The sequence below is a fragment of the Neopsephotus bourkii genome, unplaced genomic scaffold (assembly GCF_033783945.1).
Source record: "Neopsephotus bourkii isolate Nb327-2 ecotype Australia unplaced genomic scaffold, CSIRO-AGI_Nbou_v1 NB_1638, whole genome shotgun sequence".
NCBI lineage: Eukaryota > Metazoa > Chordata > Aves > Psittaciformes > Psittacidae > Neopsephotus > Neopsephotus bourkii.
Window position 1 is genome coordinate 6,364,268 of NW_026902113.1, and position 121,808 is coordinate 6,486,075.

Below are 121,808 nucleotides of genomic sequence, written 5' to 3' on the forward strand. Positions count from 1 at the left end.
CCTGCCCCTCTGCTCTCGTGAGACCTCACTTGGAGTATTGTGTACAGTTCTGGTGTCCTCAACATAAAAAGGATATGGAACTGTTGGAACAAGTCCAGAGAAGGGCCACGAGGATGATCAGGGGACTGGAGCACCTACTGTATGAAGACAGGCTGAGAAAGTTGGGGCTGTTCAGCCTGGAAAAGAGAAGGCTGCATGGAGACCTCATAGCAGCCTTCCAGTATCTGAAGGGGGCCTATAGGGATGCTGGGGAGGGACTATTTATTAGGGACTGTAGTGATAGGACAAGGGGTAACGGATCAAAACTTAAACAGGGGAAGTTTAGATTGGATATAAGGAAGAAATTCTTTACTGTGAGGGTGGTGAGGCACTGGAATGGGTTGCCCAGGGAAGTTGTGAATGCTCCATCCCTGGTGGTGTTCAAGGCCACGCTGGACAGAGCCTTGGGTGACATGGTTTAGTGTGAGGTGTCCCTGCCCATGGGGGTTGGAACTAGATGATCTTAAGGTCCTTTCCAACCCTAACTATTCTACGATTCTATGATTTTAGGCACAGTGATAAAAGCAAGGTGTTAACTGAAGATGAGTAAACAGTAACTTTTACTTGAATGGCTGTTGCCAGATACTACAGTTGTAAACATTAACTATTCCTAATGATAAACTTCACTGAAGAAAATAGCAACTGCAATGTTAAAGCATAAATTATGCACACTGGGTAACTAACATGTTACCCAATCAGTAACATGTATATCCTAATAAAAAACCTGACAACCTTGAAAAGTTGAATCCCTTTCATAGTGTAAGTAATCTAAACCTGGAATACTTCAGAAAGATGATTCTAATTATTATTAGCCAAAATCTATCAGTGAGGAACTGCAATGAAGTATATTTCCCTCACGTATGAATGTCTCAGACCACCACCACATTCTGAAATTACCTTTCTAACATGTAAACTTTAAAAACCAGATAATTCCATTTGTAACGCTATGTAATTAGTGTTTCATTCATTGATTCATACATCCAATATCCTTCATCTACATCCAATATCCTTCATCTACAAACTTTTCTGAATAATTGTATTTTGTTCTGTCTGCATCAGTGTGCCTCCAAACACACGTGCAGCTCCTCACATCTATTTTTCTACTTACCATGTAATCACATAGCCATAATAGAGAAAAAAAACCAATAGCAATTACATACCAAATAACCAAGATACACATTTGCAGAATCTAGCACCTAAATGAAAACAAGCAGACAAACAAACAAACAAATACTGGCCATTTTTATTGCATTTAGTCATTACATTTTGAAAGCAGAAATTCATGCTAAGAAATGGGAAGATACAGATGAAGTAAAAAAGGATGCATTTGAAGAAGTAACAACTTGCTGGAAAGATGACCAAAACAATATATATGTTTTCAAGCTGCATATGTTTACGATTTTTAAATCCATCTACACTGTTCACACCAAAGAAAACCGTCTGTTCATTATCATCTTTCTAATACGGCGACTTTCCACCACAGACAATACTAGCGCGCTGCTGAGATCCCGCCTAGGTAAGGAGAAGACGAGGAGTGAGCGCACCCAGGGTTAACCCACGCTGCCATCTTGTGGCTACCCGCACTAGAAACACTGACTTTCACATCGCCTGCATTTTAAATACTACAGTAATGCCCTCTGAATGGCTAAAGGTACAGACTTTCCGGAATTACTGTTAACTTTTCAGAAGTAATAAACCAAGTTGCCAGTTTTATCTTCAGATTTTTGGAGTGGTATGAGCGCAAAAATGAAGGGGTGCATATAAGTTCATTGGTTTATGTATAAGCTGACAGAGCTATAAACAAATTGCAGGATATGATGCATAATTATGTATGTTTCTCTTTTATAATTCTTTCAAAAGGCAGAGAGAACAGAATGTGCAGCTATTTTTATCAATTTTTGACAAATTCAGAAGCAGAAAATTATAACACTTGTAAATTGTTCACTTATTAAATGGAACTGAAGTTGCAATATAATCAAGGATAAGCTGTCTTAAAACAAAAAAAAAAAGCTAATCAGGCCTAATTAGGCTTCTCATCAAAGAGCTAGTTAGGCTACTTTTTAGACAATCCTGCACATTGCTGGTTTAAAATTGCATTCAGACTTCTAATAAAGGCAGTCATTCCTATCATTTCCCTTTCTCTGCTACATCTACAAAAACTCTGCCATCACCCACTCTACATATGACCCCTCAGCTGTTATCCACTATGCTCTTAAGTAATATCCATGAGTTAATTTTTAAGTGGGAATTAACACAGTGCCCTGGGTTCAGCAGTAGCAGTCATTTTTCTCCTCCTTAGTAGCTGGTGCAGTGCTGTGGTTTTGACTTTTGGCCTAGGAACAGCACTGATAACACCAATGTTTTTAGTTGTTGCTAAGTCGTTTACCCTGACTACAGACTTTGAGCCTCATGCCCTGCCAGGGAGGAGGGGAAGCTGGGAGGAAGCAGAGACAGGACACCTGACCCAAACTAGCCAAAGAGGTATTCCACATCACAGCATGTCATTCCCAGGATGCAGAACTGGGGGCAGTTACCCGAAAGGGCTAGATCACTGCCGGTGTCGGGCTGGGTATCAGTTGGTGGGTGGTGAGCCGTTGTATTCTCTTCCCTTGTTACTTCCCTTATCATTTTTATTATTGGTGGCAGCAGTAGTGATTTGTGTTATACCTTAGTTACTGGACTGTTCTTATCTCAACCCGTGGGAGTTCCATTCTTTTGATTCTCCTCCCCATCCCTCCAGGAGCTGGGGGTGGGGCGGGGAAGTGGGGTGGAGTGAGACAGAGACTGTGTGGTTCTGATTTATGGCTGGGCTTAAACCACAACAGTTTTTTTGGGTGCCCAACGTGGGGCTCTAAGGGTTGAGATGACGAGAGATCTGACTGGAGTGTGTCTAATCGTATCTGTGATAAGCATTCATTGTTTCAGATTAACGGTCACTCATCACAATGCTCATTTATTGGCTCGCAAAGTTGTTGCTCTTGGTCTCACAGTTTCAGCATGTCATACCTTACTTACAGCTAGTATTTGCTGTTTTAGTGTTTATCAGCTGGGAGCCTTGGGCTAAAGTTCTTATTTCACTGTGCTTTATGGTCATGATTTGTAATACAATAGAATCATTGATCATGAAACTGATCTGGCTTGCATTCCCAGTGTGGTCACCACCTCTATACTTTGGGAGGTATATAATAGAAGTGTATAGCAATTACACATTTTTTTCCCCTCCTTGGGTGGTCAGCCTATGAAGGAGACATTCCCACATGCCCTAGTGACAAGTACAGCAGCTACTCAAACTCTGACTACTACAGATAACGCAGCTACTCCAGCTCCAAGCACAGCAGCTACACCAGCCCCAGTGACAAGTACAGCAGCATCGTTTGAGCGTTCTGAAGGTTCTGAATGGCCTTTGGGTACCCTTGAGACCTGACGGCTGATTGTGACGGGGATCAGCATGTTGGCACACATATAGAGCTTGTTTTACTCATGACCATTTTGTCTGACCTTGAAAGTTAAGCGGAGTCGTGTCTGGGTCTTGTCTAGGGTTAGATGATGATATAGAAAGACCAAGAGATTTTCCCCAAGGCTGGATAGTCATGAGTGGCAGGGTGTGGGGGTCAGTTGGGCAAATATCTAGTCCACTAGGCCCCTCCAGTGCTTTGGAAGCATCACAGATGGAAGGCAGCTGTATGGAGTCCCCGACAATAAGTAGCAGAAACTGTTGAAGGGGAAGGTGAATTATTTTGAGCCTAGTGGGCCCCTGACACTTCACGCCATCAGGGCAGAGATGAAACATACAGATGCACTCGTGATCGAGGGGTGGACTTAGCAATGGACACTATTGCCCAGGTTACACACAAGAGTGAAACATGCTGCAATTAAGTAAGCCAAGCAATATGGGGAGGCCTGGCAGACTGACTACATCACACTCTCCTGCTCTGAAAGACTGTTAACAAGAGATGGAGCCCGACATCATGGACTGGGTGGACTCAGCAGCTTTACAGGGACTGGTCCATGCACTAATGATATCTCTCTGCGGATGTATATATATGTATATATATAAGAGTGATGGCATACTGAAAATGCGGGATCTAAGCATAATGTGAATGGTATGGAATAAGGGGTGGATACTGTCCTGGGTTCAGCAGTAGCAGTCATTTTTCTCCTTCTTAGTAGCCGGCGCAGTGCTGTGGTTTTGACTTTCGCACTAGGAACAGCGCTGATTAACACCAACATTTTTAGTTGTTGCTCAGTAATGTTTACACTGACCACGGACTTTGCGAGTCTCTTGCTCTGCCAGGGAAGGGAAGCCGGGAGGAAGCAGAGACAGGACACCTGACCCAAACTAGCCAAAGAGGTATTCCACATCACAGCATGTCATTCCCAGGATGCAGAACTGGGGGCAGATACCCCAGAGGGCTAGATCACTGCCAGGGTCAGGCTGGGTATCAGTCGGCAGGTGGTGAGCAGTTGTATTCTCTTCCCTTGTTATTTCCCTTATCATTATTATTATTGGTGGCAGCAGTAGTGATTTGTGTTATACCTTAGCTACTGGACTGTTCTTATCTCAACCTGTGAGAGTTACGTTCTTTCGATTCTCCTTCCCATCCCCCTGGGGGGGGCGTATGGGGGGAGTGAGACAGACTGCATGGTTCTGATTTACGCCTGGGCTTAAATATAGAATACAGAAGATAAAGACAAAATTCTAGGTATATAAGCCTTTCCTTACCTTTGAAATAGAGCAAGCAATTTTAAAAGGTAAATACAAGTTGAGAAAACTGAGATTTTAACTTCATTGCAAAAACTGGAGAATCTGAGAGAAAAAACAACTGATATTTACAGAAGAGGGTTTAGCTCTTACGGGACAGAGAGACAGATGGCTACTTTTTGCCTGTGAACCATGGGCTAGCTGAAGTTGGGGCCATAATATAACCACGTGCCATAGAACCAGTATCTAACTTGAGTATAAATTTTCATGTCAAGAAGTAAGAATTTCAGGCCCCCACCCTCTCTTATGATAGTATGTTGCAGAACTTAATTGTAGTTTATTCCTCAAAAACACACTACTGGTAACAGGAAGTTATACTGTATATATTTCCTGCAAACTTTCTATAGGCAAACCATGCCAAAGAGAACCAGACTGGGTCCAAACCACAGCTGTAAAACTTGACAACTCATCTCCGCAAGACTTTATACAAAGTATAGTCTTATCAGGTCCTGGTTAATAGTGAGGGCTTCTGAGGGAAAGTATTTACAAGGCATTTGAGGATATCTTCTGGGAAGTTCTGCCCTTCACAAACAAATCATTCTCATTCAAGCGCAGATAAAAGAAAACCAATGCAAGCTTGCCTGATTTGGGTGCTTTACCAAAAAGTGAGCGACCCAGCTCCACAGAATTAGATGATTTTTGAGTTCTACTGCTCCTTTCTTTCACACTTTCTTCCTCATTACTCCTGAAATCCTTCTTCTGCCCTTTCAGCAGACAGGACTGTAGTCTTCTTCTCTGGCACTTTTCTCAACAGTTACTGCTTTTCCTGGTCACACCCCTGACATACTCCCTACCATTAAGAAAAACTGGATTAGTTTGTGTGACCTTTTGTTATAAAAATTCCGTCTTGGCCATGATCTGATTTAATTAATTTTTTGTTACAATTGATTAATATTGAGAGGCAATAAGCAAGCAGCGCTGGGTGCAACGGGGAGTCTCCGCTCCACCCAAGACGCACACCAAGATTTCTGGGGTACAGTCTCTTACACTCCTCAATCTTGGGTTTCAACCAATCCTGTTGTCTCCTTCACCCAAATATCGACATGGTTCCTTTTCATTGTTCTCCTGTTGCTGGGGTCTTATCTTTGGGTGAAGAAACTTCTTTAAAAGTTACATTAACGGAGGATGTCTGTCACAAGATTAACCACCATCTTAGCCCACTAAATTCCATTTCTTATATAGTAACATACTCAATACACAAGTTTTACCTCATCCTGTAACAGGATGTATCTCTTGATTACCTAACCCCCTTAAGGCATTCAAGCAGTTAAACAAAGTACCCCTGTAATTAGCAAAGCCTTTGAGACTTTCAAGTAGTTAAACAAAGTACCCCTTAAAGTAACAAAGCGCTTGATTAGGAAGGATTATTCCTTTGTTTCTTCTTCTTTTTCATCATTGTATTGACAGGAACATCTTTCATAATCTGATCATTCTTATACGTTCTACACGATACGATTCCACCCAAAGTACAATGATGACAAGGACTCCTAAGTTGCTGACACGAATCATTCCAATCTCTGTCTTGTTACCCAAGTCAAAACCCCAGCCTCACACTTACTTAGTATATGTAAAATGAAATATGAAGGATGGAACCCAATTTTACTGGGTGAACAGTGCAAAAATATGAACCACCTAGGTTTTGTTAGCAAAACTGCCTCTTGGAAAGTTTGCCTAGTTCATGATTTGTCAAGTGTCTGTAAATTGCAGGGGAAAGCCAGTGTACATTTAATTTTAAAACATAACTGTATTTTACTAGAGGAGATTTAAGCAAATCTGGGACACATCGTGCTGTATTTACGACGGCCAAAGCAAAAGTGGTAAAACACTGCAGAACACCTCTTGTTCTAAACGTAATGAGAGTGCACATAGACTAGAAGTAACCCCAGAGCATGGACTTAATTGCTTTTAGGCCAGGAAACCCCCGATCTCCGAAGACGGGGCCCTGGCCGCGCGGCAGAATGGCGCGAGCGGAGGAGCCCGGGCACCTCCCCACCAACCTCCGCAGCCCCTCCACGAGTCAAAACGGCAAAATGGAGAACGCGCGAGCGCCACAGCACCCACCAACCTCCCTCTCCCGCCTCGCTGTGATTGGCTGCTATGAGGAAGCAGGCTGGGTGAGGCGCTCGGTGATTGGTGGGTGGGGTGGCTATTTTGGCGCCCTGAGGGCTCTTAGACGCTCGTGGTTGGGGAGCTGCGCCTTGTTCTGCCCGCTGAGGGGAGGTGCTTTGCTTCCCCGCCGGTCCCGGTGTGTCTCCGGTGTGGCCTGGGCAGCCGCCATTTCGTGGCACTTACACTGGCAGCGCTGCACCGGGCGCTGGGTGGGAGGAAAAAGCAGTTCTCCTGCCGACCAATTAAAGGAAGAACTCACCGTAGAGCAGGTTGTTAGGAAAGGAGGGGGGTCAGTGTACACGGTGGATCACAAACAGGGTGCAAGCCTGCTGTTTTGAGATACTGTAGAAATAAATAATCATGCTGAGATACGATCAGGAAGGAGGCCTGAGGACCAGTAGTGTTGTCTCCTCCTGTGTAGGGGTGGAGTAGTGAAGCAGCTGGATAGTGCAGAACAGGCCAGTGTTGTGTTGCATTAGATCGGATTTCCATGGAAAAAAACACCTTTATGTGTTTTACTTTGTCTTTTTCATTTGAGTGTTATCTGTAGTGTTGGTTCAGGTGTTGAAATCTGTATGTCTTAGAATATTTGTCACTTTTTTAAAGCCAGCTACCACTGTGAGTAGAAGAATTCTTGATGGCTGATGGTAATGAAGAATTTCCTAGAAGAAAAATGAAAGGTGTAAGGTATGTGAAGATGGGATTACTGTAGTGTCTTTAATATTTTGAAGTTCTGATAGTGTAATTACCAGGAAATACTATTGAAGAAATGTAGAAAATACTATTTGTGTTCTGCAGTAATGCAATTTTTTTTTATTTTTTCTTAATGTGTGGGTGTGAAATGTAATTTGTGGAAAATTCTAGCACTTGGAGTAGGTTCAGAGAAAAGCCATTTTAAGTGCATCTTTCAAATAATGGTGTTATTAGGCTACCACTATAGCATACTGATCTGTATGTCTAGAAATAAATCACCGTTGATTTACTCAATATACTTTTAATTAACTGTAGAATGAATGTCATTAAGACTGACTGTTAAACAGTTTATTAATGCTGGCTGTAGTTACCTTAAATGGTGCATGTCTAAAAGCTCTAGTACCACCTTCATGGATGATGAATTCTGCATCATAGGAGAAAAATTACTTTTCCAGTTAAGAGGATAACACTTTTTTTATATGCATTTAACTGACTGCACCTTCTTCATAAAGTCACTTGGAAAAAAGTAGGCAGCTGTCGTTCTAAGAGTTGGAAGTCAGAATTCCTGTTCAGTTGATATCCCTAATGATCCTAAACCTTTACTTCCATTTCTGAAGGCAACGTCTTAAGATACTAGAAGAGGATTTAATAGAACCAAACTGGAAAAACAGGGCTTTCTGTCATATGTCAAAAGCTATGAATGTGAAAGGTAAAGCTTTTGGATCTTACTTCCAACAACTTTGTGGTATGCAGTGTTAACTATTAATTTATATTTTATATGCTTTTTTAAGACAACCGATGCACTGCCAGATTTGATTAATGCATTGTTTATTTACTGCATTTCCAGCACTTAGGAAGAGCAATCGATACCTTTTTCTTTTGTTGTTACTGACAAAGCTACTGAAAAGTTTGGTTTAAAAAGAAGCCTCATTTTTCTGGAATTTTCTGCTTGAGTAGTTTTTTTCTGAAAGTTGCAAAATCCTGGGCAGTACATAAAACTTACGGATGCTTTACAAAAACACTTTTTTTTCCTCTACTATAGATACTGATTTTGAATGTGTGTTTTGAGTTTTTGCATTCCCTTTCATGCATTTATCATGTCCTGAATGTAGAAACAATGTAATATAGGTAATAATGCAGATAATACAGTAAATATTAAATGCAAGTAAGTTTTGGGGTTGTTTTTTGTTTGGGGGTGGTGTTGGTTTTTTTGTAATTCTAAGATAACTACCAGATCTCTTTATCTGGAATTACATTTCTAGCTTTAAAATTCTGTCATTACAAAAGTTGATGTACAAATTCCTGTTGACTTGATGGATACTCTCTAGAAGACTACTCTGGTTGTCCTTCCTGTTTGTCTTACTGATTAAGATGCCTTGCAGTTAACAACATTGATAGTCAAAGTGTTTCCTATGCTTGTTTTTACAGCCTTGCATGATTATGTGAAGGATGAAGACTCCATTTTTTTTGGTCTCTCTTCTGCAGAAGTAAGTTGATTTAAAGCTTTCTGTTTGGTAGTCACTGTAGTAGTCTGAAATAGTGATGTTACAGGAGCTTTTACATTTTTATTGAAAGTGATTAAAGCAAGATTAGGTCCCATGTGAGTTAAGAGCCTGCACTCCATAACCACCTGCTCCCCAGCAAGTCTTTGTTAGCACTAGTTGTTACGCAGTGTGGCTATGTAGAGCCCATCTGATGCCTGAGGTATGGTTTTAGGAAGGTTTATTTTTATAGTCCTCATTAATGCCTCACGTTGCCAGTTCCATTCCACCCTCTTGTTTGCACAAAATGTGGAAGAAAGTAACTGGCACATACGCAAGTTAAAGAAAACAAAATACTCTGTCAGCTCCTGAATAAAAGGACTTAAAAGATTTAAATAGAAAACAACAAAACAAAAACAAAAAAAGCTAGCTTCACTTTGCACAATATTCTGTAACTTACGAATGTATTTCGGAAAGGAAATCAGCATTCCTTTTACTAGAAATACTTTCCATTTACCACAAAGGTACACTGTTTTCTACAGAACTTCAGCATGGGAGCTGTTTTTTAAACCTCTTCTTGCTCAGTTCCACAGTACATACTTTGAAGCTTAATCTCACTGAAATGGGGTGGGGGGAGAGGTGAAAACAGGTTTATAGAATTATTTTTTTATTTTTGTTGATATTGTTAACTTGGACTTGGATTTAACCCTGCATTTGAACTTGTTTTACTCTTTTCCTCTGAATTTAGAACAAAAGTGATTTTAAACTTGGGCTGCACACTGGCAACTCACAAAGGCTAGCAAGGTAAACCTTTTTTTAACTCGGATGTGGTTTGTGTATTTAGATGCCACAATGGGGGAAGACTTGACCAAGCAAGCATTTCCAGCTGGTTTTCTTGCTCTGATTTCTTTTTAATAATACATTCTTTAAACTTCTTTAATGTCTCCTCAGTATGGATGTCTGGTACTGTGGGAACAGCTTGCTTGACTCTTGTGCAAATAACATTCATTGAAAGGCAGCAAGAAGCAGATTGGTTTGGCTTGAAAATGTTTGGAACTGTAAGTTTTAAGCACTGTAGTAACTTCCTGATGAAGGTTCAGAGGGAGAACTACTGAAATGCCAGACTGCGCCAGGAAGGACTGTTACCATTGAAGCACCTCCTTCCCTCCACCCCCCTGCTGCTTCCATAGCACCTTCTGCTTAGATAACCAGTTCACAGCTATAAAGATTAGATGCTAGCAATGTTCTGTGTATTATCATAATCTTAAGCTACAGTCACTTGCTTATTTATGTAGCCTGTGTGAACCTGAAGTCTTAAAGCGGTTGTCTTTCTCTCCACTGCCGTAGCTGTGGTGATTTATGTTGACACAAATGAGAATAGGCCCAGATAATTCTCAGATACGTTACATGAGGGAGATAGAGGAAATTTGTCTTCTGGGATTGGTGCATGTAATGTGCATCACAAACCTTGTCCAGAATGAAATGGAAACTCCAGTATCTGAAGAGGGCCTATAGAACCATAGAATAGTTAGGGTTGGAAAGGACCTTAAGGTCACCTAGTTCTACCCCCCCCCCCCCCATGGGCAGGGACACCTCACAGTAAACCATGTCACCCAGGGCTCTGTCCAGCCTGGCCTTGAACGCTGTCAGGGATGGAGCATTCACAGCTTCCCTGAGCAACACATTCCAGTGCCTCACCACCCTTACAGTAAAGAATGTCTTCCTTATATCCAATCTAAACTTCCCCTGTTTAAGTTTTAACCCATTACGCCTTGTATTATCACTACAGTTCCTAACAAAGAGTCCCTCCCCAGCATCCTTGTAGGGGGCCTGGAATGGGCTTTCCAAGGAAGTTGTGAATGCTCCATCCCTAATGGTGTTCATGGCCAGGTTGGACAGAGCCTTGGGTGGCATGGTTTAGTGTGAGGTGTCCTTGCCTATAGCAGGGGGTTTGGAACTAGATGATCTTAAGGTCCCTTCCAACCCTAACTATTCTATGATTTCATATATGGCTGTTAGGCTCTGCAGTAGTGTTCTCCAAGTCCTCTCAGAGTCCATTAGAAATAGCAAACCAAGCACAGGAAGAGCACCATGGTGCTTCTTCCATGTTATAAGGCTGGTTTACACAGGCTTTTTAAAGTGAAAGTTTTGATGCATGTTCACATCCATGCGTAATTTGCCAGAGTGGGTGTGGATGGCCATACAGCAGCATTTAAGAGACTTTGGTTATCAGTTGGTGTCTTTAGTGTAATTTACCATGTAGTCTAAGCATTTTAACAGCATATATATAAAATATATATTTATAATTAATATATAATTACAATTTTATATATATAATTATATATATATATATAAAAATATTGGGGCAACAAATGAAAAGTTAATCCTGGAACGTTAATAGTCACACATCTTATTCTCACTAAAGATAAAATGATGACCACCTAGCTAAGGTTTTGGTCAGCCTTGCTAAAATTGTTAAATGAAAAATGTTCCTAAATACAAATTTTAGGATGATGCTGGTAGAAAGGAAACTTCTTGAAAATGAGGTATTATCTCGCAGTATGTCATAGCGTGAATTTCTACTGTTTCAGGAATAGGCATATGTATGTATTTAATGACAGATTTTGAAATACTCAAGTTGTCTAAAGCATATGTGGGAAGATTGATATTTAGCTAAAATATGTAGATTTTTCCTTGAATTTTTTTTTTTGCAGGCACTTGAGTCACAGTATGGTCACAACACATCCAGTTTCTTCAAATGGTGGGCTGAGGAATAAACCAGCTGTAACTCCATCAGCAGACATGGTGTGTTAATGTGAAATTTCCTTATATTCTCACTTGTTATTTTTGTATATACATAGTTAACAATGCACTTTCAAAAACGAAAGCTTGCATCCTTAATAGCTAGGCACTATCATTCTCATATTCTCATAGAATTGATGTGCACCTATAGTGTGAAGTAACTTGGCAAAGTGAGTGCAGGTTACACCCAACCAGATCATAGCTGACAAGGGCTAGTATATTCAGCTGACTGTGCAACTTTGTGTTTTGAATTTTTCTTAAAAAATACCAGAAGCTTTGTAATATTTGGGTTTAGGGTTTTTTTATTTCTTTTGAATTTGAGGTGGCTGCAAGGCTCATGCAACACATTCTTAAAGTCATTCAGGGCAGCAGGGTTGTTGGACAAATGGATCTCTCTTGAAACATTCTATTAAAGTTTCTAACTTGATCTTTCTGAATGGGGTTTGTGCAAGGTTTAGGCCAGATGAATTAGTGTTGTGGTTATTTCAAAATTCCAGAACAAACTGAAGTGAATATATCCTATGCTAGTCCTGTTTGCTTCTATGGACATTGTGCTGCACAGTTACCTTGACAGAATTGTAGCTTTGCGGCTGTCTTGTCTTGGCTCCTTAAGTAATTTTACTGTAGTGCCCGTCAGAGTTTGAAAGTGGTTTTCTTAACATTTTTTTGAAAAGTCTATTTGAAATAAAGCTCTATCATGTTACCTTAAATTCAATATATTACTATTGACAGAGTATTAAAGGAAATATCATGAGGTTATCTTTGGAGCATCTTAAGTCTGAGGTTGTAAGTAGTATTTTGATGCTAGTCACCTCTTTTGACAAAATACTTTTTTTTTCTGAGAAAGTTATTGAGAATGATCTCATGTGAAAATCCACATTTATTGAGATCCTAGTCTAGCTGCTACTTGCTGTTTGGTTGGTTAGTTGGTTGTGGTGGGGTTTTTTCCCCCAAACTCCTTGGGGAGTGGTTGATGATTACTAGATCTTTGGCAATATTATTTCTTACATTACTGAGTATATCCATGGCTTTCAAGTTTTAGAATTATTTTTATTTCTGCATCATGGATCATAATGGGAACCACAGAGAGGGAGCAGTGTAACTCCATAATGTGTTTACCTGTTAGGTCTCCTTGCATCTGCTCAAAATAGAGTGGGAATAGTTGTCACAGGGAAGGTTCCTAATATGGTTAACATCCAAATTGGTGCAGGAAGAGAGTTTTCTTCCTCTTCTAGGAAGGAGACATAATTGGTCTGATACATGCAGATGCATTAATGGGAAAGCTGTTCTAACGATGGAAGTGATACGATATCTTTACTAAACTCCATAATGATGTATGTGACTAACAGGGCTCTCTCAAACTGTGGGCAGCACATCCTTTCACTTATACCAGTATCTGGTCAGATGCAGAACTGTTTCAGGTTTTTTAACTCTAAGCCTGGATTTCTCCCTAGTGTTGTGTTTGTTCTCTTTAACACTAGTGAGGAGCCCTTTACAAATTAGAGATGTTTGTATTTTAGTTACCTTGCCTTTTGGCAAGGTGATCTGGTTGCCTGATAGTGACAGACTTACACAGCACCATCCCTGACTCTTTGGTGCCTTCCCAGCTCATGATACCATTTTGCTTTTAGCAAAATAACCAGCACTGTTTAACACTAGCTTTAGTAGTGCCAGTGACAAAATACATTTCTGTATGTGCATTTGCTTTTGTGCCAATTCATGTGTAAGTATTTTATTGTCTTTTCTCACATCAGCGTAACACTGGGAGTTTATTATGTTTGGGTTTTTGTTGTTTTTCCCCAAATGATATTCCTGAATATTTTTTTTTCTAAGCTGCAGTTTTCCCGTTCTTGAATCTTGCATGTTTTCTTTGTTCTCTTTTAGTAACTTTATTTTGCTTTCCTTCATGTACTATCTTTTCCTTCCTTCATGTACTAGCTGGGTTTTTTTTGTGTATGCAGGTGTGCAAATAAATTGCATGTATTTAACAAACAAAAATTTAGAACCTTGTTTCAGAAATACTACAATGTAATGTGTTCAGTGTAATTCAGGTGAGCTCAGTATTTTCAACCTGTTTGTGGATATAGAGCTGCTCAGAGCCTTACAGAGATAATCAAGCACATCAAATGCCTCTTCGTCAAAATAGCGAGTGTGTCTAGCCCATCTCTAGCCCGTGTCTTCTAGTCATACAGGCAACTTCATATTCATTGGCAAATCTTTCCCCAGGACAGCAAAATTACGGAAGATATTGATGAAGCTTTGGGCATTGCTATTTGTAATCTCCACCACTTACATGATGCAAATGAGGTGGGTGAAATAAATTATTAATTATTAAATTATGTCCTTGACTGACGCTTTTTGTTGTGAGTAGTCATGCATTAATACACTATTTAAACATGCTTTTACTGCATTCATTTGGCATCTCTTCTGTCCTTCAACTGTTTGTGCTATTTCTGTGAATATACAGCTTTAAACTCCAGGCTGTAGTAGTCTGTAAAAGAAGTACATGAGCCTCTCCATAATTTAAAGTCAATAGGTTATTCCATGTATTTAGCAGAATCATATATATGTTGGTCATTAAGTACTAAGCTCTTGTTTCATTGAGTCAGGGTTAAATTCAGCACTAATTTTTGCTGTAGCAGCTGCGCTAACTTTTTAGTTTTCTCGTGCCTCTTCCTGGAGTTAAAGTGGAAAAGAAATTATATGGACCACAGAAGTAATAATGCTGACAGACACAGTATGCAAAATGTGTAAATCAAGTAATGTATTTTTATGCACAGTATAAAATACAGGAAGAATCCTAAAGTGCTGGATGATGCTGTTGAAAGTTTTTACTCAGTAACCTATAATACACCAATGACAATTATTTTATTTAAACTTAGCTCTTATTGAATGCACTGTGGAAAAGCTTGCAGTTCTGTCTTTGCCCTTTCTTTATGAGTATTCTAAGATACCGAGACACAGAAGTGTTTAATGATCCAAAAGCTTAAAGCAAATTCAGCCTAGTAAGTGTGGCATGACACGTATTTAAAGCCTGTGCTCCATTCCCTTTTTTGTTTTCTTGCAGTGGCCAGTCTGCCAGTAAAAGTTACGTTGAATACCTAATTCATACACTAACAGCATCTCATAAAAACCTACCACTTTGGCAGCTCTAATAAAATAACTCATGCATGCATGCAGCTGGGGTTTTCCAACAGCTTTTCAGCAAAGAGAATTGCCAAAGCAGTTCTGCATTACTGAGATTTTTTTTTTCCACAGTCTCTTCATTAAATGTAACTATAGTAACAAAACTGATGCTTACCAGGGGAAAAAACTTACTTTTATGCACACAATAAGTTTTAAAAACCCGGTAGAACTCTTAGCGTGCTGTGTATGGTTCTGCATTAGAATGTCAGGTAGTGAAAGTGAGGCAGAGGGTTCAAGATCTGTAGTTGTCTCATAGCTCTAAGGACTTTAGTTGACATGAGGCTCCAGACTGTGCAAACAGATGAGGAAAGCGATTAATGAGCTGTAACTGGTTTAAGTGACACTCCTAAGTGTCTTATGTGGTTTGGTGTCACTCTTTTCTGCTGAGAGTATTGATCACTTACTCTTTATTGTTTCTATTCTGAATTAAAAAAAAAAAAATAAATGCATGTTTATTCAATACTGAACAAAACAGATGCTGAAATATTTGGAACTGAAAGTGAAGCAGGATGGAGACAAAGTTGCAGAAACAGCAGATAGAAAATTTGATGAACTTGCTGCTTCTCTGCTCTCAAGGTAGTGTAGTAATCTGGTTTGTAGAATGGAGTGGTCAGTTACTTTTATCAAGAAGTTGTTTCTAGTTCAGATAAAAGAATTCTAAATAAAATTGTGTTCCTCGTAGGGGTATGTCATAACACCTGTCTAATTTTTGCGCAGTATTTTTGCCCTTCCATAATGGAATCTCAGAGCTGGTTTGCATGGCTAGAAAAAAAACTAGCTTATGCAGCCTCTGCTCTTTAAAAAACAAAAATAACTTTGTCTTGAGGATGTTGGTTTTCCAAAATGGCTCAGTTTTGGGCAGTTCTGCTCTGGTGGGGGATCAGCAAGAATAACTTCTTTTTAATTTTTTTTTTTAATTTCAGCAAATTTTGAAGCTGATAGAAGCCTAGTGACCCTTCATTTCTTCATTCCAAAAATGAAGATTTAAGGTGTCAAAGCTTATGATTACAGAAAAGTCTTTTGAGAGTTGGGTTTGGAATCTTAATAAGCTGAACTGTAAAAGCCAGCTGTTTTCAATTGGGTGTGTATGAAAGTATCAGGAGGCTTGGATAGAAGAGTGCTTAAATGTTGAATAAAACCAGAAACGTTTCTCCAGTTGGCTTTTCACTGTGAATTCTTAACTTCTGTGGCTCCTCTGAATATCAGATTTTCCATACTTTCCACGGTTTGAGAAAAATTGTATTTCTGTGCGAGATGTATCCACTTTGTATTGTGGTATAACTGGCAGTTGTGTGTTCAGGTGAAGTTTGTACAGCTGAGGGCGTATTAAATTCTGAAAAATCATGTTTTTAATACAGGAAAAAGAAATTATGTGCAGAATTAGTGAAGAGTGTCAACAACTACAGTGCTGGTATTGCAAAAGCTAAGGAAGTCATTGAAGAGAAGAAAAAGTGCTTGATTGGTGTTGTTAGGATTGCAAAGGAGTTGAAAGTTACACCTTCTGCAAGAGCCTATTGTGATCTTGCTCAGGTAGTTACATTCTTGCACTGAGAAAAAATATAATGAATATATTCAAGTTTGGATTGAACCGTTCTGTGATGTGTCTTACAACTTCGCTGACTTCAGTACTGTAGCAGTAGTATGTTTTTACCCCACCTCTACACACACACAGACACACACACACACTTTATGCTTAGTCTTAGTCACAAATCAGGGTCTGGTAACTGATGGGAAACAAAAGATATGGTCCCTGCCTTGAAGAGTTTGCTGTCTGAAAAGGCAAATGGAGTGGGAGGACAGGAAAACTGTGGCACAATACTGATCAGTGAAAGGGCACTTTTCTCATCCCTTTAGGAGTCTTTCGAGCCTTTCCTGTTCCAGGGCTCTCCAGCCTTCTCGCTGAACTACTCCAGAATTAATAGCCACACTCTCTTGATCGTCTTGATCCCAGGCCTTCTGTTCTTCACCCCCATAATACCTGCTGCCCATAGAAACCCACACTACCTCGTGTGCTGTATCAGACCAAAGATCTATCCTGTGAAGTCTCTTGTCTCTGATGAGAAAGGAAAAGGTGCTTAGAGGAAGAAGTGTTCAGTGAGTACAGGAAGCTGAAGGTTAAGGATTTTATAATTGTTAGGATATATCAGGTTTGTTACACTAAATAAACATTGCTTCATTCTATATAAGCTTGTGCAACACTTCCTTGAATGTCTTGCTAATGCTTGTGGTAATGTGCCTGTGTGTGTACATGTTTGCATTACATGTATGCAGTGGCAATGAGTTGCACATTTTAATATTTAAAATGAGGTGTATATGAATTAGCTTCATTATTTTTCTAAACTTGGTACCAGTTATTTCATTTGCAGCCTTTGTAGTTTTTGTGTTGGGAAAGATAATGAGAAACTGGTCTCACAATTTTTTGAAGCAGTATGATTTTTAGGCTGTTCTGTTTCCTGCATCTGGTCGTCACATTGCATATGAAGAAACATAGTGTTTCTCATCTGATGCAGAAAAGAAGTTTAATCCCTCCTTTTTTCTGCCATTTTTCCTCTGTCTTGCCCAGTTTGACTTTCGGGAGCTGGCACCCGCCACTGTCGTCTTCCTTAAGAGGACACCACTGCCTTCTTACTTAAAATCACCTTCTTAGCAGCTTTTCATACAAAAGGAAAATCTGACTTCTACTTACATGCTAACATTACAAAATTGCTAGCCATTAGGTCTTAGCAATGTAAGAAGACATAATTGAGACCTGGCTACTGGCTGTTAATGAGGAAACTCTTGGGTTTTTTTCTGTAAAATTAAAGATGTTATATTCTGGCTTTGTTATGTTGTTGATAATAGATGCCTGTATAATGTGCTTTTTATATAATAGAAGCTAAGACTGTACTTCTTAATTTCAGGTTATTTATAATTTAAAGCTGCCAGTTGAGGATGAGCTCTCAATAGTGAATAGGTTGAAGGAAAAATTATCTCCAAGGTAAATAACTGGAATAGGAGGTAAACTGGGAGGTAAATGGATGTACTGGATATCTCAGTTACAGAAACTGTTAGTGTAACAGTTAAGCTGCAGAAATCAAGCTGCTTCACTTACCTTTTATTGAAAAACTGCTAGTTCAGATGAACATATACTCATCACTAACAATATGGAGTAGCCCTCATCTGAGGCACTGGGGAAAAAGCACATGTAGTTTTCTCCTATGTAAACCTATATATGCATTTATAAAATTCTTAACGTATTTCTGCCACTTTTAAGCTTGCATGCCTTTCCCTTATAAGCAGAAATAAATTGGGGTAATAATGGCTTGATTTTTTTTTTTTTAATCTATTTCTCACCTTCAGAAAAAAACTTAAATGCTTCTTTTGGGACTACTTATGCTTCTGTTTTCACAAATTGCTTGTTATAACTGGACAGCAAAGCTGAGAATTTGATACTTAAAGTTCTGATAGCCTAAAAAGTCTGTTAGCTTCAAACAATACATTCATCAATGAAATAGCTGTTTATTAGCATAACAGTAAGTGGAACAATAGCATACATTTTGGACTTCAGTTAACTGTTTGTTGAGCTTAACTGAGTGTAGGTGTGAAAACTTGGTAAGTGAATGTTGGAGTACTCTGCATTTGAGCGAGAGAAAGCAAAAGGCAAGAGTGTTATAAATATGAATGTGAAGATAAATGAGCAACTAAATCTGTTGTTAATAGGAGAGAAAAAATGAAAATGGGGTAATTTATCTGTTATTTTACCTCTCCATTAATAGTGTGCTGAAAAATACCATACATCAAAAACTGTCAAGAGTGATTTAGGTATTCATTTCATCTTCTGTAATGTTTTTCTTTCGAGATTCTTCCTGAACACTGATAAGATTACATTTTTGTTACAAAATTTGGGCAGGATTGAATGGGGAACAGCAGGGCAGTAAGTATGTTTTTAATAATATATATACAGTAATTTTTCTGTTCTTGTGATGGTTAAATATGTATTGGAGACTAAAAAAAAATATCTGTATATGCTTATGGGTTTCTAAGAATGTAATGAAACAAGGCAAAACTTCAGTTGCTTTTCTCAGCATTCCACTTAACTCAGTGTTTCAGTTCTGACGAGTTTTACTTGTGTTTCACCCAATCACATTTCACTGTATCAGTTACCAAAATCTTGTTACATTGTATGCTTTTCAGCTTTGGCTGCAGTTAGGGTTGGAAAGGACCTTAAGATCATCAAGTTCCAACCCCCCTGCCATGGGCAGGGACACCTCACTAAACCATATCACCCAAGGCCTTGTCCAACCTGGCCTTGAACACTGCCAGGGATGGAGCATTCACAATCTCCCTGGGCAACCTATTCCAGTGCCTCACCACCCTCACAGGACAGAATTGTTTAGTTTGGAAAAGACCCTTAAGATTGTTGAGTCTGACCATAAACATAACACTGCCAAGTCCACCACTAAACCGTGTCCCTGAGTACTGTCTGCATGTTCATACTACATGTATTAGAGATGTTTATCATTTCAGCATATGAAAATTATTTCATGTCAGTGTAAATAGCTCTCTAAAACAAAATACTGAGATTTACAGTCTTTCCTCTTTGGAGTTTAAATACTGATTTTGTGAAATGCCAAAAAAAATTACTTAAGCTGTTGTTTAAAAATTACATTTATGAGTCCCTTTATTTTTTCCTGGAGTCTTTAAACTAAAGAAACTAGAACTTGAGAAACTAGAATGGAGTTGCAGTTAGGGCTGTTGTAGTTAGCACGGGTTATGTTAAAAAAGGCTTATTTGCATACTGTAATATTTGAAAGTCCTGTAGATCACAGTGAAGAGTAGCTGTACAAAAGCACCTAACATCCCTTTTGGTGTTAATGTGAACTGCCTGTCACATTAACATTTCTTGCAAATAGTTTGTATTTGTGGCTGTGTTCTCTGATCATTTAAGCAGGTGTATTGAGCTGTGGACAAGAATGTGTCATTTCTGTGCCAGTCCTTAGGTTTCAGAATCATATTATTTGTTTTGTTGTCTTGGTATTCAAATATTTAACACAGTTTATTTCAGCTAGCACTTATGAGGTGTTTTCTTAACATAGTGATGTGTTCTCAATAAAACTTCAGCTTTGACTTACATGCTTTTTAGTAAACAAAGTAGATTTTACTAATTTGTCTCCAAATAAATGTTTTCCCAAAACCAGTGAAGATAATGGACAACACACTCATATCCTTGATGACAAAGAAGAAATACAAGACTGTGATAGTCAGTCCTCTGTACAGAATATTTTTCCAGCATGTAATAGAAAAAGTAAAATAAAGGCTCTTGCAAATAAGCTCTGTGTTCACAAAGAAGTGGGAAATACTCAAGTAGAAGAAACACGTCCTATGATACGTGAGCAGAATATTCCTGTTCTACCCAAGACTCCATCCAGCCCTGATGTCATAATAGAAGAAATATTTGAAGATGACCTGGAAAGTAAGTTTTTAATACTGGATGCGTTCAATGTTCCATTCTTGAGCCTGATGTTATTTATGTGGTTTATATGATGTTGTGTGTTTGTAGTTATACTTGGCTTGTATGAATTCTTTAATGGTGCCTGTGTTTCACTTTATCGTCCTTTGACTTAGCCGAATTTCTTTTTTTCCTCTTTCAGCTTAGCTTAGTGAAAACTCTCTCACAAGTTTGCTCAAAGAGGGGTCATAAATTCCTGTGTTTGCCTGGATGATTCTCTTTGACTCTTAATTACTACAGTCCATCTCAGAGTTTCTGACATTGGCTGGAGAATTCTCTTCTGGCAGTTCTTTGGCTTCCTAAATCTTCTCCCAGGGTGGTGTTCTAATTGAACTGTCAGTAACTTAGCTTCTTCAGTTTGTCAGATACTACATGGACTGTATGAGTAAGAATGTAGCTAACAGTTCTAGGAAGTGATTCTTCTCTCTATTAGGCTGTTGGGAGTAGTGGATTACTGTGTACTTAATGTGGAGTACTGTGCCCAGTTTTGGACCCTGCAGTACTGAAAATCACTGTTATATTGGAGCGAGTCTAGCAGAGCCCACTAAGCTGATGCCCAGGAGGTGCTCAGGAATAGGGCTAAAGGCATTAGGAACAAATTGGAATATGGAAATGCCAATGAGATAATGGCATGGGGAGGAATAGATATGTCTCACAGTATAATTAAGATGCTTAACTTAAGAGCATTCTGCATTCACAACATACCTAGAAAATGTGTATCATTAGTAATGCTTGAGGAGAACGAGAGAGAGGGTAGGGGTGGTGAGAGTAATTGTGGTAACATACAGCTGTGATCAGAGTGAAGTAAATTTCAGAGCCTGGGCACAACTGTCTAAACCAGTTTATTTCAGAATCCCAGTGGGCTTCACAAACCTCTTACTGGAACAAAATCCTTCAGACTGCAGTATTGTATGAGTTTTGCACGTCTTGAATCTAAAACTTTTAATGGTGGTTCTGTAATTTGGGAATTAGCATGCAGGCTGGCCACTGCACACAGTCACTGTGTGTGTAATCTCTTCAGTCACATCAGATGGGAGAAATTTTGCTGTTCGAGTATCTTTACAATAGATGCAATGTCTCTTTACTGTATTTGCTGCATTACTACCTATGTATAAGTGCATTGTGCCTTTCTTCTAAAATAATAAACAGCATTTCCCACAGAATGTCATGCTGATGAACAGAGGAAGAAACTCTTTGAGAAAGAAATGCCTTTTCAACACAAAGCTGGTTAGTGGCTTTCCTGTCTGGTAAATGGTTTAGTTTAATGGGGACCCATCATCTAAGTAGTGAGAGCAAATACTGGAATTTGTTGAAGAGTTGGGGACATGCATTAGCATTCTAGTTGAGATCAAGAATGTGCTAGGAAGCAGATCTGACCATCCCTAGTTAGCCTGTATTTGCTCTCATGTAAGAGCAGAGTTTGAGTACATGATTCCATTACAGTTAAAACTAGTCTGGGAGGTGCTTGCAGTACAGATGTTATTCTTGGCACAAGCAGTTTTCTTCTGCAAAAGGACTCCCTGATCTGCTTTCCTTGTGATGTAAAGACAATACTATCTGATGGTTTACTATGAAACCACTTAGTTGGAAGATGCAGTACAGGAAGTACCAAGCAACTCGGCACTCGCAGTGCTTCTCAGTACCTGGCAGATATTTGACATAATGATAGCAGTGCCAGCTGTGAACAGTGGGACCCATTTCTTAGGTTAGTAGTTCATATACTGAATTTTGAACTGTTGTCTTGTTCTCCATCCGTGTTTGGTTTTCTGAATTATGAGTGAACCAGAGAAACTGAGGAAATAAGTTACTTCATTCAAAAATTCTGCAGGCACAGTTCATGTGGTGCTCCGAGCTTTGCTGATTGTTGAGTGTAAATAGTAATGAAAGTGGAAGAATAGAGGTTGCAGTATTGGGGAAGAAGAAACTGACCTAAGAAGTTGACATAGAAGAACAGCTGGGAAAAGATGTGCCGTAATCTAGGACATGAAATACTTGTAGTGAAGAAAAAAAGATAAAAGAAACTGCTTTTTATTATTATTTGTTGGTTGGGTTTTTTTTTTAACCTCAGGGTCATGTAAATATGCTTTTCCTGTGACAGTTTCTGATCCGATAACATGAGAATTCACTGGCTTCTCTTAGTGGGACTTGCTTGACAGTGTTAGGGAAGTTGAGCAGTTTAAGTCCATAACAGATTCTTCAGAAATAAGGTATTAGCTGAGAAATTCTCCCAGTGCCCGTACTGAAGTTAAATATGGTATGTGCTCACCCTGTATTAGATATCAAGAAACTTAACATGGAGAAACACCTCACAGCTGTCACAGTTCTGTGATAAGGTTGAGCTTTACAAGACATTTAAATTAGACTATTTCTCATGTATTTTAAGAGACTAAATGATCACAGAGTTACTTGATTGGTTTTATCAGTAATATACTAAAATACATGCTGTATGCAATATTGGATTTTTTTTTATTATGGGAAGCATAATTTGAAGTTTGATTTAATGAGTTTTTCATTCTGTCCTGGTAGTAGGGCTAGTTATCAGACATAATAAATATTTGATAAAATTTTCAAATCCTTTTCAGGCAGCTGTGGTTTGTTGGGGTATTTTTTTGTTTGTTTGCATTTAGTTTAAGGTACATGCTCAAACAGCTTAAAAGCTTTCAGTGATCCAGAACTTGCCTAGTTTCTGACGCTTTTTTTGGCTGGAGGTATCAGCCTCTGCTTTAGCTAGTGAAATGCCTGTCAGTACATGCTTTTCTGGGTCTACTTATGGTAGCTGAGTCATCACATCATTGGAGATGGTGACCAGGAGTGATACAGAAGAGTTAGCGTACTTGTAGGTGAAAGCTTTCAAGTCATTCAGACATTTTACTGAGATACCATATTTTCCACTGGAAATGCTGAAGAGTAATCTTACATCTGTTCTGGACACTGCATTTCCTGAACTTCCAAGCACAGCCGTGTGTACATGGTCAGAATGTTTCAGATGCCAGGTACTTTGTACCATCTTCTGCCCAAATTAGCTGTAGCTCAAGAGATGGGCACAGAGATGGCTAGCTCTAGAATGCTGCAGATCTGTCTGATGTGTCTTGATCAGTCATGAAGATGGCATTGGATCTAGATGATGCTATTCGCTCTTTGCAGGAGGTTTTGTGATATAGAATACTCATGTAGGAATTGAGTTGCTGGGCTTCTAAAACCATCTGACCTATTCAGCAGCTTGGGTGAGTAGAATGAGAAACCTGTATTTTAGATCCAAAATTAAGGGAGGTACCTGCAGGACAAAGGATTTGGATGCTTAGTAAGAAGTACTGAGTTTTTTATACAGGGTTGTCTCTTGTCTAGCCTTAGGTGTTCATGAGTTACACTGAATACAAAAGTGCCTGGCATACTTCTTCTTAAACATAAGTGTCTTAATCTCTCTAATTTGCTTTGTAGAAGCTTCTTATTTCTCTGTTGAATAGAGGGAATGTGAACTCTGAATTTCCTACTTAAATTCAGGCTACCACTTTGCAAGCAGTGGTAGCCTGCTTTCAGTGTTATTTTTATGCAGTGTAGCATAAGGGAGGTAGTTTAAAAACGCAGATTTAGCCAGAAAACAAGCATGTGATCTAGTTTGAAACTTGTGTGAGCAAACTTGTCAGATTTAAGAGATATTTGAGCTAATATTATCATGATTAATGCAACATAAACCTAATCTCATGTCTAATAATATCTGTTGGAATCACTTGGAGTGTTCAATTATTTGTTTTCTGCCTTACTCAGGTTTGACAGAACTAGTGTTCGTAACCCATGTTATAAATCCATGCCACTTCTATGTTCAGAGATACTCACAGAAGAGAGAAGCAGGGGTTTTGGGGAAGAAATTGAGAAACTACTGTGATAAGAGTTCATCTCTCTTGCCTTCAGATGTTTTGGAGCTAGGTAAAGTACCAATTTCTAAAGGGCTACATTAGAATTGTAAAATGGTTTGGATTGGAAGGGTTCCTAAACATTATCTAGTTCAAATCCCCTTGTCATGGGGGGATTCTTTCCTTACATCAGTAAATCAGCTTCCTCTCATGCAAGCAACATTCCCTTGAAGTTTGCTAACTGGATAGATAGAAAAAGTTCTCAAAGTAAAAATCAGAGACAGCAATATATTGCTAAATCATTAAAATTCTCTTCTAGCCCACATGTTGACTGTTACTTCTGGAAGGTGCTTAGAAACCTGATAGGAAGTATGTGATAGCTCTGAACTTCAGTGGGTTTTCACCATTACTAAGAGGTACACAAAGCTTCCCAGAAATTACTTCTTAATAAAAGGCAAACACCTCCTAGCTTTACAGATATTGTGTAAATGAATGTGGGGAGAAAACTTATGGTGGCTGTCAAGTTAATGTTTCTAACGTGTTTTGTGTGTTTGTTTTAGCAGTAGCCCATTTACTCCATCTGTGGAAGACGGGCAACAATAGAACATTATGCACAACTGTGATTACAGTTCCAGTATGACATCTTCAAATACTGAATTTTTTTTTGCTTCTGTATAGGTGCTAGAGCTTTTATTAAGAGTAAGGAAACTGGAATGTGGTGCCGTGGAACCATCACTGATTTAATTCCCCTAAAAAGTGAAAATGAGAAGGAGCCTTGTGGTCCAATAAGATGCAAAGTTTGTGATATTGCACTGCTAGAAGTATTCCTGCTTGATTTTGGGAGCTCTATAGTTCTGATTTTCTCAGGGTATGTTTACAGAGAAGGTTTCTTGTTTGCAGTTGTTGTCCTTGACTGATGTTAATCAGGAGAATCATTACTAAGAAGTCCTCAGTCAGCCTCACACAAGTAGATAATCAGATACCCAGATGACACTTAACATTTTGTGCATATATATTTCCCACAGGAATGTGGCAACATGTGTAAGTACACAACTGTACAAGCCTTCACATGTTAAAATATTTAACTTAGACTTGCATTGAAAAAGAGAACCAGAGTCTTCAATGTTAAAAAAAACAAAGGCATTTTGTTGAGACTCTAATTTTGTTTCAGTGACATGACATCATGCCAGTTACTGGAATAATGACCTCTGTTTTAAGTCTAGGGTTTGTTTTGGTGTGGGTTTTGGTGTTGGGCTTTGGTTTTTGCTTTTTTGGGTTGTTGGGTTTCTTTTACTTTAAAGCTAAGCACTGCTTCTACTCCCTTTGACAATAGGTATGTCCCTGCTGAAAGGCCTGAACCTGCTACTCTCCAAATTATTGAAACAGATGACATTAGTTTGTTTATAAGAAAGCCTGATGAGAATATTGAGGCAGAACTTGCAGCTGTTCCTCCATTAGCAGTACAGTGTTCATTGAAGGATGTTGTTCCCAAAAATGCAGTAAGTAAAAGGTGTTTGTACTATTTCAGAATATTTTTTTCCTTCTCCTGAGATTTATACTGAAGAACTCACATCCATAATGTACATAGATCTTGTTCCAGTATAAACAGAAGGAAATTCAAGAGTACAGGGTATATTTTATTTAAAAGAAGTTAAATAATCTCTTGTAAAAAAAGATGGGTTGCGTACTTTCATAGGAAAGGAAATGAGCTTATAGCAGTCTGTCTTTAAAAGCCTTTGGGTTTGCAAATGTATCAGGCTTAAATCTCATTGCTCTTACTCTAGGCATGTTCTCTTGTCAAATTTTAAAACAAATGAAAGAAGTGGTATTTCATGGCTGTCTGATAACTTTATGTAAGTAGTAACTTTTAAAAACCATCCAAACTGAAGAAATGGCTTCAGATTTTTTAAGGGGATCTTTTCAGGGATTGTCCTTTGTAACTTCTTTTTTTTGCCACTATTGAAAAGTTACTTGTTTTGTTTCAGTATAGCAACAAATAAAGTACTGTCAGCCTTTATTCACTTAGAAAAGTGACATATTTTGCAGCATTATTTTCTTCAGTATTGGGTCTCTTAGCCACATTCACATGGGAATTAATTATGTCCAAAGCAGCTGTGCATTCCTGACTGTGTAACTGCTGGTTGGTTTTGTGGCTTTTCTATACCAGCCTGATGTTGTCTGAAATAGCTTTAAATAGGAAGGATCAGAAACAATTTTTACAGGTGTAGGTAAAAATCCTTCCTTCTATGTGCTGTTACACGTAAAAAGCACAGATTTGCAGTATCAAGTGAGAAGTGCATTAACTTGATCCAAAAGAAATAAATTCAGACAGGCTTTCTCAAGGTAGATTAAATGTCAAGGAGGATATTGTGGAGAGGAGGAATGTGTTAATTGACCGAACTATGTTATACATTTGTAGAAAGACACAAAAAGATAACAATAGATTTTGAAACAAATTGGGAGAGCAGAAGTGTGACATTAAACAGCCTATGACAATTCTGTTTTATCTGTCAGAACAATCAGAGGGGATGAAATTTTGAAACTTTAAAAGAAATGTGGTGAAAACTGCACCCTTTTGATTTGACTCAGTTCTGTACAGATAAAAAACCTTACAAATCCATTATGCAAGAATAGTGTTTAGTGTTGTCCGGGCTATGGACTAGACAGTCTTAACTGTGTTCAGTATTTCATCTGCTCACATGTCTGTGGTCTCTTTCTTGTGTATTTTTATTTTTATTTCTCTTTGTAATTTTTTTCTTTTAACATTCTCTGATATCTTCAGTCACCTTTTATTTTTTCCTAACACAGAGTGAAGGCTGGGGAGAGGAAGCAAACAAAACATTTTTAGGAATGGTAAATAAGAAAACAGCTTTAATGACCATATTTAGAGAAGAGGATGGTGTTCTCATTGTGGATTTGAAAAAGCCTCCATTTAATAACATATGCAGTAACATGCCATTGTCTCTCAAGGATGCATTAGTTTTTTTAGATTTGGCAAGGTATGTGTTTTTTAGTTTATACTTTTATGCCATAAACTATAACAGCATATTACTTGTGAAATTTACCAGGCAAGATGGTTTTTATGTCTGATACATTAATGTATTAATCTTCAGCAATACTTGTTGATTTCCTTTTTTCACCTGCACTAGTAAGCGCTGTGGTATAATCTTGTGCACTAGTCAGGGTTTTATTTAGATAATAAACCCTATTTTAGAAAATGATAACATTTAAATTTATGCACAAGGTTGAATAACGGGGGGTAAAAGGAAAAGCCCTTATTGTCTACCATGGACATAAAAACATGTATCAGCCTTGTATATATTTAATTTGGATGGATGGCAGTGACAGATTAGTCACCACATCAGAACCGGCCATGTCATGTGATGCATGGAGCACAACAAATAGAATAGGAGGAATAGCATAGGGCGTAAGGACAGAGGAGAGCTGCTTTGAAAAGGATGGTGGAAGAGGCAGGAGGTGGAGAACATCATGAGTGTTTTGGTGTTTGTGTACAAAGGTACAGCATGCAAATCTGTAGGAAATTGTTTTGCTGCAAACAAAGAAAGGTTTTACTTTATATTTGAGGATAACTAGGTATGGTGGTGAAAACAGTGAGATGATTTTTTTACTGCATCTGTATTCCTCAGGTAATTGCTTTTTCTCATGAGTGAGGTAAAGGAAATCTAAAAAAAGTGTTTTGCTAGTGGATTCTAGTATTTTACTTAACAGCATTCTTCTAAGTTTGGTGTGAGGGAAGAAGCATTACAAAGAATTGGCTGCACCAGCTGTGAGAAGGAAAGTTGAAGCTATTCATACAAACATGAATCAAGCTATTTTTATAAGACCATTTTGTGGGGGGGATGTTATGGGAAACTTGACATTTGAATGTGAAAAGGTTCCTTCTTGGCTAATTTTGACATGTATTCAGAATTTAATTTTTTTTAACCTTAGGTATAGATCTCAGCTTCCCAATCAGTTAGAAAATAATGCCATCTTGAGGTACAGGCCACCAGAGCTTCCACAAGAAAGCGAAGGCGTCTGTGTCATAGTTTGTCACATTAATAGTCCCAGTGATTTCTATCTGCAGTTGGTAAGTTTAGAAACAGGGTCTATTTAAATAAAATTCTGGCCGAATATTTTAATGCTGAGTTACTTGTATCCCACATTAAATAAGCAACAATTTCCATTAACTTCTGTCACTTGTTACTAGTTTTTGGATTTGTAGAATTAATAGATCCGATTAATTCCTACAGTCATAATTAATCTTAAATTATTTGCATGAATTCTTAAAATTCCAGGAAGTTAACATTTGTCTCACATTACACAGTTAATTAATTTCTCTATGGGTATGTAGTGTTCTACTGTTCATGTTCACAGTGGTGATTGAATAGGGCAATATTCAATGTTTCTTAGGCTTTCTAATTTATATATTCATAACCACTGTTTAATCTGGGGGAAAGACTAGAAAGTACACTACTAGAAAAAGTGTCCCCTAAAAGACCAGATACCCTTAAGCAAAAAAAAAACCCAAACAACATCTGGTGTCTGTGTATGTTTTGTTTTTCTTATTTTAGAGAGAGAGTCCAGACTTTTTAGCCCTTTCAAAGAAAATTCAGGAGGTATATAAATGTGACTATGGGAAAAACATGCAAATTGTCCACCCAGTTGAAGGACAAGCCTGTGTTGCAAAACAGGAAGATGGGAATTGGTACAGAGCACAGATTATTGGTGAAGTACTGATTCTTTTATTCTAATGCTAGGTGGCAAAATCAAATGTGGTACTAGATCAGAGTCACACACTGGATATGAATAGTGGCAAACAGCTGTTGTTTTTACTAGGCATTCATAGACTACCAGGTAAATGCATAAAGCCAGTAGTAGTAATTCATGTTATATTCTTTTATTATTAATGCAGTGGTTTATACATATTTTTTTTCAAATGAGAAGCAATATACTTAATTTTCTATGTATTATTGAAATTCTTTATATAATAATGTTTCATCCAATTTGAAGTGTAGTTTTATTATAGTCAACCTCTGTTGTAGCTAATGCAGGTTAATAATTCTCCATAGTAATTTCGAACAGGAGGGGGAATGTACCTGTGCTGACCTCTCTGTTGCCTGCATGGGCAGTGTAGCATGCCTATATCCTTCCATGTCTACTTGGCCTGTGTTTAGTGTGCCAGTGTCTTATACAGTCATTAGAAGGGGGTGTCAAAGTGCCAGCTGTTATTTCAGGAACCCAAAAGAGCTGGCTCTTAAAGGATATAGTTTTTGAATTGGGTTATAGAACATCTGAAAATGTGATATTTTAGGATTGTATGGTGTAAATGTGGATTTTTGCTCTGAAATTCTGGTGCTTTAATCTGCATCAGGTACTCCATTTTTTGGTTTAGTAACTTGGGTTGTTTTCCTTGAAGGGCTGCCAAGTCATCAAGAAGTTACGGTGAAGTATGTTGACTACGGCAATGTTGCTAACTTAACTCGTAAAGACATACGTAGAGTAAAAAAGGAGTTTCTGAGCTTTCCAGAAAAGGTAAATTAGTGCTTGCACAGATTAAATACTTGGAATTAATAGAATCTCAATGCATGAAAGGGGAAGGAGAGGATTGTTAACATTCTGAAGTAAATAAAAGGTTAAGCAAGTCCCTTTTCATATGGGTTTATGATGTGACTGATCTAACATGGTTTGGGTGCACATTATGTAATTCAGTTTTAAATGAAATCTAATGTTAGCTTGTGGTGGGGAGGTATATATATACATTGTGTGTGCTTAATTCAGATACCTTCTTTTACTCCAAAAGCCAAAGTAATTTTTACATTCTTTCAAATAGTAATCTAATGATGGTCTTAAAAAAAAAAAAAAAAGGAAAAACAAGCAGAAAATGTTCTTGTTTGGTTTATGGCACTTACAGCTTGGTGTTTTCCTAACTTTAGGTATGGTAGGAGTTTTCCTCTTTTGACAAGGAGAAAAATAAATCAGTTGGGAAGGCAGTTGCAAAGTATTCTGTCAAACAAAAAAAAGCACTTTAGTAGGAAGCAGTTCTTTTTCTTCAGCTGTTTATTTGTTGGTTCTGGTTACCAATCATAATTATACTAAACTTTGAAGCTTCCTATGTTTTATAGAGGGTATTTAACCAGTTGTAGGCAACAGACATAGTGATGGTTGTATCTAAAGTGGCTAGTATCTACTGAAAATAGGATTCAGTTGTTTATATTTTGAGTAATAACTGGAGAAAGTTTCAGCCAAAATAACTGAGCTCTTTTTGACAGCAGGGAAGAGGGAACATTCTGAAAATGGCAAAATGTTCTTCTTTTTGCAGTCTTAATGCTTCAGATCAGAGCAGCTAATGGATTGAATAAGGGTGTTGGGATTTTTGCCGTGTTAATCCTGTTATTCCAAATGATTGCTTGTTATTAACCAAATATAAGTCCTCAGAAAATTCTGCTAAGAGTTTGTCAGCTTTTGAGCGCATGCTACTAGGTCTCTTCACTTTGAATTTAAAGGAGAAGGGACTAAAGAGCTTTGCCTTAAATCTAAGTTGTTTGTTTAGAAGGCTTGAATTAGGCAGTTACAAGAGAAGTTGGACTTTCTTCAGCACATTAACACAGTTTGCAGGCATTTTAATGGACTTTGAAGGTGCAGAAATCTTGGCCAAGCCTGGCATAAGCAATGCTTAATGTAGTGTTGTTTTTGTCATTCACAGCTCTTCCTTTTAATGGTTATTTAACCTGTCAGTCTTTATTTTCGTATCTGACTGCCTGTGACCTAAGAATAACTGCACAAAACATTCATATTTCTATTGTCTTTATTTTCTCCTTTTTTTCCCCTCATCTGTTACTCTCCTTCAGCACAATAAACAAGAAGGAAGAAACAATGACATTCACAGTTAATTTAAAATAAAGTCATAGTGTAGCTAGCATAGTTATCAATAAAAATGCTAAACAAAAATTCTAATCAAAGTACTTCATCTTGTCTGGCTTCCTTTGTGTCTCTTTTGCTTTTTTATGTCTCCTAATTAACACCTCTCAAAAATCTGGCAGGAATTTTCTGATAACACGAACTATGGTGTCTCTGTGTTTAGTGGTTCAGACTTCTACAATGGTTTAATGCTGTTGATATTAGATGCTCCAGTCAAGATTATTGCATCATAACCAAAGCAGGATGAAGGCTTTCTTTATCACTCTCTGTAGTAATTTGTGCTGATCTCTGCACCAATTCTACACCTAACCATAAAGGGAGGCAAGGAGAAGTAAGGCCTTTCTATTTCAGCAAGAATGCATCTGAATTTGAGGTTCATGCTCAGGTGATTGGGGTTGTCATCTAAAAGTGAGCATTGGTAATGTAGAATCGTGTCACGCTGTTGTCTTGTCCTGCATGAGTGCAAAGCAAAGGTTGTGATTTGCCTGTAGTGAGATGGTCTTGATAAGTGATAGTAGATATGTAATTTGAGTTATTCTGTAGGCAATCAGATGCAGGCTGGCTTACATTGAGCCTTATAAAGGGGCAAATGAGTGGAGCAGAGAAGCCAAGGAAAGATTTGAAGAAGTGATTGAAGATAAACTTACAGTGTGTTCAGTTGTTGGTAAGTTATCAAGTGTGTATTAATTTATTATTAAAATGGCTCAAATGTAGAAACATGGACTTTTAAATAGTATTCACTTGTAAGTATGAACATAAGCATTTCAACAGGTAGCCTGGAGTGAAAATATCTTAAGCATGAACTAATTGGAAGAGGCATAACAGATAAAACTGACAAAAGCTCTGTTTATGTCATCCCTTACAGTCCACACCAGCATTAAGTGATAAAAGTATCTTGTTTATCAAGATGGGCTTGTTTCCAAAAGCACTAGCTATCCTTGACTCTTCTTAAATATTGGTAGCTGGGAGTGTGATCACTGCTGCTCTAAAACATGGCGAGGGAGGGATTTCAGATGACACAGACATGCCTTAGGATTTTTCTCAATACAAAACCATTTATTGTTAATATGCGGCTAGATATTTTTCAGTGCCTTTGGGATGGTGGTTTGGAAGCCGTATTATTGGTGTACTTTAAATTAATCTTACAGATACAGGGCAAGCTAAGCCAGTATATATTGTTGATGCTCAGAAACAATTCTTTTATAAATCAAATGTAATCTTAAAAATTTTGTATTTTAGTACTGTTTGCCGTGCTTTCAAAACCGTAGTCTTTTTATTGTCATTGATCAGCACTAATTATATTATTCATTCACAGAAATTTTAGATAACATCTTATCTGTTGAACTTTTTTACTCTGCTGTTCATGGAAGAAGATTTAGTATTAACTGCCAGCTAGTTAAAGAAGACCTAGCATCCAACGTACCTGGGTAAATACAGTGTGCATGACTGAAAATATTTTGAAATACTGAATTTGTGTAACAAAATTACTCGCTTTAGTATGTCACCCCAGTGGCTGGAATTTAGCACATACATTACAAATCACATTCATCAACTGACATATGTTACAGAGCATAACTTTGCAGTTTGGCATAGTTGAATTCTCAAGCTAAATCTTGCCAAACATAATCTATTGTAATTGACTAAAAAACTGGAGATTAAATGTTTGAATTATATTTGCTGTGTACTTAAGTGCTAGGTCTTCCTGAACTGCTTATCATTAAGGTTCCTATTCCCTTGTAGTAAAACAAGAAATAGCACTTTTGTGTGTTTAACTTGCACCTGAGGTAAGTCATCTCTTTGGAAGGTCTGCTACTAGAAAACAGATATTCTCTATAACCAGCTATGACAGCAACAGACAGAATTGTTGGGAAGCCTGCTTGGGGGAGATGAGACCGATAAGCAAATAGCATTGCTGCATTTAATTTGTTGGCTTTTTAAAAAGATAACTCATGGGTTGTATTCAGGAAAATCAGTAATTTTTCTTTCATTCATTATTTTTGAATACTAAGCAAAATTAAAAAATTGTTAAATAGAAATGGTTTATTCCAGAAGGGAATCCCTGAATTTGCTTTTTTCAGGGGGAGGCAAATAAGTGCATTTTCATTTCTTAGCCAGAAATACTACTAAATCCTAGTAACAGTTTTCTTTTACTGGTTTTAATTTTAACTAAGATTTTTGTAAAGTTAAGCAGCTTTATTTAAACTGAAATGCTAAATTGTTTTGTTACTGTCACTAGGGTATTTTGTTGTGTTGCAACTATACTTAGATGTCTGCTTGTGGTCTTCAAACAAGTGCAAACTTAAGTAACAAAAGAAACTAGTACAAGACAATAAAAGCAGGAGGGCACAATGCTCCATTGAAGCTGACTTGCTGACAAGCAGATGTCAGTAACCTTGCTCTTGCATTGGCATAGGAAATAGTCCATACAGAATTCCAGGAAGAAACCTTGGAGTCTGAAGTTCATTCTAAATTAATTAGTTTTTTCTGATGTATCTGCAATGGTAATGCTATACTGGACTTACTAGAGGGGTGTGGTAGTAAGACATGTAATGTGTTTCACTTGGAAGAGCTCTTTCTGGCTGATCACCTCTGTCCTTTTCATAGTTCAGACTAGTTGTTGGCGAGGTACGTGCTTTGACAAACTATGGTGTTCATTTCTTTCCTGGTTCTACAAGTTAGCTGTTTTAACCAGCATTTCCCAAATACCTGCGTCAGGAAGGTTCACATAAATAATTTTGTAGCAGTATGTAGTGGATGATTCAATACTTCCTCACTGTGGAATTTTCTCTTTGGCAGAGTTGTTTGTTTCCTTCATGAAAGGAAAAGACAAGATCTCCGAAAACTGGGAAGAGTTTCTTCCAGAGGCCCAGAAATGGCCTGCAGTTAAACTGAGGCTTGCTGTTTCCTTTAGTTGTTGATTTTTACAAGAAACCACTTCTGCATAAACAGGTGCTTTTGCAAGCTGCAGTCTCTTGCATCTCTAGTTGTCATAATTCACAGAGACTTGTACTAAGCTGGGCTGTGGCACAAAATATGTACCAGCCAGCTCTTGATTGCTGCTGGGATTTATTCTGTCCAGTTCACACAATTTAACACGTTTTCGTCAAGATAATACCACAACTATGCTGTATTCAGTACTCCACTTAGCTATTAGACCAGTTGCATTGCATTTATTTTCTCAGGGAATGCTAGAGAGGTTAATCATAAAATCATAAAATGGTTTGGGTTGGAAAGGACCTTAAGATCATCTAGTTCCTACCTCCTATGGGCAGGGACACCTTCTGGTAGACCAGGTAGTTCAAGGCTCTCTCCAGCCTGGCCTTGGAAACACTTCAGAGTTGGAGCATTTGCAAATGTTCCAGTTGCTCACCACCCTCACAGTAAAGAACTTCTTCCTTATATCTAACCTGAACTTCTCCTGTTAAGTTTAAACCCATTACCCCGTGTCCTATCACTGCAGTCCTAATGAAGAGTCTCTCCCCAGCATCCCTATAGGTCTCCCCTTCAGGTACTGGAAGGCTGCTATGAGGTCTCCCCGCAGCCTTGCCTTCTCCAGGCTGAACAGCACCAACTTTCTTAGCCTGTCTTCATATGGGAAGTGCCCCTGATCATCCTTGTGGCCCTCCTCTGGACTTGTTCCAACAGTTCCGTTTCACTAAAGTTAATATCCTTTATTTCTGAAAGGAATATTTACACATCACAGAAGTTGAATGTTGCAGCTTTTACTCAGAGGCAAAACTGCTTTCCAGAAGCATTATATTAGTAATTATTTTAATCCAGGCACAAATGTTAATGTTCAGCAGCCCATATGTGTCAGGCTTGCTTTTCTGCTGACAGGCCATATTGCATAGTGCTTTCATCTGATAGTAGAATCCGTACGGATACCTTCTGAAGAATAAAAATGTTACTACCATGAATGTTTAAGAAATAGCATTTAGAACTGATTTTGTCTTTTGCTGGGGGGAGGGGGTCTGCTTTTTTGAGTTACTCTTCATTCAGCCCTCTTAATGTTGAATGATTCCTGTCATGTTGAAGTGGGATTATTGAGCTCTTTTTTCACTTTAAAATGTGTTTAAACTTTCCATTCTTAAGTATTTTATGTTTTTTACAGGCATGTTGAAAGTACTGCTGTAGGGCCTAATAAAATATGGAATGTTCCTATAGAAGAAATTCCTAAAACCTTAGAAGCTTTAAATCCTATAGACATGGAATCCGTGGATGAAGCAAATCTCAGATTACTTTGTAATAAACAGCTACAAGTGAGAATTAGTCATGTTGTGTCTCCTAGTAAAATTTTTGTACAATGGCTGTCATCACAACGTATCCTGAAAAGGTACTAAAATTCAAAGAACTTTTCTCAAGGCATTTGAATTATAAACTGGTGAAGTATATCTAGAACAAACTCTGATTAGGGTTGCATTTGGTACTGGGTACTCTTAAATGCTGTTGACTCTATATGGGTTCACTGAGTAAAGTATAGGAACAAAAGACAAATGGGCACTATGTTGTGGTTTATTAACTATTTGTGATTTCAAATTAAGTACATTATCTGACTCCTATTTCAAATCAGCTTAAATGTAGTAAGTATTGGGGTCTGATAAATGTAGCACTATCCAAAATAATTAAGTCTCCCTGCTTTCTTTTCTCCTCCCCATTCCTTCATTAGAAATCTTGTTAAATAATACTGGTATCCTAAGTCATAGAATTCCAGTCAAGTATTTCTTTCTACAAAATTCTGATACGCTGCTAGAAAAGTTTGAAGGCAATTTCTAGACATAGTGTATCAGCCTTCCTTTGGTTAACATTTAGATAATAGTATTTGAAAATAGTGAAATGGAAACGTCATTGCTTAGTGCAAATTGCTTACTTCCTGCCTCTTCTCGTTTCTTTCATCTTTTTACTTTCTTGCTTGTAGCTACCTGAAGTCCCATTGAATTTGTTATGGCACTCATTTAGTGTCATGATACTTTTCAAGCTATTGAGAGAAAATGGAGCATCTTTCAAATAATGCTATATAGAACAGTAAGGATCACTCAGATTAAACTCGTTGTTTAAGACAACATGATACCTTTACAGACTCTTAATCAGATTGCATGTGTTTTTGAAGCTCCATTTCATGTTTTTCTAACATACCATGAAGAAAAACTGCAATAAAATACTGAACAGTTAATAACATTTCATTGTATGCTAGTTGACTAGCGATTGACTAAATAAACTTTATTCACTGGATAAAATTATGCTACTAGAAAAGTAGTTTTTTTGAATGTTAGTTTACAGGAGAAAATGGCTGCCATCTACAAAGAATTCCAGCCCCAAGTCGTGAAGTGGGAAAATGGAATGCACTGTGCTGTTTATGTAGATGATTTGAAACAGTGGCAAAGAGGCCAGATAAGCAGGATTGTCTCTGAAACAAATGCAGAGGTAAACCTTGTATCATAACAGGGTTCAAACTTGTCTTTCTAAAGTTTGTAACCATTCATTGATTAAAATAATGTCAAATCTTTACTTTTTACTTCTGTGTTAATACTTTCTCAGAGCCTTTTGCTTTTACCAAGAGTTTATGTTGTATATTGCTGCAAATAAGGTACTGTCTCAAACCTTTAGCAGAGAACCTGGGAGCTGAGGAAGGCTCATAAGGTTAATTGTGTATGCTTATACTATGAAGCATGACACAGATTCACTTGCTGTAACCTAAGAGTTTAGCTTAGATTCCAGAGGCTGCATAAACCTGAGGGTTGTCACATTAACAAACTTTAATGATACTTGCTAGAAGATGGAGCCAGTTGAACTGAATGCGCTACATGAACACATGTAGTCAGGCTGTTGCTTGGGCCCCAAACAGATGGTGGTGCACTGTGCACTTAGGTTTAACACTTTCCACAGTAACTTTTCACACAGTGCTGCTTTAAACATGCATTTTGTTTCACTCATTTGGAAAGAAAAAGGAGCATCAGAAGAGGCATTTCAGGAGTAGATCACAACTACTTGCCTCAAATGTAGGAAGCAGAAATGGGACTTTTTATACTTCTGCTTTGCATCGTCTGCTTTTTAAGGCTAAGAGCCTTCAAAGAGCTATTGAACTGTGTCAGACTAAAAAGCAGTGGAGGGGAGCTATTTCAGTGTTCCTAGGTCTACAGATATAAACTGCATAACTGAAGCACATGAAAATAAATTTTCTTACTCAAATAAGAGCCTCTGTAAAGTTGTTGCTGTTTGAGCGTATTTATGTGTTTTGTCCTCTCAGTACACTGTGGTGGTTATTTGTGTTGTGTGATGAAGGACTTCAGTGTAAAGGCCATTCGTTGGATGCTGGTTATACTTGAATTTTGTTTACCTGTTCAGGCATGCTTCAATTTACCATTGTTGCAAGTACCTCTAAGAGGGGCTTTTTTGTGTTTCATTGTGTTTCTTGTCTGAAACAGGTAATGCTTTACGATTCTGGAGCTGAAGAAACAGTTGATATCCACTGTCTAAGAAAACTTGAGGAAAGTATGAAGATGATGAAGAAATTAGCAATTGAATGTTCTTTGGCAGATATAAGGTAGCTTTTCTCTTACACTGAGTAGCAGTATTAGAAACAAATAATGACGTAACTTCATATTTTCCTGTGTTAGCACTGATTATCTGAGATTATGAAGTAGTTTGCTTTTTGGATAAAGAAAAAATAAAATGGTGGCTGTGATTAATTTTATAAAAGGTTGGGGTTTTTTTCCTAAGGGTTATGCTACATACCAGTAAAGCAGAAGTCATGCTACCAAATAGAAAGAATATTCATAGGATTAATTATAAAATCCCAGGCTTGGGATTTCTCTTGTTTCACTGAATGCTTTTTTTCCTTGGCTCAGAATTTGAGATGAATCAGATCTCATGAAAACGTACAGGACTTTCTTAGACTGTAGGAAAGAGGGATATTCTCCCATGCATTAGTTTGTATGCCTTCTGTACTGCTATGTTTGTAATACCCATCCCCTGACTGACTATAAAAAGACTAATTTCTAATGAAGTATGGATTTTCCTTCATTCTATTAAGGCAGGTATACTTCTGGAACTCAAAATCCTAATTTTGAAATTTTGGGATTGTGCTTTTTCAGTTCTTTCTGTCAGATCCAGAGATGAGTAACTATTCCTTTTTACTATTGACTGTAACAGAGATTGTCATATTTTCTGTGACATTTCAGGTAGTTAGAAACACAAAAATTGCGTATCTCAGTTGAGGGAAGGTTAAGCTCAGGAGATGCCAATTTCTCATGTACTAACAGAGATTATAATTTGTTCTCTGTTAGACCAACAGGTGGAAGCGCGCAGTGGACCGCAACAGCCTGTGAATGTCTATCCTATTACCTAACTGGGGCAGAAGTAAAAATGATTATACAGGTTTGTATTTGTAGAATTTCCATCAGGACGTCATTTTTTTTCTTTCTTTTTTTTTTTTTCCCCCTAAATATTTCACTGTTCAAAAAATTCTTAGTGGAACTGCTGTTTGCTTTGCAGGTAAAGATGCTTTTTCTGCTTTTGTTGTTCACTGAAGCATTAGAGCAGTTTGGCTACATAGTGTGGAAAGAACAGTCTTACATGTATTTAGTTACTGAAGAATAATATCTTTGGGATCACTGCATGCTGAGAGCTTCTGTAGACAGAAGAGAAAGATGTGTTCTTGATGAGAGTGATTTCAGCAGCTACTGTATTAGTTTTTAAGCCCCAGAAACTGAAAGAAGGAATACAGTGGTGTACAGACACCTTTGGTTAGCTGATTTCTTGTAATGGTTAAAAAAAATTATTATGCAGGTTTAATTTATTTGGTGTCTGATGTCAGCTCTTTCTAATAAAACAGCTAAGGGAAAAAACAGGGTTTTATTTTGTTACTTTTTTAATGTCATCTTTAGAATGGTTGGTAAAATGATGGGAACTGTGACGTGGATTAAATAAATTTTGTGTCTTCTGATGTGAGCATCAGTTGTTCAGCGACACCCGATTTGCAGTTAGTACCAATAAAATAAAAAATATACCTGTAGTTTAGAGGAAATGCATATTGTAGTATGTTGTCCTGCTCGTTTTTTTCAGGAAAGTAACGGGGCTTGTGCATTGCCTGTGAAAATTCTTTGCAAGGATGAAACAGGAGAATTGGTTGATATTTCAGAACACCTTATTAAAAAGGGTTTGGCTTCTAGAAACAGAAGGTTTGGATGTTTTTCTTTATGCTCATTTAGACTCCCATATCCACATCATGATAAGCTAATAAATAAAACAAAAATTTGGATTTTTCTCTACAGAATGTTTAGCAGCTGAATTCCATGCTTAGTGAACTTACTTGAGTTTAACACTAGTAATCGTATCCGTTACATGTTTCGGTTCTCCAGGTTGGTAGATGAAATATTTGATAGTATTTTAAGAAGCACTTGCCATCTTTGTGTGCTTTTTAGAGTCATAGAATCATAGAATAGTTAGGGTTGGAAAGGACCCTAAGATCTTTTAGTACCAACCCACTGCCATGGCCAGGGACACCTTGCACTAAACCATGTCACCCCAGGCTTTATCCAGCCTCGCCTTGCACACCATCAGGGTTGGAGCATTCACAACTTCCTTGGGCAACCCATTCCAGTGCCTCACCACCCTCACAGTAAAAATAATTCCTCCTTATATCCAATCTAAACTTCCCCTGTTTAAGTTTTAACCCATAACCCCTTGTCCTATCACTGCAGTCCCTAATGAAGAGTCCATCCCCAGAATCTGCTTGTATTATTTCATTCTTTTTCACTTTTCGAGTTCTGTGTCAGTTAATTTGTTGATCTGATTTGTTTGAATCTGCTAGAACTGATAAAGCTGATGTGGCTTGCGCAGTCTCCAAGGAACATCTTAAAGTACATTTAAAGCAGAACACACAACTGGATAGTTGCAGTTCCAGAACTGTATGTGGAAGAAACAGCCTTGCCCCAGAGGAAAGGATCACTGTTCCAGAGTGTGAACAAATACCATGCAAAACATACAACTCACTGCTTCATTCAGGAACTGATGAAGTATATAAATCCCCTGTTATACCTGAAGCAAAAATTTTTCAAGCTATAGTAAGCTCCATTGGATATGATGGAACTATTTATATAATACCCAAATCATCTGGTAAGATTGCATAGAAGAAAATACATTCATGTCTTGTTAATCTTTGGTACATCAGAGTATACCAGATATATGTATTCTGTGTCAGAACACAGTTCTGGAAGATTCCTGTTGGACAGATTGCTGTTGGGAGGTGGTAAGGCGTTTGGCATGGAGGTGAGGGGTACATGGTTGTGTACCCTTTGTTCTGCAGGAGTGGGGAGAGGTCCAGCAGATAACCCAGATCCCCAGGAGACAGTGTCCTGTCCTTAAAGCCAACAAAACCAGCTCTTTCCACTCTCCCACAAAATCCAAAAGCCCTGAGCTATTGGGTGGTCAGGTTACTTGGCTTTCTTCTCTAGGCAGGAGTGGCTGAAGCAGCAAGTGGTTTTGGTTTGGTTTTGATTTCTTCTTTTTTTTATATATATATAATGTTGACATTGTGATGCAAGATTCTTGGAAATTAGCCTGATTCTCAAGTATTACTGGGTTGTTTGGTTTTTTTCCTTCAGTGTGAGCTAAGTACCCAGTTTCCTTGGGCTCTTTATTTGTGCTGTGATAAATTCTGTATCTCAGTATTTTCTGTTTGTACTGGTTCAAAAAGGTACATTTTCATCTGACATCTGAGAACTTTTTTTTACTCCACAAGTCCATTTAACTATTAGTTTATGTCATAAAACTTTGACATTCAAAATACAGTAGCCCCATCTGCCCATTTGTATTGTTCTTGCAGTTGTTTCTGTAGACTGACCTACAGCAGAAGAGGGTCTTCTGAACATATGTTTGGTTTATGTTCTTCTGTCATGTCCTGACACTGTCTCTGGGAATCTTTTGTCTAGTTCATGGAGAGGCTCTTGTGTTAGTGCTGCCAAGGTGTCAGCTGCAAAATTTATAGACCCCTCTTCTCTCTGAAATTGTAGTCCAGAATTACTAATGGTTTCACACTTGGAAGTGCATTTTATTACTCGTTTTAAATAGAAACTTGTTTGCATATGCTAGACATCAAATTACATATTCTGTCAGTGTTAGAAAATGTTTTAAGCAGCGAATACATTTTATGTTCATACCCGTCTTCACCTGAATCCGCTGGGTTTAGTGATTGAAACAGTTTGCACTAATAAGTTGCAGAATTTTATATTTTTATTTTTTTTTTCATTCTCCCCCCACTGCCCAGAAATTGAACTAAAAAAACTGATGACTGAAATACAAAGTAAGTTCAAATGTCTTGGACTTCTGGAACCCTACTGCTGGAAAAAGGGAGAAGCTTGTGTTGTAAGAGGATCAGATACCATGTGGTATCGAGGTAAAATTGTAGAACTCTGTGGCAGTACACTCCAGGTAAGTTCAGGTATATGGGGGAAGGGAGGGATTGTGTATGCATGAACATGTTGAACATGTGCACATGTATCTTAAGAAAAAAGGGCAAATAAGACTAAGTATGATCACACCTTTCATTCAGCTGACTTGCTTGTCCAGATGCTCATTCTGCTCATCAAGTGTGATGAGTGTCATGGTTTTTGTATTTAGTTTAAAGATGGATTCTGTCTACTTATTTCAGTTGTAACAATATTTCCCTTAGTTTTCGTGGTGATGATAAATGTTCTTAAGTTTAAAACTACTCTTGATCACCTGGAAGTAATCCCTCTTAGGTTTTTTTTTTGTTGTTGTTAGCGTATGTGGAAGGCTTTGAAAACACGTTTAGTTTCCCCCCACCCAAAAAGTAGTGCCTCTCTGGTTTTAATTCTTTTTGCTGCCCAAATATAGAGCTACTTTTTATACTTAGGAGTTAAATTTATCTGAACTCTTGAGTCTGCTCTTGCTTTTTGAGTACAGGTTCACACATCTGATACTATCGTAGTTTACACATATTTTAGTTCTTTCAGTTTTAAACTGTTGCAGGTTATTACACAAAAGTTAAGGTATCTTGCCAGACAAGTTTAAAGACTGAATTTACTTGCCATACCAGTTTTTTAATCCTTCATTTCTATTTTGTCACATCACCTGCTTACCAGCAAACCATTATTTATTCCTCTAGAGAAGTGAATGCTGTAAATAACTGCTTTCTCCTATAAAACTTGACTTAAAAGACAGGAATTATTCCAGGGAAGTTTTTCTTTTCATATAGGTACAGTACATAGACCATGGTTGCATAGAGAGGATTCCTCAGTGCCATCTGTATCCAACTACATTGTTTACTGATATTCCTCCATTTTGCATACCGTGTCAGCTCTACAAGGCAATACCAGTGAGTAAGGGTAAACTCAGAGGATTTAGTGGGTAGTTACTTAAATCAATACACTGTTTAGTCATATAAAGGTTGGGACTAGTTGCTAGTATTTTTCTTGCAAATGAGGATTCATAGAATAGCTGGTGAGGATCAAGTCAGCCAGGGAGCCAGTTATCAAGAGCTTCTAGATTGCTTTATGAAGTGACCGTTCCAGCCGTCACTGGAATTAAGTCTTTGTGAGACAGGACACTGCACTAGTTGGCAGGATGATAATCTGTAATGACATTTAATTTTACAATAGCAGCAACAAGAAGTAAGGCCTGGATTTAATGCAAAATGGCCAGCAAATTGTGTATCTAAAAGTCCTGCAAAAGTGTTTCTATCATTCGACACTTAGCTGTATAGGAAACTGTTAGTCTAAATAATATATGTGAATTATTTTAGGGGGGTTTATTAGTAATTGATATGTAAGTAACATCTTCACATATCATCACATCTTACTCAAACTTGAATACTGCAGTTAGTAAATGCTGTAGGTGACCCTGCTTGAGCAGGGACGTTGGACTGGGTGACCCCTGGTGGGCCCTCCTCCAGCCTCAACCAATTTGCAATTCTGTGAAATGACTAGCTTCCTTTTAAACTTTTTTTAAAGGAAACTTTTTTATTGCTGGAAACGGTTCAATTGATAGATTAAGAAAGGTGGGCTTATAAACCTACAGGTTGGGGGACAGACAGATATTGCAGGGAATAAAAGAAGTATTTAAAGTTTCCCGTGTTTTCTGTTTGTTAAGTTTTATCTTCGGGTAATTCTTCATCTTTGGGTTATGCTTTAGGTAATTGTGCACACATATGTTATCATGATACAGTAAAGGTTACACTTGGCAAGCAGCATCTCATTGCAAGCTACTTCAAGACCTGAAAATTGCTGGTCAGCTTTGTCACACAGTTAGTTTTAGTGTACCAGATATTACATAATGTTTAAACTGTTCTAGACAAAACTAATGATGTGTGTTTTCAAGTAAGTTTTTCAATGATGGTTATGTATTTTCCTCTTTCTGTGTTAAAAATGGTAAGAGTATTACTTGACAGCATCTTAATGTGTGGGGGCTTCTTGCTTTTCACCTAATAGGTTGGAAATTTTTGGCAGAAGGATGCAGTAGATTGCCTTCAAGGACTACTTACAAATGAAGAGGTTGAAATACATGTTCAGGTAGCTTAATTTATTCATAGATGGTAGCTGTGGAACAAGGCTTTTTGTTCTCTCTAGTTTTGGGGTGGGGTTTTTTCCTCTTTTTTTAACTTACATTAGGAGTAATAAGTAAAGTAGTATAGCAGTAAATTATATTTCTTAGACAAAACCCCCAAAACTAAAGTTGTTTCTCCAGTTGTTATAGTTTTCAGGCCTTAAATGTGTCCTTTAGAAGTACTGGTATCTTTCGGTCCTTGTTTGTATTATGTGTTGTCATTCTCACAAGCATCCTACCAACCAATAACGTAAGTTCTTCTAAATTTAATTTTAAGTTATTAACATTTGGCATAATTAAATATGGACATGCTTAAATATATTAACACTACAAAGAAACACATAATCTGTATTGTCTGAAGCCCCATTATTTCATATAGCTTAATTTCTAATGATAAGCTGTAAAAGGGAAAGTTTTACTGCTGAGCGAGCAAATGCTGGATAATGTTTCACTGTTGGGAGTGAGTTGTCGGTGCTGCCATTCCAGTAATAGATATATTCCCATTTGTGTCATGTTAATAGCCATCCTTACTGGTTTTGTGTCTTCGAGGAATGGGTACGGTGCATGTAGGAAGGACAAATTTGAATTTCCTGGTCAATATTTCTAAAACCTTGGTTGCACTATTCCTGTTACAGTCTTTATCTTGTGTAAATAGGAATTGCCAGATAATCCATGGGACAAATTGTCCATCAGCCTGTATTTTGGAGGAGTGTCACTTTCTTCCTTCATGGCATACCAGAAGTTCTGTGTTACTGAAGATTGTCAGGACATGAAAGAGCTGGTGAGATTCATCTGTGTGGTTTTATGTGTTAGTGTGTCTTTTGGTGTTGCTATTCTGACATCAGAAAGATTATTCAGTCCTTTGTGGTGACCTTTGATGATTCGTTGTTTCTTTTTATAATTCTGTATAGACTGTGGTGTAAACAGCAGTAAGGCTGAGTACACAGCTCTGTAGCATAAGTGTACATACAATGTGTTGACAAGATTGTATGGAATAGCATACAGTATGTTCTTGGACTCCCTACTGAAAAGAGATTTTTGCATTTTTGTTCCCATTACATCTTGTGTTAGGAATAGGGTAATATTTTTATCACTTGAAGGGATTAGATAATCATAGAAACACATCCAAGATGGAGATTCTCAAAAGTGATAAAGAATAAAAATTGAATCAAGTATTCCAGCATAAACTTAGTAATATCTAAAGGAGTTACCCAAGTTTTTCATTCCAAGTGTTTGGGACATCCATTTGGTGTTCTTTAGAGGAGGATTGAAAATTTCATCAAACTTCAATGCCTTAACACACATGCAAAAAAAAAAAAGGTAGTTTCTGTGTAATTTTTTTTTTCCCCTTGAAATCTGAGGATCGGGTTTATTTAAATTACTAAAGGCTTGTGTTTTTCTCTTAATTCTGTTTAAGCCTGCCAGTGTATTTTTTCTTTTCAACATGAGTTTCTGCTTCAGAAAATCATTTTACAGTACGGAGTATGCTGCTGTCAGTGCTGATGTAAGTCTTGGCATGTACCCAGTGGGCTTGCGATGCAGTTAGAAAAATCTCTCTGTATCAGAATTTAAGAACTATGGAAAACCTAATTGTAAATATCTCTTGCTGCATTTTCATAAAGTCACCACATAATGCAGAACTTTCACCAAACTAAATGTGGATCTTAAACTGAGGTTGTACCCTTAAAATAAAAAATGAAATTTGGAAAAAAAAATCAAACTATGTAAGAAGGTTGTAAGTAAGAAACATTTATAAAGCCTGGAATGGTTTCTACAAGGAATAATAGCATTAAGCAGATCCATTCCAGGAATAAGTGGTCCAGAACAATTCATAGGAAAATTTAAGATCAAAGGTGTTCAGTTGTGGACCATAAAAGGAGCAAGGCATCTGGAGCTCAGGCTGGTTCCAGGAGCAGGACCTCAGGAGTAGCAGAAGGTGGAAGCAAGCAGCTGTCAGAACATTCAAATGTAATCAGCTGTGGGTTTAGATGCAGATGTTAAGCAGCCATCTTCAGAAGCCAACTGATAACACTGCATTCACTAAAGGATATTATTATGTATAGTATAGCCATTATATATTTTATTATTTTATAGCTTTGTAACTTCATTTAATTCAGGTAAGTAATCTGGTAAGGACTATGTGAGTGTTGTATCTCTATTAGTAGTGGTAATAAGCTGCTTAAGCAGAGTCTACTACACCTGTGTCTTGCTGCAGAGTGTAGTCTTCTCTTTGAGATACGCTTGTGTTAAGCTGCACAGGTGAGTTTAGGAGAGCTGGTCTTTGTTACCACATGACAACAATCCTAGCTTAGACATTAGTCAGAAAATCCACTGGTAGGCAGTAGGACACTAGGACACTGGGGAGTACACCAGAACCCTAAGTGTGGTGAACTTGAAGCAGTGAATCTCATTCTGGGTGTATGTGTACATATGTGTGTTTGCGTGTACACACACAGCATACATACTTGCATACTTACATATACAAGACCATTATACTGTGGGGGGGTTTTTGGGTTTTTTTTTTTAATTTGGCTTTTGGGGAGATGGGGTTTGGTTGGTTGGTTTTGTTTCTGACACTTGAGTCATACCCAAGTAGTCAGGTACTGCCTTGTGCCCATAGAATCAGGCATGGGGGGGACTGTGACCTTCCTTCATTTAACGCATGTTAACAGCTAAACTAACAGTTTTTATTTTTTCTACAGCAGTTGACTACACATGATTTCCAACTATCTAAACCAAAATCAGTTCAAAAATCCCTTCTGCAGACAGTATTTTTTTTTATTATTGTTTAACTGCATTGCTTATCAGACCCATTACAGTAAGGTACTTGAAGTCTGCAAAAGCAGACAATGCTGCAAAGATTTCATGCAAAGCTATTTTTGATGTTCCTGATTTGTCATCTGAATGCTTTTAGCATCACCAGGAGCTGGTAAGCAGCAGTTTTAGAGATCATTGTCTTTTCTGGCAGAGAGGCAAATCTTGGGCAGAAACAGCAGTGTACAAAGGGCTAATTCCACCTCTTGATTCTGTGTGGGTTTTCATGGTAGATCAGGGAAGATGCTGCATCTTGTGTTGCCCTAGTGCATGCATCATTGCAAATTCTGGCACAGAGATTGCTGTGTGCTTTGGTACTTCAGCTTGGAGGAAGGCTTACTCTTCCTGTTCCCATTCCTCACTTTTAAACAGGCAGTTAATTTCCTCTAAAACCAAGGATCTGTATGACTGAAGACCTACCAGATACCCTATGCTGATGTTTCCCTGTTAGGAATTTATCACCATTTATCTGGTCAAAGGACAGGGTTGTCAGATGACTGTAGACATGCATTGGAGGCCAGCCATGTGGGTCATAAGTCCCACCATCCCTGACACCAAGAAGACTTATTCTGTCACTGATGTTTGCAACAAGACCAGTGGAAAAGCATTCTGCAAACACCTGGATATAAAGCCCTTTCTGCTTTTCCTTTTGTCAATATGAGAGTAAAGTCTAAGATACCTTGCCTGTTTCAGGGGAATCAGAATCTGAGACTTGACAGGCTATCAGTTTGGTCTTCATCATCCTGAAGATGTCTTTAATGCCTCACACTACAGGGTGGTCTCATGTAGCTGTTAATAAACAAAGCTTTGCATGTGGTAGAGAAGGAAGTACAACGTAACACACTGCACTGCAACTAGCCGTTTCCCTAGTTTGGATTAAGTTCTTCCTGCTGAGAAGCACTCTTGTGTTGCCTTATTAAGTATACGGCATTATGTGGTGTGTAAATTGTATATTAGGAGTACATCATTTCTGCTGTGGCTTTACAAATGTTATAAGGAATGTTAGCCGTTTTTAGGTTTTTAAACAGACGTGAAGGCAGAAAGGATGAGTGATAACTGCTTGAAATAGGTAACTTCTAGAGATGGCTTGGTAGAACATCTTTTTAGTATCAGTATTTAGATGGACTGTCTGTGCCTAAGTGTGGTAGATCTAGCAGTAGCCAATCTGACAATAAGGGAGTCTGTAACAACGAAAATGCAAATGCAGTCTTCATTTCAAAGACACGCACGAGAGCTAGCTAAATTACTCAGCTCAGCTATGCGTAGTGGTCGGTTGGGAATGAGCTGGAATCTAAGTGCAGTTTAAACCCAGTCACAGTGAGGTGGCCTGTCACAGTGTTCCTGATTGTTCTGCAGGAATCTGGCATTTAGTGCATATATATCTATGATGTAGTTAGGCATCATTTCTTTGCTACTATTTATCAAGAATTTTTTTTTCTTAATCTCATGAGTACCTATTTTCAGTGGAAACACTGTGTTTTCCTTCTTAAGTCTGAGGAACGTCATGATTTTTTTGTACTGTATTCTGTATCAGATCATGCAGGAGGAGGAAGGGGTCAGAATTTACTGTTTCATTTTGCAGTTAGATATATCTGGTTCCTTCCACTTCTCTTGGTCTGGGCATAGAAAAAATTGTTCACCAAATACGTGTGTAAAAATAGAAAGTATTTTAGAGAAATGGTATCGTTTATTACCTGCACTATTAAAGTACAAGCCAGAATAGGAGCTGTATTCCTGACCCACAGTCCAGCCAACCTACGTGCTATGCATCCTTACAAAGGCATAATTTAATGCACTAAGATTTATTTTGTCATGAAGCAAACTGAGTTAATGGCATACTAAATTCAACCGATAAAAATACGTGCTTCTAGAAGAAGACACACTGGAGCATGCTGTGGTACTGAAACTGTGTGTAACTGTACTTTACAAAATCTGTTACCTTTTTGAAAGTGATAATTTTGGCGGCTAAGGAGTTAATTATCCTTTGCCTTTCTCTTAAGGGATAACTTGGTCTGGCAAACTGCAGTAAACATTGGGCATGGCATTCAGATTAATCTGTGCCACTTAGCTGTGATTATTTTAGTTTTTCTGTCTCAATAATTTTTCTTTAAAGGGAATTCCATATTTAATGCATGTTTGAATTAACAGCAGTCAGAGTAGCAAGTCGGTACACTAGGGTCATTTCAAAGATACATTCTTTCTATATTTAAAAGAGTTTACTAGTTCTCTTTTTGCTGAGGCTTTTTTTAAAAACATAGTATTGAAAGGAAATGTTGATTAACATTTCTTGCGTCAAGGGCACACTGTTTAAATTATTGGGTAACTCCTTTGAACTAATAAGCGTACCAAAGCTAGTTTCCATTTTGTTATTAAATATGATGCTTGAATAAAGTGTTATCTTGGTCTAGGAGCTACTTGAAGATGTTGCTGTTACACCTTCATACAAGTTACCATCGCTACCTCTTCCAGGAGATACCTTCCCTGTCAAAGTTACCCACTTGGTGAACCCTAAGGAGGTACATTTTGTAAGATCTTACATATGTTGCAGTTACATCATGCAGGTAAAAGGAAATCATGGCTAACAATTTTAGGTGGTATCAAAAAGTGTTAGTAAGGTTGCAAAATGCTACTGAGTTATTGATGCAGATGGTTGTGCAGAGCAATTCTCTGAATAAATTCTTACTTGAAACATCCTTTTGGGCAGGGGCAGAAAAATAAATACTGGTCGTTTCCCTAGAAACGGATATTTAGAATTACGCATACTGCAGGTTGGTACTTACCTTGTATAGCAAGCAGAAAGGTCACTGGATTTTAACTTGGTGGAACAATAACAACGTTATCTCTTTTTCTCCAAAAACTAAATTACTGAAACATAGTAATGTGAATATCTTCTGGCTGCTACAGTTGTATTTTACTGTCTTTGATCAATGGTTGATCATTGATTTTTGTGTAAACCTACAAATGGCTTCCTTCTAAGTAGTTTCCCAGGCAAAGGCAGTATATCATGTTCATCAATCAGATAAAAAATTCCTGTGTGGACTTTAAATGCTGAATGATGAAACAGGAGAAAAGGAAGTGGTGAGAAGCTGATGGTGTTACAAAATCTAACATACCCTTAATGGTTTCTTCTGTGTGGTGTGTGTGTTTGTTGGTTTGGTAAATCTGTAAACCAAATAACAGGTTTTATAGTACCAAAGTACTATAAAACTACAACTACCTGAAAGGACATTGTACCGAGATGGATATCAGTCTCTTCTCCCAAGTTACAAGCTATAGCACAGTAAGAAATGGCCTTAAGTTGTGCTGAGGGGGTTTAGATTGGATATTAGGAAGAATTTCTTCACCAAAAGGCTTGTCAAGCATTGGAAATTCCTTCACCAAAAGGCTTGTCAAGCGTTGGAATAGGCTGCCCAGGGAAGTGGAGAAGTCACCATCCCTGGAGGTATTTAAAAGACTTGTAGATGTGGTGCTTAAGGGACATGGTTTAGCAGTGGACTTGACAGTGCTGGGTTAACAGTTGGACTCCATGATCTTAAAGGTCTTCTCCAGCCTAAATGATTCTGTAATTCTATAATGTACAACTATTTTGACTAAATACAAGATGGAAGTGTTTGTGTATCATAGAAAAGGGCTTTTTCTAAATTACATATCCTGCTTCCTCTTCTACAGGAGAAACATTATAATGGATATTTTTCTGGTTCCTTTTGTGCAAATGATTCAAACTCTTACTTTTGATCATGGTATATAATTGTGAACACTGGACACTGCTTTGGACTCCTGTAGATTTAAGTAGCAGTTGCATGATGGAGTTTATATTGTTTTGTTTATATTGTGTACAAATTAGAAAAATGACAGTTTTCTTCCTGGCCAGTGAATTATAATGCTGAGTTTAGAAAAATAATAACCTACTCTTTAATATGTTTGGTCTACCGTAGAATATTGTCATGTTCTGACATGGCTCTGTTTTAGAAAAGGCATTTCAGTTAGAAGATGTTGTGCAGATTTTAATTTGCCTATGCATGTTGTTTGAACTTTCCTAACCTACAGCATTATAGTGATGGCCCAGTTATAAATTAGATGAACAGAATGTCTTTGCATATAAAACAAAATGTCATTTCAAGAGTTCTTTTTTCATTAACTTTAATCTTTGTTTTGATATTACAAAGTGAGACTATTTACCAAGTAGCAGGAGGGAAGAATCCTAATGAGATTAGGAAATCTTATATGTGAAGTCTTATATGGGCGTGTTCTCCAGTATGTGTGTGCCTTTCATTCTTACGTTCTAACACTGAAACGTGACATTAATAATTTGTGACTCTCTTCTGCTCCTGGAAAAAATATCTGTATGAAATTACTCATAAATTGAGGGAAGAAGAAAGAGGACCAGGGATGTGCTGATCCTTGAAAGATGGGAACCAGTAATCTTCTAGTAATCCTTGACTCCACATGGAATTTGAACGTTTTGAGTCATCTGAAAAACCTGTAATGAGAGCCTTTTCTTTGGGTAGGTATATATTTGCTTTGATACTTCGAAGAACCTTATGAAGCAGCCTTCCTCAGGGGGAGATGCCAGCTGTGACTCGGGGTTGGAGAGCCTTGACAAAGCCCTGAAGTGGTGCAATAAAAGTGTGAACTCTCTTCCTCTTTTAACAAACTTCCAAACAGGTATGTTAGTGTATTTATTTTCATTGTTGTTTCATTTGGGTGTGCAAAAAGCCTGAAATCCTTTTGTAAGAATAATAATAACTCTGTATTTCTATGAATCTTTAAAACTTCTAGAGAGTAAGGAGTAACACTACATTATAGTAATAAGATAGACTATACTCATGGGTTTGTTGTTTTGGGGATTTTTTACTTTTCATGAAATTGAGACTTCTGTGTCATTGTGCTCCACTGGAAAATGCTGGAAAGAGTTCACGCTTCTGATGTTGTTAAAGTGGATTAACTGAGTTCAGTTTGCGTACAGCAGTAATAACTTTTCCCTTAAGGTGGCTGTAATTGAAGCTGTAACTGAAAATCCTGCTATTAGATATTCAAAAGGCACAAGTTATGTACAGAAAATCATGTTACCAAGACCTAGAAATCAGGTAACCCTAAAGAGCATCTCTTCACTTTAATTCTGTTCCATTTAGGGAAAAGATAGGCTTTCATTCTCTTGTCCGCAGTTGTTGCGCCTGAAATAACGTGAAGTATGTGGGTCTAAACCTCTGTGAAGAAACCACTTACAGCTAGTACCTACTGTTCTACCAGCTAGTAAAATTCCAGAAGCATCTGCCTTGTTTCTTCCAAACTGTTGTCTCTTCTCTTACAGATCAGTCTGTTTACTAACTGAAAAATACAAATGAGTTGAAGTTGAAAAGTATAGATGTTAAACAGTTTGGATCACTGTCTTTACCAAGCAGTTTTCTGTTAATTCTCATAATTTCCCTGTGAGGTAGAGACACTTGACTTAAACTCCATACTAATGATTGTGGAGTCCAGGGAGAATTGAAAGATACCTAGAACAACATACTAGCAGGAATTAGAGAAGCAAAACATAATCTTGGTCACAAAGGAAGATGGAGTTTCAAGCTCAGTCAGTTTGGTTTGCACTGTGAGTATATTTTACAATGTTTTGTGGTTGGTTTATTGTTGTTGGGGTTTTTTTCTTTTTACAGAAATGCCTTGCCTTGTAGAATACCAGGATGGTTTATGGTACAGAGGAAAGCTCCTCTCTGTTATGAAATCTGACCCTGTTAAGTTCCTGGTTCAGTTTGTGGACTACGGTAGTTTTTCAGTTGTCCCAAGCAGCAGGTAATGCCTAAGGAAAAAACGCATGTAAAATCTATGTATGTATGTGTGTATACACTTGTATTATAACATATGGTTTATGTTTATTACTTTGTATTTTTATATAACTATAGATACAACAATTTAGCATTAAATTTCAATTGCAGAGAAGGTTGGCTGTTCAAATAGTTTGTCTGCAGGGTATCGGGTTGTGCACCTGCTGTTCTTTCCCAGGTTGTTCTGAGAAGCCTATTACAATACCAGATTTATCCATCATTTGCAGGTTACATAACCCGTAAGGTAGGCTCAGGTTTATTATCTGCTTTTGCACCCAAGAATCTTACACAAAATAGGGACTGAACCTTTGAGGTGTACAAACAAATCCTCTGATCCTGTGCAACTGCAGTCTGCTCAGAAGACAGCTGGGCAATAAGATAAGAGAGTGTGTGAGTGGGGCACACCTGGTTCTGCTTATGTAGAAAATGAAAGTTCAAATCCCTGTTCTGCCTGGTGCTGACACACAGATGTCAGCTAAGTGTCTCAAACACCCCAGGCTTTGGGGGTCCTCTAAGCTTGTCTGAACTTTCTATCTAGAAACACTTTCACATTTTGTATACACTGCTTAATCACCTTGACTTGCTCTTGAGCTCATGGAGGAACCTGCAGGTCCTTGCTGAAGATGAGGCAAAATGGAGATTCGAACAGATTACCTGCGTCAGACTATAGGGTCATGTGAAAGAGTGTTTTATTTCAGGGTTGCAGTTTCCTTCTTGGCTTCCCCATTCCCTTGTGTCTGAGATAGAAGAATGCAAAGATGGTAATATAGAACTGAGGTACCTGTTCCCAGCAGTGTATCTAACTCACATCCAGGCATGAAGCACTTTGGACTACAGAGAAGATGTCATTTTCCAGATGCACCAGATTTGGAGCCTGCACTGTGGTGACTTGCTCTTGCATTCTTGTGCTCAGATCTTTGTCAGGCACTTGAGACTCCTCCACAAGCATTGTAATGGGGAGCCAGGATGCCTGGTGGGCTGTGAGTATGGGGTCTGTGTGATACTGACCTGCTTCTTTGATAGTTGCTTGCTGAGCATCTTCAGAGGGCCTAGCCCTACCTGCTGAATTGTTCATTCGGACACTGGTATGTTATTGTAGAGCAGGGACTCTGATCCCAGATTCCACATCATAAACCTACTGCATGAACCGTTAAGCTGCACCTTTGTCTATTCTGGCAGTTCAGCTTCACAGGTGGATGGTTGCAAGCAAACACATTCTGTTTTTGTTTTAGATTGCGTCACATACCTTATCACTTGATGAAGTATCCTGTTCAGGCAGTGCGAGTGCTGTTGGCTGGATTTAAACCTGCCTTATATGACAGAAATGTGGAAAGAATTCCTTATTCCCCAGAATGGAGCGTGGACACTCTGTGGGCTATGATAGGATGCATTGAAGGAAAACAGCTCTCTGCTTCCATAGTTGTGAGAACACTTTCTTTTTTCCTTCCTAATTCTTGCTTACCCTAAAATTCTCACTAGCACTCTTAATTTCCGAATACTTGTTTTACTGTGAAACCTCATAATTTGGAATTGTGAACCATTTACCATGAAGGAATGCCGACAAAGAGAAAAAACCCTGTGGTGCTCTTAATCATAGAACAGTTAGGATTGGAAAGGACCTTAAGATCATCTAGTTCCACCCCCCCTGCCATAGGCAGGAGCACCTCACTCTAAACCACATCACCCAAGGCCTCATCCAACCTGGCCTTGAACACTGCCAGGGATGGAGCATTCACAACCTCCTTGGGCAGCCTATTCCAGTGCCTCACCATCCTAACAGGAAAGAATTTCCTCCTTATATCCAATCTAAACTTCCCCTGTTAAAGTTTGAACCCATTACCCCTTCTCCTACCACTACAGTCCCTAATGAACAGTCCCTCCCCAGCATCCCTGTATGCCCCCTTCAGATACTGGAAGGCTGCTATGATGTCTCCACGCAGCCTTCTCTTCTCCAGGCTGAACAGTCCCAACTTTCTCAGCTGATCTTCATATGGGAGGTGCTCCAGTCCCCTGATCATTCTCATGGCCCTCCTCAGGACTTGTTCCAACAGATCCATGTCCTTTTTATGTTGAGGACACCAGAACTGCACACAATCCTGCAGTCGAGGTTTCTGAGCATTCCTGTTGGTTTGAAACCAGTTTCCTTTACTTAAAACCAGAAATATTCTTTGTATGTTCACAGTTCCATTTAGGCAGGGAGTATAGCCAGTACAGTACAAACAGTACAGTAACTTGTACTGTTGATTAGCTGGAGATTCAGATATGTTAACTCTCAGCACTTTGTGAACTTCTGGTTTTCAGGCTCTTGCACCAGAGGTCACCATTTATCTGTATGAAGATGACAAAAATCTAGTTCATATGAAACTGATAGAAATGGGACTTGCAGATTTGGATGAGTGACGTGTAAGTACAGTGAATATGAGCTACATACTGATACCATTCCAAAAGTGTGAGTTCAGACATCTGAACTGTCAGTAATGTTGACAGCTAGGATTTGTTTAAAGAAACTCTGTCTACACTTCCACTCTTTTTAACAAAATAAAAAACTGTTAAAAAAATCTCTATGTACCCCTTACTGAAGCCCCTAGTGTAGCTTTAAGAACTAACAGGTACTGAAACAAAAAGCCCTAATGCAGTAAAATGGAGCTTTTGCTGCCAGTAACTAACTGAGCAAGGTAAGTTGATGTGTGCCAGTGTACTCTGCCCTAATGATCAAAATTAATTGTTTCTTTTCATTTTCAGTGTTTGACCTCAATGTCCAGGGCCAGTGGTTCTCAAATAGATCCAGAGTACCACCACATGGATGTCCATACATCGAGACAGACACGTAATATTTTCAGTGAAAAGCCTTACAGTATGTGTTGTCTACAGAGAGTACTGGAGACTTAGATTTTCAAATTCCTTGGCCAACTCTGTTAAGTAGCCTTTTTTCCTCCTATTCAATAAGCATTCTTCTAAGTGATGCAGATAATGTTCCCAACAGTTCTGAATCTTGAAATAGTGAAGCTGTTCACAGTTACTTCTTTCAACCTTAGAGCCTTAAGTATTGTTCAGCGATACCCTTTTTCTTAAGAGTAGATGCCATTGGTGTATAGTTTTAAAGAAATAGATTAAAAGTTTTGCTGGCACACTTGTTCTAGTGTCTTGTTAGACGTCTTTGAGGGAAGGTGGTAGTTCTATTACTGCGATGTAACTCTTGTTTATGTTTCAGGCATATTTGGTGACAGACTTCTCCAGTATGAACAGTTTAGGGTGGGGGAGTGTTAGAGTCTTTGTTCTGAAACATGTTTGCGCTGGGGCTTTGTCATGGTGAGATCAGTGTTTCAGGTACCCTTTTGTACCTCCTTCCTATGCCTGAAACTGCAGTGTGCATTTGAAAGTGTTGGAATAAACAAGAGCTTGCTCAGCATGCATTTGAAAGCTTGTCTTCCTTTACTGCTGTAGTATCCAAAGAAGCCTCACATCTCTGTTGTACTAGTGTAACATATCCTTTACATTTAAAGCTTAGTACCTTTCAGTCTCCCCATGGAGAATTCTGTCTAGATCAAAGAAAAAACATGCCCAGTGAAGACTCCACAACCTCTCAGGGCAAGCAGTTTGAATACTCACTCACATATACAGTAAAAATGTGTTTCTTGATGTTCAGAGGGAAACTCCTGTGTTTCAGTTTGAGCCCATACACACATAAACTTACGCATACACAAGCTGGGGCTGTTCACGCTGAAGAAGGCTGCATGGAGACCTCATAGCAGCCTTCCACTACCTGAAGGGGGCCTACAGGGATGCTGGGGATGGACTCTTCAGTAGGGACTATAGCAATAGGACAAGGGGTAACAGGTTAAAACTTAAACAGGGGAAGTTTAGATTGGATATAAGGAAGAAATTCTTTACTGTTAGGGTGGTGAGGCATTGGAATGGGTTGCCCAGGGAAGTTGCGAATGCTCCATCCCTGATGGTGTTCAAGGCCAGGTTGGACAGAGCCTTGGGTGGCATGGTTTAGTGTGAGGTGGTGTTTTGCGTTTTGTTTGCATTTATGAAAAAAACCCACCTTTTTTTTAATCAACCATGAGGAATACTGCCATTTATTTACTCTTTTGAGTCAAGCAATAAGTAAACTGATACCCAGACTCTTAAATTTGGCCACCTGCTGTATTTTTTCCATGGCAAGGGTTCCAACACCACAACTGTCTACCCTGGATTAAGAAGTCTTGTCTTAGACGTCAAAAATAAGATAATTTACAACAGTTTTGTGATATTTTTTTTCCTCTGACAGCCAATTTAAAAGAAATCACCCTTTAAACCACACATGACAGAATACTGAACCAATAAACTTCTTGAAGTAGAAATCGGAAAAACATAAGAAGAAGCTCTGATATAATAACACCAAAAAATAAATTTATTTCAGGAAAACTATAAACAATATATACACACAACAAGCATGAAAGGGTTTTGCTTCCTGGTTGCAGGAGTGTGCATTATTTTTGCTACTGTACTAATATTTCAACGTTACCTACAACTTGGTGTCCATGATAATATTACCATCCTTGTCCTTCACTCTTACTCTCCCAGAGACATACTTTGTTTCCTGCTGTCCGTTCATGTACACAGTCTTGACAGTACCATCTGGATATTCCCGTCTCTTAAACTCTGCTGTGTGTAGTTCTCTCTGGCCATTATTGAACTCTATAGTTTTGCTTCCATCTCTGCATTAAATAAATACATACAAGTTGGGGGGTGTTAGTAACATTGTACTATACAGAGGCTTAAATTTATCTTAGAACAAATATTAAATATGCAAGCCTAAATGAAGGAAGAACTTAACAAATAAAAGTATTTCTGAAAAGCCTGTTAAGTACCATAGCAGCTGGTTGGTACTCAGAAAACCCATTTCTGCAAAACTGAGTGCAGTAGAACTGCATTTTCTCTGCACTAAATCTTATTGCTGCAACAGTCCAGGAAAGTGCTCAAAACATTTAAGTTTTAAGCCTGTGATCAGCTATCAAAGCTGCTTGCTCCATGAGCTAGATTCTTGCATGTTCTCTAGAATTAGAGTTATGTACAAATTGGGAAAATCTCTCAAGTTAGGGAGTGAGATAATACACATGTACCTCCTCCAAGCTACCAAAGAAAACCCAAGATTTCTAGCAGTAAATATATGTTCACAGTACTGTATATTCAAGTGTGAACTTGTAGACATGCCAAATACTGCCTGTGGCAATGAGCCCTGTGGCTCCTTACCCATCTACAGGCTGAGGGTACCTGAAAGGTAAAGCTTACCGCTGAACACGAACAATGGTACCATCTGGGAAGATACTTTCTTCCTGCCCATCCATAAATAAGTTTTTAATAGTTTGATCAGGGAAGGTAATTTCTTTCTTGCCATCAGGATAATGCTTCTCTGAAATGTATTTTGAGACATAAATACAGGTGTGGATATGTGTGTGTATGTACATGATAGATAGGCAGCAATTTTGAGAGTGGGTTGGGTTGCATGATTTCTTTACCTATTTGTCCGTTTGAGAACTGCAAGACCTCTAAGCCGTTGGAGTATGTAGTGTGTGTAGTCTTGGCATCAGCATAATAATAAATCTGCAGAAAACAGTTTGGATTTAATGTAACTAGTGAGAAATTTTGTACATACATGCACATGTGCATTTAAATCAGTATTTCTAGAAAAATGCAGAAGATTTGGGATACATACTACTGTTTGATCAGGCATAACCTGCTTCACATCCCCATTGAAGAAGGTTATAGTTACGGTCTTCCCATCAGAACCCACTTTTTTCCATGTCCCATTGGGGAAATATATGAGGTGACAGCCATTTTTCAAAACCTTTTCAACCTAATGAATACATTACAGAAAGGTCAGTATTGAGCCATCACAGGCACGTTCTCATACATCTTTCACAACAGATGGCTTCCTGCATTTCAGATAACTGAGCTCTCATTTTACCTTTCCATCAGGATAAGCAGTTTCTCTCTGTATCTCTTCACTGTCTGTATACACAGGTCCAAATGGTAGTGACACATGAGCTTCATTAGGAGAAACATCCTAAAATGACAACAGTCTAAGCATAAACTCCAAATCAAGCTTTGTCTTTATACATCTTTTTTGTCTTAAGGTGACAGGTACTTCATGAAACACAGATGATCAGGAAGGCATAAACACAATCTGGGTTTCATGCAACTCCTAGTTAGTTGAAGTGGTAAGACAGCCTGAGAGCAATAATTGGTTGGTTGTAGTTTGGACTAAAGTGGAATTCAGCAGGGTGTTGTAGCATGGTGCTCATCCATGCCAAGGTATGAAACAGCTAATGAAGTTTCATAAATGCTACCTGCAGCAACTAATTTAAGAATTAATTCAACTACTGACAAGACTCTTGCATGGTTGCCCTGCATGGCACATAAAAACATCCATCTTTTTCTCCTCTCTCAAAAGGTAAAAATCAAGGGAGTGCAAGATTTCTATTTCCTCAGCCAAAGACTGTTCAAGATACAGGTAAAACACAGGTAAAAAAGTACTGACTACAGCACAACCATTTTCTGGTACAACAATAAAATTGCAGTTGAACATAAGGTGAGTCAACAGCTTCACCAGTCACACTCCAGAGACTTGTTTAAGTACAAGTAACTATTAAGCTTTTTCCTCCCCCTTAAAAATCAACTCAAGATACAGGACTTACTACCATTGAAGTCCTAGAAGAATCTTCTGGTGCTGTCATTGTCTCAGAGTTACTTCTGTCACTAGCAGCTGATCCTGATGCAGGTATTCTAGAAAACTTTCCTGCCCAGATACACATAATAAGTATTATTATATACGGTGAAACTGTATAGGACACCTACATTTCATAAGTGCAGCAGAAACAGGAATTCAAGCTCAGCATGAGCCAGCACTATGCACTTGCAGCCCAGAAACCAACCCTATGGTGGGCTGCATTAAAAGGAGGATCACCAGCAGGTCAAGGGAAGGTAACCTGCCCCTCTGCTCTACCCTCATGAGACCATACCTGCAGTTCAGCTCCAGGGCACTCAACACATGATGAATGCCATTTGGGATTACAGAACACAGCTTCTGGTATGCTCCAGACCACCAAACATGACCAGAAGCATTTTTCCTCTGAGAATGGTCTCATCACCCTTTTCTCCAGAACCCTGCCCTGCAAGTTATTTACCCAGATGCTCATGTCCATTACAAGTATTCTCGTGCCTACTTCTAACGTGATGATGCATTCTTTTTAATACAAGCAAAAGTCCACATTGGTTTTATTTTAAAGACTTGCAAATTCTCTGATAGACAAACATTAATACCTTTTGTCTGAGAATAACTTTTGCCATTTATCTTGGTGCACTTCCGAACTGGAAGAAGCGGAGATACAGTTTGACTTTTTGGGCCTCTGTTTGAAAGACACTAAAAGGAAGGAGATTATTTGTGGCTAATGTGAGATTTCTTCATAACTGTTCATACAGCAACAAAATTTATACACCACATGACACAAAATTTACTGGAAGCCTTCCTCACAAACTATACATTTTTGAGACTTGGTCAGCAGAGGGCTTGCATAATGTAGCTCAGGCTATACTATGGAACTCGTTCTCTTGTCTGCTGCCTCACTACAGACAACTGCAGAATGTTGATTTGGTGCACGCAATCCAGAATAAGTGTTACAGCTTAAAAATGAAATCTAAATGCTTTAGACAGTGGTGAACTGCTGGGCTTTTCTGGCTGGTCCTTAAGTTGCAGACGTTCACAGGTTAGATTCCCATCTATGATTTCTCTCTTATAATTGCATCATTTTGAATTTCTAAGAGGAGTTGCTCACCAGAATGGACACTGCACATTGTGAACACTTGGAGAATCACCACTAGTGGAGTTCCCAGATTAGTTAATTAAAAGTAAACATCGAAGTTGTAGCTACTGGATTCCAAGTTTATGATCCAAACCTCAAGATTATCCACACAGATGAATTTAAATCACTTACAGATTCTGCCCTTTTTAGATTTATCCCAGGATTTTCTACTTTCTTCTTGTTTCCAGCAGCTTCTGCTTGCTTCCAGGCCTCTAAACGAAACCTCTCCATAATTTTTACTTCCTCTCTTAGTTCCATATTCTCATTTAGTAAAGCTTCTATTTGATCTTTCAGACGTCGATGGGTGGTTGACCATTTTGCTTCTTTTCGTTTTAAATCTTCCTGTAACTCTGCAATCTGCTGTTTTAAAGCCTTAGAAAAAAGCATGTTTATAAATTTTCATTTTTTTAATATATGACACACACACACAAAAAAAAAAATAAGGTCAGCTTAATGGGGCAAAGGGTGAAAAGTAGAAAAAGTTTTCTTCCTTGAAAGAGATTATTTACTTTAGACTATCAACTTTACAAGCTAAACTTCAGTCACAGGAAGCATCTTTATTGCCCTCCTGACATTCTTTGCACTTCATAGATTGGCCAGTACAAATACACTTGAGACACAAACATTAAATCTTTAAGGCTACCCCTGAGAGGACTCTTCAAAAACCTTGACACAGGAAAGCAGGGAGTATACAATCACATAATACACATGTGAATCTGCCTGGCCAGTTTAGCAAATATTACTTCAATTTCTTGAAATAAGGAAAACTTGCAGGGAAGGAGGAGGGAGAACCATGTGACTTGTCTGTACATGTCATACCACATATCCTGACAATGAAGGAACAAAAAGATTCTGTTTCTTACATCTCTGATACCTAGAAGTACCTCGAAGTAATAACAAAACTAACTTTTTAAATCATAGATTACTGTTTACTGTACAACACTTAGAGACAGAATAAAACTCAAGTGCAGTTCTAGTTTGCATTTTGATCCACCACTAAGAATAAAAACTTACAACTTAATATTAACTACAGTAATTTTATATCAAAGTTGAAGGTCATTCTACCATAGTAATGGGCAGTTTTCAGAATGGAAACAAGACAAAGATTTGCTCATGAGGGAGTTTTGCCTTAAAGCCGTCAAACAAAACTGCTAAGACTGTAGTTCCCTTCTTCAATTAGAACCACAGAATCACAGAATCATTTAGGTTGGAAAAGACCTTTAAGGTGGTCAAGTGCAGCTGTTAACCCAGCCCTGCCAAGTCCACCACCAAATATGCCCACTAACAGTTCCCTTCTTGAAATCACTTGCAACCTTTCAGTTAAGTTACAATTAGCTCTTGACTGCCTTTAAATGAATTTACACATTCCTGCATGGACTAGAAGAATAATATATTTTTATACCTGGATTTCATCACGTTCTTTTTTATCTGGCATTGTTCTTGCTTCTGCCGTGTATTTTTCAAAAACTTTACGCTCCTTTTGCAGTTTTTTCATTTCCTTTTTCTTATACTCTTCTATTTCAGCCAGTTCTTGGGCTTTCTGCTGTTGGAAGTCTGCAATTTCTTTCCTGTAATTATGAAACAAAATATTTGTTTTAGCCCAAAACTACTTCACGTCTGGATTTCAGGGAAGAAAATGAAGACTCTGAATTTTGTGGTCATTGATTCCAATACAGCATGTTACGCCAAGGAAGACTGAAGCTATAAATGGTATTATTTATTTAAGGAGTCAGAATTGTCACTTAGTGTTTGAAGTCCAACAATTTCTATTTGTGTATCTTCTAGTTACAAAAGTTATCCTAACTCAACAAAGCTTTGGCTAAAATCTTCCACCATTTTTCAAAGCAGTAGAACACCATTTCCCCAAAAGTACCTTGGAAAAAGAATCTGCTAACAGCAGGAGGTCACAAATCAGCCAAAAAATGTGATGCATTTTCCAAACAAAATAAAAGTAACTTTGGTAGGAATAGGTGTGCCACACTTAAACCACCAGAGATAATTATTCTGCTCTGTATGCTACTTGTATGTTCCACAGTTCAAATTAAAATAGTCTCTTTTTACACACAAACATCTGATCTAAAGAAAGAACATCAGTCATGTTAGTATGAAGATTTGTTTTACAAGACCAGTTTAGGTCTATGTTACCACTTGGAACAAGAGTAAACAACTTGTCCCAAGTATAGCCTTTAAGGATATTATATTAAACTAGAAGGGGTTCTTACTATTATCATTTGTGTGCGAGTAATAATTAGTTTAATACATACATAGAGCAACAATCAGTTTCTCGACTTGTGTCTCCACTGTAACTGATACACACCAATTACCTACCTGTGCTGTTGGTAACTGGACATTAGGATAGTCTGGAACATACTATGTTAGCCTGAATTGTTCCCATTAACAATTACCTAATATTTGCCAAGGCATGCTCTCTTTCTTCACGGAGTTTAGACAGACTTGTGTTTTCAGCTCTGAATCTCTCTATTTCGTTTTCCAGTTCAATGAGTCTTTCTCTCAGTAGCTGGGATGGAACAGTGTTTCCTGTCAAAGAACAGCCAAGTACAAGTTATCAAAGCAGCATCCATATCAAAACCATCCATAATGGCTGAAGTAAACCATTATTACACACCGGTTATAAAATTAAAAACCAAATCAATTTAAAAATCAGGTGGTACAACTTTAGAGATAGTGGTAGTATTGTGAAACATTTCTACTGTTCAGCTAACACTGGAGTGACATTTCAAAGCACGTGATGCTGTTTACTCAAATACCTCAAATGCTGACTACATCTATCATCTTTGTAGAACAAAATATATATTAGCAAATGGAATGTGAAGGGCTTCACATCAATCCAAAGAAATTAGATGAAGGTATAAGGGCCAAGCATCAAACAGGAAAGTTCATGGTTGTTAAGTTTTTCCAAGTTTTATTCACAACAAAATCCGCTCACGCCCATCATCACTGTGTGATTTATTGCACAGGCCAGCAACAGGATTTGTGGGCTTTTCTGCCATGCCAGTTTCCTGTTCATTCACTACCTAACACTCTCAGAGTTTTAATAGTCCACTTCTTGGATATAGATTGGATATAAGGAGGAACTTCTTTCCTGTTAGGGTGGTGAGGCACTGGAATGGGTTGCCCAGGGAGGTTGTGAATGCTTCATCCCTGGCAGTGTTCAAGGCCAGGTTGGATGAGGCCTTGGGTGATACAGTTTAGAGCGAGGTGTCCCTGCCCATGGCAAGGGGGTTGGAACTTGATGATCTTAAGGTCCTTTCCAACCCTAACTATTCTATGATTCTATGATTCTGAGTATGCAACAGAAAAGCCTAGACCCTGATGCTGCAGTCTAGGTAGGCAGTTACCTCATTTACCCTTAAATGCCCCAAGGCTCAATAAAAAAAACCCCACCTCTCTTCCTGTAAACAACATCTAACAGGCATCCTTAAACAACCCTACAAGATCAGTTCTCCACAAAACAATAAGCAGAAGTAGCAGCTTTGTTATGAACTTCTCAAAAACCTAACCAAAATCCTAAATATTTGCTGGAGCAGAGTATGAAATCAAGATCTCACCACCTTACAGAGAAGGGATTTAAATGCTAGGCTATGCCATCATGCTTTCATCAAACAACTGCATTTTTAATAATCTCACTTAAACACAACAGCTTCAACAGGAGCCTTTAGAGGCAGACCTTCCCCAGAATGTAACCACAATTGAAATCAACTTGAGTAAGACACAAGAATTAATCCACATTTCCCACATTCCAAATGAATTCTTTAGATATTATACTAATGTCAAAAAACACAGACAGAGCTGCCACATCCTTATAAGGTGAATAAGCCAACCTAACGGTGCACAGCACTACCCTACTGTAAGTGTAAACATGCATGGTAGTGGAAAGGGAGGTACCACTTAATTTTTGGCAGGCATTTGATACTTTCCTCAGTTTGGGAGCAGTGATCAAGCAGCTCCAGATCAAGTTAATTCAAAGAGCTACTCTGACAGAAAACTAGCCCCCAGGGGAAAAAAAAAAACCTTCAGAAAAAACCAAACAAAAACAAAAAACCCCAAAACAGGTTGCACTGCTATCATTCTGCAACCTGCGTATTTGTTAGATCTGACATCAGACACTCAACCAGGAGAGGAGATGAAAAGTGAGAACAGAGCCATTCCTTGCAGTAGAAGTCTGTACTTATACCCTTTGCTGTAATGTCAGGTTTCAGCTAAAGTGTTAGCAGGAAAGAGTTGTAATAGGTTGTCTTCAACATTTCCTACCACTTACTGTTCTCTCACCTCCTGACTCCTGTTCCACATTTGATTTCATTTCATGCTCTGAATGACGTCCTGCCTTCTGTTTTGGTTTCAGTGAAGGAAACAGTTTCTTCATGAGGTTTGATACAGGAGGTCCATTTGAATCACTGTCCACTGCAGACTCTTTGGACATTTCATCTCTTTTTGAGGCAACTTTTCTCTTTATTGCTTTCTCTGGAACAACTGTATCATTCTTACCAGAAAAGTGCATCTGTAAAGGTGTTTTAGTATATTTTTCAGGTAAATCACTGTTAACATAATTTTCATCAAGATCACTCCATGTTCTTTCATCATCAAACTCAAACTCACTCCTACTTATACAAGACACACTTCTCTGATGGTCTGAAGCTTTTCTAATCTGCTTTGACAGAGCAGTACAATCTTTGTCTGATATACTAAGGTCAGCATCTCCATTTTTGCTTTCTTTGCTGAGGTCTGTAACAGAACCCCCATAATCAAAAAATTCTGGATCACTTTCTCTATGGCTTATAAAGGATGTCTGAGCATCTTCATTTTCATCCTTTAATGTGGACTCACTCTCAGAATCTATAGGAGTATTATCACTGCCCTCACCCTTATCTTCATTTACAATCCACTGATTACTTTTTAAGTCAGGAGCTGCAGTCATGGAAGAAGCTGAAAATACTACACCATCCATTTTATTCAACAGATCCTTCATCCTAAGAGCTGTTCCGGAATGTGAGGCTATATGCATAACTGCTCTATCATTTGTGTTTCCCTGTGTCATACCATCTGTCTTTTTATTTATCTGATTTACAAGCTCAAAAGCCAGTGACTTGACTTGCTGCTGTTTTGCCTTGATAGGGGTAGAAGACATTCTGCGGTCTTTTAAAGCTTGCTGATCTTGATCCAAGATCCTCTGCACAAATGAGGAATTACTTGAGAAAGAGATCTCATCTGCAGCTTGTTCTAGAAACAAAAATTCATCTAATTCTAGATTCTCTTTTTCTTTTTCCCTTTCCCAGTTTTCCAGCTTATTCTGAAATGAAACTTCAAAAGACAGTTCTGAATCTTTTACAGGATTACCTACAGGACACTTAGAATTAGAAAAGGCACTCGACACCTCGTAAGACAACTGAGGCTTTTCTGTGCCAGGTAATTTGTTTCCAATCTTGCTGGCATTAGATTTAGTAAATTCTACTATATGCTCTTCATTTTCTATTTTGTTGTTAATTTCTGATGGGAAAAAATCTTTCATCTCTACATCATGATATTTTCCTGGTGGCATTCTTGTTTCTAATGGCAAGGTATTTTTTCTGTTGTGGTTCCTGAGTACCAGGGTCTTTGGAATAGGACAATGTTTGGCTTTATTGGGGCGATTATACTTTTTACATGGTGCAACAGGGTTCCCAGGAACCAATAGTTTGCCAGGAGGCAGAGTTTTCTTCTGTATTTGTGATCTGTCCACTTTAATGACATTTCCATCATCTGAACACTTCTGGTGGAGTTTTAGGGCATTTTCTCCAGGTTTTGTAATTTTAGGTTTGGCGTTAGTGAATCTTGTTAATCCTTCTCCTCTTTTCAGGAAGGGTCGTTTGATCACTGGTTTGCAAATGGCTGATCCATTTTTCTCCTGAAGAAAAAGGAAAAGTAAAGAGGAAGAAAAGTAAAACACCAAATGTTAAAAAGCCCCTTATACAGTTCGAAGATTTCTTCAAATAAACCCCACATATAAGTAGGAATTTATATAGTACATTTCCACTGGATTTCTAAAGACATCTTAAGTGAAATATTTGGGGCTTATTATTTTATTTTAATAATGTGAATACTGCATGTGGTGTCAGCTTTTGATGCTAGAATCTTCCTTGTGCATTTTTGAAGCAGCTGCAGTATCTTGGCACAATATATAAAGCACTTTAAAGATAAAAAAAAACCAAAACAAACCAAAAAAAAACAACTAACCTGTAGCTTCTGGGTTTGCTCCAGACGACGCTCTTCCAGTTGTATCTGTTCTTCCAGGTATTCTTCAAATGTCTGTTTCTTCTCCTGAATCACAGCTTTAATAGGTCTAGTGTAATTAAAGAAAATATATAGAGAAAAAGCAAGTCTTACGTTTCTGTGCAAAATAACTGTGTTTAAAGTCACTGCTGTTCAAAGACCTAAGGTGTAATTACATAAAGCATGACAAAATATAAGATACTTTAACACTTAATGACCAATCTGAGAAATGCATTGTAACACTAGCTGTTCATCTTTTGAGAAATGTCTTATGAAATCCTTGCTATCATTAATATACATATCTAAAAGATATTGTAGGCAGGGTTTGCTCTTTCTTCTTTCATTGCTTTTCTCAATGACTCTTCTGCCCAGATCACCAAACTTTCACTCGTATTTTAGTCATACATCCAATTTTGAAAGTATCACCTACCCAGTTCACTGATGCTACTGAGATTGTGTTCCTTACCTCCCCCTTCGATAGTCCTCTGCCTCCACAGCAGTAATGGGTCTGTCTGGGATTGAGTGAGCTTTCTTCACAGCAATCCATATGGTGCTGTGGTTTGGATTTGTGACTACAGCAGTGTTGATACACACAAATGTCTTAGATATTACTGAACACTGCTTGCATGGCATCAAAGCTTGCTTTGGTTTTTCATGCTGCTTCCTGCCCCCAGGAAGTAGGCTGGGGGTGGGCAAGACACTTAGAGGGGACACAGCCAGAACAGCTGACCCAGATTGACCAAAGAGCTGTTCCATGCAATATAACATCATGTACAGCAGCAGTAACTGGGGCTTGGTCTTCTAAAAGGAGCTGTTGCTCAGAGACCAAATGAGCATCACTCTGCTTGTGAGAGGTGGAGGGTGACTGCCTATGCATCACTTGGGGTCCTCCCCCCCAACCCCCCCTTTCTTATTAAACTGTTTTCATCTCAACCCCCAAGTTTTCTCAAGTTGGCTTCTCAGATACCCTCTCTGATTCTGCTCTGGGGGACAGACTCAGTGGGCAGCTCCGTGACTGCTTAGTTTCTAGCTGGGCCCAACCCACCATAGCTAGGAACAAGTACTTCTTGCTTTAGCAATGACCTGTCGGACACAGCACAGGTTTAAAACAATACCAGCCATTACTGCTGCTCTATCAGCTCCATAAACAAAGCTTCTATCATACATGTGAAGGCTTCTGCCACAAGCACTATTATTACTTCTAGCCATATGCAGATGTTTAAACAAATGTAAGTCCTGGTAACAAACTAGTCACAGCCTTACACTCCTCTTTCACATTACTACTTTCACCAGTAGATAGGAGGTTGTAACAAATCAAATTGGGAACAGTAATTATAACTGTTTATATACTAAACTGTGTTTCTAAACTACCATTACCTTAGGCTGCATACACCTCTTCAGCCAATAGACAACAGTACATCTTTCACAGAATAATCAATTTCAAGCCATAGCCTCTCTTACTACAGTTCTCCACAGTACCTAGCAAAATGCAATTCCTGGTTGAGAAAACTACACAGATTGAGAGTATCAGACCTTTTCAATTAGGACTGAGAATTCAACCAAACTCAAGTTATTTGATACAAGCTGCATAACAATTGTCTGATTTACCTTTCTTCTGTATTAGTCCACAAATGTTTTCCTCTGCTTGAATTTTCAGAGAGATCTGCACTTTCCACACGTAAAGGATCAATGTGATCATCTTCACTCTCCGTTAATATTTCCATCTTCTTTTGTTCTGGACACCACATGTTTTTTCCTATGAAGTTAACAGAAATTTATTTTTTTTCTTGCCACCAACAAATCAGTTTTCAGCTCATACTTTAAGCAACATTCAGGTCATATTAAAACCAGGAGGGAGCTTTATGGTAATTTAGTCTGTCTGAACTCCTACATGAAATAGTCCTAAGATTTGCCCAAATTAATTCTTACTTGAATTTGAGCTTTTTCCTTTTTTTTTTTTTTTTGCAAGAAACTTCCAAATATGCATTAAAACTTTTCCACAGACCTTAAATAACCCATTCTCATTGTTCATCTTCTTTGCTATTGTTAATTTATGGCTTAAAAATAAATGAACAAATTTGGATGTCTGCTGTATTAAAGAGCTCTCTTACCAAGCTTCTGTTTCTCATGTATATAGGTATAAAATAGGTTCAGTTTATTCTTTCACATACTCTTAAACCAAGCCCTCCGATTAAAAGTTTCAAAGCTGGTATGAAGTATAATGAAATGCAATGCTGTACCTTTTCTCCTATAATCTCTACAGGTTAATAAGGTTTAACCTTATTAAACTGCTAATTTCAAACCAAAACCACTCTTCCAGTCATAGGAGAAGACTAGTCATTCAGTGCCAATGGTAAAATTGAGAAGAGTAGGAAAGAAAGAACCCCTTTGAACTGCTCCTGACATACAAAAAATTTTTAGTCGTATGGTGGGACCCCATAAACCCATCTTGATTCCCAATTCCAGTTCAGTCACTAATCCACACAACAGAGCTGTCTAAAGACATTCTGCATCCCTGGATAAATTGTTATTTTCCATTTTCCTCAGGAAAATGTATGTACAGTTCAGCCTAAACAATTCTGCTATCCAGAATCAGTCATTATTTTCTATTTTCAATCTTTATCACATGTAAGCTTTAGCAGTAATGGTTTTAAGCTTTTCCTAAAACAGACAAGCACTTCATACAGACAGAAAAAAACTTGATTTTTGCCTCATGTTGCTTTTAATAATACCCACATGGACATCAGCAGGAGCAGCCCGAGATCTCTAAGCTGTCAGTAAAACAAACCACAAATCAAGTAAACCAACACTTGTATAAGATCTTCACAATAAGTAATAGAAAATTTCAGTAACTACAATGGGAAAAATAACCCACCACACACCAAGTTATCTTCTGTAAATGACTAACCAGTAATGTGTTTGTCTTCCTCATTTTTCAGACAGTTCTGGATTTTCATAGACACACCCAGACCTTGTTTCTCACAGGCAGGCACTCTTGAAGGGCTGTTCTTCAAAGATGAGGTGCATTCTTTGCTGTTTAACTTTAGTAAAACATCACTGTCTTGTGCATGTGGAGAACCAATTGAAGCATAAGCTCTGTCTTCAAAGATATTCTGATACCCAGATGATGGCAACCGGTGTAAAGTAGTTAAGCCCACTGAATGCCCAGGTCTCAGCTTTTGACCTTCAGCCATTAGAGGATAGCCTTTAAATTAATAGAAAAAAATAAAGTCTGTGTCATTATATGTGTATTACACCACCACTGTTCCACAGGAGAAAAGAAATGACACTGAAAGGCCAGATTGACCACTCAGCTCCACCCTTAGGTTAGTGACCATGAAAAAGGAATTGGGCAACCTGGGTTTTTGTTCTCCTGAACTAAGCCCTAAGTCCATCTTCTCAGGCAGGCAGAGTGAAAGAAAAATAATCATTTAGGACAGGTTGGATTTATACTGCCAACAGGAGAAAATACCCCTGGCTCAGCTCTCAAAGCTTTTCCCAGCCCAGCACTGTCCCCTTCTGTTGCACACAGCAAATGAGACTGGAAAACCGGTACAGGTTACAAGTGTTTGTTTTTAAATACAGATCCTTCAGCGCATCACCAGAAGAAATTTGTGCTGTGAGAGCACATGCGAGGAGAGAACACTTAATTTGGTGACGCTGACAGCTTAAAGCAATCAAAAATATTGTGAAAAACAGTTCATGAGAAACAAAAGCAGCTGTTTGTTCTACACTGTAATTTATATGTGAAATATGTTCTTCATATGATCAAGTTACATATGATCAAGTTACAATTACAGCTGGCATTTTATAAAAACAGGACAGTCTTCCTTCTTCACTTAACTTTCAGGCACTGGAGCAATGCAGCATTTATCTTTTGATCACTCAAGTTTTCTTAAGGTGAAAAACACTGAATATGCTTCCAGGTTTTAACTGGAAAATGAGATTAAATTCTTCGGTTTACTCAAAGTACGTCATACGGTTTCTTTCTTAACTTACCAAGAACTGCTGTCTGGCCAGATACCATGCTAAGTAACTTATGCTGCTCTTCCATTAGCCTTTGAAGTTGCTCCATCTGTTGTTTCTTTAGTTGCTCCTGTTTCTGTTGTTGCAATTCCTTCAGCTTTTCAATCAAAATATATAAATGTATTGAGGTTAAGCTTACTTAGAACGTACCACAGGATTAGTGTCACAGAGACAACAGGTCTTGTTTTAAACGTTTTCCATTAGGTAAGTGTAACATGAAGGAAATTAAGAATTTTCCTATCTATGAATACTCTTGCTATTTCCAGTTTGTCCAGTTAACAGTTCCACCAGTGTTTAATTGACCTATCTGCAAACAACAGGAATCAGAACACTCACTTCTGCTGCATAGGGAAAGCATTCAAATTCTGCTCTTTTAAAATTAACATCTGCTAAGCTGTTGTTTTATTCAAATGTGAAATACTTCATAATAATTAAAGCTTTAGAGAAAGTGCAATGGAGTTCCCCTCCCGCCCAAGATCTCAGTCAACAGTCTCAGTGAACAGTACTGATACAAAAGGCCAAGAGGAGGAAAAAGATTAGAGAACATTAAGACTCCTGAAGCTGCCTGAAAAAAACAAACAAACAAACAAACAAAAAATAACCAAACAAAAAAATCTAAAATACTGATTAAATTCAGTAGTCCAGTCTTCATTTCCTTGTGCAGCAAAGTTCCTGGCCCTGTCTCAAGCCCTATGCAGGACCAGGGCATTCTGTACCCTACCAACCACAATGGTGGTGGGCTTCTGTGTCCATCTCTACCTCCAACACATACATATGTGCTACTTCGAGTTCCTCCAAAGGAGAGACAGAAGCCCTACTTAAATCCTTCCACAGACCAACAATTGGACCACACCTGTGATAAAACCGTGTGCACCTTTCCATGTAAAAAGATTTTAAGAACAAGCACATTGCCACTGAATGCAATTTCATTTTAAACTGGAACCTGTGCCAGCTGGAAACAACAGAAAGTAGACTCTCAATAACTGCACATCAGTGGGGAGGACACCAACTTTTATCCATGCATAACTGTGACTTAGGAGTTGCTCTTTAAGCTGTATTCTTTCTGTTGCAGAGTTTGCTTACTTCCAGGTATAATCATATGCAGGAACGAAATAAATCTTAGCGAGATACATCAAGAAATTTTAAGCCTTTTACCTGTTCAAGCTTTTGTAAGAGTGGATCCCTGTGCTCAGATTTATTCTGACCATCCATTTCACCACGGACAAAGTCTGGTTTAAAAGTTTCTGCTTTACATGCTGCTGTTGGAGAAGATGTTTCAGTGATATACTGCTGACGTGCACAAGAGCTAACAGAGTCTTCACACAAGGAGTCATCACTTACAGAACAGCTCTCTGAAATACGCAACCTTTCAGCAGGCAAAGCTGTGATATTTTCAGGTCCAGATAACAAGTTTTCTTTGTTGATTTTCAAACCAGTAAAACTAGGATCTAATAAGACTCCAGCACGGGAACTATCAGACATCCAACGCGCAATGAAGTTTTGTTCACTACTCAGATCTTCAATAGTTGGCATCTTGCAAACTGTATCCCAAGTTACTTGCTGGTGTAGCATTAACATAACAATATGTTATGTAGGGTCAGTAGAATATCACCTAAGTCCCAGCTATTTGGTATGGATGATTACCTACTTTTAGCACCTAAAAATTAAACAGATAAACAGAATAATAAATGTACAAATAACAGATTACCAGCAAAATAAACTTACTCTCTTATAACCAACCTATTTTATTTACAAAAATAAGTCACAGTCTACTTTTTTGTTGGTAACAGAAACAATTTGGACAAGTAACAAACACTTTCTATACATAAAATCAGCATAATCCAACTTTTAGACTTATTGAGTACAGTTAATATTATCTCAAATACTACGAAGTATAATAACCTCTTCAGTAGTACAGAGAGGGATTCAGAATTTTTTTTAAATGCCTGCAACAAAAAAAGAGGCAATTTAAGGAGCTGAGAGACTTCCTGCGCAGGACCTTCGTATTAATGACAAGTTTCAAATACATCCATCTAAATACAAGCATTTTACTGCACATATTTCAATGCAGCACTTACCATTTTCGTGTCATTTTCTCATGGGAACTCTAGAACCATCCTGCCTGTTAGGTTCTTCCCGCTGTAAAAAGGCTTGTTTGAAACAGTGACAGTCACTAAGAGAAACAGCAAAATATCCTTAGGAAAATGCTCTCCTACTGCCTTCTGTTTATGAGACGCCACTGGAAGTTTCCGAGCGAAGAACAGATTCCTGCTCAGGCCAACGAGTCCACAGGGCGATTTTTCCTGTCACCTTTACCAGACCCTTTCGCGGCAGCTGACTGTTAAAAGCTCCCCTGAAGTTTATCGGCAGCAGCTCCTTACCGCCTCCCGAGACAGCTGGCAGGGCTGGAGCCGGCCCGGCCCGGCAAGCCGAGACGAAGGTAGGGAACAGCCGTGTTCCTCAGCCTAGCCGAGAGGCCAGGCCCGGCGCTCTCCTTCCCCCACGGACAGGAGCGCGAACACGGCCTCAGCCCGCGGCACCACAACCCCCTCGCAGACGACGTCCCGAGGACGCCGCCAGCGCCCGCCGCTCTCCCAGCCCCACAGCACCCGCACCGCGACAGCTCCCACCCGCGGCCCCTCACAGGCTCTGGGGCGGAGGCACCAACACCACTCCGAGCTGTCTGCCACCCTCCTTCTTCTATTACAAACCTGCCGCCATAGCACGGCCTCCCGGCGCCATAGGCTGAGCACCACCCCAGCGCTGAGCATGCTGGGATTTGTAGTCCCGAGCCGCTACCTCCCCGCCCAGCCGCAAGGCGGTACATCGGCGCTCGGACTACAGCTCCCGAGAGCCTCCGCGGCGAAACAGCCGTTGATGGGCATCAACAGCACAGCTCCGCGTCCGGAGTCACCACCGCCCCGGCCCTGCCGGGCTGTGTGGGGCGGTAACAGCGGCGGGGATCTTTTCAGGCTGCTGGGCCTGGGCGTCGCTCCTGGGCAAGGCCCGCAAGTGGAGGCGGCTCCCGGGTCCTCCCTGCTGGAGGCCTCTTTGGGAGCTGGAGGTTCTTGACAGGCAGCGCCTCCAGGAGGCCGCAGACGGCAATGGTGTTTAGAGGGTGTCCCGGGGTCGTGTCTAGCGAGCCGTCCGCAAGACTCTTGTTAAATAGCTGTCAGTCAGGGAGGAAACGGAAGATAAATGGGCAAAAAGCACCCCCTGGCTTTCTGACATTTTGTGCTTTAGGCATGCTCTATCTTACTGAGCAAAATTAGTGTTTTCTTCTGAGCTCCAGTAAGTGGCAGAGCATCACACAACAAAAACTTGTATGTTGTAGGCAGTGACCTGTTCTTGCAGTTGTTGTGGGCAGGTAGAAAACCGAGCTCTAGATTGTGTAAACCCAGGGCAGACCTCTCATTGCCTGGTGCTTGTTTCAGTTCCCAGTGTTACTGTGTATTGTTCCACAGGGCTCTTTCTGCTGAACATCATCTTCCCAGTGCTTTGGTTTTGCCTGTTGTGAATATATTGTCTACACAATCGTCTTCACACTCGATTCTGCATTAGCAGTGATAAGCTCCTGTGCTAGAAAATAGAAGGATTTGTAGTGGTGCTTTTTTAAAAGCACCCTTTGGCTTCTTCAGTAGGAAAATCACAGAATCCTAGAACGGACCTTAAAGTTCATCTAGTCCTACCCCCTTTGTGTGACCATCCATCCAATTCCTTATCCACCAGGTAGGTGGTCCACCCATCAAATCCATGTCTCTCCAGTTGAGAGACAAGGATGCCATGCGGGACTCTGTCTAAAGTTTTGTGCAAGTCTAGATACCTGATGTCAGTCATTCTTCCATTATCCACCAACACCATGATCCCATTGCAGAAGGCCACCAAATTTGTCAGGCACGATTTGCCTTTAGTGAAGCCATGCTGGCTGTCACCAATCACCCCCTTATTGTCTATGTGCCTTAGCATAGTTTCCAGGAGGATTTGCTGCATGATCTTGGCAGGCACCGAGGTGAGACTGACTGGCCTCTAGTTCCCTGGATCTTCCTTTTTTCTTTTTAAAAATGTGGGGTATGTTTCCCCTTTTCTAGTCAGTGGGGACTTCAATGGACTGCCAAGAGTTCTCAAATATGATGGATAGTGCTTGGCCACTTCATCCGCTAGTTCCCTCAGGACCCAATACAGTAGAGGTGTTGTTTCAGTTTACCTGCACTCTGAAGGCCTTACAGGACTGCAGGTTACTCACGGTCTACTGCTGGATGATGAAATCTTATTGTTGGCTTCTTCTCTGTGCCAGAAACTATAATCCGTTGCTAACAATGGTGTTGAATCTATGGCTTGGTCATGAAGTACAAGCTCATGTGCTTGTGTGAAACCCAAAAGGCTACTGGGGCCTTACGGATCACCAACAACATAAATTAAAATTGTTAAACCAGTGGTAATTGTCAGCAGTCCCACTTTGCATAACTTCCTTATTTGGTGCTGCAACAACACAGTATTCCACTGATAAAAGTGGTTTTCAGCAGTTAATTCTCAACACACAGACTAAATACAATCTTTTTTGTGCTGATTTTGAACATTGGAAATGTTTCCATTCAAAAAGAATAAAGCCAAACACTGCTAAATTCCTTGAGAAGTTTGTTTCTCAAGGGAAATAGAAGACAGGCTACTGCTCAGTGGTAGCATTCATCAATAATGAATGGAAATAAAATCTTCTTCACTCAAGAGAGAGACAAGCTGCTTGGGACAGACTTTGAACAAGTTTTAACTCAATTTTTTGCTCTCTGACAAATATTTGAAAGTTCAGTTGTACTTTAACAGCGAAAATTTCCTTCTCCTGCCAAGTGCATCAAGGATTACTGCCCCTTATGCTGCAGGAGACTACACTTTGCTTGACTTATTTATTTAGCAGAGTCTCTGTCCCTTCGGGCATTTTACAAGGAGCTACTAGTGTGTCCTAGCTCTCCCTGCCTACAACAGCCAGCTTCTCTCTCCAGTTATACCTCACACTGTTGGAGAAGCAGGAAGATCCTCCAGGGAGGGCAGATGCCTGAGCAGGTGAGTATAAACCATTTGGCTCCGTCAGAACCACCTAAAGATGATCAGGGGTCATTTAAAACCTCTTGTGCTGGGAACAGAGAAGGGAGGGGGTTGTCTTTGTAGACAGACTTGGAGAAAATGAATCCAATCCTTCAAGCTTACGCATTCCTTCTGTGCTTGCTGGCTGACCTATGGTTTATTTACAGATCAGTCCTCACTATAATTTTTTTCTCAGTTCTTAGCAGCTCAATTTTCGTAAGCAAATATAACATAAAATACTTCTGTGGAATTTTGCATCGGATGCAGCTAGCAATTTCAGTTGCTTCTGGTGTTTTCCAGAAGAGGTAAGTTGTCTAACCAGGCTGATGCTTGCATTTGGTTGTATGTATTTCATTGCCTTCTAATAAACTTTTTGTTTTGGCTGTGCAAATGGAATTCATTATTTCCTGATGAGACAATTTCTGGTGATACTTCAGCAGTATCCAGAGTCTGCTTTAAAGAATATATTGGGGAAACTAGTGCCCACAGAGCTCTAGTGAAGAGGAAAGCAGTGACCAGTTCTATACTATGGTTATTAAAGGAAGTTTTTGGCAGTGGCACATTTGCCCTTGTATATGCCTCAAATTAATCTATCTATCTTGTTTGTGACAAGCTTCAAAATAAAGTTGATAAAAGCATCACAAAGCAAGTTTTCCCACAAAGCCAAGTTATAACAAGGCTGCATTGTGAAAGATTTTAATTACCTTAGATAATGTAGTGAAAACCTCTTAGTTAATAATGGAGAGTTGGGGGGTTTTCTGTGAGCACTGAATAGTTTTATGCCGAAAGCACTGCTAAGCCATAAAATAAAAAAAATATAAAAGAAAAAAAGAGTCACAAAATAGATGTATATAAGGAGATCATGTGCCCTTTGATCTGCCATCTGCCCAACCTAAATGTACATATTACCAGTAGAGTTGCCAGTTCTTTCAGGTATATAGTGCAGTAGATGATTTGGGCCCTTCATATAGAGTACTTTTCTGAGATGAAATTGTATAGACATGTAAAATTTTGTCTGACAGTGTTGATTTTCCATGTTGTTGGCATATTTGGGGATTTTTTGTTCTAGGAAACTAGTTAAGAAACTGTTCTAATAAATGTTTCCTCATTTGCTCATACATGATGGGGAAAAATGTGACATGGTAAATAAATGCAAGTAGTTCAAACAGCATCAACTTTCTTTTTTTGCAATCTTTAATGTAGGTGTTGTCTATTTATAGAAGTAGGAGAACAGAAGCTTAAATAGAATTTTCAGTATGTAGGAGCTCACATTAAGTTGGAGAAAGTTGATTTTGCTCTGAATAGCCTCTCCAAGAGAGAGGCCACTTAAAACAAGACATTTTTGGCTAACATAAGAACTGTCTTCCTTTCACATTATTTTTACTTTCAAACAAGCAATTTCTTATTTGTTCTGCCTCATCCTCTGCATCCAGGTTGAATTTGGAGAGTCCAAGTATTCTAAAGTCTCAGTTTTGTCCAGTTACCTCACAAATAAAATTATTTGGCCTTAAGTCATTGTGGAAAATTTACATCATGAAGTAGGTTTCCCAGAAATACAAACAGAGGAAACCCAAAGTCTTTACCAGTGACACTGATACTAACCCTCTGGGTGAGGTGAGGACATGGTGTACTGGGATTGAAAGAATCGTTGTTAAATAGAATATATGACCCGAACGTTTTGTTTTACAAGCATATGTTCTCTTTATGCTAGTTACTGTAGCATTAGCAGCATGTCTGTATTAGCAGTTTGGCTTGGAGCAGTGATGCAATTTTAAGCCAAATCTCTCAGTTGTCAAGAGCTGCCTTATGCTTATTAATTCCTCAGAGTGGTTTTGAGGTGTGCCTTCGGAATGACTTTCAGAGAGAACTGTACTGGGCTCTGTGCTTCAAAAAAGCTTCCTGGGGGCAGTGGTTTGGGCTTCTGTCTGCACCCACCCTGTCATAAGGCTCTCTAGCTCCCACTTAACACTCATTTACCACTGAAGGGCTCTGAAACCCTAGAAAACCTGTGGCATGCTGAGGAGCTCATAGGCTGTACAAAGATCTTAGTGTTCTGTATAGTGTTCTCATTTACACTAGAACTGTCATTCTCATGAGTTTTTAAGATAATTTTGCACTCACAGGAATCTAGGAAAACAAATACATGTTGATGACACATTTCAATAGCTTTAACTAGACACTGCTTTTATATTTTATTGCTATAAATTCTACTCCTGTCTAAATAAAACTTTCCCAAGCTCTCATATCTTAGCATGGTTGTCACAAGTGACACACAGCTGGTTTTCATTCAGGTTGCTTTACAGACAATTCAGGTTGACAGTGCTGAGAAGAGAAGCAGTCCCCCTACTTCCATCTCTTCCCTATCTCTCCAGCACTTCCACTTCTACAATATCCACTGCTACACTACTCCTTTTTTTAAACCTTTGTCATATACCAGAGCGTGTGTTTAGACTTAGGGTTGTCCTCAGACAACCAGGTTGTCCTCCCTACTGGGGAGAAAATTATCCCAGCCAAAACCAGGATAAGTAAGTAATTTTGTGCTTAATCACAAGTTCCAGATTTATTTCAAAGATCTTAGTAGGAAAATATCAAGTGGTGCAAGTGTTGCAGAGTGATAACCTCGCCTCATGTAGAGAAATAAGAATTGTACAGATTATGGCTCTGTTCAATATTTAAACAGAAATATTCAATTTACATTTTTAATGCATCTAGCTCTGTTGGTACTGAAATGTCACATAAAAAATCAACAGCAATATACTCCCTCCTCAAAAGAACCAGGGAAATATTTTCCCTGGATGAAACTGCCATGCTGTTTTCCTTTCACTGTCAGAGGGGAAACTCTGAATAAGGAAATGCATCACTGAATTGTTAAAGTAAGCATTTGATTAGAGAGTGAGGAAGAGATGGTTGTAGAGTGAGAAATCTGTGATACTGCAGCTTTTTATTTAAATAAGCTTTTTAATTTGAACATATGTTGAACAAGCAGGATGGATAAATCAAAGAGCCTGTTTCCATTATATGCATATTTTATTAGTGCAATCAGTGGGCTGAATCTCTACTGGTACATTACATGCCTAGGAATGCTTGCAGGAACTGTGGCCAGGTAGCATGGGTTGGCCTGCGCCTGTATGAGTGAACTCTCTCGGCCCTCAGGACTGAGTGCTCATATCCAGTCTGCCTAATGCAAATGCTCATGGTGATGCTCTGCCTCCCAGACTGTGCCTGGAAACTGGGAGGATGTCAGTTGGCAGAAGCTTGAAGCATGCAGAAGAACACGCTAATGCCTTAACAATGTAAGTATTCACATGCCAGTGAGAGGGAATTATCTAACCTAATAGTGAAGGCATAATACCTGTTACTTCTGCCACCTGAAAGTGACATTTATTTTCTCCTTCTCCTGTCTAGCAATATGGCAAGCTCATAAACAAGCTCATAAATATTGTCATTCTGTGTGTATGAATTTATTGCAGATTTTTCTGGTTTTGGTTGGATTTTTTTTTTCTTACATTCAGATCTGTGTGTGGAAATTGATTTTACATTTTTCCATCTCAGAGTACACCTACAGTCCAGCTTAATAATGCATGCAAAGCTTTGGCAGGCATTAATATAGCTCAAGCTTTATGATTTTCCTGATGGAGCGCTGCTTACCATCACAATTTTTTCTTTTCTTGGTTCACACAGGTTTTTGCAATCCAGACGAATTCACTGAGTGCTGAGCACCTCTTTCTTCCATAAAAATTCTTGGGAGAGCTGAAAATCAAGATTGAGACTGCTCTTAGTTGATCGGGAAGCAGTATTGTTACAACTGTTTTTAATTATTGAGTTAAAGGAACAAAACCAGTTCCAACACTCTTGAATCTATTAACAAGATGCAGCTTTCACTTTTAGAGACTGATGTTCAGTCATGGGTAGGTATTTTGTTACTCTGTGGGAATGTACTAGAAGTTACACTTGGTCTAAATATCCTAATGCTGAAGAATATGATGACACATATATATCTTGAAGTGAAAGTCAGGAATTAGGGAAGAATTAGCTTCAGACATGCATGTAGCTGATGAAGCTAATAAAAAAAATCATGTAACCAGCCAATGAAGATACATTTACTGTGTTTCTTCCATAGTTTTTCTAAAGAATAAAGACTGAAATTAGCCTTCATCATCAGGTTCACAATAGACATTCTGACCTCTTAGTACAATAGCTTATTCAGGAAGGATTTAACTTCTCAAAACTTTTTTGTTGTTATTTTGCCACTGAAAAATAGAATTTTCTTCTTCTATTAGTTCTAACTTAAGTATGATGTTGCAGCCTATTACGTTACGGTATTTACTGGGCATATGTGATTTTAATTACTCTGATTCCATTCCAGATTTTACAGTGAAAATTATCAAGATACTTCTTTTTTGCCCCAAGTTTTAAAATGCAGTGTCCTTGAAAAAGTAAGCTTTTCTGATACTGTGAGAGAATATAGGAGGATAAGTACGTGAATAAAAGGTTTACAGTTTTATACACATCAACAGCAACTCTTCTAAGTTATCATGTACAGCAATGCAACGAGGAGTATTGAAAAGTATGTTAATGCTTTCTGTGTTTCAGTGCAATGCAAACAGAACTTTCGTATTGTTGTAGGATTCTCACCAAAGTATTGCAGTAGAATATTTGCTTCTGACAAGGTATATGTCTTCATGGCTGTTATATGGTAAATCTAATTAAGATTTTAAACTTCATTAAAAATCTATCAAAGCCCAAAATTGATGGAAGTGTAGAGCAGTCAGTACTGTGAAGCCCTGAGAGGAGCTCCTGCTGGTTGCTATGATACAAATAATGAATAATACTGCTTCTTTTCTCAGCCAGTCATATTGTGTGGCTCTAAATGGGGTGAAAAGTAATTTTTTCCCATTTACATTCTCACTGTACTTTATCTACTTCTCTCTTCCACCAGGGTTAGCTTTTATTACAGGGCACAGCTGGCACATAGATTATTTCCAGCAGTGTTGAAGGGCCCACATGTCCTCTCGTGATCTCAGAAGCCGTGTAGTGATGCCATATAGACAAGTAATATAAATGTCCAAACTTGTGTAAGAATTGTTTAACAGCATCAAGTTGGTAGCTTGTGGAGTTGTAGAACAGTGAGAAAAAAGCTCAAGTAAATGCTTTGACAATGTTCCTCAGAAGAAGAGGGGAGTATCTGTTTTCACAGCTCTTTGATGCATGAATTGAACTGATTTTCATGGCCTCTCTATTCTCTTGTAGCTTTGCTGCTCCAAATTTTTGTTTTTACAGAGTGAAGTCTTTCCCACTAGAGCTTTCTGGGCTATCAATCTAGTGTCATCTGTTAGAGATGGTCATTGCTGAACCACATGTTCTTTTAAAGGAAGTGATGGGGTCTGCAGGCTATTATGTCCATGTACCTAACAGTACCATGCACTGATAATGATATCAAGCAGATCAATTTCTGTCTTCTCCAAGACTTCATGTCTCAGTTTTCAAAACAGGTCTTGGCCATCTGTCCTTTCTTGCTCTCCTCTTGAAAGAATTCATAATAGCAAACCTTCCCTTGAGTTCAATGGGACTGAAGAAATTATACTAAGCATGAATGAACACTGTGCACTGCATTGTTTATGGGAATAGGAAAGTTTAATTATCTGTGTAAGAACACCACTGCCATGACTTGCATTTTTGTCTCTTCACTGAATTGTGTTTATTTTACTTCAGTTACTTCTAGAAGAAGCCAGTCATTCAAGTGTTTTATGTCAGAAAGTGGCTAATAATGGCTTTAAGCTGAAAAAGGGTTGATTTAGATTAGACATTAGGAAAAACTTCTTCACTGTGAAGGTGGTGAGACCCTGGCACAGGTTGCCCAGAGAAGCTGTGGCTGCTCCATCCCTGGCAATGTTTGAGGCCAGGTTGGATGGGCTTTGAGCAACTTGGTCTATGGAAGGTATCCCTGTCTATGGCAGGGGGTTGGAACTAGATGAGCTTTAAGATCCCTTCCAATGCAAACCACTCTATGATTCTAAGTTAGTGATTTTGTGGAACTGATCTAAGCAGAAGCTATTGGCCACCTGGATAGTTTACTGTTTGAATCAGTAAACTACATAAGCTTAAATGAGGTTAAGTTAATTCTTATTACTCTGGAAGGATGAACACCTAAATGCTGTTAGAAGTAATTTTCTTCCTAGCAAACATGTACATTTTGTTTTAGATTGGGGTTGGTAATTACACTTTTTATACTCCTGCTCTTCAACAAACCCATGCTTCAGATGTTTTTATCTCAAATTTTACTTTAGAATCATGACACTAAAAACATGCTGTACACCCTGAGGTAGATGACTGTCTTTTCCGTTTTACTGCAATTAACACAACTCTTATGGGAGGATCCCTTCCATGAGGTAAATCAAGATAGCCATAGAAAGCAGTGCATAATAGCAGGTTACCGTCTAATGCCAGTATATTTCAACTGTATTTCAGTCAGCCATTCTCTTGCAATGAAAAAATAGTTTTAATTATAATCCCTGTCTGCATTATCAGACTCATGTAATTAACACACAGCTACTCATAAAGGCCTTTGGAGATTACAGCTGTTATTAAGAGTAACTGCCTGTCTATTCCTGTGTTACGTCTATGGTTCACTTAATCCCACTTTCTCACATACCTCAATTCTTTCACTTTGCTCCCTAGACATTTAAGAGGATAATATTTATTCATGTAATTTAAGTTCATATAATTTAACAAAGAGCCAACAAAGTGACTGTTTAAGGTAAAAGTTTTTCCATCTCTGTTATCACTGAAGGCAAAATTACCTGAAGACTATGCAGGTTTTGAACTGGAAGAGCTTTGCCAGTAGGTTGCCAATTCTGGAATGACTTTGCCCAAACCTTATAACATGAAACTCACTTTTAGTGCTCTTCATTTGATGTATGGTAGAAGAATACTCCTTTCACTTTCTGATGTGGAAATCGTATATATTTATGTAGGTTCTATTTATGTAGTATTATGTGTACTACTATGGAGACAGTAGCAAGTACATTGCATAAATCAGCAAAGACGTAAGGAAATGCTATTTGTGGTAAATGCTTTATATGAGGTGCAATTGTTTGAATATTAAGATTCTTAACACATTTCAGGTAGGTGAAATTTTATAAATATTTGATGAATAATGTTCAATCATTGGTAACTTTTGCGAAAGCTGAACCACAGAAGAAGAACCTAAAAGATTCTGTATCTCAGTGCACTGATCTGTTTTCACTAACTCCTCCCACTTGTAATTAATTTTCTAAAGAATAGCATTTGTATTGAAAGGAAAAAAACAACCCCACACCTCTGTGTACTCTCTGTATTTCTGAAACATAGCAATTAAGAAATGGATTGCTGTTCAGTTAGATTAACACTCCATTTTTTTTCCCAAAGGCATTTGTGAGACAGAGACCAGTCTTGAATCAATACTGAACTGCAGTAAGACATTGCCATGCAGCCTCTAATGTCAGCATTTTAATAGCTGTTGCCTGTGGTTCATGTAAAGTAAAAAGCATTTTGCCTTTTTCCTCCTGCCTCAGGAAGAGAAAATAATACTGAGTATTCTGTAAAAATTTCCAATTGAGAAGGAACATAATGACAGAAGCAAATCCATATCCTGTCTGTCTGGATGAACTGTCTAGAATTACTTTCAATTCATCTGTAGGTTGCACTTTACAAACAGGACTTCTAGTCTGCTTTATATATTTTAGGGTGAACTAGTGAAGTTAGATATTTAGTTAGATATTTCTCCTCTACTTTCTGCTATTTCATCAATGCATTAAAGCTGATAATATGAATTTACAAGATGTTAAAGAACATTTTCTTTCAATCTGATTCACATTCCTTTTTATTTTACTGCTTAATGTACTTTGCAAGTAGCCCAGCATAAGGGCAGAGTAATATCCAACTTTTAAATACTGTTTTCATGTCCTAGCTGCAAGAAATATTTTGTGGATATTGCACTCACAAGAGCTAAAGTTTTATTTCAGTGTGTAATTAAATGATCCATTTTCCGTATTTATTGCTTTGTGCTCTTTCTGCAATTTTGCAATAGCTTTCAGTTTAATAATCTCTTGTTTTAAAGGTGGGTAAAGCAGAAGGTATTTTACTCTAGGTAAAGAATGCACTGGATGAAGGAGCTGGCAAGGTGGCACTACAAGAGATGATGATTGAATTCTATCAAGTTATACGTCACGAAATTGAAATAGACAATAAAGTTTCCAAAAAAGCTGTTAATATAGAAAACAAAGACCTGTGTCAGGTAACTTTTCCAGATTGCTAGTAAGCCTTGACCTGTACTGTGCTACACCAGTTTTGAACATGCTCACTGGATATACTGACAGGATACTTTGCACAGCTAGTGACAGGCTGTCAGCTTAAAACAGTAATTCATTGGAATCTTATGGTCGAAGTAATACTCATGGGGAATTAAGTGTTTTCAACAGGAAGACCAGTTGCTGTCCACATGGTGCCAGGAGTTTCCATTGCAATCATTGTTGTGATGGAACCTTCAGCTGGATCAAATGAGAATCATGGGACTGTTATCATCCAGCTGACCCTAGCAACTACTCCAGCATATACATCAGGATTTTCTATCAATTATCTTAAACTGTGCACAAAATATATCTAAGCTATTTTAACTGTATGCAAAGACTGTTCTGTGTACCCTTTCCTTCCTGTATATGCACAGACAGTTTCTAGAGACTATTTAAAATCTGCTGATTTATGTACAGCTTGGTCTGTTCTTACATCTGCAGCACAAACTGCCTGGGGGAGCTGGCTGGACTGACTGGATTGTTAGTGCAAGAAATTAGCCAGTACCTCTGCTCAGGTAACATCTTTCAGTTGGTCTAAGCACAGCTGTCCTGCCTAGGGGAATCTCCAAGGACCTACCCCATAACTCCCCCTTAGCTCCTGTGTTATTCCTTCATTTTTAAGCAGACCAAGAGTTGAGTCAACTGGGAGTTCAGTTATTCTGCTGAAAGTCAGTCCATTATCTCATATTTGAAGAAAGCAGCTCAGAAATTCTCAGCTTGATGGGGGGATTGCTGATGAGGTGTGCTGAGTGCACACATGGATGCTGCCCTTGCACCCAGCAGCAAGGGCTGGATGCTCCATAAAAGGAATGTGGAGGGGGCTGGAAGTGAAAGTGAGCAAGGCCAGGGCAGTTGTGCCACTGCAGCAGACCTAGTTCCATGGTACCCACATAGAAAAAGCAGAGCAGGTGACAGTGACTGATGGTGATGGTAGCCAGGGTAAGTCCAGACTAGCTCTTCATTATGTCTTCTCTAGCAGGTCCAAGGTCAAACTGAGAACTTGAGGTGGGAAGCTGGATGCAGGTCATATTGGCAGCATAGCTCAGCCAAGAGAGCAAGAGCAAGACCTAAGCTCAAAGGCACCTCTTGGGCAAAGGAGAATCTGGCAGGAATCTGCTCAGTCTTCTCACAGCTCTCTTTCAAGGCTCCACAGCTGCACTGTCAAAACTGGTCCTGAGCCCAAGCAGCCAGGTCCTCTGGAAAGGCAAGAGGCAGTCAGAGCTCTGACAGCTACATCATTCTTGTAACTGTACAGAAACCTCAAATTCCCTCCTCCTACTGCCATTATAATGTAAATTCCATAGATTCCACCAGACATACCTCTTTCTTTTGGCAAAGGATATCCAGAAGTCAGTTTTCTGTAAATTACAAAATATAAAGGAGGAGAGGTGCTATGCGCACTGTTCTCCACCCAGACCTTTACACAATAGCTAGGCAGAGCATTCAGCTGGCAAGGATTAAAAGTAAGAAGAGGTAAAGGGGGCATTTGAATCTTTTGTGTAATTGATGCATGGCTCTTGGCTGTATGTGATGTGGCACCTTGGATCCTGCTTAGATTTGTATGAATGAGATTATTCATTAAATAATGCACCTTCAGGTTACGACAGCATGCATGGAGTCTGTAAAACAGCAGACATCTCTATTCAGGCTTTGAGGTACTGATCCTGCAGTACAGGGCACTTGAAAAGGCACCAAGTTTTGGATACCACTGGTTAGATAACAGAACAAATGTCATCTGCATGTCAATTCAGACACTAAATCACTAGCCAGTAATGTGTAAAATCACTTTTGTCTGTCTTGCAGCCTGTAAAATGCATATAAAACTTCCACGACTCTAAGTTATTATTTGTAAAGAATTCTTGCAAGTAATTAATCCTTGAAAGAAAGATGTAGATATTATATTTTATTATAACTGACTCATATATAAACAGCTGCTCTGTGATAAATTGATATTTGGAAGCAATATTCTGTTCTGATAGAATAAGAAATCACTACCATGGAAGGTTCATCGTTCTGTAAATGAATCCAGATGATAAAAATCCCTGTCTTTACAGGTCAGGCAGGCACACTAACAGATACAGTTGCTGTCTAGATACCCACCAGGTTTTTATTTATTTTGCTCTTAGTTATTTTGAGGAATGATTGTGCTTCATGAAGAAGAGGAAATGCAAAGAAAGTGGAGAATACGAGGTAAGAGGACAAAAAGATGGTAATGATACGAAGAGATTAGGAGAGTGAAAACAAAAGCTGTCAGATTCTATTATTCTTCAAAAACTATGTCATTTAGGTTCACCTCTTCATCAATTTGTGGGGTTTTTTTTAGGTATTATCTGCAGCTTTGTTTTTGTTGTAGAATACCTTTCTTTGTTTCTACCAGGATGATGAATTTGTTGAGTAAAAAATCCTTCAGACTAAAATTAGATACGCTGTTAAGTTTTGCCATGCTGAAGTAAATCATTCTATTTCAGCTTGCCATTGGGATGGAACTGATGCAAGATAAAACTGAACCAAAGTCACAATACCATTTACAGTATCAGAGTAAGAAATGTTTCCTGTTTGTGTATTGACTTGCTTCCAGAATTTCCTAAATACCTATCAGAACCCTTTTTAGAGTACTCGTATGAAGATAACTTGATAAAAAATAATTTGTCGATGTTACCAAATTAGTGATTGCCATGTGGCATCTGTGTAGCATCTGTTTAACAGACTTCCTATAGGCATAATTACCAACAGCAGTTGCAACTGTCACAGTGTGTTTCAAGAGAAGAAAAGGAAGCCCGTTTGCATAAATCATCAGATGGTCTTTAAATAATTTAAATATAAAGTTCTAAACAAAGACCTTGTAAGACCTTAAAGAACTATCATGATCCTTCAGGCAGACAGCCCGCAGCTCAACAATACAACACAAGCATTCATAACAGAAACAGGGGTGTTACTTTTGTGTTCTGAATTGCATAAACAAACATGGGCCATTGATAGGGGATTATTTTTAATCCTCCTTCAATCATAAACTTTTAAATAATATGAATGTATATTTCAAAAAAAATCTTTTTAGTCTTTCGTAAGCTCTTTGTTAGGCCTATGCATCAATAAATGCTAATCTTAGAATGCTGTTTTCAGGTTTTCAGGACAGACTGCAAAATCCTGTCTCTCTGAAAGGCAAGAATAATAGACTTCATAGCACAGGTAGAGTATACTATTTATTCTTCTTTTCCATAATTCAGCCCTGAAGAATCAACCTGTTTGTTAAAAGTGTTTCAGTCAAAATGTTGTTTATAGTTAATCAAACACGCACAAAAAAGGGCAATTCAATCTCTAAATGAAAAAAAGTCCTGAAACTGAGTGAAAACAGTTTTTATTCTTAAAAACGTATAGTCAAACAAATGCCAAAAGCTCTTTGGTCACTGAAAGGCTTCGCTACATTTTTAAGTCTGTTTTCTGCCTATGTGCACTCAAGTCACAATTGTAGAGAAACATTTTGCAGTAGTGTATGCATTCTGCTCCCTTTAAAAGACTTTCTTTGTGATCTGTTTGCCAAATTATAGACCAGTGAGAAATATCTAGGATGAATAAAGGTTTATGGAAATGTAATTTGTGTTTTGGTTTTGGCTTTGGTTAGACAACCTAAGTTAGTTCTCACAAGTAACAGTCAATACAGAAGAACTTGCTATTCTAATCTGGAAATTAGCTAATAAAAGTTAGCCAAGAATGCTAAAATAAGACCCAGCTTGTTTTTTAGTACATATGCTAAATATACATAAGGAGGTAATTTCTGTGTTTAAATGCTGGCAAAGAGCCAGAGATAGTCCTTGTGATCCTAGTCCCTGTGAGATTGTATGGCGGTATTGTACATCTGACTGTTTGACAGTTATGCTTTCTGCTTCAGAGCTGTATTATACCAAGTTCTGAAGTTTCTCTCCTGTGTCCTCAGGAGAGAAACATGCACAGGTTCATCTGACTTTTAGCTGCTATGATGCTCAGATAATGAAGCTATGTGATTAAATGAAGTAAGGAGCGTTCCATGCAATCTTGACTTAGTAACAGAATAAGAGAAATGAGCTCCAGGGTGATAAGAGTGTCAGGAATGACAAAGAAATATTTCATAACTGATGTAGTTAAAAAAAGTTTTCTTCATAGGATACAATAAAAAAGGTTTGTAAAAATGAGTAAACCCACATAGTAGAGAAAGTGCTGCAGTAGGGCTAGTATCTGGCATATTACTTCCCAGGGGAATGGATGAAAGCACAGATTTCTCCTCCTGCTATTCTGGCTGTTGTTTGAGTGACATATACAGAACTACCGAGAGCAGGCCGTGGAGATGTGCAGAACTGTTGCTGTATCTCAGGGTTCACACGCAGGAGATAGTGCCAAGTGTAGCATGCCATATTCCCTAGCCTGTTTGGCAGTCTACCAGGTAGGCTAACTACAACATTCCAGGTCAGTTGTGGACATCTGATGGTATATCAAAGGTTTTTGAAGTTTCATATTTTAATCACCTAAATTGATTATGTGGATTTTACTTTTTGTGTTTGTGTAAGTTTTTTAAAAAATATTTAAAGGTAATTCTCCTGTGTATGTTTTGCTCTTGCCAAATACATTTTCAGTGTCATGAATCTTTGGCCTATGTATCAAAATCAAAGTAGATTAGAACCCAAGCAAAACTGCAGAAATCCCAACAAAGCATTACCAAGTTGAAGTTTGCAACTCAAGAACATCTTTGTCAAATCACTAATGCGAATACTCTTGACAGTAGTGACTGTATGGTGAAGTAATTAAATAGCACTAGGATAACTGTTGTTTTAAAGTGATATGGAGTTCTTTGCAGGAAGTACTTTTTCTGTTGTCAAGAAATCATTTAAATAGTAATACTGCTTACCCTTTCTTCTTCATTAAGGCCCAAATAGAAAAGCTATTGCAGCTGATTACTATTCTTTTACTACAATTCATATGCTGCACAAAGGAACTCAAAGGGATAGTTTTCAGAGCACTGATGAAACCGGATGATTCATCTAATTCAAGGTGTGCTTTTAAATAAAACCTTATAATTTTATGTAGTAATATAAACCTTCTCAACATACAGAAGATTAATTTCATTATCAATAGTCATTTATGGGATATGGCTGTAGAAAAGATGGAAGGTATTTACCATATTTACCTATATTACCAAATTACCAATTTACCTATATTACCAAATTACCAATTTACCTATATTACCATATAGGCACAGGGTTTCTTTCAAGAGGATGGATTGCCGCAGAAAATACATGGACTCAGAGATCAATATGATCAGACAAAAGCTGTTTATTGCTAAGCCTTAACTCCTTATATACTGTTTCTTACATGCACTTACAGTGATTTGGCATATTATGATTGGATACATGTCTTGAAGACCCTTAGTGACTAACATATAATTGGTTAAGCACAGGTGTGAGAACTTAACCTTGAAAGCTTGCCAACAGTCCACAGTTCTCATAACTCAGTGAATTCCAGCTTCTTCTTATCTTGCTTGTTTAGGCTTCCTCGGGCCTCTCATGGCCTTGCTGTATCTTTCGGGAGTATTCAGAGTTCATGTACCAAATATCCATTCTCCTGTGAGAACACTGTCTCCACAATGGATAGAGGAAAGAACACTTTGGAAAATACAATACAAAAAATCAAGAAACACAGAAAGTACTAAAAGGTATTTTGTACTTCTTAGCATTGAATAATTCATGTTGGATATAATCTCTTCCTTAAAGCACAGACAACTCAGATGTTGGATAACTTGGTCAGGATCTTGCTCAGCTGAGTTTTAAGTATCTTTAGGAATGGAGATTTGTCTATGTCAGCTTTTTTAAGAGCAACCTTTGCCAGTATTTAATACAGATTATTTTGGAATTTAGGAAAAAAAAAAAAAGTGTTGGACTTTTCCTTCATGTAACTTGTGCCTGTTGACCTGCACCCCTTTTTAGGATTAAATTTATAGCTTGGTGTTCATCATAGGCATAAACTAAAATATTCTGGACAGAAAGGAAATATTCTGATTCTTCACAGCACAGCTTCAACCCTTTCCTGTGGGGAATGCTGGTGCTGGCTCCTTCTGAATCCCACCCCCCTCATTTCTGGAAGTCCCACTGCTCTATTATTTTTTGAACATAGGGTCCTTGTGTCTAGAAATTCCCTTTCTTTGGGGGTAAACAATTATCAGCTGGCAAGTTTTTTTGTATAGAGGAAAAGAAAGGTCTTAAAAGAAGCATGAAGAAATAGGCCCCCAGCAAATCTGGGTTGCCACTAAAAGATTCCTTGTGCCAAAATGGGAAGCTTTACACACTTCATACTTTATGGGGCATGTATGAACAGGATAAAGAAAGAGTCAGGAGAGCCCTGGAAATCTTCCTCCCTCTTTCAAAACTCCATGACAGAGGGGAAAATTTGGTTGTATAATTTTGGCAGCTCTAGTCAGAATACAAATAAAATTGTATTGACTGCTGGATGAAAGCAATTCTAACATATATGAATGTACAGAGAAGGAGTTAAGTTCGCCTTTATGAAATGCATAGTACTTCACTGTGGCGACTGAAACAGTACAAATAAATGCAAGTAATGATAATGAGTCTATATACTTCCCACGTGGAAGATTTTAAAAAGATAGGGCAGCTCAGATGATGATGTCTTCTGCATCAGATGGTATTTTATACTAGCTGGATCATTACACTACAGCAAATTTTCTCTTTAAAAAGTTATTGCTAGAAGAAATTATTTTCTTCTTGCTCCTTTGGTGGATTTACAAGATATTATTATAATAAAACTTTATTTCTAGACACAGTGATGTTTATTGGGCTTTTGAGTTATCAAGAAAGCAATAGAGTGGATAAGAAGAGAAGTGGTTTCAATCTATTTGCTATTGACTTGAAATTCGGAAAGACTTGGATTCTGCTACCAAAAGGTATTGGATAACGGGTTTATCTAACATCCATTTTCTTTCTACTTAAACTATTTAATCTCTTAATTCCTTAGGGAATTCCTTAGCAGAGTTAGCTTTTCTTGCAGTTTTACATAAATGTTTAAATTGAGGATGTTTGATCTTACACTATTACTGAATAATAATTCTCATAGTCACAGGCTTAAAGGTATGGAAATAAAGGATCTTATAGTTAGCAAGTCTTGATTTTACATATATATAGTATTTTACTTACTTGTAATTCTGTTTAAAAATACATTATTTTTTTTTGTACATTACTCTCTGATTCATTGCACATTATGAAGTACTTTAATAATAAATTCAGTTTAATTTCTCCTAAAATCATACATACTTCTTTAATGACATGGTAAAGAAAACATAACCAGGTAAATATGGCAGGAGATATTCTGACAGATAAAAGAATGTGATTACAAAACCTAATAAATATCGTATCAGTGATAAATAACGCAACAGTGGTTTCAGTTGGATGGTTTTCTAACTTCTACAGTGTGCCTTGAAATGCAAACAGCAGAACAATTATTTTTCTTCTGCACTAGTTTTTTATTGATCATAGGTAAATTTGTGAATACATGGGTCACTTTTGTGAGGAGGAATGCTTTTTTGGGGTTGTTATTTTTCCCCTGGTATTACTCTGGATTCTGACTTTATTCTGGCAAAAAACCTAACTGATTGGTTTTATTTTATACCAGACCAAACACTGAAACCTAATAACAAAATCAGACTAAAACTTATTTAATGGGTTTTTCATCAGTGTTTGAATGAACACATTACCTCTTCTAAATTAAAGAGCTGACAGAATCACACTTTGGTACTTTGTGATCTGCGGAAATGTAGTTAGAGTCTTAGTACAGTTGCTTTCACTAAGGCAAGATCAAATGTGTACAGAACATACTGTACACTTGTTTGTCCAACCACTGAAAATAACTCAGAAGCGGGAGATTCCACAGGCACCACAGATAATGTGTTACACTGCCCTAGCAAACGGAGAATGCTCCCCAGCTGTAATAAAGAAGAGTTGTTAGAGGTTACTAAGGAAAACTGTGGAATCTCTTTCATAGATGTTGTCATGAGAATTTAAGCAAACATTTGCCAAGGATGGAGCAGATACACGTGATCTTATAAAGCAGGTTGCTAAAACGGATATCCAGAAGTCCTTTTCCTCTGAGGTGCTCTGAATCCTTGTTTTCATGTGTGTAAAGATAGTGGGTCTTTTTAGTAACAATACAAAGGAAAGATTTGTACTGTATATTTGAGAAAAGCTAGAATATGGGTTTCCTAGAGTCAGAAAGATTCCTTAATATAGACTGTGAGGTATATAGGAATGATTCGTGTCAGAAACTCTTAAATCAGATCATGGCCAAGACAGAATTTTTATAACATAGACAACAATAAAATAGCTTCTAAATCAGCTGTTACATCTTTGTATGGTCAACTGCTGCCTTGTGGACTCCCTGGGGCTGGACACTTCTATGATTCAGCTGGACAGGGTGCTGGGACATCCAGTTTAGGTCACATGTTGCCAAGAAAGGTTGGACCAGGTGGTCCTTTCAAACCTGGTATTCTATGATTCTATGATTACTAGACTTACCTTAGAAAGTAATCACTGGCAAAAATATTAAATGAAATATTTACTTTTTTTCCCTGCACTGCAGTTTATTATTCAGGGTTTGGCATTTTCACTGTTGTGACGATACATCCCATACAGGTATGCACAGACCGTATGTGTTTATGCTATAGCCCAAGTTTCATTTGAGTGGCTTGTGTTCTTTAAGAAACTGTTTCTACGATACACTATGTTAACAATGGCTCTAGCAAAGGCAGTTAAAAAGCAGATGGGGTGTGGTTTATTTGCTTTTCTTGCAAGACTGTCTTTCCTTCTCCTGCATGATACATTAACAAAAACAAACCACAACTGCACTTGCCCATAGGCAATTCTTTTAACATGCAAAACACTGGAATTGAAAGGGCTTCTATTCCCCAGTGAGAAGCCCTATTCGCCAGCATTACCTCATCCAAAAATGTCCATGTACGGATTTCTTGGGGGTTTCCCCAAGCCCTCAATCCAGCTGAAGGCAAGTACCTTTTTGCCAAGGAATCAAGCACGCTGTCTTTATATTTGGACAGGCTGGGGCGCCCCGTCTCCAGGCTGAAAGGTCACACCTAGGACGCGCCCCGAGCGCCTCCGGTCACGGTAACCACCTCCTCTCTCGGGAGAGGCTATTGTGCCAGGCACTGCACCTCGCGGGGTGGAACGGGGCTTCGCTCATGCTTGCGAGGCAGGGGCCCCCGGGCCAACCTGCAGTCACTTCAGCGGCCTCCAGCGGTCACCCGCCGCTCGCCCCCCGCCGACCGGACAGGGGCTCTCTCCCTGACCCGCGACGACCAGCAGCGGCGGCTGGGAGGGACGGCACGGCGCTCCTAGCTCCCGCCTAGCTCGGCGGCGGGCACCATGCTACAGCACAGGGAGTCCTGCGGCGGGCGGAACCTGAGCTGCCATTGCCGCCACCTCAGGGTAGGCCCGGCCCAGGTCTGGGTCTACTACCCAGGCACCATCACCACCCCCCCTCACCCGGACCCCGCCGGGGCCTCTCGCTGTTGCCACCCCCACGCTTGGCCCCCCCCAGGCGCCGCGCGGAGGGCACGAAAGCCGCCGAGCTTGGCCCCGCCCCTGTGCGTCACGGGCTGCGGGGCGCCGATTGGATGCGGCGGCCGCCTCTCCCCCCCCTCCTGGCGCGGCGGAGGGTGTCGCACTCGCTTTTCACCGTTCTCGTTTGAAATTCGGCCCAAGATGGCGGCGGCGGCCGGGAGCGGGGCTGAGGCGGCAGCGGCGGCCAGGCTGAAAGGGGCGGAGGAAGAGGAGGAGACGGCGGCTGCGGCGGAGGAGGATGAGGAGGACAGGGAGCAAGACTGCAGCCGGTCTGGCAAGGCAGTGGGTGCGGTGGCAGCGGCCGGTGGGGAGAGTGAGGAAGAAGAGGAGGACGAGGACGGAGAGGACGTGGATGTGTTCGAGGTGGAGAAGATCCTAGATGTGAAGACCGAAGGGGTAAGTGCGCCGTACCGCCGCCGGTCAGCAGGGCCGGCGGCTGCCCCGGGGCCGCGTTTTGCCGCGCTCCCCGAGGAGGCGCGCGGGAGGCGGGAGCGATTGCTACCCTGGTGCGCCTGGCGTGCTCCGCGCTCCCCTCAGTGCCGGGCGCGCAGGCGGAGCAGGCAGCGCCGGCTCAGGCAGCTCTGCGGGCCGGCTTCCCCACACGAGTCTTGTTTACTTAGGTGAAAACCGTGGAAAACAGTGGCAGTTCCGTTATAACTGTAACTTCAGCCACGTTGTGCATAATCTTGCAAGGAAGCTTTTTGTGTCTTACAGCTTTGACTAAAGCGACTAGATCTGGAGTAGCTTTAGTAAATTGTTTTGGGTTTTGGTTTTTTTTTTGCTTGTACTGTTACTCTTTGTTCTTATGGCTGAACTGCAGGCAGTAGTGTTTTAGGGTAAGGTGTGTGTGCGCAGAAATGGGCAGGGTTTAATATATTGTAGAACTTGCATGTGGTTTCAGTGTATATTTAGTGAAACTGTTTACTCACAGAATGTGTAAAGACCTCTTAAAATAAGAGATACTTCCTTCAATTAAAATAACTGGCTGTGGTGATCTTTGCTTTTAGATAGAAGATATCATATAATCTCTTATTTCTTCAAAACATCCTAGACAGGTGGAAGATTTTGTGAAATCTGTTAAACCTCAAATACAAAAAATAAGTATCACAGTTGTTGGGGGGGGATTAATGATTTCATGCCTAAAAATTTTTTAGTTTATGGTTTTTATTTTATGCTTCAGTCGGGTACATGGTATTGTAGAATTCTGTCTGTTTAGTGTAAGACATAAGGGTTTCAAAACTATTAGATGGAAACCCTTCAGATCAACAATTTCTTAGATTTTTTGTGATGCTCTCACGGTTAGGTTGTATCTTGGGTAAAGTATCTTGATGGCTTAAGAATCTTGTGCTTTTGAGGTAATACAGGACTTACAGCTTCGTCTCTATGAAGTGTTGGTCAAAATGGTAAGTCAGGGGTGAAAGCAAGAGGACTCCTCTTCCCTACCCCTTTCCCCTGCAGTGGAACCTAAAATGTGGAGGCGGGTGTGTCATCAAACCATTCCACACTGTATTCCCATTCTGCAGCAGGTTCTGAGCTGTATGCACTTGAGGCTTCCAGGCTGGGTCAGTGTAGTTAGCTTTACTGTATGTGTGAGCCTTGCACTGTATTACATGTGCCTCACCCAGTCTGTGTTGGTTGTAGCTTTGTAGCATGGTTCACCTTTCTGTTGCTCTCTGAGGGCTGTGCCCCTGTGTTTCGGAAACACAGGACAGATACCTGCTCCCAGATCTTCCAAAACGTCTGGAAAAAGCTGTGTGTTAGGTTCAGTGAAACGTATTTTATGTAGTTGGCTTTAGACTAGTGGTTCCCAGCTTGCAGGTTCCCAAGTCTGATCCAAAGTCCAAGCAGGTACACAGCCACTGTCCAGCACAGTATGTTCAGCTGAACAGCACAGGCTGGTCAATATGTTCATGTTTCTCAGTTGCAGAAGCAAGCTGGAGAGCTGGAGAGCATTGCACAGAGAAGGTCTCTTCATTTGCAGTCCTGATGTTGGCTGGAGCTGGTAATAGTGGCAGCGTGAGAGAAAGCACCTGGGATGTATTGGCTTGGGGAGTTAGACCTACTGATAAATGAAATGTTAACATGGCCTACTAAAGAAAGCATCATTTACAGCCACCTAGTCTTACAGTTATTTTAATCCAGCTGTCCCAGTTAATTAAAAAGACTTCTAACTCATTTTGTACCTGACTTACAAGGGTGTAACAATAACTCTGCAGCTGACTAAAGTCTTGCATCTGAACTGGCATAACCTGGTACCACCAGGCAGATGAGAGGCCAGCTGGCTAGGAAGCAGATTTGTAGGAAAGGAACTGTGAGTTCCCACAGACAAGTAAGATGAGCATGAGTCAGCCTTTCTTGCAGGAGGAAGGCCAACAGCATCCAGGAGTGTGGCCAGCAGATCGAGGGAGATAATTCTTCCTTTCTTCTCAGCACTGCTGAGGTGCATCGTGAGTAAGGTGAACATAAGCTGGAACACAGGGAAATCCAAATAGGCTGGACAGATTTCTAAGCAGCCTGATCTAGTTGGTCCTGCTTTGAGCAGGGCATATTACTTCTTAGTTCCAGAGATTCCTTATAACCTGAATTATTCCGTGACTGTATTAAGAAAGTTACTAGTTATTTATTTCATGAGTAACCCCATTACGAGAAAGAGAGATATGAACATGATTTTGAAAGGTAATTCGGAATTGTGAATCAGGAGTGTATGGTTAGTGCTAAATTATAAAAGAGGTAATATTATACCATTGTATACCATTATCTATTCATCTGTGAAGTAAATACAGAAGATTGTAAGTGGAGTTGATTGCTAAAGTTTAATGGCATATATGACATTTGGTCAAAGGTTAATAATGCTTAGGCAAAAATGTAAATTTTTGGATATAAATACGTTTAATAATAAGAGTGAAATGGCAGTTCTTTCGAAGCTTTCCTTTTCCAGGCTTGGTTAGCACTATGACATCTCTCAGAACATTTTCAACCTATTTTTGAAAGAAAGAGATACTGCTGTTTTCCTCTCTAGAGGTGCTTTCTGTAGTACATTTACTAATTTATTTTTTTTTAATAAGTTCAGGAATGGCTCTATTGCCTTGTATTCATTGTTAGCTTTTCTTTTTTTTTTTTATATGGATAATGGATGTCCTTAAATTTGGTGCTAGCTTTTTTCATAGATATGTTTAACAAGATGGCAGGTTTAATTACTAAAGGTGACAGCACTGATTTTGTCTGGTGTATCTCTGCTTTTCAATTAAGCTTGATGCAGGAGGCCATTCAGTGAGAAAAGTAGTACATCTGGATAAATGTAAGGATTCATACTACTTTATTCAGGAAAAAGGCAAGAGATAATTTGGTGGGAACCTTTTTTTTTTTTTTTGTTGCGTTATTTATTATTTTTTAATATGTAAATAACTTTCTAATGTAGTGAAAAAAAGAAGCTAGAGACTAAAAGGTGCAATTTCATCCCATGGTGGAGTCGAATACTGTTGAAACAATTGGTCTAGGGCTTTTGTACATAATCTTTTACCAAAATCTTTGTAATTAACTCCACTGAGATGCACATGCTTGGATTTTATATAAGTTTAACTTGATCCTTGATCTCATTGCTGTTTGGTCTTCCCCTCCACCAGTTGTTGATATTTCAGTTTATCAAGAGCGAAATCTAACGTAAGTTATAAATTTCAATATAAAACTAGGTGAATGATGTTAATGTGTTATCTTTTACATCAGCTTCTTCAGCAACGAAATTCAAGGTTGCAAATATTACAGAAGAAATATTAAACTTTTTTGAAGTTTCTTAATGTCCAGAAAATCCATTTCAGTAAAATAACTGGGAATTTATGATTGTAACTGTGGTTCTGAACAAGTTTTAGATATTGCAGATATTTTGGATAAAACTACTCCCACCTACTGAAGCATTTTACAGCCTACTTAGTTCAGTATGTGATGCAGATGGAAGTAATTTTGGGAATTCTTATGTCAACATTGGGTTGAACTCCCATTCATTTCTATATACACAAAATGAATATGCAATGAATGTGCAACCCCAGGGGTTGAGCAGATGGTGCAATCCTGTGAATGTTGTATTAAATGTTTCTTTGGTTTTTTTCTTACAGGGCAAAATTCTCTACAAAGTACGGTGGAAAGGATATACTTCTGATGATGATACCTGGGAACCAGAGGTTCATTTAGAAGACTGCAAGGAAGTGCTGCTTGAATTCAGCAAAAAAATTGTGGACAGTAAGCCTAAACCTGTTAAAAAAGACATACAGGTATATTTCACCTTCCAGTATCTTACACTGAAGGCATATTCCCTATCTAGGCTCTGCTGATGGTGGGAGGGAAAAGAGAAAACATTTAGGATGTGGAATTAAGAAGACTTAAAAGAATCTCTGCTATCAAAGTGGTTTTTCTCATGTGAAACTGAGTATTGTTGCTGCTCTCTAGTTAGTGTTGGGTTTTTTTTGTTAATCTGCAAGTTTGCTTGTAGACTCAAAATCCATCTAAAATTTATTTCAGCTTTTAATAGGACTATGTACGTGATGTATGATCATTTTAGTTTGTTTTTGACAACATAACCCCCTTTCTCTATCAACATGCATATTGTCTTGTCACTGAAGCTGGATGCTGCACATTTCACCCTCCTGCTTTGTGTAGGACAATGATGAATTTTTGCATGTTAACCATTTAATTCAATGAGATATGAGTACAGAAAAAGTAGTTGCAAGAAAGCAGTATTTGGCTTTTTTCCTTGTTACCTGCATCAATTTGAAAATGAAGCATAAGTTTGGATTTTTTTTTTAAACTGGTACTCTTATTTTTGGGAAACCTATAGGTAAATTTTACAAAATCAGATTAATAGTGTTTGGTGTAAAATAGCTCAGATTTAGTTCTGTTCTGGAATCTAGTTGTTGGATGTCCAGTTGGTTTACTTGAATTGTGTATGTATTGATTCTCATGCAAGCAGTTAGTAATGTAATTTAGGTGAGCTAGAATTGTATTTACAATTTTACGATTTGGCAATGAGAAATGATGTTGGCAGTGATAAAAAGATTAAGGTGTTTCAAAGCTTACTTACCAAGCATTGCCACTACCATTTTTGTATAGTTTACACCAAAGTTATACAGTTTAATGGGGAAACATTTTCCTTTTTTTTCTCTACCTTTCAGAAACTATCTCTAAATGATGATGTATTTGAAGCAGACTCTGACAGTGACTGGCAAGGTGAAACAAAAAGTGATGTTTCACCTAAGAAGAAAAAGAAGAAGTCAAAAGATGGAGAGGATCGGAGTTCAGGTGACCTGAAGAAGAAAATGTGTAAGTCTGCAAAAGTTAAAGAAAAACCCAGAACAGAATGTGAAAACTCCTCGGATACTTCGGTTTTAGATTCAAAACCAAAAAAAAGGACTTCAGAAACCAAGGAGGATTCAAAGGACCCAAAGAAACAAAGGAAGGAAGATACTAAAGAAGTCAAGAAAAAGAAGGGAGAGGTTAAAGATTTAAAGATAAATTCTAAAGAAGATTTTAAAGAAAATAAAAAGTCACAGAAAGAGAAGGATGGAGATGTTCAGTTTGGCTCAGAGTCAGGTGTTATAGATGATGTATTTTCTCAAGGAACTGATAATGAAAATTCAGACTTAAATGCTGAAAATAAAGATGAGAAGCAAAAATTTGTAAGTGGAGAAGATAAATTGGAACAAGAAACTGCTGAAAAGGATTCCATTGTTGATATGCATCTTGCTGGATCAGCAAGTAATGAAGATGATAGTATTGATGATAAGGTTAAAATTAAAAAGAAAGTAATTCTGAAAGCTGAAGATTATAAAGAGGAAGGTAAAAAAGTGGAAACTCAGGATACCTATTTAGAGAACAAAAACATGCACAAAAAGCAAAAAGGTCAAGAAAAAGTAAAAATTGAAGAGTTGGACAAAGTATCACCTGCTGCTTCACCAGTGCAGAAGGGTTTAAAATTGAGCTTTGACGAAAGGGGATGCAAGTCCACTGATTCAGCTGTGGAGGTAAGCAATGTTAAGGCTTTGAGTGGAGGGGGGCAGGGCTGAGGGTTAAGTCAAACATTTTTGAGGTATAGATCTCAAAATGCTACTCTTTTGTGATGGCAAAGAAAAACAGATTAGAAAGTTAATGAGCTGGATGAAGCTAAAGAAAGGCCCACTGTGCAATGTATAGAGTGACTGAAAAATTTCTGGATTCTGAACACTATAAAGGAGGGACTACTTGCAGGGGGTAGGGTGTCTTTAAATGTGAAAGTATGAATTTCTCCTGTTTGTTATGTGTATTTAGTTAGAACGCAATTTACTGTTCCTCTAAAACATGCTGTCATTTTGAGCTTTGTTCCCCCCACCTTGAAAAGTTGCATTAGACTTTTTTCTACTTGTGTAGTAAGATATTCAATGTTGAACAACTATCCATCCAATACCGAACAATAAAGTGTGCTTTTGAACTAAACCGAACAATTGATCTCACTTAAAAGCCAGTAACTCTTTTATACCTTATGTGCATTAGCACCTCCCTGAGAATTGGAATGCTGAAATTGCTTCTAGACACAAGTCTCCCAGGTAATTGTGCGGCTGGCTTGTTTTGTTAAAGTTCCTGAGGTGCTTACAGAAAATGCTTAGTTTCATGACATGGTTTCATGTTAATTACAAATGCTGTACCTGGTCTAAGAAATGAGCTAAGCCAATACTGGAATATTTACTTTTCCTTATTGAACACAGTAGTGTTTTAAGAAATGATGGTAAAGGTAAAACAAACAAAAACAACAAAAAAAAAACACCCAAACCCCAAACAACCCAACACAACCCCCCAGGGTTTTTTTATGTTTCTGAGAATACAATTTTTTCAGCTTCTTCAGACTGTTCTTATACATTTTGCAGTTCATAAAACTTCGGCTGCTCGAGAAACTGCATTCTGATTCAAACAGGATTGCAGCTAGAAAACCTTGGATCTTATCCCATTTCTTTTAAGGCCGTAATTCCATGGCAGCAAGTTTCTTCTGTAGGTTCAACTGCGGTCCTGTGCTTTAGATGATCTACTCCATTCATACAGCAATCTTAAAACATAAGGAATTTGATTCTGAGATAGAGAATTATGTGGCATGATCTCACAGTAGAGCTGTCAAAATAGTGTTTTTGCAGGAGCATAGTGGTAAAAGCTTCGGTAAACAAGGTTAAGTGATTACTGTGAGGCATAGCCCAGTTTTTAAAAGTTAAATAATTGAAATGGCCCTTTATTACTCAAGTATTTTTTTAAATTTCTTGTAGTTTGAGCCTATAGCATTCATAAGAGAGGCATCAGATATGATAATCCGATAAATCTTTGGAATTTTATTTACCAGTAGTATAAAATCCTGTCACCCCAAACATGAAGAAATAAACAGCAGATGCAAATTGGTTTCCTTATGGCTCTTCGGCCAGCACTCTCAGTATGTTGTCAGTTGTCTTTCTCATGGTTGTGCTCCATCGAAGGTCATGCTACAAGGTACCAAGGAAGGCATTCTGCCTCTTTGCTTTTTTCAGTGAGGTTGTTTTATTTTGGAAAGAACCTTTTCTCTTATGGAATAATCCTTCACAGACTTAACTCCTGACTCACCTGTTTTATTCTTTTTTTCGGAATGTCCTCATGTTTTACATGCAGGTTTCAATAATATTAATTTTAAATATATTTTATCACTGGAGCGGTGAAATGAGTTTATTTTCCATTTTTTTCTTTACCGCTTTAATTTTATCTTTGTCCTTAATATCAGGAGAAAGAAGTAAAGAAAATTGAAACAAAAGAAAAACCTCAAAAAGAGCCCGAAAAAGAAGAAAAAAGCAGAAAAGAACAAAAGGGCCTAAAAAGTAAGTGCTAACTGGTTAAAAGAGAGAAGGGAGAGACCCTTCAGGACATTCTCTTATTTCTGCAAGAGGGGTTATATTATGATTTTGAAACACATACCAGAAACAAGAATTTCTGTCTTTATTTTAGGAAGCAGAAGTCTCCTTTCTAACGGCTTTTTCAATATATGCTTTATGAGAATGTTGTACATACTTTAATGTATGAAACATGGAAGTGTATAGAAATCTCTAAGGTTTTGTAGACAAGATTTTTCCCTTTTTCATTTAATAGTTAACTGCTTCTGTGGCATGTAACTGGTCTTTCTCTTTTTTTAGAGGAATTTGTGCAACTATTGCATATTTCCAGAAGTGTTCTGATGATACTATGAATACATACATTCTGTGTTTAGAAAAACTAAGAGGTTCCTAAACTTCTTGCCTCTTGCTTTAGACACAGTGATGAGTTACGTTGTACAACCCTTAAAATACCACCAGAACTGGATGATTTGATACATGAAGGAAAATTTCTAGGTTATATTTCTATTCATCATAGGATAATGGAGTATTAATGTTACCACTCTTGATCTCAGTAAAATTCTAGGTGATTTTATTCAGGATTCACTCACTACTCTAATGAGGATTAACTGAGGAAAACTAGGAAACTCCACCTTTGGTGATCATGAATGGATATAGGAGGAGCTATGATGCTTCAAGTAGCTGTTGCTAGGTAAACATCTTTTGTTGAAAGTAGCGTAGATGTTCACAATGCATAAGAAAAGTAGTAGCAAACAGAATAATTAATTGTTGTTCCTTATACAGCATGTGTCCTTCATCTGTTCATCGCAGAGACTGAACTGTGTTTTCAAAGTAGTGGTTTATGCATAATTTTAAACTACATTTCTTTAAATGAAGATGGTACCGGGTTGAAAGCAGTCAGCACTCAGACTTGCCAGGGTAGCTGGAGATTAACTGTTGTCCCTGATTTTTGGCTTGTTCAGCTTGCTCCTACACTTCAGCAGTGATTAACTTATGGAAAGAGAACAGCCGTTTTCTAAAGGGACTCTGGTCACTCACTTAAACTTTGTTATGTAATAGTCTTTAGCGGCTCAAGTGGTCAGTCTTGGTGACTGTCTTAATATTCTAGACTTTAAAGACATCAAAAGTGCATTTGACTTTTTTAATGTAGCTTCAGAAGAAAAAAGTGAATATTCTGAGAATAACTGCAAAAGAGAAGAATCTTCGCTAGAATATAAACTCATAGAAGAATTAAAATCAAAAGACAGCGAGGTGTACAAGGAAAGGAGGAACGTAAGAGATGAAACAGACACATGGACTTATATTGCTGCAGGCGGTGATCGAGAAATAGTGGATGTGTGTCAAATGGAGAACTCTGGTGAGCAGTAGAAACGAATACAGGGGAAAGCTGAGCACTAGCAATTAATATATTCCTCCATTCCTGCTTGCATCTCTTTGTGCTCCAATCCTTGTCTCTGCAGGGGGCTGAAATGATGTTTTCTTTTGAAACTCACCAGTAACTTCTTGGTATGTTTCCAGTGTGTTTCTGCTACTGCAGTAATGGAGTGTTCACCATCTCTTACCACTTCAACAGAATCTGTTAGAACAACTAAACAGTTTGTTTGAAGTAAAAGCATTTTATGTCTGCTTGTAATACAGCCTTCTTTGTTTGAAATCATTCCACACTGACTTTCAGAGTATGTTTGAATGAAAAGTATGTTATGCTGCTGATCATTGAAGCAATGGCAAGCAAAGAATGATTTGGAAGTTTTTAAGTTGCTAATTACTTATTTCACATTTTTTCTTCCATAAAATCAAATGCATCATAGATGGCAAGCAACAAGTCTTGAGTTTGGGTATGGACATGCAGTTAGAATGGCTGACACTAGAAGACTTTCAAAAGCATCTTGATGGAGAAGATGAGAATCACGTGTCAACAAAACCGATATCAAATAGTGAGTAGTTGCTGGAAGGAAGGGACATATCTTAATTAGTGTTTCAGAGTGAACTGTCTTATAACTGAACCAAATTTACCTTCTAGCTCTCCTGAGGGATGCTGTTAAAAGTGGAGATTATATGACAGTAAAGATGGCACTTTCCTCAAATGAGGAATATAATCTGGATCAAGAGGTAATTTTTCTGCAATAGAAGTATTGGAGGGGTATGGGAGGGAAGAGTATGAATTTGGATTGTTTGAAAAGCTTTCTCCTCTTGCTAGTAGCAGATTTCTGTCTCGCCTTGAGTTCAAGTGGCCAAGCTATGTAAAACGTCTATACATGAAAAAAATTTGAATGTTCTATTTGACAGACTGGGACCACTTAATTCCGTTAATTATTAATTTTCTGCCAGCTCTGTATCAGCTGTGTTCTTACAGTTTGGTTTGGATTTTTTTTGTTCTTTTGTTTCTTTTTTCCCCCCAAGGATAGATTTTTCCCATTAAATAGCACCATAGTTCTATTTTTTTAAGATAAAAATCTCTGATGCCAATATTTTCAACTGGTGACCTTTTGAAGTTGCATTACATAGCATTTTGAGAACTATATATTATGCTAAGTTTTCTGTAGCCTAGTAGAAAAGATGCCACATGAACTACTGAAGCAAATGTGTTCTTTGAATTGTAGTGTCTGGTGGGAAAATGTAAGAATGAGTGAGGAGACTGGCCACCCACAGAGCTCTCTTCATACTTGCACTGATAAAATCCAAGAGTTCTAGTAGCAGCCGAGTTGAGCCTTTATGTTTTGTCTCCAGTGGTTGCTGATTTCCACTGTCTTACTGTTTTCTTACCCTCAAATACCCTGCTGCATTTCTTCCTGGCTCATTCTGGTTTTACTCTTTCTTATTCTGGTCCTCAGACTGTTACGGGTTTTGCAAATTACAGAGCTCAGGGTGTGAGACCTGTGGACTGGAAAAGTGGGAGGTGATAGTCTGCTAGTATCTGGCAGCTGTGTATGTGTGAATTCTGCCAGGGAGGGGAATCGTTGTGAAGTCTGTTGACACAGTTGCCGTTTTTGTCTTGCAGCTTTGGTTTACCTTAAAGTAATTGATTTTTAGAATTTCTCATGGCAGTGATTCTTGTTGCAGGACCCAAGTGGAATGACCCTGGTAATGCTTGCTGCTGCTGGTGGGCATGATGACCTTCTCCGGGTCCTAATCAGGAAAGGAGCTAAAGTAAATGGGAGACAGAAAAATGGAACAACTGCATTGATACACGCAGCTGAAAAGGTTGCCTTTGTTATTGTTGGTTTTGTAGCTCTTGGCTCTTTTACTTCAGTTTAAAAGTGGTACACACTTTTTTTTTTTTTCCTTTGGATGGTGCCTAAAAAGTAGTTAGCAGGATATAGCAGGGTGACCTTAACTGCATAATGTCAGCAGCTGTGGTTACTGTAGTGGAAACTAATTCTGATCACAAACCCTACCCTGGGTAGAGAATATCACAGGGTTACTGAGAGGAAATGTAGAGGCAAAGGGTAACTCTGAATTTCTCTGTCATGGGGCTGAAGTTCTTGAGTTAGAATTGGTAGCTATGATCTCTGGCTGCCCAGGATGCAAACTTGGGAGACTTCAAGAAGCAAATCTCTGAATAAACAGGGTGTACTGTTTGTGAGTTAGGAGATGGAGATAGTGGCAAGCTGTTCTCAAACTAAGACCAGCTAGTAAGTTAGAGGATCTCTTATGGGTGTGCTCTTTTGTTGAAGCTGGGTCATGTGTTTTCCCATGTGCAGTAGATAAAAAAGCCAAGAAGGAGCTTGACTCCAGTGTTTTCTTCCTGTGGTGGTCACTGTTGAAGGTTTTAGGAAAAAAGTATGAATTGTAAGTACTCATGGCTGTTCACTTGCCTGAGTCTGAATCGCTTATTAGCCACAAAAGAGAACATTGGTAATCGTGTCACAGAAGCATGCTTCGAATTTTCCTGGTGGATTTTAAATAAATGTCATTTTATATTCTGAAACAAAACCAGAATATTTTGTATTTACCTGTCTTGTGGTATTGGGGTTTTGTTTGGATTTTTTCCAGAATTTTCTAACGACAGTAGCTATTCTACTGGAAGCTGGCGCGTTTGTGAACACGAAGCAGAGCAGTGGTGAGACTGCTTTAATGAAGGTGAGTTCAGTGTTTGTCCTGACATGATTTAATGGTAAATACGTTTGGCAAATTAGTAAAACATCAAAGCATATTTGTAGAGTTAGTTTAGGGAACGTGTACTATATTTGCAATACAAATACTACCCTTAGTTACTCTAGGCAGTGTTTTAATCCATTGTTTTAATGTATTGTTATATCTAAACAATAAGTGCAGATGTTGTGCTAAATGTAGCTCATCATCCAGTTCCATGTGGATGTGGTCTTAAAACTGAGATAATCTGGTTGTCAGCAGGAAAATTCTGGAAAGGGAGAGTCTTTCATTTAGGTGTTGCTGGGATTGACTTTTATCATTACACTGCAGGCCAGAAATAATGTGTTTGCACTCTCCTTCCCGCTGCCTGTTCTCCACATTTACTCCTCCCCATCACAAAGGAGATACTTTATTTATTTATGTTTTGTAATGAGAGAATTCTAAGATGCTTAAAACAGTCTGTGCTCCTCTTAGTATTTTTGTTTATACCAAATAATTTCACCAAGTTTCCCTTCCTGATAAACTTGCTGTGTTTACACATAGGCTGTCTAAGGCAGTTTGTTTGCAGAAAAGGTTACAAAAACTTTTCTGTCCAACAATGTGGTATTGTTTCTCTTCTGTCCTCTGCAAGGATGAACAAGGGTGTGGAATTCACATTTTCTGTGAAGAAAATAACACCCTTGTGGCTTCCTCAGCCACATCAGTCTAAAATCTCTTCATAATTTGGCTGCCTCCGTGAACCTCAGCTTTGACTTCTCTTGTTTTTAAAGGTTTTATTAGTAACTTGCTGCACAGCTGTACATACTTTCTAATTGACAGCCTACAGTGACTTAGTCTGGATATTTGTTTTGCTATGCAGATACAAAGGTCTTCATTGCCAGTGACTTATTGGAACAAGTTTAGCCATGTGGGGATAAACGTATAAATGAGTTTGTTAGGTCACTGTTATTTAACCTCAGGAACTGGATCGTACTTTTAAAAAGAGGGTGGGGAGGAAGTCTTGGCACTCCATTCCTTTCTCTGAGGTGGTGTGTGATTTTTGTGGGTTTTTTATATGAGGCGCCGTTGGGTTGGTTTATTTATGGAAGATTGTGGTTTGAAGGCACAGAGCAAAGTTCAGAGCTGAGACAAATTGCAGAAGTTAACTTTGGATAGGCCACATGAAGATAGAAATTTAAACCTCTTGGCCTTTCCCTAATTTGTCTGAGTGAAGTGTTTGAAAATAAATGACCAAGAACGTGTTTGCATTCTTCAAAGTAGAGCTGTCTTCAGACTTTCCTGTACTTCTGTCAAGTCTTTGCTTGACATGCCCTGACATTCTTGTTAATCACAGTGGCTGTCTAACATAACTAAATAACAATTTGGGTCGAGCTGTATTAATTTTCTGCACCCCTGAAGTACCATTTGAACTGAACTTCCTAGAAACAGACACTTTGAAGTGTTTCTTTAGTTGTTCTGAATACTAGTGCAGAAAACCATTTATTCGGGTAAACAATTGTAAGGAAGTTTGCAGTTACTGAACTCCAGAAGATTGGGTGTTGTCACAAAATTGTTCTTTAATCTGTTTTTATTCCGGTTAAGTCCACTGGATAACTCTGAGTGTTGCTGCTTCTGTGTTTTCTGAACTTGTTCCTAATTTTGGATTTTAATTCATCCCTGCAGTTCTGTTTACTCTAGTGCTATGCTCTGTTCTAATGAGGGATTTGTCATTGTTGTCCATCCTTCCATCTTCTCATTTTCTTCACAGGCTTGTAAAAGAGGAAATTCAGACATAGTGCGGCTTATGATTGAAAGCGGAGCAGACTGTAACATTTTGTCAAAGCACCAGAACAGTGCACTGCATTTTGCTAAGCAGTGCAATAACCTCCTGGTGTATGAGCAGCTCAAGAGTCATTTGGAAACGTGAGTAAAGTGTACTTTGAAGTTTGTTCTGGTGAAGCTTGCAGTTCTGGGGATGTCATAATTTTAGTTTAAGTCCTGGGAAGAGTGGGAGACTTCAGGGAAGAAAACAAATCTGATTTGGGCAGAAAACTAATAAATAAATCATGTGAAATTAAGGTGATGTGAGCTAACAGAATTAGGAGATGCTTGCTTAGACACACAGTAAAAAACAAAAAAACTGAAAGGAGGTAAAGAGAAAGAGAATTGGTAGAAGAGAAAGTCTTCCAGATTGCTGTGTTTCTAGTTTAAGGAATCTAAGAAGTGTATAAGCACTGGACTGTTGAATGTAAACTTATGAGGGCATGCCAAATAAAACACTTCCAAACAAAAGAACACCTTGCAGAAACACCATGGAAAGTCGTGGAGATAGCTGGGTTGTTCTTGTACCCTTAAAAGTCAGCAGTGAACTGGAGTGCCAGGGGTAAAGTTTTCATGGCAGTGAATGATGAAAGTAAAAATCCTCACTGCACAACAGAATACTGAAGATGAGTGCAGTGTGTGTGGTATGTGATGTGCTCACGTCATCTGGTCATGAAAAATATTCTGAGCTGATGAACAGGGGTGCTGGATGAAGACAGATGTAAAGCAGGGCCAGCTAGAGCTGGTTGACCAGGACCCTGTCCAGGTGGTGTTTAAATGTCTCCAAGGATGGGGACCTCATAATCATTCTGGGCAGCCCTCATAGTCATTCCAGGCAGCATGTGTCAGTGCTTCATCACCCTCACAGTAAAAATGTGTCTTGTGATGTTCAGAGGAAACTTCCCATGTTTTAGTTTGTGCCCGCTGCCCCTCGGGCATCACTGAAAAAAGTCCAGGTCTGTCCTCTTTGTCCCATCACTTCAGGTGTTTATTGATACATACACATTGATAAGATCCCCCTGAGACTTCTTTTCTCCAGGCTCAGCAATCACAGTTCTCCCAGCCTCTCTCATATGTCGGATGCTCTGGTTCCTTCAGCATCTTTGTGGCCCTTCATTGGGCTCTCTTCAGCACATCCATGTATCTCTTGTAGTGAGGAGGAACTGGATACGGCATTCCAGGTGGGATCTCACCAGTGATCACCTCCCTTGACCTGCTGGCAGTACTTTGCCTAATGCAGCATAGGATGGCATTGACCGCCTTTGCAGCAAGAGCATGTTGCTGTCTCATGTTCAGCATGGTGTCCACCAGGTCCTTTTCTGCCAAGCTGCTTTCCAGCTGGGTGACTTCCAGCGTGGCCTGGTGCCTGGGGATGTTCCTCCCCATGTCCAGGACTTTGTACTTCCTTGTTGAACTGCACGAGGTTCATGTCAACCCATTTCTCCAACCTGTTGAGGTCCCTCTGGATGGCAGCATGACCCCTCTGGTGTACCAGCCATTCCTCCCAGTTTGGTGCTATCTGCTGAGTTGCTGAGGGTACACTGCCTCATCATCCAGGTCGTACATGAAGATGTCACACAGGACGGGACCAGTATTGACTCGGGGGGTACACCAGGACTGACTGGCTGCCAGATAGATGTTGTGCTGCTAATTTTTGCTGAACTGATGTATTCTGATCCAGTTTTATACTGGGAGGAAAGTATTGTGATGCCAGTATTTTCAATGCACTGCAAAGTTTATCTGAGGTATTGTAAGTCCCTGTTTTGAATGTCTGTCCTGGGGAGATAGAAGGTATAAGGAACATTTTCTTATAGCAGGCTAAATGGGGAAAAAAAAGTGCTAGAAGCATAAAGCCTAATAATTGGTCACTGTAGTATCTTGCCAGTCGAGGAAGCTTCTAGCCTTACTACCTGAAAATACGAGTTCAGTGCTGCTTGTCAGTTAAAAAGAAGGTAATACGGTAGTAGTGGAGCTGAAAACAAAATGTAAGTCCGTGGTGTCAAAATGCCTTATAGCACATGCTATTCCAGTTACCTTGTTTCAAAGCCAGATGAAGCAAGAAGTGGAAGTAAAAGGTGATCAGAAATACGGAGTAGCTTCTGTGAGGATGGACTGAGGGAGGAGGTACACATCAGCCTGGGACAGAATTAAAGGTCAAAATATAAAATCAAATCAGAAAGCAACGACAGAAAATAATCCAAAGCTGTGAGACAGGTTCTGCTGGCCATCCTGTTAAATGATTTACTGATAGGTTTGATATGGAGGAATTTTTGCACAGAAAAAAAGTGGATCACGTTGCAGAATGCCATGGTTACAAATGCATAGGATTTTAGAAGGGATTAAGTAGATCTAAGGAGAAGTGCAATTTAGCTGCAGTCTTTTGAGTTTTGGATGCCTCTAAGACAGATTGCTGGAAACTAGGACAGTGTACCAAAAAAAGCCATCTGCTTAATTTCCAGTATTTAATGCAGCTTTGTCTGGCATCTGGAAACTAGGCTGGGTGGGCTTCTGGGCTTGCTTTGGTATGGGAATTCTTGTCTCTTTCTGATGAGACACAGTTTAGATTGTGCAGGTGGTAATCTCAGCTAGCATGGAGAGGTGCAGACTGAATACAGCTGGAAAAGCTGAGAGTTGGGACTTTTGCCTTGCAAAAGTCTTCAAAACCCGTTTGTGTCAAAACAGCTTTCTGAAGAGGGTTACTCAGTAACCTGCTTGTAAAGGTGCCAAATACTGTTGGTTCACATGGCCTCTCTTTGCAAGCTAGGCTGCTCACTTGAGTTACACCTCTCCCAACCCAAAAAAGCCCAAACCTACCATCTTTAATGGTAGTGTCACTACTTTTTCACTTGCATTATTAGGGAGGGTTTACTGGGAACTGCATTTGTCTCAATAGTATTGCCAGTGACTGACTTGTTTAGTTCTGTGTTGTACTCGCAGTGGGGCTGTTAAATCAGACATGCAGGGAAGTGGCTGTGTTCAGCCAGCAGGTACATACTGGTGTTTGGGAACATCTGCATAAACAGCCTTCCAAATATGTGGCTAGTTGGAATCTTTTTCAGTCTGCTGCAGTGCCTTTGTGTCAGCTTTTGTTTGTGAACCTGATTGATAGATGAATTCCACAAACAGGTTACTGATAAAATGTTCTATTAACAAAGTGTTGGGACCTGGGGTTCATGGGCAGTGGGGAAGGCATTCACTCCTGAAAATCAGGATTCCAAAGTGTGATCTGGAATCTTTTTCCTTTTTTTTTTTTTTATTAATTGGCTGTCACTAACTCTCTAAAGTAATTTTACTGTGTGAAGCACAGGCCTCACTTGTTCGGTCTTTTAGGCTCTCAAGGGTAGCAGAAGACACCATCAGGGATTATTTTGAAGCCCGTCTTGTTTTGCTGGAGCCAGTCTTCCCAATCGCATGTCATCGACTGTGTGAAGGGCCAGACTTCTCCACAGATTTTAACTACAAACCCCCACAGAATGTGCCAGAAGGTAGGGGGGTGCTGGTGTGCTGGGTGGGCTGGTTGGTTGGTTTTTAAAAAAATGGGTGGAAGGGTGTGTGAGGAAATTGCCTTTTGTCTTAAAGCAACTGTTCTGTGGAATTATTTGTGTGTGACTTATTGCAGTACGTTGTGTTAAGGATGCTCCGATTATTGAGTGTGGGGAGAGCAGGGATGTTTTGATGTATTTGGGGTGGAGTTTGTGTGTATCTTTTTGTTTAAGAGGGTTTTTTATCACACAAACACAGCTGCTTTCTCCTGTTCCTGGGTTACCTTAGCTTTGTGAGGGTGACGTTAGCTCAGTGCAGGTGTTCCAGGAAAGGAATGGTTTAACTTAATACTTTTGAACAATCTTCATCCAAGACTGTACTTGGAAAACTCACAGTGGATAATCTTGTTTTGTAGACAGTCCCTAATGGACTGGAATCTTGGAGTATAGGCACAACATATAGGATGCAAACACAGTCTGGAAATACTACCAAAAAGAAGCCAGCATCAGTCAACTTTGTCTTGCCCACAGACCCTTTGAAAAAGCTGGGGATCTAATTCCAGAGATACTTGGGAATGTTTCTTCATTCTTTCAGGAATCCAGCTACTAATCTCTGATGCTTGGCTTATCTGAGTAATTTTTATTCACCTTTTGAGTGTATTGGGGCAATATCTACTATTTCATTTTTCTTGAAATACTACATTACTGGGACTGTGAAATACTGCTTAAAGCAAGGTTGAAAGTGGTTGTGTCATCCCAGTTTTCTGGCTGCTGAGAGTTGTAACACGTCTTCCAGCTCTTGATTAGAGGTATAGAATTAAGAAACCTTGTATCAGTTGATGTATTAAAATGAGGCATCTGTGGGTATTGAAGATTGTTGTTGATTGAATTTCAGCACAGTTCATAAAGGTCTAAAATGGACTGGGCTCAGTTGTCCCTACCAACAGAAGAGAGAACCCAAACCACAGGAAATTCTGTAACTCTCCTTTAGGTGGACCTAAACCCACAAAGGTGAAACTTACCAGAAATTGCTGTACCCATTTTGTTTTCCTTTCAAACAGCCACATAACATTATTTCTGCTGCCAAAGGACTTTAAGTTAGTTGTGTTCTGTGCTGGGATACACTGACCTGGGAGATGGGATTTCTGGATGTTGCTTGGATACTCCGTTGGGGTTTAATATATACGATATCATGTTTATATTTGTATCTGTCTTCAAAGGTGCTATGTATGCAGTTGTTCTGAATAAAAGATCTCATTTCTAATTCACGTGACTGAATTGCCTTCCCTTTTAGGATCTGGAATTCTTCTCTTTGTTTTCCATTCAAATTTCTTTGGTAAAGAAGTCATTGCTCGGCTCTGTGGACCGTGCAGTGTACAAGCCGTGGTTTTAAATGACAAATTCCAGCTCCCTGTATTTTTGGTAAGTCTTTTCATACAATTGACATGACTGTAAAGCTGCTTTTTAAAAGTCTTTATGGAGCAGCCTGGAAGATCCTAGTGCCTTAATTTGGACTTTGAGTATTGTGATTTAAGCATTTACTATCTTGATAATATGTTCTTAATGAAACTTAATTCTTCTTTGTATATGGAGAGAACTACAAACCTTGCATGTACTCCATAGAAATTTGTGACTTGAAAGGCAGGGACATAATGCTGGGCAGCCTGTTTCTAGGCAGCCCTACTTGAGCAGGGGGGCTGGACCAGATGACCTTGAGGTATCCCCTCCAGCCTCAACCCTTGCATGGTTCTGTGGCTTCAGAATGAAGGGTTTGAGAAGGCAAGTGTGAGTTTAAAACTGTTTAACTTCTCAGCTTTTTGACCTGAGTAAGTTCTTAAATATGTAACGACCTACCTCATATTTCTAATGTGGTGTTTATTTAGGGTTTTTTTTAATCTCCTAAATGCATTATTGCACAGTTCTCAGGTCTTCTTGCTTTCTCTTGTGGCTGCACCAAAGGTTCTTTGTAGAATGTCCAACTTTACCCAAAAATGCATACTGAAAGTGTTGTGTTGTATTGGTCCGCTCACATAGCACTTTCAGGCATATCCTGCCATTAACCTTGTCCATATTCTTTTTCCTTTCAGGACAGTCACTTTATTTATTCCTTCAGCCCCACTGCAGGCCTTAACAAGCTTTTTATACGGTTGGCAGATGCTCCTACTGCTAAGGTACAAAGCAGTCTCAAATGTGCATGTTAACTTGTACAATAACTCTTCCGTAGTCTAAATACTTCTATTTGTATGTTGCAAATGTAAAACTTAAGGACTTTTCTCATCCCGGTTCCCATCAGTTGCAGTTCCATCCTGTGACATTTCCAGAACTTAGGAAAGTTGCCAAGGGCATCAGTTGTCACAATGAAATGTTTTCATGCTGTAGACAAAATAATTCAAGCACCAAGATAAAGCAATGTTACAGCTGAACATTTTCCCCATCGATATTGTGAATTGACTGACACTCCATCTATCTGTTAGTCATTAAATTTTTGCATACAGATATTTTTGTGTGCTTGGGAGAACTTGGAAGTATTTACTAGGATGTGCAGTCTGCTTTTAAGTAGGCTGTGTAGTCCATTGTATTTTCCAGGTTTGAGCAGCAGTCCCACCACATGTTGCATGATGAGTAATAGACCCTGTTCTGGTAGCATTTCTTTTATCCTTAGAAGACACACCAGTCAAGTTTCTAGATGGTCAGATTTAAAATATGTGTTTTATTTAAGTTTTATTAAACTTAAGTGTTTTATTGTGCATTTCTAAATTTTTATTTAAAAAAAGGGGGAGAAATTGAATGTGTGTGTGTGTGTGTGTATGTGTGTATCAGATTTGGGGTTCACTTGTTCAAACGCCACCTAATGCAGCCTTATTTCACCAGAGTCCTTTTAAAAGTCATTCATATTTCCGTAGGGCTGCTATAAACTGATCTTAGTAGGTTGTAAACTACTTTTTCTTCCCTTCCTCAGTCACTAGTAGTTTTACATCTTTTCTCATGCTGTTCTCATAGTAGTAAGTGTTTAACACAGTAGTTCCATGTGGATGACCTTTAAATGAAACCTTTGCTTGCCCTCCCAGGTAAAGCTGCTGATTGGAGCGTACAGAGTGCAGCTGCAGTGACCTCACAGCTGTGAGCATGTTGAGTGGACGGACGTTGTTTTGGATGTACTTCTGATGCCTCTGTTTAGAGACTGACAGAGCAGTTTGGAACTTTTTGGCACCATGCTCCTAAGACTGTGTTCCCATCTCGCTGTCCCTCGCTGGCAGCCATGTAGGAAAGTGTGTGCTGGAGAGAAGCTGAATCTGAGGCACTGGTGGGACAGGGCTGTCAGCTTTTTTTACTTTGTACAGATGTAGATGTAAGTATTTGTGCCAATACACGGAATTCTGGTTTTCTTTAACTTGCTGAGTCCAGACTGCGTATTTCAGCTTTTCCACAATGTGGAACGGTACATATAAGAACTATTTAAGGTAACTATGTGAAGTGTCTTTTTTAATAGATTTTTTCCATTTGTAAACTAAAGTTTTCTACTTACTCTCACGTTTCTATGTACAACACAGAACTGCCATAGTTTTGGAGCCATGGGCATAACTTACACTTTTAAGCTGTTGCATTACATTTAACTTTGAATTGCTGAGGGCTGGTTTGGAATTGTTCCTGCTGCTGTCTACCAGGAAAGCAATTCTGCTTAGAGTGATTCCCTCTGAACACATAGTGAGATCTGCAGGCACCAGCAGTGGCACTTGGATAGGCCCAACTACAGGATGAGCACAGCTGGATTCCTACTTACACCAGTGTTTGAAAACTTCTTTGGTGTTAGAGAAGCAACTGGTAGTTTTACTTTTGACTTTGACATTCTTGGATGTATGGGCAAATAAATACAAGGTAAAAATAGCAAACTAGAGAACTTGTAACTCCCTTCAGCGTGTGGGCAGTGCTTGACGTAGGCTGAGAAGATACATCGACAGTCTCAGATGTTCTCAGCTTGCCAGATGAGAAAATGTATTATCCTTTAAAGCAGAAATCCAGTTCCTCAGTGCAAAGAGCTGCTATCTTTTTTTTAAGTAGTAGTAGTAGTATTTAAATGACAGCAGTTCTGTACTGGTTCTGTGCTATAAAATACAAATGTAATACTTCTGCATGAAGTATAGAATATTTTTCTTTGTAACTTAACCAACATCTTGAAAAGTATAGCAGAAAAATAAAACCAGATTGTGCCTTTGCTGTTCTGGTTGCCATGTGTAGTTTACATGCCACTATGTGCCTGTAATATTGGAGAAACCACTGCAGATAAACTCCTGATGTATTTGAGTGCTCACCATCAAAATGGTGCCCATGTATTAAGTATTCTTTTAAAAACTGTGACTTTTTAATACAAAGCTTAGTTAACCAGTTTTTTGTTTTAGGTTCTTAAAAGCTTTTTAACCTTTTATACATAAGTGAGTGGGTACCAAAGCACCTTGCTTCAGTTCTGTGGAGTATTGCATTGAGCTATAAAAAGCTAGAACAGCAGCACAACCTACAACCACCTGTGTTGTTCTGGTTTAGAATGGCTGCATGTCTTTTGTGGTGATGGGACAGGACCAAGTCTGGGAGTTAACAGAGTTGGTACCTCCACGTCTGAAATACCTGATACCTCATTTTGTGCAGTGTGAAAAGCACGGGCTGAGGCTTGGGGCTGACCCTGCCACCACTTGGGACTACTCATGGCTCTGGGTCTTTTTAGTTGCTGCATGTATTCCTGGATGATGAACATGGAGAGGGGACATGCACAAGTGTTCCCTTACAGTGGGGTGATAGTGCCCATGTGTATGGCTCCCCCTTCCACAGTCACTCCTTGGTGTACATGTAAGGGGAGTTGGCATGTGCGTGACCACCACTGTGATAAATGTTGGATCTGTTCAAGGCAGGGACAAAAGGTTTAGGAACTTATGTCCACATTACATAGACGCTGTTTAGGTCAGACTGTATAACAGTGTCTAAAAACAGTCATGGTCCAGGAGCTGTCATAGCAATTAGCTTGTCAATGGCTGATATTTAGGGAGTTTGATTGGGGATTTTGATGTTTTTCTTGAGGCATTTGAGAGAGAGGGAATTCTACAGGAAATGGAAATAAAATTTGGGTTCATAATGCTTTTATTAAGGGATGGATTTTGCAGCCATCTTCCTCTTGTAGTTGGCAATATAAACTCCAAATCCCTGCTGAAGATGCATAAAAGGCGTATGAAAATATGTTTGAAGCTGTTTTTTGTCTGATTCTATTCTGTGGTTTTTATTCAGTTGCTAAGAACAAGCTGCGTGGTTCTGAATTGCTGGCTGGGCTTAAACCACAACAAGCTTTACCAGGCTGGTTCAGACACCCTGTCTGAAGAGTTTGCACAGGAGCTGGGCAAGCATTTGAGGTTTCCCTGGTTTCCTGGATCTGTCAGATCTGGACACACAGTCCTGCTGGGATTGTTTGTCTGTGAACAGCAAGAACAAGACCCCTAAACCCAACAACAAGCATCACCTCCCAGTCCCTAGACTGGCTTCCTGTATCCTTCCTCCATGAAACAAAAGGGGTTACCAGGAACTGCCAGTGGTTCCACACTGGGGGGAAACCAATTAACTGCAGCAAGACAGTAGTGACTGCACAGGTTTTATTACTGGTGTGATACAACACTGGGATACACCAATAATTATACACGATTTCCTCACTACTGTGCACTCCTAAAGTGAGCCTGTCTCCATCTTCTCTACCCCCTCCTATTACACAGCTGATGCAAGATGATCTCCTGGCCTGAGCTCCTGTTTTCCAGACAACAAACCCCGCAGCTCCTGGGCTTTAACCTCCTGATCATAATGGTGACTTCCACTGGACTGTTCCCACATATACCTGGTGGGCAGAAGCCCAGAACCCGTCCCAGTGGTCCAGCTGCAGTCCCAGAGCACTGAACAGAAAGGAAAGCTTGTCTGCCCAGGCTGCACCACAGCACTGGTTAATGCAGTGTCCTCTGCAGGCCCTTACATCTGCCTTTTCTGAACTTGGTGAGGTTCCCGTCAGGCCCTGGGTCTGTGCTCAATGCCTGTTGATTGCAGGAAATAGAAAATAAACATCCTGTTAGTCACTGTTTAATTTGAATCAGTTTTATAATAGATATAGAAACCCTGACAAAACCCTCTATGTTACAGTGCAATGTTAAACTTACACTGTATCAAAATTCATTTTTCGTTACTCATTTCATTGATGGTTTTGGGGTTTCATCTTTTTATTGGACTACATTAAGGCAGCAGGCATTTTTGTCATGACTTTCACTTCAGCTGCATGGACTGCAACTTCAGTGCAGTCCTCCCTTCCCCATCAGTTAACACTGCCTTCCAGTCCTTTCCAGCTGTTGCTGGCTCAGGTAATAAATACTTCCTATGCTATTTTAAACTGTACTGCAACCCAAACACAATCCACATTCTGAGCTAGCACCACCACTTTCCTATCTTTTGTCACATTTTAGTGCTGTAAACAAGGAGAAGTCTTTTAATGTATCATTTACTCTTGATTCTTCTTGTAGCACATACAAACTTTAACCCTTTTATCAACACCATTTCCCAGCACTTTTCCTGGGAAGACAGCCTGCTTCTGGTACAGTCCAGCTAGAAAGGGAGTAATGATTTCAGGAACACACCAAAGTTGGCCAACATCAGCTTTACTAGTAAGAGCTCGACTTTGCACTGCACTGTGGAGACCTCCACCTCTGCGGAGGACAGCAACATCACATACCTGGAACTAGTTGCTTCATCCAGGAACAAGCATCTTAAACCCTGCAGGCAGATGCCCGTTGCAGGTTCTTCTGATGGGTCTTTCCTAGTCCCAGGTGTAGGTGAGACACATTCCACATCCCATCCTTTCAAACTGTGCCACTGCCCAGGCCTTAGGGGGCAGGCTCATCTACAAGCAAAAAGAATACAGCTGGAGTGACAGCGATCAATTTGTCCCATTCCACTGTTCAGCTAGGTGCTACATCTTTAATGATAACAGCACTATTCTGGTCCCCAAGAGCAAAGAGAGCAACAGGGTGAGGGAGAACCACATGTAAGCACTGATAAACAAGCACAAAGGAAATCAATTTCATCATAACCACTGTTAGGTCCTTTACTGAGCAACAACATGATAATACTCTCACCCCTAATGGTCCCCGTTATCCTAACCTGAAGGGCAGCATTTTGCACCACTTTGGCACAGCAGAAAGACAGCCTCAGGCCAGAGCATGTATCACCACCAGCCATTCTCACTGAAGCAAAGAACAGCTTTCAGGGAACAGCTGCGCTTCAGGCTATGGAATTACAGGAGACAATGAAGTGAGAACTTCCTTGAACACATACTTTAGAGGACGGCAAACCACACAACTCAAAAAGCAGACTACAGAGCAATGGAGTAGCAAATGCTGCTGGAAATGCTACCACCTTCCCAGACAGACCTTCCAAGATGTTACCTGGAATTCTCCAGCACTGTGCATCAGCCCAACAGCACAGTTTGGCTTCACTATGAAGGAGGTCTGAGCCCAGCGCATTTTCTGTAGAACAGAACTGGATGCTGATAAATTTCAGAGCTGGAGAGGGAACACAGCAGCACACCAAGGCACGCTCTCATCTCCACAAATCCTGACCAGCAATAAGCTAAGGAAGATCAGACTGAGCAGGTGTGACTTGGTTCATGTGCCTGATTTGCCTCACTCTCCCCATGTTCTGCAGCTTGTTCACTGTTTGCCAAAAAAATCAGTGCAATCCACTCACATTTTTAATCTAATCTTCCCTCAGTTTTTAATGCAATGTAATGAGGCCATCAGGCTCTGTCAGCCACGTTCACACTGCAATCTGAAGCACACACACACACACAAAGGAATAATGGGGAAGGAGAAAGAAAGGATTTTATCACTCCACCGAGACAAGGAGTCGTTATTTAGCCAGTCAAAGGAACACTTGTATCTCCAGGGAGCCTTGGCCATCGGCTCTTCCTTCACAGGAAGGAAACAAAAGTTGAGGACAGGAAAATTCTGAGGCGCCTGGGAAACCTGCCAAGCACCGGGGCTCCCACACAGCTCCTGCGCTGCGGCAGTCTGAGACAAGGACAAACAAGGCTCACTTCCCAACAGCTACATGATCAAGGCAAAACATCAGCAGGACAGAACAACCTCTTCTGAGTCAGAAAATACCGATCGAGTGGTTTTTCTGTTATTACTACTTTTCTGATAATGAGTTTTAACCATGTTAAGTGTGAAATGAGAGACCTTGTCATTTCTAGATTCTGTGAGTAAATTCTTGTGGCTTAGTTCTGTAGCCTGGTGTATATTACACTTTATTGGGGGACAATTTTTATATTAACTGTGATTTCCCTACAAATAGAAAACAACAGTGATCTCAGTTAAGGGCAAGATAGAACCACAGAACAAAGCATGAATCAGTTTTCCCACCTCCTCAGCCCTCCCCAGTATCAAACAGGTAACGGTCTGAGTTAGGGAACACTTAAAACTGATCACAGGTCACAAGCTAGGCCAAGGGAAGGGCGCAGCAGCAGCGCTGAGGGAGCCGACCGCTGGCACTGCCGACAAGCCACAGCAACTGAGACAAGGGGAAAACCGATGTCAACTGCTACCCAGTGGGGGACCTATAGAACTGCAGGCCCTGCAAAGGTGATGGATGGACTACTGGAAACCATTTCCAGAACAAGAAAGAACAGAAGGTAACTGGGAGCAGTCACCATGGATTTACAAAGGAAAGGGGTCATTTCCAAACCCTAAAGAATACTAACCTGACAGCCTCTGTGACGAGGTGACCAGTTCAGTGGCTATGAGTGTCACCAGAAGTCAGGGGAATAAAACTCCTTAATGCCATGTAGCATTAAGAAGCAGGAACTTCTTTATTGCAGCACTGAGTGCTAGGTGGGATTTCCACAAATCAAGCACACCCCATGCCAATTTCATCGTTACATTTATACACAAAAATTACAAGGTAGTACACTCCCAGTTACAATGACAGGTTAGTGATTTGCACATAACTGTAGCATCTGCTGTGTCATTTTGACATTATTCTGTCTTCTGTTATTATGTTTGCGCAGAGGAAGGGCCTTCACCTGGACAAGGGTCTTTTGTGGGTGTGGTTTTTAGCATTATAATAAGAGTATAATGAGCATAGTTCATCTACAGGACATCCTAATCTTATTTTGCTGCCAAGTTGGCTGGCTAGATATCTACCTTGCCAGGTTGTCAAATAACTCATCCTATATACAATAGACCCTAGGTGCTTTGGTTGCAGTCTAGAGAGTAAAGACTAAGGCTAACATGTTACAGAGAATAGAGATCTCAAGCAACACAGTCATATTTCAAGCAGCACAGCAACCCATGCTAGCAAAAAGGCTAACTTCTTAAAGATGTTCCCATAGCTGTTTCTCAAGCAAACACATAATACGCACAGATTCAGTAAAACTTAACCTGCGACAGGAGGAGAGCAGTGCATATTGTCTACCTTGACTTCGGGGTGGTTTTTGACACAGTCTGACACAGCATCTTCATTGACTAGCAGATAAAGTACAGGCCCAGTAAGTGGACAGTGAGGTAGGCCTGAAGACTGGCTGAACAGCCAGGCCCAGAACATTGTGATCAAAGACATGAAGTGCAGTTGAAGGCCAGTAAGTAGTAGAGTACCCCAGGAATCAGTAGAGAGGCCTGTCCTTTTCACCGTCTTCATTTAGGACCTGGATCATGGGACAGTGTACCCTCAGCAACTTTGCAGATGACACCAAACTGGAAGGAATGGCTGATGTGCTAGAGAGCCATGTCACCATTCACGGGACCTTGACAGGCTCGAGATACGGGCCAACAGAACCTCATGAAGTTCATCAACAGGAAATACCAAATCCTGCACCTGGAGAGGAACATCCCAAGGCACCAGGACAGGCTGGTGCCAAGCCGCTCGAAAGCAGCTTGGCAGATAAGGACCTGGGTGGGGGTCCTGGTAAACACCAAGTCCAGAAACCACCATGAGCAAAGACTGTGACCTGGCCACAACGAAGGCCCATAGCATCCTGTACTGTATTACAAAGCAAGTTGACAGCATACGGAAAGAGATGATCCTTCCCCTCTGTTCAGCATTGGTGAGACATCTGGAGTGTTTTGTATTGGCCTGCCAGTACAAGAGACATGGACACAGTGAATTGAGTTCAGTGAATGGAAGACAACTGAGAGACTGGAACATCTTCCATATTCTAAAAAGGCTGAAAGAGCTGCAATTGTTCAGCCTAGAAAAGGAGGGCCAGAAGTCTTACAAATATTTATAAACTTCTAATTAGAGGGTATAAAGATGACAGTCTCCCCAGTTGTGCCCAGAGACAGGACCAGAGGCAACAGGCACATAGCTGGGACAGCTGACTCCAACTGACCAAAGTGATACTCCAGGCCATATGGTGTCATGCTTAGCAATAAAAGATGGGGGAAGAAGAATGAAGGGACCTTTGGAGTGATGGCATTTGTCTTCCCAAGTAATGGTTTCATGTGACAGAGCTCTGCTTTCCTGGAGATGCCTGCCAATGGGAAGTGGTCAATGAATTCCTGGTTTTGCTTTGCTTGCGTGACTGCCTTTTGCTTTACCTGTTAAACTGTTTTTATCTCAACCCAAGAGTTTTCTCCCTTTTACCCTTCTGATTCTCTCACCCATCCCACCAGGGATGAGTAAGCAAGCAACTGTGTGGTGCTGAGCTGCTGGCTGGTGTTAAACCATGGCAGCGACCAAGCGCTGGTACAAGTTGCCCAGAGAGGTTGTGGAGTCTTCATTCCTTGGAAACCAAACCCAAATGGACACAGTTCAGGGCAACCTGCTCTACCTGACACCTTGCTTTGAGCAGAGGGCTGATTATACAGTCTTCATAG

At 39.1% G+C, this 121,808-nt stretch overlaps 3 protein-coding genes and 3 long non-coding RNA genes across 10 annotated transcripts; 4 read left to right on the forward strand and 2 right to left on the reverse strand.

The window, feature by feature from the left end:
- Window positions 1-9,044: 9,044 nt before the first annotated feature.
- RNF17 (ring finger protein 17) lies at window positions 9,045-55,369 on the forward strand. Its single transcript, XM_061374323.1, has 35 exons — window positions 9,045-9,090; window positions 9,833-9,888; window positions 11,799-11,889; window positions 14,113-14,193; window positions 15,548-15,648; window positions 16,431-16,602; window positions 17,973-18,049; window positions 18,911-18,985; window positions 20,250-20,524; window positions 21,710-21,787; window positions 24,326-24,484; window positions 25,090-25,279; window positions 25,745-25,910; window positions 27,220-27,410; window positions 28,363-28,501; window positions 28,986-29,139; window positions 29,831-29,946; window positions 31,876-32,008; window positions 32,657-32,759; window positions 35,444-35,665; window positions 36,603-36,753; window positions 37,755-37,873; window positions 38,616-38,706; window positions 39,394-39,509; window positions 40,142-40,446; window positions 41,597-41,760; window positions 42,548-42,667; window positions 43,779-43,859; window positions 44,549-44,674; window positions 49,116-49,268; window positions 51,216-51,372; window positions 52,365-52,500; window positions 53,765-53,954; window positions 54,834-54,935; window positions 55,275-55,369. The coding sequence occupies exons 3-34, from the start codon at window positions 11,815-11,817 to the stop codon at window positions 54,930-54,932; spliced, it is 4,515 nt and encodes a 1,504-aa protein (XP_061230307.1). The 5' UTR covers window positions 9,045-9,090; window positions 9,833-9,888; window positions 11,799-11,814; the 3' UTR covers window positions 54,933-54,935; window positions 55,275-55,369.
- Window positions 55,370-56,910: 1,541 nt separating this feature from the next.
- Window positions 56,911-72,396, reverse strand: CENPJ (centromere protein J). Of its 4 annotated transcripts, none has more exons than XM_061374322.1 (16): window positions 71,828-72,396; window positions 70,646-70,769; window positions 69,618-69,851; window positions 68,255-68,402; window positions 66,611-66,716; window positions 64,670-66,281; window positions 62,785-62,917; window positions 61,782-61,947; window positions 60,512-60,751; window positions 59,841-59,940; window positions 59,216-59,316; window positions 58,486-58,584; window positions 58,234-58,374; window positions 58,037-58,121; window positions 57,810-57,930; window positions 56,911-57,235 (listed from the first exon to the last, which is right to left on the reverse strand). In XM_061374322.1, exons 1-16 carry the CDS (start codon window positions 72,248-72,250, stop codon window positions 57,043-57,045), a joined length of 4,026 nt encoding a protein of 1,341 aa, XP_061230306.1. In that variant the 5' UTR covers window positions 72,251-72,396; the 3' UTR covers window positions 56,911-57,042. The 4 variants fall into 4 exon arrangements, with proteins under 4 accessions (XP_061230306.1, XP_061230305.1, XP_061230304.1 ...); XM_061374321.1 differs by having other exon boundaries at window positions 59,219-59,316; window positions 69,555-69,851; XM_061374320.1 differs by having other exon boundaries at window positions 69,555-69,851.
- Window positions 65,674-66,551, forward strand: LOC133223536 (uncharacterized). The gene is made up of 2 exons (XR_009728600.1): window positions 65,674-65,803; window positions 66,234-66,551. It is a non-coding gene; the product is annotated as an uncharacterized LOC133223536 (long non-coding RNA).
- A 6,224-nt stretch (window positions 72,397-78,620) lies between the features above and the next one.
- Window positions 78,621-85,083, forward strand: LOC133223542 (uncharacterized). Its single transcript, XR_009728602.1, has 4 exons — window positions 78,621-79,041; window positions 80,115-80,184; window positions 84,520-84,593; window positions 85,058-85,083. It is a non-coding gene; the product is annotated as an uncharacterized LOC133223542 (long non-coding RNA).
- An 8,713-nt stretch (window positions 85,084-93,796) lies between these two features.
- Window positions 93,797-115,118, forward strand: MPHOSPH8 (M-phase phosphoprotein 8). 2 transcript variants are annotated; one of them, XM_061374495.1, is made up of 14 exons: window positions 93,798-94,082; window positions 97,796-97,951; window positions 98,849-99,697; window positions 101,443-101,536; window positions 102,699-102,905; window positions 103,357-103,482; window positions 103,569-103,657; window positions 104,609-104,749; window positions 105,542-105,628; window positions 107,388-107,542; window positions 110,771-110,925; window positions 112,217-112,344; window positions 113,010-113,093; window positions 113,991-115,118. In XM_061374495.1, exons 1-14 carry the CDS (start codon window positions 93,828-93,830, stop codon window positions 114,030-114,032), a joined length of 2,568 nt encoding a protein of 855 aa, XP_061230479.1. In that variant the 5' UTR covers window positions 93,798-93,827; the 3' UTR covers window positions 114,033-115,118. The 2 variants fall into 2 exon arrangements, with proteins under 2 accessions (XP_061230480.1, XP_061230479.1); XM_061374496.1 differs by lacking the exon at window positions 102,699-102,905 and having other exon boundaries at window positions 93,797-94,082.
- A 1,420-nt stretch (window positions 115,119-116,538) lies between these two features.
- On the reverse strand, window positions 116,539-117,977 carry LOC133223586 (uncharacterized). Its single transcript, XR_009728616.1, has 2 exons — window positions 117,668-117,977; window positions 116,539-116,978 (listed from the first exon to the last, which is right to left on the reverse strand). It is a non-coding gene; the product is annotated as an uncharacterized LOC133223586 (long non-coding RNA).
- Window positions 117,978-121,808: the final 3,831 nt, after the last annotated feature.

Bases quoted from the DNA above. Each gene is read 5' to 3' on its own strand.
- CENPJ (XM_061374319.1), bottom strand. From the start codon at position 72,250: ATGTTAATGCTACACCAGCAAGTAACTTGGGATACAGTTTGCAAGATG. The intron at 66,282-66,610 runs GTTAGTTGTTTT...CTTTTTCTTCAG, and splicing joins AGCAAACCCAGAAGCTACAG to GAGAAAAATGGATCAGCCAT. The intron at 57,236-57,809 runs GTAAGCTTTACC...TATTTAATGCAG, and splicing joins ACCATTGTTCGTGTTCAGCG to AGATGGAAGCAAAACTATAG.
- RNF17 (XM_061374323.1), top strand. From the start codon at position 11,815: ATGGTCACAACACATCCAGTTTCTTCAAATGGTGGGCTGAGGAATAAA. The intron at 25,911-27,219 runs GTAAGTAAAAGG...TTCCTAACACAG, and splicing joins ATGTTGTTCCCAAAAATGCA to AGTGAAGGCTGGGGAGAGGA. The intron at 38,707-39,393 runs GTTTGTATTTGT...CGTTTTTTTCAG, and splicing joins AAGTAAAAATGATTATACAG to GAAAGTAACGGGGCTTGTGC.
- MPHOSPH8 (XM_061374495.1), top strand. From the start codon at position 93,828: ATGGCGGCGGCGGCCGGGAGCGGGGCTGAGGCGGCAGCGGCGGCCAGG. The intron at 103,483-103,568 runs GTGAGTAGTTGC...TTTACCTTCTAG, and splicing joins AACAAAACCGATATCAAATA to CTCTCCTGAGGGATGCTGTT. The intron at 110,926-112,216 runs GTAGGGGGGTGC...CTTCCCTTTTAG, and splicing joins CCCACAGAATGTGCCAGAAG to GATCTGGAATTCTTCTCTTT.